The sequence below is a fragment of the Salvia hispanica genome, chromosome 3 (genome assembly GCF_023119035.1).
Source record: "Salvia hispanica cultivar TCC Black 2014 chromosome 3, UniMelb_Shisp_WGS_1.0, whole genome shotgun sequence".
In the NCBI taxonomy this organism is placed as follows: Eukaryota; Viridiplantae; Streptophyta; class Magnoliopsida; order Lamiales; family Lamiaceae; genus Salvia; species Salvia hispanica.
This window is the reverse complement of record NC_062967.1, coordinates 50,975,494-51,106,999: the sequence shown is the minus strand read 5'-3', so window position 1 is coordinate 51,106,999 and position 131,506 is coordinate 50,975,494. Positions and strand designations below refer to the sequence as shown.

Genomic DNA, 131,506 nt, shown 5'->3' with positions numbered 1-131,506 from the left:
AATACAAGAATTAGTAATTCAAAGAAACCACCTCAAAATGTGAGCAATTTCTGATCCTTTAGTAGTTTCAATTTAATTAGATTTCTGAATACAATGTTGTGACTTTTGCAGGGGAGCAAGTCGGACAAATTAGGCAGAAAGTTGGCCTTATTACAAGATGTAAGTGAGTTATTACAATGTTTGTGGAAGTGAATTATGGTTGTATTTCTTTCTTTCTTTCTTCCTTGGCAGGTTGAGAATCTGAAGAAGAAGCTGAGGCATGAAGAGAATGTGCACAGAGCTTTGCAGAGAGCCTTTCATAGGCCTTTGGGAGCTCTTCCTCGCCTCCCCCCTTATCTCCCTCAATATGTAACTACTACCATTCTTGTCTTGTGTTTTTATAAATTGAATTTCATTTTCTTTTTGAGATAAAAATCCAATCTTTATTTCATTTTTTTAGATAAAAATCCAATCTTTATTGCAGACTCTGGAGCTTGTAGCAGAAGTTGCAGTGTTGGAAGAGGAGGTTGTTAGGCTTGAAGAGAAGGTTGTCAACTTCAGACAAGAAGCTGCTCACATATCCTCCTCAACAACACCTTCACCTTGTCATGACACAACACCTGAATTGCCAATCACAACCTCTAAACACAAGCATTCAAGGGCTTCCTCCCAAAGTGAAATCGACACGGGATCATCCCTTTCTAGGATCGCTTCGTCTAGAAAGTTCGCGTCTCTCGAGAGGCCATCGGATGGATCAAGAAAACCGCATCAAAACGATCGAATCCTTGCATTCGACACTCAATCCGAAAGGGATACTAATAGTAGCAAATCACTTCCTGTGAAGAAGCATGTATATACATACATACATTCCCTCTTTTAGTGATGGAAATGCAAAAGTAGTTAGTTTGGCTAATTGTTGTGATGATTTTGTGCAGTGTAGGATTGTGGAGCAAGCACATGATGAGGGAGGCGGGGACGTGGAGAGTGAGGCGAATAAGACATCGCAGGATGTATTGAACTGTCTGATCAGCATCTTTGTGAGAATGAGCTCCTCGAGAAGGAAGACGATGGATCTCTCTTCGTTGGCGTACAGCGAGGAATCCAGCTTCCGGGATCCTTACTTCAACTCTTCCGAGTTGAAGAAGCGAGACGTTGGCGCCTACAAACATCTTTACGTGATAGAAGCCCACCAAGTGGATATGAAACGCAGAGCAAACGCTGCGTTTCTGATCCGTAGGCTTAGGTGATTCCCTCAACACTATCTTTGAAATCTCTTGTGATTTCCTCTTTATGATTGTGATTGTGATTGAATACAGGATTCTCTTAGACAAGCTAGCATCTTTGAAGTTGGATGGTTTAAGTCATCATCAGAAACTTGCATTCTGGATTAACATCTATAATTCTTGTGTTATGAATGTAAGCTCACCATATTTATTGTGAATTTTAACCGAGGATGCTCGTCGTTATAACCATATCCGGCTTTCAGGGATTCTTGCAGGATGGAATACTGGAGAGTCCTGAAACGACCGTGGTACAAATGCAAAAGGCAAGACCAAATTCACCTTCCAACTTTTCTAAATGTACATCACTAAAAGTAATGAACCACATTTACTATGAGTTTGCTTAATTTGATCTATTGATCAAGCTCAAATCATCAGACTAGCTCACGCCATCGATGATTTCTGCAGGCAACGATAAAGGTTGGGGGGTACGTGCTAAACGCACTCACAATAGAGCACCTTATCTTGAGACTTCCATATCACTTAAAATATGTGAGTGAGTAGAACTTGCTTTTATGTGATGGTACTAAGTTTGTTAAGCTTTGAGAATTCTAACACCTAATTCTGCTTTTAGACGTGCACAAAGTCGACCAGGAATGACGAGAAGGATATCAGCAAGATGCTCGGTTTGGAGTGGTCGGAACCATTAGTCACATTTGCCCTCTCCTCCGGAAGTTGGTCCTGCCCTGCGGTAAGTCCAATTGCACATTTTATAACTCATGTTCCGTTTCTCCAATTTTATTTACGTCTCGTTTGACATAATTCAGCGACAAAACAGAGTCATCTCGTTAAATTTTTAGATGAATCATAGTCATTTTATTGCAAGAGATCATCAACATTGATCCCAAATGCTAATCTAACAATGGTGCCACATGTTCCATATCATTGCCACTAGCTACCAAAAAATGCATATAAATGACATCTAAGATTCTTGATTCTTATGTTAAATTCAGTTGAGGGTATACACCGCATCCCAAATCGAGAGCGAGTTGGAGGCAGCGAAGAAGGCTTACCTACAAGCAGCAGTAGGCATATCAGCAGTATCGAACAAGCTGGTAGTTCCGAAGCTGCTGGATTGGTATCTTCTCGACTTTGCAAAGGAGATGGACGCGTTGCTCGACTGGATCTGCTTGCAGCTTCCGGATGAGCTCAGGAACGAAGCAGTGCAATGCCTCGGGAGCAAGCCTTGTACATCGGAGTTGGTTGAGGTGACACCATACAATTTTAGTTTCAGATACCTTGTACATCGATGACATTGTTAGGAAAGAATACAGGACAATATACTCAAAGAGAATAATTATTCTACATTACATCAATAAACCAGAACCTATTTTATTGTTGACTTATATTATTTCATGCAAATTTTATTTGTATCATTTCTATTAGTCTGTGTTTGATTCATGGAATTGGAGGTGTGGACTATTTGGATTTGGAATTGAAATTTCAATTCCACGATTTGAATTCTATATTAAAAGTAGAAAAGTGAAATTCCAAATATAAAGTCATATAGTTTCATTATATATCCACAACACACTTCACAACACACTGCACACACGGCATCATTTCACATATATTACACGCGTTTCACACACTACACACGCATTTCACACACAATAATGCACTACATACACCACACACACGTATCAATTACTTCATTTTACCAAGCATTTTATTTGGAATTTCTTTTAATTCAATATCATAGAATTTCAATTATGTGTACCAAATAGAGCATTAGAGTTTGAAAAATCACATTTAACTTCAAAACGTCGAACTTCTAATCCGTGACTTGTGCCAAAACTAAACTATAACTAACTTGTGACATTATTATAAATTTAATTATAACATGAATTTTGTGAAACATAACAGGCATGCAATACATAATAGTAGTATTATTTTTATTGCCCATATTAAATTTTCAAGGGAAACAATGAAATGTTTATAAAAATGTAGAGTTCTTATAATTGGTATAAATATTCATGATTATGAAACACCACGTCCAATTTCCTGGGATTTAACTCTATGCGATTATGGTAATTATATTTACTATTAATTTAATTTTTACCACTATATAAGAGTGAGATGGGTAGTGATAAAATGCATATTCTATATATTGTACAGTTCTAAACTATTCAACATAGTGTCAACACATTGTGAAATTTCAAAATTTTGATCTCAACGCTGCGTTAACCGTTGGCACTGTGTTGATATTTTCTGTTGATGTTATTTTATCATCTGTTGATATTTTCTAACGGTCCACATCATAATTTGAAGTTTTAACAATATTTAGAATTTGTATTTGATTACATCTCAGAATAAGATAGTATTGATGATGTAATGCAACATTGCAACTTGACGGGTGAAACGGTTCGTCCAAAAAATAGATGAGTATTTCGAAGGTTGGATAATATTTCTACTACAAAAATTATTCTTATTCAAGTATGAGCATATAGTAGAAGGATTGTACTAAAATGACAACCTACCATCAATGAGGACCCTTAGTTTTAGGAGTAGATTCAACCTTAGCTTGCCACATGGCAGGCTTGCTTGTTATCTCTGATTTCATATTGCAGATTGCTTGGAACCATATGTCGAGTTGTTTGCCTATATGTCGCAGATTGCTTGTCTATGGATCGCAGATTGCTTGTCGTAGATTGTCATTTTAACTATTGTATCACCATAGTACTCTGATTTTGTATCTCAGATTACTTGAAACCATATGCCGAATTGATTACTCATGTATTAAAAATTACTCCCTCCGTCCCTAAAAGTTTGTCACCTATTTCCTTTTTCGTCCCTAAAAATTTGCCACCTTTCACTTTTTCCATTTTTGGTAGTGGATCTCACATTCCACTAACTCATTCTCACTCACATGTTATTATAAAACTAATACTCCCTCCGTCCCACAAAAGATGTCACACTTTCCTTTTTAGTTTGTTGCACAAAAGATGTCACATTTTCATATTTGGAAAAAGTTCTCTCTCACATGAATATAAAAATTATATTTTCTCTCTTCATTTAACACACAAAACAAAACCTCCTAAAATCTCGTGCCGTCCCACAAGTGTGACACCTTTTGTGGGACGGAAGGAGTATATAAAAGTATGACCCACATGCTACTAACTTTTTCAACCCACTTTCTATTATATTTCTTAAAACCCGTGCCGAGTCAAATCGTGTTAAATTTTTAAGGGACGAAGGAAGTACTGTATTTACCTAAGTTGTCACTCTAAGAGTGTGCACCTAATGCACCCCTATAGTAGAATTACCAAAAACAAAACGGTTACAAGTTACAACACACACTTTATACTTATGAGATTTGGACCCAAATTATTGAATATAAAATAAGGCACATATTCGATGTGCAATTACCAACATATCCCATTTTAGCTAGTGCACTATATTTGTTATATTTGTAGGAATGAGCAAAATAGCCGAAAATTGAATATCCGATCTAAATCAAATTAAAATTTAAAATTTGGTTTGATTTTTTTAGTTTTTCGGTTAGGTTCGGTTCGGTATAAACTTTTGGTTAATATTGATTTTTCGGTTCGATTTAGATCAAAATTTTTTTTAAAAATCGAATTACTTTTATATTATACCTAAAAATAAATTCTATTTGTGGTGATTTATATTAATAAATGTAATATTATTTGGATTTATAAAGATTGTAATTCTTGTGTTAATTATATAAAATTAACTTTTGAATTTTGGATTTTTTTGGATATATTGTGCAGGTTTTTCGAGTTGAACTTTGTAGTTAGGATTTCAATTTTTAGACATTTTTAGATATATTTATGAAATTTTAGCTTTTCTGTCTGGATAAGTTTTTATAGTTCGAAATTCATATTTTTGAATTTGTTTTCTTCAGAGTTCAGATAGTTTGGTTCAGTTTTCATTCACAAAAAGATATAGACAAAGTAATGAGATGTCTTAGGCAGCAATTTAAATAATTGGGCTGAAAGGTTATTTGAGAGGGTTCAGCCGAAGTAAAGAATAGTTGGGCTGCCTAATTAAATGGAGTATATGAAAGTTGGGGTGGGAATTAATTTCAAGTTGGGCCGGCTGAATTAATTTAGCTTCTGGGCTAAATGGAATTTTAGAAAAAAGGAAGAGAAAGGTTGGGATGGATTTATTTAATTTGAGATTCTTTTCTGAGAAGGAAAATGGACGAGTAGGATTCTGGGGACGCGGGTGGCCGGCTGGCACGAACGACGCCTTGGGCGGTCGTGAAAAATCGAAAGAAAGGCTATCTTCGCAAATTAAGGATTTTAAAAGAATGAGGTGGGCTTTTTGAAGTAAAGTATATTCATGGGCTTTCGATTTAAATATCAATTTATTTTTCTAGCAAGTTTTATGAGAAATTAAATGTGATGTATTATGTGGGCTTTATTATCTTATATCTTTACGGGGGCTTTCGGTTTAAAATATAATTATTAATGTGAATTTTCTGCGGAAGTGATATTTTATGCTACAAGTATGTGTCTAAAGTGAAAGTGATATGCGTATATTATGTGATACTACGTGTTGCTTTGTGAGGTGTTTACGAATATCTCGGCTTTGCCTGTCACACACCCCAACCCCTCTGACGTACACATTTATAATAAACAAATATTCTTTTTGTTCACAAATAAAAAAAATCATAAAATAGGAACAACTCCATTTCTACTTTTTCTCGCTCTTACTTTACTCTCTCCATAGTAATTCACAAAACAGTGTATATAATCATACACAATACAAAATATATATCATAAATAATTTCATATTCATATGCATATGCATATGCTTCTGTGTTCCTTTTTATTATTATGTGACGGATCATGTCTGGTATCTGCCCAGAATTTCCATTGTATACGACCCATAGGTCCCTTTTATTTATTTGACTTTTTCATGAAGGTCCCTCTTAGCATTTTGTATTGACCTTTCCACGAAGATCTCTCTTTGCTCTTTTGTTTGACCCGTAGGTCTATTGTCATGGTATATCAGATACAGGACAAGACCGTCACATATCCTCTTTAATCTTATGATTCAAATAATGTTAATATCATATTAAAACATATCTATTGCACCACTCACATATCCAAGTCATATTCCACCAAATAATTCCAATACAACATATAAAACATATTCATTGCATTCATAGCATATACCTATCATATTCTGCCACCAATATCATATAGCATATAGCCCTGTAAGGTTAAAATCATATAATCCAAATATTCATTTCAATACAATACATAGCAATCAACTATTATAATACATGTAAATTAAATATATAATACATGTAAATTAAATGTGTGATTTATAGCACATCTTATTTTCAATAAGTAAACTAGCATGAACCCTTATTCCCGATCAACTATCATCAATCCTCACAAATTTTCTTTTTATTCTTTTCTTTTCCCTCCTCTCCAAAAACTCGACCCTCTCGTTTTTATTTTCAAGAGTCCTCCCCCCTGCTCTGATTCATTCCCCTATAAAAACCCTCTACTCCCTCAGGTTATTATTTTCATATTTGATAAGATCATTAAACCGACTCTTATTTATAGTAAATAATAGTATAGTTTTTGACGTGGACTTCATATGTTGATTCCACCATTTAACTAATCTATTTGGATTGTTAAGTATTTACACATGTGGCTCCAAAATAAATCATTATTCCTAATTTTATAGTCATGTATAAATATATACTCCCTCTGTCCCATGTTACATGAGTCATTTCTTTTTTGCACTCGTTTTGAAAAAATAATAATAAATAGTTAAAGTGGAGAGAAAGAAAAGTAAGAGAGAGAATAATGTAGAGAAGAGTCTTAACTATAGTATTCTCTTTTTTACTTTATTTAATCTCCACTTTAACTATTTAATATTATTTTTTCAAAACGAATGCGAAAAAGAAGTGACTCAAGTAACGTGGGACGGAGGGAGTATATAATATTGTATATATATATTTACGTGTACATTATATCACATGCATACACTTAACTATTTATTTACTAAAAATATTCAAGAATATAGATCTTAAATAATTTATTATGTATTGATTTTAGTTTAATCTCTATGGTATTCAGTTAATATGTCTAGTATGCAAATAATGATATAATATATAAAATAATGCATATATTGGTCAAGGATGTTACATTGCCGATACGATATTTTACGATGCTCGGCTTTGACCGATAAATACAAATTACATCTCAAGAATGTTGCATGAGAAAAAATGAAAATGGTAGTTGAGCTACGAAAGATATTCATTCATCAATCAGAATTTCGAGATCAAATTCTACACTTCCTCCCAGTGGCGGAACCAGAAAATTGTACAAGCCGGGGCTGAAATTTAAAAAAAATATATAAATATATATATATTAAAATATTTAATTTTACATGTAATGTCTGTTCAACTTTTACGACACACTAGATGATAACTGTTTTCGACGAGTCGCCATGTCTTGAAATCGCCGAAGAATAGTCTCATTTCCAATTTTTTTGAAAATTCCCCTCTCAATGTATACCACCATGATATCATTCATCCATTCGTCTCCCATTCTATTGCGCAAATCTGTCTTAATAAGTTTCATGGAAGAAAATACTCTCTCGACAGAAGCTGTTGCAACCGGGAGGATCAGTGTCAACTCAATCAAACGGTACACCAACGGGAAAGCTTTATCTCTTGAGGTAGAAACCAACATCTTTGCTAAATTTCCCAAATCTTCAATGTTGGAGAACTCAACTTTATCAACTATATCATTGATATAAGTTTTAAGTTGATATGGAAGAGACATACGTTCAATAGATGAGAAATCAGCCGGATAAAGTTCTGCAAGACGAACCAACTTGTCCACATTGAAGCTAGCAAATGAGTTTTTTGGACTAAGGCAATTCATGCAAGTAAGCAATTCCGAATTTATTTCTGGGAAACGATTCTCCATCTCTTGAGTAAGTAAATCAAGAACCTAACAATACAAAAAATTTGACTAAATTATTTAATTGATAAATGATAATCAATTGCAATCATAATTGAGAAAAAAAATGTGAAGCTTACTTGACAGTAAATCTCCACTTTGTAATGATGATAATTAGTAACGCGCCCATCCCGCTTCATACGCACACGATGATTGATGACATCATTCATACTAATGACGTCAATAAAATTAGCTACACAAAACTCTTCGACATGTCCCAAGAATTTATTCCATCCATTCTCTCTCAAATCTCGCAAAGTCCTTTTGGTTGTATCAATCAAAGGTGTAGCTTGAACGATATTTTGATCCCCAAGTTGTAGAATTGTTGACAAATCATTCGTTGTCCCAAGCAACTCTATCATCAAGTGAAGAATAAAAACAAAGTCATAACTCACCATCCTCATGCCCAATGTTTTTGATATACCTCTATTATCAGGATTAGCACCATCTTCAAACACATTTTCAAGCACTTCAATTATTGACGACCACTTGCTTTTCAAACGAAGCAAAGTAGTGAAGTGTGACCCCCATCGAGTGTCGCCTGGTCGCTTTAAACTCGTCTCTTGATTTAAACCCCTTCCACTTTTAATTTCTCCACTTTCTATACCTTCGACAAGTTTTTCATGCTCGAGCTGTCGTAGCTTGTCCTTTCTTTTACAAGATGATCCACATGTGTTGACAATCATAGTGACAATAGTAAAAAAATCGCTTACAGCACCATGTGTTTTTGTAACATTTACCACCACTAATTGAAGCTGATGGGCAAAACAATGAACGTACTTGGCAGATGGATTTTCATTCAATATAAGTGATTTCAAACCATTGTACTCACCCCGCATATTTGATGCACCATCATAACCTTGACCTCTTAATCGTGACAAAGATAAACCATGCTTAGCAAATACTAAGTCAATCCCTTCCTTCAAAGATTTTGCTGTGGTATCGGTGACATGAACCAAGGCCAAGAATCTTTCTACAATCTCTCCATCATTGTTAACATACCTCAGAACCAAAGCCATTTGTTCTTTTATCGATGCATCGCGCGCTTCATCAACCAAAAGAGAGAAATTACGATTTTTAATATCTTCCAAAATAACTTTTGTAGTTTCAACAGCACAACAATTTGTCAATTCCTTTTGAATTAAAGGACTAACCATCTGATTATTGCGAGGAGCATTCTCTAATGTCACCGCTGCTACCTCAAGTTTTTGGTCACGTAACCAATCAAGTATCTCTAGAAAGTTTCCCCTATTTTCAGACTCCAATGATTCATCATGTCCTCGAAAAGCCAACCCTTGTTTCAACAATATTCGAGTCACATCTAAAGAAGCAGTCAAACGAATCCGATAATTAACTTCGTCTTCCTTATCAAATTTCATCAAATTATATCCAACACTTTGTCTTTGATTTTTAAATCCTTCAAAAAGTATTCTGGCCTGATCATGTGTGCTATTAACTGAGCCCTCATGTTCTCTAAAAATAGCAAGAGCCTTTTTCCAATTTTTACACCCCGTGCTCACAAATACATCATCGCCAAACCGATTGTCGTTAATTGGCCTAAAAAGATAACATACTCCAACCAAGCATGTCTTTCAAACCAGTTACATTGGAAACTCCTTTTCTCCTTACCAAATGAGCTTTTCTTAAAGACATGGCCTTTTGGTTGGAAAGGTCCCTTCGAGATGTATTCTCTTCGGATGCGATCCCTATCTTGAACTTCATACTCAGCTATAGGTCTCCGCTTTCCCGGGTCACGATCTATGTTATCCACACTAGATTCAACACTTGAAACATTAATTCTTTCTTGGTTCATGATCGGATTTGGAATTGAAATACTACTATCATTTGGAGCACTTGTAGTAGTTGAATTGTTCCTTGGAATTGAAATACTACTATCATTTGGAGCACTTGTAGTAGTTGAATCGTTCCTTGGTTTTTTGGAAAAATACAGATACATAACTACAATCAATAACAATAAGATTTCTTAGTGTTAGATAATATATATTCATACAATAATAAAGTAGGCACTACTGCAATCTGTATACAAATTAAATTTAAAGACATTGAGGGAAAAAAATTTACATGGAATAGAAACATGAGACTTACTACTGTACTACAAATTTTAATTACATTTTATGCAAATAAAACATAAAAAATGAGAAACTGAAAATTGAATCATAAAATCTGAGAAACGAGCCAAGCTGCTGCACTAAGCCCTAAATTGCATATCGAGTTTGATATACATCACCCATGGACCGTCAATTGATTCAATTCTTACCTGAATCGTGAAAGGTGCGGCTGGAAATCTCTAGCAGATTAGAAGCAGCGAGAGCGTTGTCTCACAAGTCGCGAATCTCCAGCTCCAGGCGTGAGAAAATTTGGGAGAAAATTTAGGCCAATTGTGTATGGACTTAGAGCTAGGGCTGGCACTATTAGTTAGTTAGTTTATTAAATTAGAAGGCCCAAATGAAAAGCCCAAGTTGTAAAATAAAAAGCCTAAACAAATAAGCCCACTTTCTTCTTCTTCCCCAATTTTCAATCGCGTAACAGCTTCTTCCCCAATTTTCAATTGCAGAATTTACAGGTAACAGGTGACGGAGTCAGGGCTCGCTCCGGGGCGGAAATCGGTCGGAGCACGATGGTATAAGGTCTGGTGCCGGGCAAGCCCCCGCTGGCGCGGGGGCTTGGCACTGTGTAGTTCCGCCGCTGCTTTCTCCGTCTCCTATAAATAGAAACTTTTAAAATGACATGAGTTTTAATGCAACATTGGTAAAGTAAGAGATAGAAAGAAAAGTGTGACAGTAGAAAACGAGTCACATCTCATTCAGAGAAACAAATTTCTTAAAATACAAAGTTTCTATTTTTAGAGTATGGATAAAAAATGAAAGAGTTTCTATTTTCAGGGGAAAGATGGGATATATTATTTAACAATTAAGTCATTGGTCAATGTGGGGATATATTCAATTAGGGCTCGTGCGTTGGCCATTAAATGGCCATAAATAAGGTCAAATATGTGTATTAATTGTGGTTCGGTTTTCAACAGATGAAACAGGCCGGCCCTCGAGAAACCCCTCGGCCCGCACTGTTGATCTAGCTTTTCGTTAAAAATAATTCATAGTGGGAAGACAATATTTGATTTCTGGTCCGCCACAGTTACCAATAAATGGCGACGAAATTACCACCGTAACCTTGAAATTTTGAATTCCCCCCTTCGTCGACTTCAGTATCATTTTGAGTTTTTTTTCAATTGTGTTTTCTCTCTCTCTCTCTACTTCTCATTCCACAGACCGCGTAGGGGAGACGGTCGGTAAACTATCACTTACCTGACGAAGCCAACATTCACCACATCAGACTTAATTGGTCGGTATCATTTCTTGTCATCGTCTCGACCTGTCGACGCTATATTTATGGATCTAACTTATGGGTGTTTTTATTGCAATTTCATACTCCCTCCGTCCCCCATTAGGAGTCACTTTTTTCCGTTTCGGTCCATCCCCGATTAAGAGTCACACTTCCTACTTACTATATTTGGACATCAACAATACCCTTATTGTGGGCAGAATTTACAAAAATTGCCATTATTTCCAATTAAAAAAAAACAAATTGATGCTAGAATTGCATCGGTCAACTCTCATTTCTCTCTCTCAAACACTCTCATCAACTCTCATCCACACTCACTCTCGATTCCTCCGCCTCATCCCTCCGCCTCCCCCCTCCGCCTCCCTCTGAATCGATGGACATTGTCGTCCCTGATACACCAGATTGGGTAGACGACGACGAAATACCTCGTCCGTCCGTGGTTCACGGTGTTCCACCGTTCATAGGCGACGACGGGGCTGAAGGTCCGACACCCCCCGACTGGTTCTTTTACGGATCTGAACCTGAAGCTCCGTCCAAGGGTTTCAACGGATCTGAAACTGATTTTCCGTCCAAGGCCCTCGACCGATCTAAAAATGTTTCTCCGTCTAAGGGTTTCGACAGATCTGAGCCTGAAGATCCATCGGATGGCTTCTATGTTTCTGACACTGAAGATCCGTCTGAGGGCTTCTATGGTTCTGAAACTCTACCTCCGTCCCCCTTAATTGACGGTTCTGAAACTCTACCGCCGACCCCGTTACTCGATGGATCTGAAATTCAAGCTCCGGCTGTGGTGTTTGACGATTCTGAAACTCAGCCTCCGTCGCCGCCGTTTGAGTGGTCGGAGACCAAGCCGCCTTCACATGCTGTTAATTGGTGGGAAAGTGAACCACCTTCCATTGGTTTGGATGAGCTCGATGAAGGCGTCGGCCCTGCTGTGCCACCGGCGGTGGAGGTGGAGCCAAAAAGGGAGTATAGCGCCAATGAAAAAGCAATGTTACTCATCATGTTTCCTTGCCTCAAGGATCTCATTTAACTTGTGAGTCTACTTCTTATTCAAAGCCACCCCCTTTTTAGGGATTGGAGGCTTCTGATTTTTGAAAAATGCAGCCTATTTGTGATGTTTATGTGATATTGAGGCAGTGACAATTGATGCTGAATGTTTATGTGAGTCTACTTCTTATTCAAAGCCACCCCTTTTTAGGGATTGGAGGCTTCTGATATTTGGAAAATGCAGCCTATTTGTGATGTTTATGTGATATTGAGGCAATGACAATTGATGATGAATGTGATGAGAATGTTTATGTGAGTTTGAAGGCTTCTGATTTTTGAAAATTGTTGTGTTGCCCCTATGCCTTGTGTTGTTGCCCTGTGATGAAGCTTTTCTGAGGGAAAGCTTAGCCACCCCTGTTTATGGTTTGGAGGCTGTGTATTCTGTGGTCCCTATGCCTTGTGTTGTTGTCCATATGCCATGTGATGAAGTTATTTTGTGGGAAATGCAAAAAAAAGTCACCCCCTTGAAGGGTTTGGAAGCTGATTTCATGTGATAATACAAAAACTATTCACTGATTACAAAGTAGGATGTACAGTGATAATGTTTACACAAAATGCAGCCTAGTTAGCTTACTAAGCCACCCCCTATGAAGGGTTTGGAGGCTGATGCCATGTGATGAAGCTTTTCTGATGGCAATAACAAAAAATGCATCCTATGCACAAAAAAAGAGTTTACATCTTAAACACAAACATATGTTGGTGCTTATACTGTAAACTCTATCCCCTAATATGATGTCTAGTACCCTAAAGCATTGTTAAGAGGCCCTATGTCATATGTGTCTCCAGTATTGTTCTCAGGCAGCTGTAGGTACTCCAAACTCTCTCTGACCAAACCCTCTTCAACATGAAGTTGAAGAGGCAGCCCCACTGTTCTGTGCAACCTGTCCTTGTTTAAGTGAAGGATCTTGTAGCTATTGTTCCCCTGCACTTGTAATATTGCTGTGAAGCAGCTCTGCAATGTGATGAACACTCTATTAAGAGTTTGTGGTGAGAGTTCTTCAAATGAGGTAAACACATTTCTCATCAAGTCATCTACATTGGTGGCTATTTTGTCATCTTGAAGTGATTGTATTGCCCTAAAATACCCAAGGTCTAATATATTTGTGTCTGGGAGTTGGCTGGTTGACTAATTAGATGGAATTCAAACCCATCAGTACTAGTAATCTCCTCAAACTGTTGGTCAGCAGCTCTTAGGTGAGGTTTGGCACTATCTTGTTGGATGTAAATCTTCTTGCTTGCATTGGCTGGCCATTTGGCCTTGATTGTTGGTACAATCTGTGAATGATGTGTGTGTATGACTAAGTGATGACATAAAAAATGTCTGATAGCTTTAATGACAGAAAAAAATGGCATACCTGGTTTATGAGACATGCTGTCATGACTTCCTTATTCACTGATTGAATTGGCTTTGTCTCTAGTGTCCCTTTTGGCCTGTTCTTTGAACTTCTTTGAGCTGGTACTTGCTCTGTGAATGGGAATAATCCTATTTTACCATCAAATATGATTTCCCCATCACTGCCAATAAGTGGCCTACACACAGCAGCCATGAACATCACTTTAGTGATGAATCTCTTGGACTTACAGGACCTATAAGGCTCATCCTCATCCGGCAAAAGGTAGTATCTATCTGATGTCTTGGTCATGTAGAACCATTTCTCATCAATATGAACAATATTGTGCAATGAATGGTAAAGAAGTTTACCTTCAGCCAATGTTGGCTGAACATGAGCAAGACACCATTTCATCCTTGCAATTTTGTTGGCTTCAGTCAATGTAGGCTTGATAGCATTTGTATGAGGTCTCAGCTCATTATTCTTAATAAATCTACCAATTGCTGTCTTGCTTACCTCCATCTTAGAAGCAACCTTTCTTATTGTTGATCTCTCAAGCATGGACAGTTTTCTATACTTTTTTGTATCCAGCATGAGTATCTTTGTGTTGATAACCTGTTGCTTTGCCTTTCATCATAACAGGTTCCCCTCTGTCCATTTGTTGCTTGCTGATATCCCAAATTCTCATTGTTGTCCTTGTATGGATGTTGAATCTTTTGGCTGCCTCTGTAAATGAACCTCTTGGCAGCACTCCAGCTTGACTTTGCTGTAGAAGAAACTGTGCAATGAGATTTTTTTCTTGGGTGTTCAATGCTAATGACATCCGCTGCCTTCCACCTTGCCCCTGCACCTGCTGCTCCTGCTCATGGTCCAACTCTTGGACCACCTCCTGCTCCATATGCCCAGTGATGAAGATTTTCTGAGGGTATTTCACTTAAATAGGTTTCCTTTTTTTTTTTTTTTGGTTGGTGGAAGTGAATGGAGTAGAAATGAATGTACTTATAGGAGTAGTTGGAGTTTGAAATTCATTGTAAATTTTCCCTCCTTGTATGAACAAATTCCCTCCATGGAATTGGAGGCTTTCCCTCCTTATATTTTGAAATTTGAATGGCAGCTTTGTTCTCTCAATTGTGCTGGCAGTGTAGTTCTGATTTTTTTAAGAGTAGATTTTACTAACAATTTTAATTACTCAAATATATTCAAATTTATTTAATCACAACACCACAATTTATTTGCACATTGAATGGTTGTTTTTTTGGAGTATTTATTACACACATAAAGTCAAAGAGGTCCCACATTCCACTACCTACCTCCATTTATTACACATTCAAACACTTCCTTAAAACCCGTGCCCGGTCAAACCATGACTGCTAATGGGGGACGGAGGGAGTATCTGTTTGGTTCTTGCAGCCGGCAGACCGCGACGACATTACAAGCACAGTCGAAGTAGCTCCGGTGAAAAAGTATGCGGGTTTTGCGTATGTTGTTTGTTACTGTTTTGGGTGTTTAATTTTCTGGATTAAATTATATGTGACCGCCATTTGTTGGTGAATCGTTAGTAATATCTATGTTATGTTATTTGGTGAATTTGATGTTGGTATAGATGAGAAACTCCCGTACTAACTACTATGGGCTGCACATGATGTTATAGGACATACTACAACCTTTTCGTATAGAAACCACAACCTTAGTCCATAGATATTTGAACTGTAATAGTCGCCGGAAGCAATAGCGGACCCAGGAACTCAATATCGTGGGGTCGAACTCGAACCAAACATCAAAAATAATAATAAAATAATTTTTTTAATAAGACAAAATTGATAAAGTAAAAAAGATTAACAGAAAGGTAGTAAAAGTAGTGTTAGTGGATAGTGAGATCCCATTATTATTAGTATTTTAATAGTGGTATAAGTTGTAAATAACTTGATGCATATAAGTAATAAATAGTGATAACTTCCTATAAATGGAAATGCCCATATTTTTATAGTAAAAAAGAAAAATGAAAAAGTGCACATATTTTTATGGGACGGAGGGAGTATAGTGTTTTTTTACCAAAATTTAGAAAGTATAAAAACAATGTTTAAAATGTTAAATTATATAACCAAATATTTAAAAAAATCAAAAAATGATACTTATATTATCATCATTAAATTCAAGTACTGTGCTGAGTTTAATAAGATAATTTATTAAAATATAATTTACAAATTATTCAAAATCTTATTTGGCTAAAATAGATATCAAAATAATTACTACTTGACTACGTATATTTAAAATAAATAAATAAAGACTAAATTGTGAGAAGAATTTAAAATTAGAATTAATTGTCTATAATAGAAAGTGATGAGAGCTAAGCTATTTAAACTTACCTGGTAAATAATAGAGTACATGGAAAAAAGAAAACTAAATGACTTCTAATTATTGCTTTTCACTTGTCAGTCTCTCTCCCACGGTCATGAGAGGTCGGGCTGCCAGCACAGCACTTATCAATTAATTCATAATCCTCATATCAAGGAAATTTACTAGACTGCAAGATCTAGGAACTCAATAACCAGAAGATCACGGTCGTTGGACTCACCTTCAGCCTACTGTCAAAGATAATAATACCTCAACCCACTACACTGTAACTAGCATAGAGAAGCAAGGGTCGAACCCTCAGAGACAGATAGGACGCAAATGAGAGTTAAGAGGGCTTTGGACTGGTTTGGTTGCTGCCACGCAAACTTGGGTTGAGAACTTAACTACTAGACTCAGGAAGCGCAAATTATCTATTCTAACAACTAGACCTAGGAAAAGGAAAATATAACGAAAACAGGTATGATGAAAACAGAGATTTAAACAGAGTAACACTTCAGCGACGAAATTCACCAGACCTAGTAAATAATTTTCCTAAAATGACTAGACAGACGAAGCACAAACTGTGGGGACCATTTCCAAAAACAACAAAGGTACGAATGAAAAGCTGCAAATAACTAACTATGAATTTAACTAACATCCATCTTCATATCTTCAACGGATTCAAACATAAACTCGAATAGAACTGTCACACCTCAACCCTTATGGCTTATACACTTACTATAACTAAATTCAAAATTTAAAATAAATAATCCACATGTCAATTACATAAAATCCACATATTATATCATATTATATCAGTTACATATTTAAAAACATTCTAAAAAACAGTGGGACCCTCTCACCCCTCTATATACTATACATTTATCTACATGCAAAAATGATGAGGAAGAGAAGTTGCCAAAATGCGTCAGCCGCCGACCCTTATAATAACTGTAACTCACATCAACCCACGCATCATTGATATCTTATTCCTGAAAAATATTAATGGTTTATATGAGCCACAACTCAGTGTATATAAATCTTACCTTTAATTCCACAGCCCAAACAATCAAACATATTCTTTAACCAATATATATAACAATAATCAACAAATATTAAAATTAATTCCATATACATATGCATATGCCACTCTGTTCAATTTATTATTCTGTGATAGTTCAAGCCTGGTATCTGCCCGTGATTTCCAATATGCCAATATGATTTTACCCGAAGGTCCCACTATGATTTGACCCGTAGGTCCCACTATGATTTGACCCGTAGGTCCCAATATGATTTGACCCGAAGGTCCCACTATGATTGACCCGAAGGTCCCAATATGTCCACTATGATTTCAGATCCAAGACATGACTATCACAGATCCTCTTTAATCAAATGATTCAGCTAATTCCAATCCCATATGCAAAACATATCTATTGCATCAATCACATATCCATATCATATTCCACTAAATAATTCCAATTTAATATACTATTAATATATTTATTGCACCAAACATATATCCCCATCATCACAATTAAACACATATCATATCAGCATCACACCATATAATCCAATTATTCACTTTACTTAACACATAGAAATCAACCATATAACACATGTAAAATTAAAAGTGTGATTTATACACACTTGGATACGATAGGTTATCTAATTGATCTTTGATTCCATCTACTAATCTACCCTCTGCATCTTCAATCTATTTCCATTTGTATAGCTCTCATTTTCCCCCTTTATTTTTTTTTTCTCTGAGAACTTTTGTTTCTACCGCCATCCTAATATATCATTTACATATATGTGCAATTTGCTCTTCTTGCTGACTTAAGTCTATGACTAAGCTGAAAAAGAAAACTTTGCTTATACTCATCACACGTGCCCTTCACAAGAATTTTACTAGTATTTCTTTACAAACTATTAGGATAATTATAAGTAAATAATTTCACAGTAATCCATGCACACACATAACAACAATTATATAGTTAAATATTTAATGTACATTTATCGGTTATTACACAAATATATGTTACACATACATTCTAACAAATAATTTATGATAATACTGACTTTGCATTTATAAACAAACAAATGTACATAGCATCACAATAATATCTAGTGATTAAAATATATGACATATAGGTTTGTATCTAATCAGTGCTAAATGACTACACATAATTTTCGTACATATGTATACTATACATACTTATTTTTAGTTATCATAAATAATTAAATATTATATTATATGATATTCACTCAATATACTATCATGCAAATGAAAATAAAAACATGTAAACATGTAAATATGTATATTTTGGGTCATGGATGTCACAAGAACATAGCAACAACTCAGATTGAAACAGAACATGACGATTCGGACGTTGGAAAAACACAGATCACCGGAAAATGTTCAGATCTACAATAGCTAGACGAAGTAAACTAGAAGCAGTAACTAAAAACCCATAACCATGCAGAATTCAACAGATCTAACACCGGATGCTTCATCCGCTCCGGATCCAAGGCATCCACAACAAACCACAGCAATTCTTATCTCCGATTACTCCGATCTAACCAGATTCACCCGATCAACTACAATTCCAACACAATCCAACTTCAACAAAACGAATCAAGTGCGAAAAGCATCCGAAGTAAAGCAACAATCATCACAAATATAGAACTAATACAGAACATAAACTTCCATAGCCAAATGATTCAAAATTCAACAAGGTTTCAGCAACAAAATAAACGTCGAGCTTCGAACAGCGAAGACTCAGGAAAATTCAAAGTAGAAATTAAAAATGAAAGCGGTAAATTATTTCTTCGCCCCACGTGGAGACGGTGGTACACAACAGCAAATCAAAAGATGAACCCCAACCCCATGAATTTCCGATATCCCCCAAGTGTATATAAAATTGTGTAAAAGTGAGCTAAGAGCAAAATGTGAGAGAGATGATGATCCATGTGTGTTGCGTGCTCTTTATTTATATTCGTGGAGGTGATCTTCTAGAATCTTCTTGAATTTCCTTCTTTGCCCTCCATCTAACAATCTCCTCCGTCTGGCAATTTTTTCCTTTTCTGCTCACTTTCTTGCCAAACTCCTTTACCAGGTGATTTTCTTCCTTCCTTCCTGGATCTGGCGATTTCTTCTCCACACCTGACTTAAAAGCTGTGTTAGACCCAGAAATTCGTTGATTTAACCCCATAACCAATGCATGAAATTAGCCTTATGAATAACCATTAACAGAAAAAAGCTTCTTCTTCTCCTCTCTTCATTCACGGTGACTACATCCACTGTGTCGCCTCCATATTCCAGACGTAGTCATCGCCTCACCGCTCATAACTTGCTCAGTGATGGGGTCGGCCGACCCCACCTAGATCCGCCGCTGGCCGGAAGCGACGCGTTATTCTCGAGAACGCACGGTGTTGTGGTGTACAAAATAAGATGCCTATGCAAGTCAAACAACTGGATCGGTTGCTAAATGTCACTGACTACAATATGGACCGGAACACCTTTGGCCGACTATGCCGTGTTCTATCACGCCGGTGCGGTTTGGGTACTAGAAAGTGTGTTGGTGTGGTATAACAAGTAGCGATGTTCGTTACTGTGTTGGCACATCATACGAAAAATCGTGTGGTGAAGTTCCAGTTCTCGCGGTTGGGATCCACGGTTTCCCATTACGTGAACAAAGTTTTGGCAGTTGTACTCAGCCTTCATGGGATATTGTTGTCCACACTTGAGGCGGTAACGGCTGATTGTTTAGATTACCGCTAGAAATGGTTCAAGGTGTGTTGTGTGCATGAGTCCATGTCGATCGATGGGTACATATTATTGTCAGCGTACATTGTAATGAAATTTGTTTACCTTGATATGCCAGGGCTGTCTCGGGGCGCTTGACGGTACGCACATCAACGTATTGGTGAGTAATACGGACAAGACACGTTATTGTACGCGCAAAGGTCAAATTGCAATGGATACTTTGGTGGTTTGCGATCGGGACATGCAGTTTGTGTTTGTCCTCCCTGGGTGGGAGGGTTCGGCTGGGGATTCTCGGGTGTTGCGTGATGCTGTTACACAAGGAGAAGGGTTAAGGGTCCCGCAAGGTCGGTATTTATGCCATTCAAGATTATACATAGTCAGTCAAGGCGTCCCCTTTATCTGTTAACTATAGCGTGTGCTCCTCACAGGATGTTAATACCTATGTGACAATGGCTAGACAAATAAAAACGAATTATTGACGCCTTACAAAGGAGTACGTTACCAGCTGAAGGAGTGGGGTCCTGGTAATGCGGAACTGCAGAATCCAAAAGAGCTTCTTAACATTCGCCATACTAAAGCGAAAAATGTAATCGAGTGCGCGTTTGTTGTGTTGAAGATGCATTGAGGCATCCTACGTTATGCATCTTACTAACATATCAAAACTCAGATACGGTTAATAATGACATGTTTCCAATTGCATAATTTCATATGACGATAGATGCCTAATGACCCCATCGAATCTCAGATTCCTTCGAATATTGACTAAAACTCCAACCTTCCCGACATAGACGGAGCCGAGTCTGTTGATCATGTGGAACCATCGACTGAATAGACGCAATTTCGAGATGATTTGACCAACGCAATGTAGCTCCACAGACAACGTGTTTGATGCGACTGTTTTTAAATGAATTAGGCACTCTTCTTGACATTGTTAAACTTAAATTGCGTTTTTCATATAACGTCTTAACACCCTTTTGTGCGGTCTCTGTTATAACAATTTTTTATGAATGGTTGTTTGCAGCTAATACGATAACACATAATGCAACACAGAGTGTATACACTGCTATGCGCTTGTGGTAACGGCAGGATGGTATTGCGGTGTGCCGGCAAAACAGCCAAGCATGCGGGTAAGTACTACTACAAGTGCCTAGTTAATGGGGATCACCATGGATCGTTCAAGTAGTGCGATGAAAAAACTAGACTCCAAGAGATGCCTACGGCAGGACTTTCCTCTAATAAGAGTAGCCCTGTTCGTTATCAGGAACCAAGTTCTGATGCTTCTACCTACCACGATGTTCGGTGTCAGCTTTGGTGTGGCCGTAATGATGTGGATTTTGTGGTACCTTCGACTGTACTACTTGGTGTAGTTGTCCTACTTGGATTTTTAATCGGCAAACTAGTATGATATTTGCGCACAAGTACTATGTGATTTAGTTAGAGGACAATGCTATGCGATTTGTTAGAAGACAATGCTATGTAAAAAAGACAATGGTTGAACACAAAATTTCCAACACAATCGCGTTATGATATCATCAGAGCTTAAAGAGGATTCGAATTACTCAATATTGATACATCACACGACGCATTAAACGGACAAACAAGTAACATGCAAAATTCCTTAACAAAAGCGGTTACCGCGACGATTACACAACAACACATAACAAACACATAACCTTGGCAGCACACTACTGCTACGACACACGAAACCATACGAACACCTTATGCATTCTCAACCAACACATAAAAAGTGACCTCATCGGGATTCACCAATGTGAAATGACAACGAACCCCCGACTACAAGCCCATTCCACGCCTGAATCATTTCCACTCATGTTTCATCCAAATTTTGAGGTGCTATGCATGAGTGTAAGTATCCACCTGTTCTATTCGGTGAGGAAATACACCGGTGCTTAGGGTGCACCCATGCGGATATGACGAAGCTAAAATCCGACTGGCATCTCTAAAGTGCGGGCAAAGTGGGATGCCGTAATCGTAACAGTAAAAGTTGGTCTACTGTCCAAGTCAAGCGCGTCATCCTCATAACCTGAATCGTTAGATGATTCCATGTCTATATCTGATGGCTGGTAATTGTCGTTGGTTTCGTCAACAGTTAATTGAGTGTCGTCATTGGGTCGTAGGCATAATCTATTCAATTTGGGAACATCGCATATCATAATCAAGTAATAAACGTATCTACATTAACAACATTAAAAGATTAACCTTCACCTTCACCTTCAGTCAAAGGAGGAACGCCTATGCGAACGGCGTATCTCTTGATGTGGAATGTGCCAACATCAACTAGGGTGAATGTTAGAAAGTCACCGGGTTTGAATAGATTGTCACCAACAAACTCTCTCCAACCGGTCTGAAAGCGAGAACCGTTCTCCAAACGAAGGATTCGGACTGTCCACCCAACACCGTTAGGCATGACTAGCGTATGAATTTCGCTTTAGGGTCAATTTTAAAAACCAAAACAAAGCAACCATAAGCAAATAAACAATACAAATATAGTATACATGTGGTAATCGACATAGAATCACCTTAACAACATGCTCCCACTGTTCATCGTCGATGTCAATTTTGTAATCTCCTTTCGAACTAAACCTTACGCCAGTTCTCTCCAAAATATTTCACAAACTTGTATAGCTTGTTTTTCATGAAAGCTTGTGTTCGTGTCATTATTTTGGCATTGTTCATAATTAATTCTTTATGAAATTAAAATCATATGTTACAAGAATCATTATTAAAATGATAAATTCGCAGTACATTAAGATTTTGATGGGTTAGTTCTTAATTTTGTCTTGACTGACTTTGGTGGTGGTGAAGACAGTAGTGGCAGATGATAGGACTATGGAATAATGAGTCGGGGTAAAACTTGAAAGTTGATAGTGTGAAATCGAGTAGAAAAGTATAGAATGAATATTGAAGAAAACTAATGATTGCGATACATGAAATTTAAAAATATAAAAAAATCCCTAAAAATAATAGTTTTTAATTAAAAGCTGCAACCCGTCGGGCCAACCCATTAACCCACCAACCCATTTGGGCTAACCCATTTAGCCCATTCAGTATTCAAGTTATAAAATTATAGCCCTAACTTTATCGGTCTATTCGGGCCGACCCACGGGTTTGGGGGTGGATTGACATCCCTACTTGTTACATTACTTTATTACGCCAGAAAGGAAACAATATTAAGAAAAATGAATTGCCGTTAGTGTCGGTGGCAAATACCCGTACAATAGAAAATCACGGAAGTGATTACTAATTCTTGGGATTAAACCGATTTCACGTTTCACCCTAATCATAATAGTTTTCAACCATCTTTTTTTCAATTTATACGGTTAAATAAGAGCTAGATGAATGGGTCATTTTGTTATTCTGTGTTGTCCCTTTCATTTACCATCCATATTTATTTTCATTTTCTTGTTATGGTATTTGTTTCCTCCTTAATTGCCACTCATCAACATTCAATCACTCCTTTTTTTCTTGTTATTCTTGTTTTGCTCCCCATTTCTTAGTTTTAGTTTTGTTTGAAGTCACACATATATACATAAGAGGTGGATTTTTGATGTGAAATTGAAGAAGAAGAAGAAGAAGAAGAAGAAGAAGAAGAAGAAGAAGAAGAAGAAGAAGAAGAAGAAGAAGAAGAAGAAGAAGAAGAAGAAGAAGAAGAAGAAGTTGAAGAAGAAGAAGAAGAAGAAGAAGAAGAAGAAGATATGAATAGGCTAGTAAGTATGTTTAATCTCTTTTTTATAATTTTATTGATGTGATAAGTAGCTTAGCATTCTCCGTTCGAACTAAACCTTACACCGGTTCTCTCCAAAATATTTCGCAAACTTGTATAGCTTGTTTTCTTTGAAGTGATTTTGGATACGATATGCAGCGTACCTTTGATTTCGGACGTCGGAAATTCTTGGCGGATGTTGTCCTCAGACTTTTCAAGGTAGTTGGTCCGAAAACTGTTTTCTGACTTCCAACCCAGAGCAACCAGTTCTAGCAACGTCGCTGCCAAGATTTCTCCCTCCCAGTGGGACCAGATCCGTGAGTACGGTCCCCCTTCTTAAACTTCCAACGGGGTTTTTCAGGACATCTGCGAATAATCGTAAGACGTGTTAACGTATCGAAACCACAAGTTGAGGATGGAAAAAATATAGTTATGGAATACAAATGTACATACCAGATGGACCCTCCCCTCCAACATTTAATTCCAGGCGATTTTATTACGCGCAAAAACAAATGCGGTTAACCGAACGAGCGCTTAAAGTAATTGAATATGATTGAATGAGTCATTTAATAAAGATGAGATCAAGTGATTGAGTTATTTGGATGCCGCATAGCAAATCTTAGGCTCAATAAGGGTGGTTCGTGAATAAAAGAATATTACTATTAAATTTGTATAAAGGTTAGTTTTCCGAATTCACGTAAGCGTCCTTCATATATCTAGCTACACTGCCAACACACTCTAAGAGTTTTGTGCAGACTTATATTAGATCGTCGTCGATAATGGGGCCTAAAGGGTCACAAATTATGTGTATTATTGATCCGCTCAAGGGTACAAAGTTGGAGCTGCATATTATATCTAATGCTAATCCAAGTAGAAGAATGAAAGGAAATGAGTTAGAATTAGATTAATAGTATGAGTTATGCAATTATAGTTGGCTATTGTGAGCTCATTGGCCTAGAGCCCATGTGACTATTCATCTACTCATTCTTCAGTTTATATTCTCCACTGTGGAGAACGTGAAAAAGAGAGAAAAAAATGTGAACAAAAAAGTCACAAATGACATATGTAAAGTTTATGCAGAGATTTCCTAGCTTTCTCTATAAAACGATTGTATCAGAATAGTTCCTACAACGAATTGGAATACACATGGACATTGATAGTAGTGTATTCAATTTGCAGGATTCAACCAATTGAGGGAATCAAACAACACAAGTAAGATTTAATCTTGTTTTCAACTTATATATAATCATGAATCTAAATTTTTATCTTGTACGCTAATCATTAGATAAATATAAAAATTACTAACACAATTTTTTTAAATTCAGTACTCAAACGTCTCATTTATAGTGGAACATATGCAACATTAAATATCAAAACATAATGCTTTAAAATATAGATCACCCGATGCCCTAATCACAGTGGGCATTGGTGCCTACCGAACCACCACCAATACATGCCCCATCACTATCCATAACAATCGGCCGACTATTTTCCAACTCATTCATATTGATCAACTAGCTATACAGTATAGCTTACTTTAGTTTGTTTCCATAAACAATTTATAAATACTCGATATTGTTTACCCATTGACCATTGTGTACAATACTCCTTAGGTAACCATTGCAACCAACTTTATATCAAATCAAACATCAAATTAATCAAACGTGAAACGAATGGAGAGCACAAAACTTTCAATAAGTGGGCCGGAGTTGAGAATAAAGTAAAAGCAATTTTTTCGAAAATGTTTATTGTGTGAGGGATTCCTCTACTCAACTAGCTTCTCCCTTTATGCAGTTGATACGTTATGTCGGGCCGGGCGTAGCGGTATTTGTATAATAAATTCCACACATAATTAACTCAATTAGGTAATAAAATTAAAAATTACTACGAATAGTTATTTAAACTATACTAAAATTTAGTCAAATTACGGTCAATCCCAGAATCTTTAAAATTGTACTCTATGTTAAATCACATGGTTTCATTTATATTCAATAATCAATTGGTTCTTCCATGTACAAATTGTCGTGCGTTTTATTAAAATAAGTTTTTTTATATTTCTTTATTTTCTTACTACTATTTTTATTATTTTATTTTAAAATTTTGAAACTTCTCGATTTAATATTAAAATTTTAAAATTCATTGATGGTCTAAAATTTAATCAAACTTCATAATTTAAATAACTATTATCACAAAAATTTAAATGTCATCCCATTTCGTATGTTAAGTTGATTGAAAAACAAATTGCTAGTTGTGGGTTTTACTTTTGAGTGAATTACATAAACGCTACCCGATCTTTCACTTTCGCACATAAATGGTACTTGATCTTTATTTTATATCGTTTTTGGTACCTATTAATCACATTTTTGGTATCTGATGTAATTTTCATCCCAAAATACCCCCTAAACAAATTCATTTTTCCATTTATGTCATAAAGGGTATTTTGGGCATTGACAAAACTAGTACCAAAAGTGATATTATGATACATTCTCTCATTCTCCTCACTATTTATAGTACTATTATTATTAATCAATATTAATATTATTATTTTGATATTATAAATTAACAATTAATTTATTTTTTAATATATATTTAATCATAATTATAGTTATAATTATATTTAATTATTATAATAATATTACTATTATAATAGTAAAAACTAGTAATATTTAATAAATAATAATAATTATTTTATATTAAATTAATAGCTAATCAATATAGTCTTAGTCAAAATTTAAAATTGTGAATTGTATTCATAATGATAAAGAGTTGAATATTTTTAGTTAGGTGTTTCAACCCTAAAATGAGTATAAATAATTTAATTAAATATTCAATTAATTTAATTATTTTAAATAATTAATTTAATTAGGTGTTTTGTTATCGATTTATATTATGAATGCAATTAGATATATGTATAAAACACTAAAAAGAAAGAAGAAAAAGAGAAAACATAAACTAAGGGAAAAAGAAAGAAGAAAGGAAGATAAAATACTACAAAAAAGGAAGAAAATGAAGAAAAAAAGAAAGAAGAATAAACTAAAGAAAAAAAAATTACATATTTGGTTCTATTTGATTGAAATTTTCAAAAATATTCTCCATAATAAAAAAATCACATATTTAGTACCTAGGGTTATTTTTGTCATGGGGTACCAAAAACGATATAAAATAAAGATCAGATACCATTTATGTGCGAAAGTGAAAGATCAGGTACCGTTTATGTAGTTCACTCTTTACTTTTATTGGAAGATAGATTGTAATGTAAACATCAACACATTAGTTGTTGGGAGATTGAAATTAGCAAAGTTGCAAAACAAACTGGTGTCGCTATTGATGGTGACGTGGAGGGAAGCTTCGAGAGAGAGAGCATTGAGTGAGCAGAGAGACAAAAGTCTATTGTGCAATCATAATCGACAGTATAGAATTAATACCACTGAATCTCCAGTGAGATGCAATCATTCGCTCCAAAAAGAGGAGAAAAAGAAAAGACACAAACTCAATAAACATCCGACCGCCTTTGCATTTGATTTTTTAATTAAATAGTAGATTCCATTTTTAGATAAATCACACCCCTCTCCCTTTCTCCTTACAAAACAAACATTAAATTAAGATAAAAGAGAGACAGAGGAGAAGATGCGGAACATGGGCAGCTCCCCCTCCCCGCGAGGCATCGCTGCGATAGTCGGCGTGGGCGGAAAGCTCGGGCGCTCTGTCGCCCGCAAATTCGCCCACGAAGGCTATACCGTCGCTATTCTCGCCCGCGATCTCGGTCCGTCGCTAATTCGACGAATGCGTTCTTTTTATTTTATTTTTATTGTAATGTAATGAGTGAATAAGTATATCTGGTGCGCGCGCAGGAAGGCTGTCGAGATTCGCGGACGAGATAGCGCGGGAGGAGAAGGCGCAAGTGTTCGCAATCCGCATCGACTGCTCGGAGACGCGGAGCGTGAAGGAGGCGTTCGAGGGCGTCCTCTCGCTCGGATTCGTCGAGGTTCTGGTCTACAACGCCTACAACCCGGCCTCGTCGTGGGCCCCCACCGCCTTCGCCGACATCCGACTCGACAGTTTCGAGAAGTCGCTTGCTGTCTCCTCTGTTGGCGCATTCCACTGCGCCCAGCAGGTGAATTAAATTAAAAAATAACGATGAGATTGTCTCTGTCTCATCGTTATTTTTTTATTATTATTAAATTATGTGTGAGGCAATCTTAGTTGAAATATGATTGAGCAATGATTAGCGATTTCTGCGGACACGTGTTGGAATCAGGTGATCCCGGGGATGGTGGAGAGGGGGAGAGGGACGATTCTATTCACCGGCTGCGCGGCGTCGCTCAACGGCATTGCCGGTTATCCTGATTTGTGTATGGAATTAATTTCACTATTTTTTCCTGTTATATTGAAATAGTAATAGTAATGGTTTTTAACAAATTAATTACATTTTATAATAGGTTGTGGGAAATTTGCTATGAGGGGCTTATCGCAATGCTTGGCGCGAGAGTTCCAGCCATTGGGAATTCATGTAGCTCATGTCATCATCGACGGCGTGATTGGCCCACCCACGTCGGCTGCACCTAGGTTCGAATCTCATATTCTGATTAAAAATGTTACTTGAGATCGTGCCGAATTATATATGGAGTTATTTTTAAATTTAATTGTTCTGTCACATTCAAAGTGTCTATAAATCAGTATGGAATTAGGAAGGGTGACAGATTCCTCTTCTTTTAAAAAAAGAGTAAGATTCATATGGTAATAAATTTTAGGTTAAACCAAAATGGATCCTTGAATGCTTTTTTTTAGTTTGATAATTAAGTAGAGTAAATGTGAATGATAACGATAGAGAATGTATATCAAATACTCCCTCCGTCCCAGATGATTCGTCCCAGTTTTACATTTTGGTTCGTCCCACATAATTTGTCCCACTTCACTTTTACCATTTTTGGTAGTGGACCTCATATTCCACTAACTCATTCCTACTCACATTTTATTATAAAACTAATATATAAAGGTAGGACTCACATTCCACTAACTTTTTCAACCCAATTTTCATTACAATTCTTAAAACCCGTGCCCGGTCAAAGTGACCCGAATTATCCGGGACGGAGGGAGTAACTGCCTGCCAATGACCAGCTAGCACCATGAAAGATTCTTGTTGTAGGAATCCGCCGGAATCTTTTTCACTTACCAACTTGCAATAGTACAACATTCTATTTTTATTTTGGATAAGATGCAACTTTGTGGATAACACTTTGTACATATGAGGTATATGGATGGAATTCATGATTAACTTCGTTAGCTAGGCTTCTTAAATTTTTATATACTCCATTTACTTATACAAAGATTGTTTGGATTATTTACTAAATGGTAGGAATGCATTGTCATCAACGTCTGGAGGAGGTATGATGGATCCAGACGTGGTGGCTCAAACCTATTGGCAATTACACGTTCAAGATAGATCGACATGGACACAAGAGATAGACCTCCGCCCGGGCGGCCCAAGGCTATTCTAAACCAAAATCAAATTATATGGAGGAGTATATGCTCTTGTTACTTCTATTTGCATTACCATTAATTCATCCAATTCCAAATGTCTATTCCAATGTAATTCATCTATGGGTGTCGTGTTGCCTGGCCTTGATTTGTGAAATTAAGTATTTTTCTACTTTAGTAATTTGTTTCTAAGTTTGGGTTTATATAGAGGGAAGTGGGTGGCCTAAAGAGGCAGTCGTGTTCAAATACAGTACACGCAATTTCTGATTCCACTTTTTGACCACTTTTCTTTACAATTTGCCTTTTTGTGGGTTGCAATTATTGGATGGATCCCCACATTGGTCCCTCTTTGTTTCAGTTATATCTAATCAAATTACATATGTTTATGCACTATATATATTGCTAAAGGGAAAGAATATAAGGATGAAATACTAGTTCATGCTTTCTATAGCCCTATTGCGTCATTGTTGAATTAATCGCATATTTAATCATATGAAGCATTTAGACGTGGAATAAGTAGACAGTAACAAAAATCAATATCGTTTACAAATATTTTAAGTTTACATACAATCAAATTTTATTTGGGATGAACAGCAATGTAGAGTGCACTTGGTGCGACCAAAATGACATTTGGGCCAGTTTAAGTTTGGCGTGTCCCACTTGGACAATTTGATGTGCCACAATGGTTTTAATTTTTCGAAATAGAGACTATTTTATTTATTTTTTTGTCTCATAAAAATAATTTTTTTCTATTTTTATAACTTCTTTACTTTAATATGGTGGATTCTATTTTCTAGTAATATATTTTAATAATTTTCTTTTTATTTCTTTCTTATGTTATCAATTATAATTAAAATCTGTATCATTCTAAATATCTTTATTTTTATTTTTACGAGATAGATGAAAGGGACTGATAATCATGCATCATAGTAATATAAATCAATTATCTAAACTAATTCCTTAAAATGTTCACATTTGGTGTTTCCTTTCACTGATGTTGCCCAAAAATGCTACTCCTATTGATGTTGGTGGAATTTAGTGTGCGGGGAAAGAATAGAATAATTGGGATGCAATAAAAGAGCAAGAGCCGTCATTTTGAATGCGGTGGGCCCCTATTATGTCGATGCTTCACATATTCACATGGGCGTGTATTATCTCTCTACCACATTCCATTCATTCATTTTAAGATGTTTCACTTGTTTTAATATATGAGTTTAATATTTCATTAAATTATTTTATTTTTATTATATTATAAATCTAATAACTATTATTAACTTATTTTATTTAGAGTCTCATTTATAATGGCACGAATTTTAAGAAATATTAAGAAAAGTTGATGGAGTAAAGTTAGTGGAATGGAGTGGAATGAGTTAGTGGAAGGTGAGACCTTATTACCATTTATCGTAAAAGTGAACCGGATCTCCTATTCACATACGAACTAAAATGGAAAAATAGGACTTTTATTCGCCAACTACAATTAATACTATAAAAAAATGTAATTCATACTCCATTGACATTTTATAACTATCTTCATTCACATTATTTAAACCTAAACCAAGTCAAATCAAAATAAAGAGATGTGAGGAGTAGTACAATTATCTTTTTTGCGATTTTGTCCGAACAAATTTTTTATTTAAAATGATTGATTCGTTAATGGTGTAATCTACTCCAATCTTTATTTATTAGATCACTTATATATCAATTATAAGATCTATGAATGTTATAATCTAATCTATTCGACTCTTTACTATCCATTATATATTAAGCTTTTCGACTTGTATCAATTCTATTTACAGAATTTCATTTTAATAATTGAGTCATTACATGATGTGTCAAGGAAATGGCCTACTCTAGCACGTTTGTCCCGTTAAAGATGTAGTAACATTTTAATGTTTTGTGTTTTTAAGTAGAGGGAGAAAGATAATTGGAATATTCATGAAGAAAAAAAATTGTATACGGATGTATTTTATGATAATTTTTTAATAGGGAAATTGTAACATCTTTGAAATAAATTAAAAACAAAGTGATGAGTGACTGATAAAATTAATGTAAATTTGAAAATGGGGATTGAATTGATAAATTATAGGATTAATATTTCATTTATTTTATTTAAAATGTTTACCTTTTCTTTTTAATTTATCGTACTCAAGAATATGGAATTTTTAATTTATCTTACTCAAAAATATGGAAGACAAAAGAGGGAGAGATCATTGATAAAACTTACAGCTTGAAATAAATTTGATAAAATCAATGAAGATGGTTGCATGGGAAGTTGTATTAATTGAAATGAAAAGTAAAAGAAAAGAAGAATTATTGGGTTATTATGGAGTACACGTAGGCCGGATGTGTCGATTGGTCACACTTTTGCATCAATCAAAAGTTCATTTCCTCTCATTGTGCACATGCATTTAAAGTTTGCACATAGCATACCTTTCAACATAGATTATCAGAAATAATTCAGTGAAATTCTTGGGTCCCTTGAAACAGTCGTGATACTGTGTTCATTTTATAGGCCAATTATCTTATATCAAATGCCACTAACATATTAATAGTATCTAATTTTGGCATGCTTATAGCTTCAAGTATATATTTTTCTAATACTACCTCCATACCTACATCCTTAATAAAAAAATTTAAAATGACATAAGTTTTAATACGTAATTAATAAAATAAGAGAGAAGAATTGGTAAAATAAGAGAGAAAGAGAAAAATGAGAGGAAGAGAAAAAGTAGTGAAAATAGTATTAATGAATTGTAGGGTTCGCCGTCCTAAAATATATCGATTCAAAAGTTTATAATTTTAAAAAATGGCAAAAAGTGGAAATAATTTATATTTTTATTGGACAGGTATTGTATAATTTGTAGACTAGAATACATGCAGATGGAACACCAGATCAGCACACCACAACTATTTGCTAAAACTAGCCTTAATGGTAGGGGGCTTAAACTTCTACCATAATTACATTTCAAATCTTTTTTTTGATAGTGAAATTAAATTTTTCACATTTTATGCAAACTCTTATTTCATCTTTTAATCACCTAAAAATAAAACTTGCAACAATCTTTTGTAAAAAATAGCCCCTAATTAATTTTTTTTCTACATCCACCCCTATCATCAACACAGTATTGCATAGAAGCATCAATTTACCAATGCATACTTATAATAGCATCAACTTTTCATAAAGAGATAACGTAAATGCTATGTGGTCATGACATGCATGAATTGGCATAAATTAAATAACATCAACTTTTTTTAAACACACATACTGCACTAATAGAAATCTTGGTGGAAACCTTCCATATTCGGGCATATTATAAAACTTGCTGCTTCATGTACATTCTTGCTTCAGTAGGGAAGGGGCCAGGAGTAGGGGAATCCAGTTATAGACGAAAAACCTCCACGAGAGTAGAAGTTATGCGGTTCTGTTGGGAAAAATGTTTGCGCTGGTTCCTGATAATATGGAGATGGAGATTGTCTACTATGGTTGGGAGAGTAGTGATGTCTTCTGTGAGGTGCAGACCCTCTTGAACCTGCATTTTGTTTTGTACTAACACGAGCGAAATGGTGCCTTTCTTTGCTTTTCACCGAATCCCTGTGTGCATTTCGAGAGTTCTTCCCGCGACTTGTCTCCCTTGTTTTGGATGGACCTAAACGAACGAAACAGCTGCAATGACAAATTGTGAAAAATAAAAAGCAAATTTTTTCTTCTTCCTAGCAATGCTAACCTTTTAATGCTAATGACTCGTTCCTCCTCGTAGCTCTAACAGCTCTTGCTGCGTCTCCTCGTCTGTGCTTTTCAGAAAGAACTTCACTCTTTCTTTTTCATTCTTCCAAGGCTGATGCATCAATAGCATAAAGATGAGATATAGAAGATTAAAGATAGATTTCCATCTAGAGGATGTAATGTTGCTATGTTAATGTGAGTCACCTGTCTGAATGTTTTCATTCTGTAGAGGTTGCGGCCTTTAACGAGTAAAGGGAACAGAGGATCTAGTTTCTTATCCCCTCGGCTCCAGAGCACTTCGACCTGGCTTCATTTGAAAAAGGAAGGGACAGAAGTGTATTAGCGGAAAGGAAAATGAAGATCACAAAAAGATAAAGGTAATTTCACCGCGATTGACCTCCTTCATTTACCATCCCTCACAACTCAACCAATCAAAAGTAGTTTTACCGTGAAAGTGTGTTGTTGTCTAGTAGCGCCATAACTTTCCTTGATAACCCTCCCAGCAACAGTCCTCCTTCCTGTAGTTCTGTTTCTTGCGCCTTTGCCGGACCTGTTCCAAGAAATGCATGCATCAACACAGATCAAATTGAACAAACCATTAAGAACAGCATTTAAATTACGATTGAATACATTCGATGTACTTTCTGATGGAATAAAACAGTATCTCCCTGGCATACATCACCTGCAAAGAAGAAATTCAGCAAAGTGTGAATTAAATGTGAATTAAATCAGATAGAACAAGTTTCCAGATAAGTCAGAAAAATGTACGGGTTGAGAAGAAGTACCGGTGCAGTTAATGATAAATGATCTTCGGGGATAGAATACTTCACCACTTCCATCTTTCAACCTGTGAAGAAAATTCATGCTGGATTATTCTTCAAAACCAAACAGAAACTAAATCATGGATAATATAGAGATGCAAGCATTAATAATACTTGAAGTATTTCAATAAGCTCAAACTCCAAGGTGCCAACCACGAATCGAAAATGACAATATGCATTTAACAAATGTGTTTTTTAACTCTGGGTATGTCCAAAAGTGTGCACATGTAGGCACAATTGTACTGTAGTTTGTTTTTCTGAGGAAACATGAATGTTAGTAGTGCTTGGTTTTGTTTTCCTGTTGGTAGTTATTGGACAAAAGGTACATAATCATCAGTATTTGTGTCATAAGATACCACAGAACCTTCACATATTCATACTGTAGAAAAGCTCTAATTCAAAACTTTAAAAAGAAGAATGAGATGGTTCAAATAGGCCTTGGGAAGAAAATTTCAAAATGCCCCATTTAAATTTGTTCATTTTCTGCATTTCAAAAATAAGGCAGAGATAAAACAGCCTACACATGAGTTAGACTTGACAATCTGTGTACAGTTTAGCTAAAAGAAAACCCCTAGCTTAATTTTGAGAATATTTCTAAGAATAGCTTACTCCATGTCTTATCATTCTATTGAAGGATAACTCACCCTCTGAACAAGAGTGGATGATATAAATATGGCAGATATAAGGAAGAGCAACAACCACATATAGGATCAATCCTCTTCAACCAATGTCAAAAGCCTCGTTATACACAAAAGGCCTTGGGAAAGCTCTTCACAGAAGACCAAGAGAATCAAATCTAGTTTTATGTGTTCCTTCTGCTGCAACATTCATTTCATATGATTCAAATTCAAGTGAGATACTTATCTATCTCCAACTGAACGATTTTTATGCATCTAACCTAATAGAAGATGTCTTATACGAAAGAGTTTAACTCATTTAAGCATTTTAATCTAATCCTTCTCATGCCTAGTTTCTCATTCTTTCTTATAGGGTAAATTAGGAAAACAGACTGCAGAAAAAGCCTAAATTTTCCTTGAAATGGTCTTTATCTTCATAACATGGCCCTATACTATCAAAGAAACGAAAGGCGAGAGGTTCCAAGGATGGGATATGCCAAAGATGCAATCGGGCATAACCTACCTGCTCATTCAAATGTTAAAAGCACAGCAAATTTTTTTAAAAAAAAATCACTAACACGAAAAAAGACTCAACAAACAATCGAGAATGCTTTGAGATATAAAACTAACTTCGAGTGCTCCTCGATCCTTGCTATGCACTCTTCTTTATTCCCCGATAGCCTCAAATTATGCCTTCGAAGGTAGGCTTTACATTCGTCCAATCTTAGTTCTTGCATATCACTTCTCCCTACAGAAAACACAACCAATAAACCACATTTTCTCATCACATACTACCTCCGTCCACCAGAAATAGACTAATTTTACCATTTTTTTTCCGTCCACTAAAATCAGACCAATTCTAAATATGAAAAGCTTTAAACAAAAACCAACCTACCCTACACATCAATCTAAATCTGGACCCCACAATCTACTAACACTATTTCCACCATCTTTTCCCTCCCTCTCTTACTTTACCTATTGCGCATTAAAACTCGTATCATTTACAATTTTTGTCTATTTATAATTTCAACTATCCTCGATTTATAACTTCACAAGTGACATTACAATTTCTAAATCATAAAAAGGAAACAAAACATCACAAACCTCGAATAAAATGAATGACCTTGTTGTACATGGACTCCGCATTAGGTTTATCGTCATATCCCCGGAGTTTAGCCTTGTCTTCATCTTGTGAATAATTCCCCTCTCTCCAATCAAAATCATCATCAATAACATCATCGCTGAGGCAAGAGTAGGAAGAAAATCACAAAAGGAAATACGACAATCGCAAAACCTATCCAAAAAGGTAATGTATGCAATATAGCATCTGCACTGACCATCAAAAGGAAAAATAGCGAAAAATACCAGGAAGTAGACGAACTAATCACTTCAGTGGCGTCGAAATCAGAATCGGAAGGAGGCGAATTTGATTCGTCGGAAGAAGAGATATCGACGATGATCGGTTTATTGGATTTGTCGACAGCCATTCAAACTCCCAAAGAATTCCACTTGCGGGAAACACTTACCGATATGAAATATAAATTCAAAATATTCATAAATAAATGTATATAAATTTATAACGCAAAATTTTGAACAATTATCATAAGTGGAGTACAATATTTATATCAAATTGGTTATTAAATTTTAATTTATTTCAAAATAAATATTAAACATTAAAGTACTTTATATTTTAAGTCTTTTGATAAAAAAATCAAATTAAGTAAAATTTATACTTTAAATTATTTGAAGTTCAATTTAGTTTCCTTTATATTTTTAATTCCAATATGTAAATGAGAATGCTACGTCAAATTATATAGATTTAAAAAAGTACGATGTAAAAACCTAAAGAAAAGTAGAAAACATCCGAAAACATAGCGTTTCTAACATGAGAACGCATTACTCGGTTCTTTCTCATTCCCCTTTAATTAACGGATTAATATAAAAAAATTATTTATGAAATGCTAATATAAGTTCAAAATGATTTAGTTACGAGGATTAGTTATGGAGTAAAATTTTGACATCACGTTAACGTAGCATATAAAAAAAAATTAATTTGCACATTTTATTTTGCACCCCTCATTTGCGATTATCTTACTCAACTTCTACGAACTGAAAATTTCAGTACTTAATGTTGGAATATGTTTGCACAATTTCTTCGGTATGGATATTGATTTGTCATAGACTCATAATCAATCGCCACCATTCAATCAATAAGCAACATCGATGAAATCATACCTTAAAACTTCAAACTAGCAATAAATTATGTATCATGTACTCCCTCCGTCCCCGATTAATTATCACTCTTTGATCGGACACGAGTTTTAAGAAATGTAAAGAAATGTTGGTTATAAAAATTAGTGGAATGTGTGGCCCACTTTTTATTAATTTTATAATAAAATGTGAGTTAAGTGGGTGACAATTATTGATGAACAGACCGAAATGGAAAAGAGTGACAATTAATCAGGGACGGGGGAGTAATATATTTTAGTAAGTGCATCGTATTAGAAATTGGTCACTTATCCCTTAAAAGGTCTTATAAGGGGAGGGTTATCCATCCTTATATAGATGAGATAGGATCATCACCAAGTCGATGTGGGACAAGATTTAATAGTTCTAACACGCTCCCTCATGTGTGAGCCGAAATGACACATCGGACTTCCATCACGCCCCCTTAAAAGGCCTTTTATCTCTTTATCTCTTCTCTTGCCTACCCACATGATGGAAGTAGACGTCACCACGGTTCATGAACCGCCGGTTCCCGGTTCGGAACCGCCGGTTCCGGTTCAAAAAAATATGGAACCTGAACCGGCCCGCCTAGGGTCAGGCGGTTCCGGTTCCGGTTCCGGTTCAGTCACGGTTCCAAGCCGGTTCAAAACCGGCGGTTTCCAGACGGTTCCGGGCCGGTTCCGGGGCGGTTCCGGTTCGGACCGCCGGTTCAATGCCGATTTTTTTTTTTTTTTTTTAATTCCGGTATAGTACTAATTGTATAGTTGTAGGTGTAGTTGTAGTCTTGTACTATCGAATAAATAAATACAACGAGAATGACAATTGACAAATGGAGTAGAAGTCGACATTGGAGTTGGAACAATTGGAATTTTATTGAAACAATCATACAATCATACAAATTTGAACGATATGTGAATGTCGATATTACAAATACAAATGTTGAAAATTGAAATTACAAAAGAATCAAAAGACTTAAATAAAAAAAGTTGAAGTAAAAACCAATAAATTATAAATGTAAATAGATAGTATATATATATACTCTTAGTCGGCATGCCTACGCCCGCATGCCTATACCCTAAACCCTGAAAAGCTACCGGAACCGCCGAACCGGCGGTTCGGAACCGCCGGTTTCCGGCGAACCACCGGTTCCGGTTCTTGATTTTCCGTGAACCTGAACCGGCCCGCCTAAACCGCCGACTCCTATCCGGTTCCGAACCGCCACCGCGGTTCCGGTTCACGGTTCCGAACCGCCGGTGACGGTTCCGGGCCGGTTCGGTTTGGTGACGTCATGGAAGTCTGATGTGATCATTCTGGTTCACATGTCAGGGGGCGTGTTAAAACTCTTAAATCTTGTCTCACATCGACTTGGTGATGATCCTAACTTGTCTATATAAGTATGGATAACTCTCTCCCTTATAAGTCCTTTTAAGAGTGAGCGACCCATTTATAATACATCGCACATTCCACTAACATTTTATTTATAAAACTAATACTCCATCCGTCAAGGTATAGTTGAGTCTTATTCGATATTTTAAGGTAGTTGAGTCATTTCCTTATATAGCAAAAACTTTTCTTTCTCTAATATTCTACTCTCTTTCTCTCTCATAGTTTATTCACTCTGTTTTAACCTTTAGTATATCAATTTCTTAACTCTCGTGCCTAAAATAAATGTTTTTACTACCTTGGTACCTTGGGACAGAGGGAGTGCATAACAGTATGACTCACACTTACTCTCCATCTTTCTTCATAAATTAAAACAATTTTTTAAAACTCGTACCAGTCACATGGTACATTTAATCCTGGACGGAGGGAAGTTTCATGTTTGCGGTGGCAATGTGTAGTAGGATTAATATGGTAACAACAAATTAAATGGATTCATGCATGCTCATTGATACAACTACCAATTCGTTGCATCAAAGTAGATATATTGATGAGGAAAAATAGAAGGTTGGGAATGACAAATTATAATAAGATTGTTTAAGTAAACTTATTATTGCTCATGAGTGAATAAGTTGAAGTAGTGAACTTTTGGTGCTTGAAGCTTGGCTAAACACCTAAATTTTTGAGGTGAGTAACATCGCCCCAGGAGTTGATGGCCCAATCATGATAGGAGACATGGAGAACATTGATGGATGCATTTGGAACCTTCCCCTTAAAATCTTCAGATGGAAGTGCCTTCTTAGAGATTGCCTCTATGGCAGCCCCATGAGATACTACCACCACTCTCTCCCCTACATCCATCAATATAGCTAGCTATTCACAACTTCTTTATGTAAGAAACACAAGACAAATTAACCCAATCCATACAATACATTACATTACCTATGTGTTGATTTGCAATCCTCTGCACAGCCCGCGTGCACCGGTTGTACGCCTCGTTATAACTCTCTCCACCACCCTGCCCACGTTATCAATTCATTATCTAAATTCCAGAATTGAACTTGAACACTTAAAATTTTAACAAAGAGAGAGTACTGGAACTCCTGCGTCACGATTGTGTCTAGAAGCAGTGAATTTAGGATCCTGAATTTGATCTGCTTCAACAAAAAGAAGGCCTTGAAGCTCCCCGAGATGTCTCTCTCGCAGTTCTGGATCAGTAATCACCTAAAAACACAACAGTCAATGCATATGTGATCATCAATCCTTTACAAACACATTAATTAAACAAGGCACAATACACATTACCTTAAGCACGCCACAGCTTTGTGCTATCATCTGAGCAGTGTCAAATGCTCGTTTCAAGTCGGAAGAATAGACTGCATTCAGCTTAGGTTCCTTTCCGAGCCGCTCGGCCACCTTCACCAACCAAACTCACTCATAATCAAATACTATCAAAACCAAATTCACTACAAGAATCATGACTTACAGCAAATGCCTGCTGCCTGCCACGATCATTTAAATCAACATCCAGCTGCCCCTAATTATAACAATAAAAATACACTAAAATTTGACATTCTTCCATTAATTAGTAGAGTACTTGATTCGTTTATTCATGAGTACCTGAATTCTGCGCTCAACATTCCAATCGGTTTCGCCGTGACGAATCAAAACAATCTCCGCATATTTCCTGCGCAAATCAATTGAAAATCAAAACACAGAAATCAACTTATTCTCGATCCAACCAAAGAGTTAACCTCGAGTGTAGCTGATCGGCCATTGAATATAGTATGCGCTGGTAATGGTAGCTTGTGTTGTGCAATGGGTCTACAAATGCTAACAAGACAACAACTCCTTTGCTTTTGAATTCAAAAAGTAGTTATAAAAAATGAGAGGATGTCTTTTTATATTAGTATAATTTCTTGTGTATCAAGGGGCGTCGAATAAAATATTGAAATCGCTGGTAGGCATAACAACTTCTTTTCTTAACAACTCTATGTTTGACGCTCATTTGGAATCTTTTCCTCTTAAATTCACATATTTAGTCTTTTTTAAAATGACTTGAGAATTGTTATAGTAGTAGTAGTATGAATGGAAGTCTTTTTATATAATTTTGTACTTTGTCAAGGGGCCCCGAATTAAATAATTACATCGGCTTGCAACAACTCCATGCTTGACGATTATTTTGGAAGCTTTTCTCTTTTATATCGAAATATTTAGTATTTTAAAATAAATGGTAATTAATTACACTCCTAATTATTTCTATTTTATCAATAATATCATAAATTATAAAAATAATAGTGTTAGTGGATTGTTGGGTCCACATTATAATGATCCAAAATGATAAAACTTGCCAATTTTTTGTGTTCGGGGAAGTATATGTAACTCTAAATTATTAATTTTATGGCAATTGTACCCCCACATCTATTTTTCGAAACCAGACGTGGCTCACCAGATTGCCAAATGCATGTCTCTTGAGCTTTATAAAAATGATAAATCATAAATATCATTTCAAATTGGATATGCTAGCATCACGTTTCTACCCGAAATTAGCGGTTTAAAACCGAAGACTAAAACCGTGTACTTCTACTTCAAATCCCAAACTGTTTTTGCCCCATCAATTAGTAGTAAAAACGATAAATATCATGTGAGTAATCTAAAATATCGAAAATATAGTTTTCAAATTTGTCTAACATGTTATGACACATCAACATGTCACGCCAATTTTCATGCGAAACCGAATAATAAACATAGGAATATCAATTATCTCTGGAATAAAATATTTGCTATAATTAATTGGTAATATATTGAACTCTTATCAATGATCCGTAACATAAGATAGGATTAACATTTTCTCAGATCGAGAAAAATAAGAGGTGCATGTTTTTTTTATTGCATATTGTCAAAAAAAAAAAAGAATAAAGGCCAAAAGTGGTCCCTAACATATGGTTGTTTTATCAATTTGGTCCTTAACATTATCTTTTTGATTATTTGGTCCCTCACAAATGAATTCTGACCCGAATCGGTCCCTTATTAACAGATCCGTTAAAAAATAGACGGTGATTGCAAACTTGACTAAATTAAATTACTAATTGTAGTTAATTTGGTCGGTGAGCGCCCACCGCCGTGGGCGGTGCTTCCCCTTTCCCCAAATTCCCCCAAATGAAACATCTCGATCGGATCAGCTTGATGCAGGCGAACGTCGCCGATTTGGTCAGGGATGCTGCGTGTTTAATTTTGTTAAGATTAAGAATTTTAATTAAGTGTAATTAATTACAATTAGTAATTTAATTTAGTCAAATTTGCAATCACCGTCTATTTTTTAACGAATCTGTTAATTGGGGGACCGATTCGGGTCAAAATTCATTTGTGAGGGACCAAATAATCAAAAAGATAATGTTAAGGACCAAATTGATAAAACGGCCATATGTTAGGGACCACTTTTGGCCTTTACTCAAAAAAAAATACAGAACGTCATAATGTTTTGACAAAAAATATTAGTATGACTCAGTCTCTCCCTCACTATGAGAAATCTAGTACCTTAGCCAGAGTTCCGATCTCCGCCAAAGCCCGAATCCAGAAAGCTGGTTTGGTTGAGGTGACTCACATCGCCCCATGACTTAATGCACCATTTCCCATCCTCAGAGAGGTGAAATATGTTGACGGAAGTGTTGAGAACCTTCCCACACCGCTGATGTGGAGAAGCCCGTTTGTGAAGTGCTCTGATGGTACCGCCGTGTGACACTACAACCACTCTCTCACCTGCATAAACCCAACATTATAATGAATTGCTCGAATCTCTTCTCTGGACACGACAAGTTGAGGAACAAGCAAGTACCTTGGTGTTTCTTCGCTATCCTTTGCAAAGCCAAAGTGCTACGTTTGTATAGTTGATTGAAACTCTCTCCACCACCCTGCATACGTGGCGGATTAGCTATAACCAGAGCAATCCGTAGAGAAGTTCACATAGGTCAGAAATAATCTGCATTTATATGTCCATTCATGAGCATGGGACTAGATTTAGCGGCCAATATGTCTGGTATAAATGTTTTACATGCCACCTTTATGTAAGGGGCAGCAATGACAACTGGACAAACTAAATGAACACTTAGGAATAAATTTCCACAAGCAACCATCCAAGTATCCAACCATTCTAAATCACATGAAAAGAATGTCATTATTACTCCAAGAAAATAAACTCTTAAAGAATGCATACCTAACTCCCGCAAAACATAGAGCACCAAGATAACTATAAGTTAGTGTGTGCGCGTGAATGTGGAGAGAGTGAGAGAGAGAATATACTGGAATTTCTTGATCTTCATGGGAAGAAACAAATGCTTTATGAGCTTCTGGTTTGACTCTCTGAGCTTCATGAAAGACAACCCCTTGAAGGTCTCCAAGATGTCTCTCCCTCAAGTCTGCTTCTTTAGCAACCTGATGGACGCAAAACACATTATTCGGGATATGTGTTAACTGAAAGGTAGTGCCCAAAGCTAACAAGCTCTGACAAAAACAGGTATGAAACTCTTTAACTACAAACATTAAAAAAAAGTATCATCTGAGTCAGATTGAACTCTAAAGTTACACATTTCATGTTGTACAGTAATCAATCAGAACCAAAGAGCAGCGGGTAACTGAACAATACATAAGGGGCTACACTTTGCATGCTTTTGGTGATTGGTTTCATCATGAACTATATAGGATATACGAATCACCAATTCCAGTGAAACAATTTGGTTAGACATGTATGGCTCGTGAGAGCATATTGTTCAATCATCCAAATGGTATGCCATTTTACTATATAAGTGTTGCATGCCATCACTTTACTGTTTTATGGAAAATAGATTAAATTGCTATATTGTTAAACACACCTCCTACCTCCAATTTAATACTCAACACCAAAAAGTACTCTACTACAAAACCATACAAACCAATAAAAGTTTGTTAAACTAAATACAACAATGAATGAAGACACTGAACTTGGACAAGAAATATACTTCATTAAAATATTAGACTCTCGTTTTCTTTTTCTAGATTCGCTTCTTTTCTTGACTAAATAAATAAATAAATATATATCCTGATTTCGCCAACCATTCTCCAAGTTGTGCTGCAAGTTTCTAAATTTCCTTGCAGTGCAAAAACTAACAGCCAGCTCATAAATACAAAGTTATTACCGCAACAAATAAGTGAGACTGCTTAAAAGTAGATTCATGGAAAGTACTTTACATCAACACATCACTGCAAGAAGATAAGAATCATGAAAACCAAAGCTATAATATGATCATCCAGTCATACCTCAGTTACCCCACAGCCTTTTGCTATTATCTCGGCAGTGCAAAATGCTCGTTTTAAGTCTGATGAATATACTGCAGAGATTTTGGGCTCCTTTGAAATCCGGTCAGCCACCTTGTGCAAGAAATAACAAATTCCAATTCACATTATTGCCTACACTAGCAAATACACCAGAAATTGCAGAAACACAACATACTGCAAAGGCCTGCTGTCGCCCAACATCATTTAAGTCCACATCCAGGTGCCCCTGTCCATCACAAATATGATAACTGTAACATAAATGTTGATGAATCTATTCTTTACCACTACATCAGAAAGGGGAACATGTAATTGTAAGTTATAAGTGGTAGCTAGCACAAAAACTGCTGTCCATTAATCTTCAAAGGAATACTCATTTCTAAACTTCAATATCCAAATGATGTAATGCAAGACCATAAATTTTACTGGAATAGGATATAAGTAAAACAAAGCAACTTAAACGCAACTACAATTCTTAAATAAATGAATAAAAAACCCCTTTCCTAACTTTGGTTCAACAGATTTATGACTAATTTAAAGCACCACGGCCATGAATTCTGATGCAGAACTCCAGCTTTTAACATAATGGTTCATCAATTACGTGAATACCGCACTTGATTTACTCAGAAAGAGAAAGACAAGGACCTGGATTCTGCGATCAGTATTCCACTCCGTTTCGCCGTGACGAATTACAATTATTTCTGCATATTTAGGGCTAACACACTCGATCGTTCCACCATTCTCAGTACAATCAAAAGTACCTAAAACAGAGGCACTGGAAAAAAAAAAAACACTGTCAATAAATTCACAATTTCAGCTGAATGTCAATAATTGTTGTACCAAACAGTAATACTTTCCCATTTCTGAGCTAAACGAGATGTAAAATGAAGCAACTATTGATCAATCGGTATTCATGAAAATTACCAAAAAAAAAAAAAAAAAAAAAAAAAAAAAAAAAAAAAAAAGAGTAGCACCGGACCTTGATCCCGAGCTGGCCATGCGATCGCCGGCGAAAACGGTAGTGGAAAACGGTGGAAAACGTTTGAGGCTTGTGTTTGTGTAGAGCAGGCGGTTAGGTCGAGAGTTGGGAATGGAGTGTGGCGGAGATTTGCGGAATTGGCTCACACACTTTGCACTATACACGTTTACTGCAATCATAATATTCGAATTTGGAACATTAATATTCCAAGATTATCAAATATTAATACTTCACTTAATTGTCATTTGGTTTTTCCGTTCATAATATTTGAATTCTGATAAATTTAATTTTCTTTTATGCTCTCAAACTAATATTCGGAGTAATATTTTAATAATTATAAAATGTTTTATTGGGCATAAATCATATGGCCACGTGGACAAAAATCTGGCCACAGATATAAAAGCAAATCGGAGAAAATGGAATCTGAGCCTAAACCTCTCTTCTTCATTGCTTCTAAAACCCTAACTTCCAGAGCTCAATTCCAGCCGCGATTTCTAGGGCTAAGAAATTAGGGAAAATCATGGGGCGGGCATACAAAATGAAAGGGCAGAAGAGGAAGAACAAAGATGAGAAATACGATAGAGAGCAATCAGTCGAAATGGCGGAGCCGTCGAAGAGAGTGAAGACAGACGCCTCGGACTCTGAAAAGGAGGAAAATTTGGTTGCTGATATGCCCGGGATTCCGATTGCTCCACTGGATACGGGAAGTAACAAGCAGCGAGTCATCTTTGTTCTCGAGAAGGCCTCTTTGGAGATTGCCAAAGTTGGAAAGGTTCGAACTTTGTAACATTGTGTGTGTTTTGGTGAGGATTGTGTATTGATCTGTTTTTTTTGGTGACAGACTTATCAGCTATTGAGTTCCGACGAGCATGCCACCTTTTTGGCGAAGAATAAGCGGAACCCCGCCGATTATCGCCCCGATATTGCTTTTCAGGTATTGATTATGCTTTGTTCAGTCAATTTGATTGCATTTCCTTTACAACCAAATAGTTGTACCTAATTTTGCTTTTGACGATTAGAGAATCTCGATAAATTTTGTTTTGCTTTAGAGGTGATGATATTTTGGAATAGATGCTAACTTTTTTGTTGAATATCAACACTTGTAACTCTGTTTTCTCTAAACAATATGTTGGCAATTTTAGGCAATCCAAACAATTTTAGATAGTCGCGTGAACAAAAGTGGGAGACTGAAGGCTCTGTATGTAAGGACACAACAAGGTCTTCTATTGGAGATCAAGCCCCACGCGCGTCTGCCAAGAACATATAAGAGGTTCTCCGGTCTCATGGGTCAGTACTAAATTTAAAGAAGTAGCACAGTTTGCGTATATCCATCTGAAATGTATTGGTCATAGATTTTACATTTGTGATCTTTCTTATTAACTGTTACAGTACAATTGTTGCAAAAGCTGCACATTACTGCAACTGGCAATGGTGAAAAGCTTTTACGCCTTGTGAAGAACCCTGTGACCCAGTATCTACCCACCAACAGCCGTAAAATAGGTGAAGTGGATTTTCTTTGCTGATTTTTGTCTTTGGGGTTTGTGTTTGCTGCCAAATTAAATCTCAACTGGTTTTACTGGACTACAGGCTTCTCTCATAGTTCGGAAAAGTTGATTGACATGCACAACTATGTTGGTAAAATCAACGAAGAATTGGATTTAGTATTTGTGGTACATTGCCAGTCTTTCTCGTTACTTTTTCTTCCCTTGTTTTATTTAATGCTCTTTATCAATGCTATTCATTTAGCTTAAATTTGTTAACATTCTTCTCTGGTGCATCGACAGTTAGGAGCAATGTCCCATGGAAAAATTGATGAAGATTATGTTGAAGATTATATTTCAAGTAAGTCCTCTAGAATTCATGATATGTGTAAATTTAACTCAACATCTCTTTACAGGGTTTTGCTTATATTTTCTGCTCCTTATTTTATAAAACTGTGAGGAAATAGGTATATAATAGAGCCCTCTTCTCATACCTGAGGAACATGTAAGCCTTGAAATTGGTTTAGCACTTTAGCTTCATTCAGAATGATGAACAGCAAGCCCCTAAATTTTCTAAAAAACAAACAATCAAACAATCTAAATTGGGTATTTATTTCAGTCTGGGCCCACAAAATCACCATTGTCAAATGCCTTTGCTTTATTTTTTACAGTTTGATAGATGGATTTAATTTATCTCTCCCCAAAAAATAATAAGCATAGGAACGATATGGACAAATCATGATTAATACCAATCTCTCTACGTGGAAGGCATATTACCAAATTAGTCACTAAAAAGCAGCATATTCATGGCCTTTGGCGATCAACTTATTTGAAGTGAACAAAAAGTAAATATTAGACACATCGGAATGATTTCAAGTGATTCACCCTTGTTTGTGCAGTCACTTCACTTGTTCAAATCACTTCTTTGAATAATAACTTTGGTACAGTGAGTTGACATTTGCTGTTGATTAATATATATCCGAAGACGGATCACCATCTAGTTTACGAAGTAATTCAAGCATTTCACCTAGTTGGTCAGAGCAAGATTTCCACATGTTGCTTCTAGTTTTTGTTTGTATTGTGTGTGTATTCTGATGATCTTGATGTTTCCTTGCAGTCTCCGAATATCCATTGAGTGCTGCATATGCCATTTCGATTATTACAAATGCTGTAGAGCGAAAATTCAATATCTTGTAAGTCGTAGCCAAAGCCCCCAGTAAGTTTGGTTTCGTATACAAGTGCAAGCAGTGACGACTTAAGCAGATTTTCCGTTTTTCCTGTGCCAGATTGTAGTTTTTTTTTGCTCAGACTGCAGTTATTGATTCATAGTATGATCATTGAATGTGATATAGGTTAGCTTCTACTACTATATTTTTGTATTTGTACGCTCTTATGTTGTGAATTTTGAGATATAGTACTTCCATTTTATGTTGTGAATTTTGAGATATAGTACTTCCATAGTAGAGGCGTTTTGTTTAGAGCAATTGTTTAGAAAGAATGATGATAAATAGTTAAAGAAGAGAGAAAGTAAAGTAAGAGAGATATTAGTGTAGATAAAAGAGTCTTCTCTACACTTATTTTAGGCCAAGTGCACGGTCCGTACCATTTGCTCCAAGGCGTCTCTCTCTTGACTATTCATGCACGGGTCGTGCATTTGGTAGCCCTTTCGCATGGCACACCTTTTTCCACTCTGAATTTGTGGTCTTATCGCTCTGCCTCAATCCACAACCCATGAGATTAAATTACTACTAAAGCAAGTTTAAAACATACTGAAAAAGTGCATAAAACCAATAATAAAAATAGCTGCTACTACAATTTAATTTACACCATATACCAATTTATATTTTGGATAATTCAAAAGCAAATTCGGCTGCTTAAGGCCCACATAATCTCTAATAATTGCAATTTTCATTTGTTGGATTTAGGGGTCTAAAATGTTGAAGCGACTATTGTTTATTTTATAAGTAATTAAATGCAATTCAGTCCTCACTTGCATTCTGTGTTCTCATTCATTTCTCTTGCAGAGTGAATTTATTTTTGTCACAACGAGTTTAAATGGTAGACTAAATACGGTAAAGAAAACTATTATACGGAGTACCTCATTGAATCATACTCCCCTCCGTCCACAAAAAATAAAGCAATTAGTATATGGCACGGGTTTTAATGTAGAATTGGTAAAGTAAGAGAGAAGGAGAAAAAGTAAGTGAGAAGTAGTGTTAGTGGAATGATGTGTATGATTATTATTGTTGAAAACTTTCCATAAATAAATTTGTTCTACTTTTTGTGGACGACAAAAATGATAAATGTGCACTATTTTTTTGGACGGGGGAGTATATAGATTATTAAGTTTGCGTAGTGATTGAATCGATGAGTAAATGAGCAAGTTCGAATTTAATCTTGTTTATAGCGATAGATTTTAGTAGTAGTATATTGTAATATACTAATGGAGTTTGTTTGTATTGGCAAATTTTTCTTTCCTATATCAACAAAAAATAGATATTCATGTTTCTTGTTCCCTCACAAATTCATACTATATGAATCATCAATCTTTAAACAGAATATGATCATGATATGATATAAAAAACTACTACTCCATATATATAAAGCAAAAGATAAGGGATTTGGTGAAACAAACAAATTGGCCTCATGGGGTTGTATAGGGACACAACAAATTTGCCCCAACATCCCTCCTTAAGGGCAGCATACAATAATGTGGCCAACAATAAAGATATACTATTCATATTCTCCTTTACTACATTAAATAATAAAAATGTTTAATGTGATACCGAAACACATTTAAGAGTAACAGACTTGCTATTTCTATATTGCAAACCAGTTTAGAGATCTGCAAATATTCTATTGAGTGGATAAAGTCAAATACACTATGCTTTGTCCAATTAATGCAAAGCTAAACTATATGTAAGTAAACACAAAATTTGTCATACTAATAAATCATTGTTGGAAACTTGGAATAATATGATGACATACATGCCCTCTACTTAAGTTATCATAGATATCTAGAATGAGCTAGTTGTAGGAATTTCAAAACAAAACAAAACAAAGACAAGAACAAGGAAACATTGGAGGAATAAATAAGCTGGCAAAAAGATTTTGTGTGTGGCCCTAAGATTGCCATTTTTGTTAATGATTTGGAAGAAATAAGAATATACTACTGTACTCCATTTTACTAGCCAAAAGAAATGCTATAAATTACTATCATCTCTTGCAATTAAAAAGCCTGAAAATCAACGCAGCCAAAACACCAGTTCAGTTTAAATAACTCAAATTCATGTCCTTACTATAAATAGCTCTCATTGTAACGGTAAACACCCAAGTATTAAAAATTCTCTAGTGAAAAAATTGATATATGTACTTATTACACGTACTAGTACATATTAGATGGATATATGCATTAGTCACAAATGAATCAGGTCAACCTGGTAATTGCTCAATTTAATAAAGTTTAATTCGAACTTAATTTTTTTAGAAAACTTTTAATCCAATACAAACCTAGCCTACTACTTTCAAACACGAACACGAACCACATACAACATGATATAATATGGGTTGATATAATGCAATAAAAACAATATAACGACCCAAACACGATTAGTACTATAATTTATACAATTAAAACGTGAAACTAAACTATTAAACTTGAGTTTTAAATATAATTTATATTTAAGCCTGATTTACACAAACTAAGAGAATAAAACTAATGTCAGGCCGGAGTGTGGGGGCCGCCAAGGCAACGGAATCACCTTTAGCTGCAAAGAGAATAAAACTAATGTATAATTCGCCATAAAAATAATTTAAATATTACTAGTACTTAGTTTTTAATAGATTATTATCCGAACTCAACTAAAATTATTTGAATTTTATAATTGATCAACCAGATAAGGACACGACCACAATAACACCTAACTCAAATCCATTCATTTTGTTATCTTTGTATGTAGTAAAATCTTGAGGAAATGCCGACCTGACCCACAATATCAGGCAAGAATCATGATTATGAAAACTCCTAACCAAACAAACGAATCCTTCGTTTTTGAGACCAAATCCTTCCTTGGAATTGGAGTTTCTTCAATTTGGACCAACCCCAATTACTCTCTTTTTTTATGCTTTTAATTCCATCGTCTACTCATTTACTTTTTTTATGTATTTGAACAATTGCGATAAAAAAAAGTTTTGGCCAGTATTTTATTTTAGTTGAATTTTAATATACGTTGCTATATGTGCAAATTAAAATATTCGAATTCGTAACCGTGTAGTATTATACATCTTTCATGTCTATATACGTGAACTCATATCAGCTTATTAATTATTGGAGTCATCATATGTTGGGAGAGTAATTTTATTGCAAAAATTGTTCGAAGATTGATTCGTACATGCACGTTGTTAAGGTAAAAAGATTCATAAGACATTAAAATTCTTTAATTATACAGTAAAAGCTATAATCAAAATAAAATTTAATACTAGTAATATTAACATTTAGAAATTAAAACCATCCATATTGATATGTTGATAGTACAAGCTCTTGCATAGTTTATTATTTGTTCAGCTGTCAATGTGCATTGAACATTTTTTTTGACGTTTCACTATTACTACTATACTATATAAATGATAAATTAGTTAAAACATAAAAGATCGATTATATTACCTAATTATTCGTAATACATACATATACAATTAATATTTTCTTGACTAGGTACATAGTTAAAATTATAAAAATTAACGAAAAACCAAAATATTTCAGAAAAAATATATGAGTACGTGTATATGTGCTACAATGTATAAAAATTAATGGAAAGAATCAAATGCATTTTTTTAAGGAAATATATGATGCATTGCCAAAAAAACGCTTATTAATTTAACAATTTCAAGTTTGGTTGGAACTTGGAAGGCAGTATAAACCTATAGTTTATAACTAGAATAAATAAAACCATATTGTTAAGTCAATCGTATACATATAATTAAAGTATTAAGATTTCATGCACAAAGCATATCTAATAAAGAAAACAGCAATGGAGGAAGGTTCAAAGCATCTCATTTGTTGAACTTTGTTTATCATTTAAGAAATCAGTTAAACAGCTCATCTTAACATTTTATTGTTTTGTTTTGGAACAATACGAAAATCCCAACTATACCATAAATTCTTTAATTAATTATGTGTTTGATACACGAAACATGTCTACTACGGTTATTGCGTGCGTGTGTTTGAGAGAGTTTTGTAAACTTTATTAATAATTAATTAGCTTGCTTGTGTTTGTTTAGCACCTCTTATTATGATTTCAAACTTCTTATATTTACTTGATTCGAATCTGAAGGTAAGGTAATTATTTTAGATCATGAGAGCTCGAAAATGAATGAATAGTACTTATTGATTAAATCTTGTGTTTTTTAGGCATTTTTATCTTTTCTTTATCATTCTTAGGGCTAATAGGTTAGTTCTCGGGTTTTGAGTATATCTAATTTCGACCCGATATCCACCATTTTTAAAATACGAGCTTGGATAATTGGTGTAGAGATTTTTCGAATTTTAGGTAACCGGTTATGGATTTGTTCATATGTGTTTATAGTTATAAAGGTGTGTGATCAAATACTAACTAAGTTACAGTAATAACTAATAAACTAATATCAATTTTGTATGTTAAAAAGATCAACAGAAAGACATAAATTTATCAATATTCTTATGCTGATAAACTTATGTCTTTGTGTTGATATTTAAATTTACATGTTGTATTGATATAGTTATGTCTTTGTGTTGATAATTTTAATACACTAAATTGGAAGTTATTAGTTATTACTGTAAATTAGTTATAAATATTTTTATTTAGGTTAGAGTCATAGGCTCACTGGTAAATTTATTTAATCACTTCATTTTATCCACATGTTTAATAAAAAATCTTAAAAAGTTTATCCTAATATCTTTAGAGGATCAACTTATGTTAGAAGTTTCATTATTTTGAAATTTATTAGTAGTAGTATCTAATATCCATTATACATATGTATAATCATAGCTAGTATCATAAATTCATAATAATAAGAAATCTAACACACCAAAACTGAAGCTTGAACTTTTACAATAGTCAATTAGAATTTTGTTGGTTTTAATAACTCATATACTTTATCACAATATAATTTATATAAATAGAATAAATTTGAATATAAATAGAAGTGTGCTATTTTTATGGGATCGACGAAAATAAAAAAAAATTCTATTTTTATGAGACGGATGAAATACATTCATCGTACAAGGTGTTTGTAATTCTTTCTTGCTCTAAATTTCAACATTTCTCTATTTTTTTTTTACCTCAGAGTCATGACCTACAAAAGGAAAACTTACACAAAAGTTAACTCGGAGCAATCTTGCTTTTTTTCTTAGTCAACCTATTTAGTTTATGACATCAATGATAGACCACTCATAGTCTCACATTTTCTATAATCAGTCATTTTTTGTGTTTTTCATAAACTGACTAAAGTTGTTTGTGCTCTTAAGTGACGTTCGAGGAATTCTTGAAAACTTACGTTTATCGTGATATTCAATTTAATTCCCCACTATATTTTTATTTAATTTATGTTACTAATTTCACTAACTACGAAAATAATTGATATAAAATTAAGCATGGGCTTGCCACATATTTTCCATTTCCCAAATATGGATCCAATAATATAGAGGATCATAATTTGTTATGGTGTACAAAATTTGAAGACATTAAAGGATCATAATTTGTTATACAAATTACAAAATTTGAAGACATTAAAAATGTTCAAGTTTGACTGGTGGATATATTTTGATTGATTTTGATTCGAGACTGGTTTCAACTTCATATTCTCTTTCTTTTGAATTTAAACTTTTAATATAAAACAAAAGGGATAGCAGCCATTAAAATCCTGGAATCTAGTCAAATTTAGATCTATTTCATAAGGTTTGAAAATGAAAAAATATATTATCACGAAAGTTTCCATTTCTTCTCAATTATCTCATTTGCATATGTCTTTACTCATACCCAAAATCACGTTGTTTAGTCATAATAAGAAAGGAAAAATTATTTAAATGCAAAGAAAAAATACTTATTAGTATAATGAAAATGTCCTTTTGCACATCGCAAAATAGGTCATTTTGTACACAATTGAAACAATTGACAAAATTTAATTCTTTGTGACTACAACTTTGACTAAAATTTGCCAATTAAATAACAATTAATATCTCAAGAAAAAAAAAAAGAAAGAAAAATTTTGGAAAAGTAAAGAAAATCATTTTTGGATTTGTTAGACAAATTTTATCATGGGCCCTTCATTATGACAAATAAGTAAACTCGAGTCAATGAAATTTGTCTCATTAATTGTTAGTATAAATTTCAACAATTGAGGCACTAGACATAGTGCGGATGTGAATGACAGTTTGAAACAAAGAATTCAATTAAACTTATCAATCTGCCAATTCAAAAAGCTATCGGATTTCTAGATGGTCAAAGCTAAAATTTGAATCATAACTTTTCGACATATAGATTAAGAAATTGTGTTAAAAAATAGGAGAAAAGAATAAAGTAGAAAATATAAAAAAGGAATAAAATAGGTGATGGAATAGAGTAAAAATAATTGAATGTTTTTCTTTTTTATAAAAAAAAGGAAATGACTTAATTTAGTTGTGACATCCCAAAAGGAATACGAACTCAATTTAGCTGAGACAAAGGAAGTGACTTAATACTACCTCCATTCCACAGTAGTGGAACCATTTCTCCATCTCGGAACGTTCCATCATAGTAGAGCCATTTCCCATTTAGCAAAGAGTAACATTTACTCCCCAAGTTACTTTATAGCGTCTCTTAATTTATTATCTCTACTTTTCTCTCTTTCTTTATTATCTTTTCACTTAATATATTTAATATCTCTTTCTTAATTTTCATGCTGAAAAGAAGCGATTCTACTACTCTGGAATGGAAGGAGTACATTTTAAGAAGGTATATTCACCTTTTTAGAAGGTAAATAAGAAATATATCTTCTCAGTTTATTTCTTCTCTATAAAAATATTTTTATTAATATTAGAAGGTTTATATTTTTAAAGAACATACTAAAAAAATATTAATTTATATTTTTCATTGACTGAGTGAGTAGCAGTAGTTATAATTAATTAATTTTGATTGTTTCATTTAGCAATTGTACTTTCACGTGAATAAAAGTAATATTCATTCTAAGTGTAATATTTTCTTTTCGGTACGAAATTTTATTTAATACTATTTTGTGAGTTAAGTGGAGAAAAAAAAATAAGAGTGATAAAAAAATAGAGAAACTAGTATTTCTATTTTAACAAATATGTCTTTTAGAGTGGGTTGGTCGGACCGTCGGATATCCCATAAAAGAAAATGTATCACTCAAGGTAGACGGATGGAGTATTGAAAATCTCTTAAATTATTGTGCCATGAATGTCAATTGACTGAAGTGTGACAAAACGACCCAAATACTACATTTTTCTGCGTGAGAATAAAACAGCAATAACGACTAAAATGGTAGTAGAATGGTATAAATTTCAAAAGCAATTTCACAAAAGATTTTGTTGGAAACAAAATGACAAAAGCAACATCAAGAGTCAAGACGGCTGAGAATTTTTTGTTAATACAATATCTCACGTATTTTGAGGTAATCCTATATTAATCAACAAAGCATTTCTTCATTGTCTATTTAAGGTGTCGAATTTTTATGATTAGCAACACCAACATCAATTAACTGAGAAAAATATGAAGGTGTGGTGTGATAAATTATACTCCTACTTTCATGATATAATTTTGCAACGGAACTATTACTCGTCATCTCTATCACTTCGAACAAACTCGATTCAACAACTAAATTAACTTTTAGCTTCACTTTTTTAGTCTTTAAATTTAAAAACTTAAATAGCCTCATATTTACCTAATCAAAAAATACACATAATAGAAGAAGCAAAGGCCACAGTGGTTAGTTATTTATTCTTAATTTTATTGGGCAAATGCACTTTCTTATTTAAATAACGTACGTAGTGATATTTTAAGTACGTATAACAAAACTAAGAGATATTATAAAAAACAGATATTTATCTGCACTAGACCAAAAAATTGATTTTATATTAAACCAGATAAAAACTAACTTTACTTTTTCTTCTTTTTCATGCAGTAAACAATCACTGGAGTAGTATAAAAATTAAATAATTTTAAAAAAAACGGTGATTAGTTAATTTAGTTTAGAGAAAATTGTTAAAGCCCACGTTCAAAGATTTAATTTTTCCACTATTCTTTTTTCTTTCCAATCTGTATTGCTTGCCTTGCAGTTCAATTCCAAGCTGGAAGTATAATGCAACAAAATCTTTGGTAGAAATCTGGTCAGATCTTGCCTTGATATTGCTTCATTACAAAGCTCCTCTTTCCTTCCCATTTTCTATCCTTCCTCACCTCAAACTACACAACCAAAGCAAACAAAAACATTACTATTGCAAAACAAAGAAAAAGAACTAAACTTTCTATTTTCTTGAAGAAGAAAAAATTCCTCCTTCCTCTCCTCAACCTGCTGCAATTTCTTGTGAATTTTGGGAGTGGAAGGAAATGGGCATGGCAGCAGCAGATGACCAGTTTCATGTTCTTGCTGTTGATGACAGCTTGATTGACAGGAAGCTGATTGAGAGGCTGCTCAAGACATCTTCTTTCCAAGGTGTTTGTGTGTGTTTTTTAGGTTTCTTGGTTTTTTATTAAGAATTTGATGGTGGGGTGTAGTTTTTATGGATTTTTTTTTGTGAAAGTAAAAGAGATTTGATTTTGATTGTGGGAATTTGGTTGTGGCAGTTACCACAGTTGATTCTGGTAGCAAAGCTTTGGAATTTCTTGGTTGGCATGGAAGTGAGAGAAACATGTTCAATGAAACCTCTATTTCTCCCAAGAATCATCAGGTAGATGTTGCTATACCCTCCCCCACCACCACCACCCCCTAAATTATTACCTAAAAATCTCTTTTTTTTTTCTTTTTCAGGAAGTGGAAGTGAATCTTGTAATTACAGACTATTGTATGCCTGGGATGACAGGCTATGATTTGCTGAAGAAAATAAAGGTATTTTCTTTATTTCCTTTTCTTCTTTTGGTTACTAGATTGGAGCAATTTATCAATCAACAAATTCTCCATTTATAGGCCTCACAGAATAAAATAGTTTCTGACAAAAGATTTGAAGTTTCTTGAAAAGTTGTCTCCTTTTTCTTTTTATTGCCACTTTGATTCAACTGAATATGAATTTTTCCCAGAATCTTGCAAAGCCCTGTTAAATTTATGCAATGATTCTTGTTTTTCGCTCGTTTTCATACTATAAAAATTTGGACTCTGTCAATGCATGACACACACTATCTGAGATTTAAATTGTTATGAATTTATCAGCATTATTTAAAGGAAATTGTGTGTTGCCTACAAATTGACAGGAATCTGCATTTTTGAGAGATATACCAGTAGTCATCATGTCCTCTGAAAATGTCCCTTCAAGAATAACCAGGTAAATTACTACTAGTATATTATTATTATTATTATTATTATTATTATTATTATTATTATTAAGAACAAATTGTATAGCATATGATCTTAAATTAATAACAATTGGATTTAATTGTTGCAGATGTTTAGAAGAAGGAGCAGAGGAATTTTTCCTAAAACCAATGAAATTAGCAGATGTGAATAAATTGAGGCCTCATATGATGAGAACCAAATTCAAGAATGAAAATGGAAAGCCAGAAAAGGAGGAAAAGGAAGAAAATGAGGAGATTATTACAATAGGAGAAGCAGATTCAGACATGGAGCAGCTTCAGACAGCACAATCTTTGCAACAAAAGAACATCGACAATGACGACGACAACAGCAACAAGAGAAAATCTATGGATGAAGGGCTTTCACCAGACAGAACTAGGCCCAGATACAGTGATCTAACTGTGATGTCCAATTAATCTTTCCTTTAATTTTTTTTATTATTTTGATAGTCGTTGGAAGGAATTATATCTCCGATCATGACGGTTAATTCCACCGATTAGACAATCTTAGGTTGTCGAATTAACCTTTGACATATATTTTTTTAGTAGTATGATGAAGAGATATAAATGTACATGGTTAAACACAAATTATGCAAGAATCTTACTTTGGAAAAAATTTGGATCCAATTTTTTTAATTGATAAATGAATATAAATTTAAAATTTCGTCATAGTAAATTTAAATCTGAAACATTGGACCTTAAGCATCAGCCACACTACTACTATGTCAATACACGCACACTAATACCCAAATCTTTATTTACTAATATATATTAGGGGAAATGACAGACCAAATAAGTACTAAGGAATTATGTATCACTATGTTTTTATTTGTTTTATGATACTATTTGGGGCTTTATGTTCATTTTTAGATGATTAAATTCAAGAAAATTATGTCAAGAAATTTGGCATCAAACCACTAACTATGGATAACATGTTTTCTTTTTTAAGTTGGCATAAGATATGATATTTTTATTTTCATCGTATGGCTAATACCTTAAATTAAATTTATACAATAGTCAAATTATATTAATCCGAAGAAGGTGAATTTTTTGTGGCATTATAGCTATTTTTCCTATGCGGTTGGTTGTTTGTTAAGTTAATGTATGACTTAGATAATTTACACCATATAATATATACTACGGTGTTCGGTTTCCAAGATAAAATAATACCAAAATACAATCTAGGATTGAATTGTGAGATTATTTTAGTCATAGGAGGTTAGCTAAGACTAATTATCCCATTATTATCCATCTAGGATTGAGTTGTAGGATTGAATCTCATGAACCAAACACACTACTAATTTGATCTCAGATACAATCTTTCAAACCGAACACCTCCTACATGTTGGGATTAGTTTAGCTTTATCGGATCTTTTCTTGAAAGGGATATGTGATTAAATTTATTAAGTGCTTATTAAACAGTACGTTTAATATGCATCAATGTAAATTATTGTGAACCCTCAAATATCACTCATGAGTTTTAAGTCCTAGTATTATTTAGATCATTATATACGAGTACCTCAAAATTCTCTTTAACAAGAGATTTTGAGTTCAGTTCTATTTTTATTCATAGTGTATTGGTCCTATTATAACGCTAAGTGTTACTAGAATATAGTAATCTCTTCTTCCCATCATAAGTGATTCATATTTCTTTTTGAGATGTCACATATCTAAGTTGAGTCATTTTTTTTAGTAATAGTAAAATAATAACACAATTGCGATCTTTTACCTTATTCTCTCCATTTCTCTACTTTATTTTCTCTACTATTTTATTCTTTTCACTTAGCCGTTAACACTCTTGGGATTATTTTTTCTTAAACCTCATGCCCAAAAGAACTGCATCGTTTATGAGGAGATGGAGGGAGTATATATTAATATTATCCTCTCTGAAAAACGAAGTACCTAATGATGAAATATGGAAGAATAATTATTGATGTTATATGGTACTTATAAGTGATGTTCTCAAAAAACAAGTCCAATGAAATACTATGGTTGAGGTGTATTGATATTTGATAATATTTGAGACTTGAGACTTGAGACTTGAGACAGGCAAGTATGCACAATGGACCTATGCTGGATCACTACGAAAGCCCACACATTTTGATCCAATATTCAAAGATCTCTATGCGTTGCTGACATTATTATTATTATTTCTGAAATAGATATCAAAATAATTTTGGATGCATGTCTATTTTCTGAACTGAGGCTGAGGGATTTGGGATTTGGGATTTGGTAAATTTCTCCCTTTCTCAATTTAGCATCAAATACTATTTTTTATACAAAAATTACCTTTCACTGAAATTGTTGCAAAAGCTATATATATAGAATGTTATTCCAATGGAGTGAATATCTCTTCAAAAAAAAGTACACTAAATATATGGAATATATCATTAATGTTGTTTCACTGAAAATCAATATACGGAATATATCATTAATGTTGTTTCATTGAAATCAATATACGGAATACACGGAACAAAAAAATACACATATTTTTAGTCATCCATTTTCATAATTTGTTTTGTCACTCGAACCCCCTAAATCTATAAATGATCTACTACTTCCTTCGTGCCCTATGTAGCAAGGACACTTTTTCTGGTCACAAGATTTAAGAAAGATCGTATTTAGTGAGTTAAGTAAATAGATAATAAAGTAATAGAAAGATGAAGAGAAAATAAAATAAGAATGAGTATAGTAAGAAAAAAAAAAAGTTGTTGTTTTTTGCTTAAAAAAGAAATGATTCAACTTCAATGAAAACTGAAAAGGGAATACGACTCATCTATAGAGGGACGGAAGAAGTATTTCGTATTCCCTAAATTAAGCTATAGAGGGACGGAGGAGTATTTCGTATTCCCTAAATCACTCTATTTAGAACATCTTCAACCATTTACACTAACCTCAAACTCATTTTAGTGTTAATGTCTCATCAAATATGATTTTACTCCCACCATTTACACTAAACTCAAACATAAAATAATATTCTCTATATTATATTTTTTTTACTCATAATATTTGAAAACTTTTAGGTTTTGGTTTAGTGTAAATCTAAAGATAATTTTTTTTAAAAAAAACCAAAAATAGTATTGATTTTTGAGTACTATTACCTATCTCATTTTAGGTTTTAGTATACCTTTGGAGATGGTGTTAGCGAAAAACATCGATATTGTATATTCATTTACTTCCATCTAATCAACAATTTGCAAATTGCAGATAAAATAAGAAATAATGAAATATAAAGCAGATTATCAATTAAATCTTTAACAAATACCAACTTGCATAAAAAAGTTGTACATTATCAAGTAATAGTGGTACGTTAATTGGAAAGCATAGAATATGAATGAATTCTTGTCTAGCGATTGTCACTTTCCTTTATAGACGAATTTGTCTTATGCCAGAACAGTTGACCACGCATTGGGTTGTACCCTCCCCATCCGAAGTTGTACCTAATCCTGTCATCCCGAATTTCGCCCTGGAATTATTGGTTTTTTGGGGAAATGAATAAAAATAAATGGGACCGCGACCGATTGTGGATTTGTAGGATAGCCCTCCATCACTTTCTCTCTCTATCATTTCCCCTCTCTCGTTGTCGCTGCCGAAACAAACCTGTGAGCTGTGACAAAACCCCAACAAATTACAGGTGAAATCAACATTTTTGCTTTGTAAACTTATGATTATTTTCCCTATGTGTGAACTGATTTGTGTTTGTGCATTAGCTTTTGTGTTTAATCACGCAAGAATTTGTTTATATCAGTGTGATCTTGTGTTTTTCCGTGATCCCTTTTCTTCTCTGCCCTAAAACGGTGCCTATTTTTGGTGTGAGTGTGTATTTGTTTGAAGGGCTATTTTGATCTTGGTTAAAGATTGGATTTTTACGGGGAATTTTATGTGGGAGTGTTGTTTGGGAAAGAGGGCATGATTATATTGTGGATTTGGAGTGATTTATGTCTATGAAATGTTTGTGCTTGGTTTGAAGGAGCTGTTTTGAAACTTTCATTGTAGTTTAATTTTTTGTGTGATGGGAATTAGGCTTTTTGTGTTTACTTATGGCTGAGACAATGAGCTGATTGATATACTTATGATTTGTTATACCTGATTAATGGGAAGAGAAAAGGAGACGAAAACCAGAAGGAATGCATGTCGAAGCATTCGAATTAAAGTCTTGTATAAAACCTCATTTTTGAGATGGTAACGGAGCCTATTACGTTGCTCGGAAAGTTAATTCAGTAAGTTAAGAGTAAAAACTGATTGGATTATGCCGAAATTGAAATACTTGTGATGAACGTAGAGCCTTTGCTTCCGGTGCAAAATTTTGGGCTTTCTCTTTGCATGAATTAGAGTTGGTTAGTGCTTCCGATTAAAACTAGAACAGGGAAAGAAACGCCCGAATGTTATAAGTGCTTGATTAAGTTGTCTTGATTTAGTTAATTCTGTTTGAGAAAAGTTTACTGTTAGTCTGAGTTACTGAGCTGATTCATTTTTGGTAAGGGTTTGTCTTCCACAAACCACATAATGTAACGACTTTTCTTGTTGAATAAGAAATTCATGTATTGTCAGTGATATATATATAGGCTTGTACGCGACGGATCTTCTCAGAACTCTGCGGCGTTGCTTATCCTGAATTGATAGGCCAAAGTTGGAACTTGCAAAATGTCAAATGGCGAAGTTAGAAAAGTCTCTCTACAGGACATACAATTGGTATGTTTTATGGTTATTTTTGTTTTGTATAAACTCATTATTTGTGTGTCACTTTTTTGGTAACTATAACTGTCTGGATTAGAAAATTCAGCTATTAGGTTAAAGATAAACATGATCCGAACTGTATGATGGGTGGTCCTGTGGAATCATTCCGCATTTATAGCGATGACCGAAAAGGAATAATGAATGTGGAATCATCCACATCATCTAACGAGAAGGAATAATGATATGATAACCATCAAAGACATATACTTTACAAGCTACAGCATTTAATGTATTTGTCGGCATTTTAAAGCACTGATTTGTCAAGAAAAAACAGAATACTTCCTCATATTTGTAGATCTCGTGCGCCCCTTTATTGGGTTTCTGGCATTATGTATATTCATTTTCTGCCATATGTACTAAGCTCATATTCTGCACTCGTATCAGGTTCAGAACCTTATCGAAAGATGCCTTCAGCTTTACATGAGCGAGAGGGAAGTCGTGAATACATTGTTACACCAGGCAAAGATTGAGCCCGGCTTCACTGAACTTGGTGAGTTTAATGTCCTTATATATTTGTGTATCCTATCTTAATATGCCTATTTTTCAAGCCTTACATTTTGCTATCAACTAGTTCCGTTCAGCTGTTAATTTGTTTTCTCGGGAAAATTGTCTGTACCTTATTGACTAAAAATTGTCTCCTTCCAGTGTGGCAAAAACTCGAAGCAGAAAACCAGGAATTCTTCCGGGCGTATCATCTGATGCTGATTGTGAAGGACCAGATATTAAGATTCAATCAGTTGCTCGAGAAACAGGTTGAACTAATGCGTCAAGTATGCCAGACCGGAGTCGCTTCCATGTCTTTGTCGAATGGATCTCAGATGCATTCAAGTAATCTCTAGCCGTTAAAATGAATTTTAGCCATTACAATGAATTTTAGCCGTTACTATTCTCTTCTTGAACTTATGATAACGTTTCAATCATTTGAACCATAGTTTTGTTTCTTTGGATTTTATCCATAGTTTTGTTTTTTTGGATTAAAACGATACTTTATTGGTTTGGTTGATATATGAATTTTGTTCGCACATTTCGGCAGTGCACAACAACTCGACTTATCAGGTTCAACAGCCAACCGGGCCACCTATAAAGCCAGAAAACATTCACCAAACCATTACATTACCTAATGTCTACATTAACGGCAAGTCTGCCCTGCAACCTAGTATGCAAGTTCCAGTTAACATGTCAGAACACACTGGCCGGATGGACGTGCCGGAAAACATGCTATTAGCTCAGAATTCCAGTTCCGGAATCGTGCAAGGAATGAACGGTGTGATGATCAAATCAGAGGGCGGCTTTGCAGGTGACTCTCACTTTATGTTTGGCGCGGACAACAATCTCATTGAACCTCGCAACGCCATTGGAGAAGCTTCCGCTTCACATTTCACTAGTGGTGAGCCGAACGAGTCCATGATGGACCAGGAGACGAGCTCATTTGGATTCTTGGGGCAGATACCGCGGAACTTCAGCCTTTCAGACTTGACAGCCGATTTTTCCAATAGCACGGGTATGCTCTCTGTCGCCCTGTCTCTTTAAAACACAATATCATGGAGCATGTTCAACGCCTCATCTACTATCTTGACCCATCCAGATATACTTGAGAGCTACTCACGATCACCCTTTCTGGGCACAGAAGCGAGCTTCTTGGACCCTCAAATCAGAGGCGAACTACAAGGTGCTATTTTCTGCATCTGAATCTGTATTTGTCACTCGGAAAAATGGTTGATGTTTTAAAAAGCTATTCGTTCGTGCAGATGTTAGGAGACTGGACACCATATCAGAGGGGTTGAGTTATGACGACTTTGCCAGTGACTGAACCTCTCGAATTAACTAGCAAATTGGTACGAGCATGAACGAGTCTCATCTGTGCAAAATCGCAATAAAGTCGCTCCAGGGCGAGGTGCTTATTCGGATACAAGTTTTTGTAAATACATTATAAAATTAGAGAAGCTTGATAATTGCTGACTAATTAGAGGTATTGTTAGGTATAATTGTAGTCTTTCATGCTGTTCTAGCCCTAGCCCCAAGGTTTGGGACATGCTGTGTGTGTGTTTCTAGATATCAAAATCATGTAAAAAACTTATGTCAACTGTAATTATTTGCATATCTGCAATTAGATGAACTTGGAGTGGATAAAGCAACAGTTTCACCTTGAGTAAATTGACAAAACTATATAAATAGCCTGAGACAGGCGAGCTATGCAGGCCCAGTTCGTAGGGCTTGTTCAAGATCAGCAATCAAGTCATTGACGTCCTCAATTCCGACAGATATGCGTATCAGATCCTCAGTCAGGCCTCGTTCCTCACGCACTGCTGCAGGTATGCTTGCGTGAGACATGAAGCAAGGCAAGCTGATGAGGGACTTGACACTTCCTGCAAGTTTAAAATGAACAATATCGTGCTAAGACAAATTTACTACTCCTTCGGAATGCGACCAGCAAGTTGGATAATGAACTCAGAGCAAACTTACCAAAGCTCACAGTTATGCTGAAATATTTCGTTGTCTCAACGACGTGCTTGGAGAGCGCCAATGATCCCGTTAGGAAACTCAGCACGGATCCAGCGCCCTTCGCCTGCATGATGTGGGCATATCAGTTATGAATTTGAAAAAATTATTACTTTATATACTAAAAACAGATTATTTGTTGTAAATGCATAAGAATACAAACTTTTGTTGTAAATTCATAAAAATAGTCATTTATACCAAAAACAGATTATTTTATTGTAAACTACAAGAATGCACACTATTTACAATAGTATAGATATATACAGCTCATATTAGTACCTGAGAGTAATGCAAAGCTCGTCCTGGGTGATCGGGAAGACCAGCGTAAAAGACCTTTTTCACACGAGGATGAGACCTGAGGAACTCAGCGATCTTTTGTGCGTTTTCCTGCATATTCGATGCTACTGAGTTGAAGCCACAGAATAAACACAATTTTCGGGTCAGAACTCAAGTTCATCTTACAACCTGTTGCTTTTCGACGCGTAGAGCCATAGTTTTGATGCCTCTCAAACATAGCCAACAGTCAAACGGAGCTAACCCTGATCCCTCTGCGTTCTGAATGAAATATAGTTCTTTCGCCAAGCTAACAAGCATCAAAATAATCAATTAGCAACTGAAACTTCTTCATAGGATGATTCAAATGAATATATTTCGATTTTTCAGAAAATTCTTAAGATGGTAACTATATGCGATTCATAGACGAACCTTTCTCCTTTAATAGCAAGCACACCAGCCATAAGGTCACTGTGACCAGCGATGAACTTTGTAGCTGAGTGCATCACGATATCTGAAAATTGATCGGACACGCTAAGGTTGACACGTCTGTACGTTATCTGAAAAGGTTATTAAAGACCATTTGTGTCATCATTACCTGCCCCAAGCTCTAAGGGTTGAGACAGTACGGGAGACATGATACTGTTGTCCACCAATACGAGAGCACCATGGGCATGTGCGAGCTCAGCGATTTTCTAAAACACAATTAGGAGGAGAAACAAATTAGTGATGTTAATGAAAAACACAGTAAAAATGGATTTCAAAATTGAAGCTGCTTACACGAAGATCTGAGATCTGCTGGCGGGGGTTTGTTGGACTCTCCAACCACACGAGCTTTGTGCGAGGCATAATTGCAGAAGCAACCTCTTCCAAATTTGTTGTATCTATACGCCTGCACCATATATATCTTTAGAGTTTATTTCCTTCAAATGAACTATTTTTTCAGCCATTCGGTTGCAACTCTTACTTAACCACAACTCCAGATTTTGGAACTACTCGTGACAATAAGCGATCCGAACCACCATACATATCATCACCAGAAACAATCTCATCACCTGACATGACATAAATAAAAATGAAAAAATTTCATATCCTAAGCATAATTTCAGCCGCTTCAAGTGCATCTCAAAAGCTCAAAACAGTTCAGCAAAATAAAATATGATAGAATGAATCTTGAATTACATCGACCAAGGAAATCATGATTGTTAAAACATATGCCCCATGATGTACCTGTTCCAAGAAGACGAGTAACAGCTGCTAAAGCTGCCATTCCACTGGTGAAGCATAGTGCTCGATCAGCTTTGTCTAGCTTCGCGAGAAGGCTGTTAACAGACAATGATGTTTAGACAATGGTAAAGACATAGAGTATTGATCATTGCTAAAAACGAGATTCTCGTTAAAGTTGAAACCTTTCTAGGGCATCTCGAGTAGGATTTCCACTTCTTGTATAATCATAAGCTCCACCTTCCGTAGCCGAAGGCTGTGGAAAACCAGAGTCCGTTGCAAAACAAAAACCAAAGATTTTGAGTGACTAAATTTACTCATAATGTGAACCCGAGAAATCTTATCAATTTCCCCTATCACTTTACAGGTGATCAACTAGATCTAAAAACGTTGTAGCGAGAATTCACCTGCTTGAAAGTTGCTGTTTGGTAGAGAGGCGTGCTTAGAGCCTCATAAGGATCGAAGTCATTGGAAAAATTCATCAACATCGTGGAAACACTCGGCTCCACTTGATGACTTGTCTGTAAGATTTCTTCATCTGTCACAAATGCACAATCTATATTGTAAAGATATAAATGTATGTTTTCCTAAAGCAGCTAGAATATGAAATATGCAGCTACCATTTGTGCACTCAGCAGCAACTCCATCAACCAAAGCAGACGTGCAGACATCCATCTCTTTGTCTCTAGAGCACTTTAATTTAAGGATCTGCCCACCAACGGGAAAATTTACCTTCCTGAGCACTGCTGTTTTGTGCTCATAAAACAATGGGAGATGACCGTTGAAGAAACCCTAAAGACCAATCAAGGGCTACATCAGAATTAAATGCTAGTTTTGGAGCCAAGTAAAACCTCAGAAGGAGTAAGACACGAACCAAACAATCTAATACAAGCGCATTCTGTCACATTTCATTTCACCAGTTTAGGCTACATCAAATAGTTGTATGTGTAACAAATTTATCACTATCAGGGTAAAATTACAACAGTTCAATTGCACATGGATAAGATTTCAATCTGTGTTACGACTTCCCATCCCGGAATTATTCATCTCTCAATTTTATTAAATTTCACCACCAAATATACAGGTTAAGAAACAGGCATTGCCATTACAAATTTTAGGACGTAGCTCTACAATTCTAACTCCCCAGAAATTCAGTTCTCCAATACCAATCCCAATTTGCATTGAACATGTAAAAGCTTGGCGCTACCGTACAACTCAACCTAACGAATTTGGAAAATTTCACCAATATTTCTCAGAAGCCTCAAATCAGAAACCAATCTAATTCAACTCATATTCCTTTTCCAGAGCATCACAACCTTCAACTGAGAGCTCCAAAATTTCATAAATTGGTTGAATTGTTTTCATACAATCAAACAAAGATCCTTCCTTTTGTAGCGCCCAATACAAAAAGTGAAAAAAGAGAGAGAAGGGAAGAGCACTTATTGCAGTGACGATTAGCACATGCACGCACGCACAAAGGAACTCATTCAAGATGATCACACATTAACAAAAGCTGGGTAACAAAAAAAAAATACTTACATTTTGATCTGTTTGGTTGTTTTGAAGAGTGGCGAAGAATGATCTGAGAGATGGAGTAGCAGCCGCCATAGTCGTCTCTTCAAAGAGAAACTGTGGACAAGTATGAAAAACATCTCATATACTATATGTATGAAAACTATTTAGAGATTGACTGGAAACAATTGAAGAAAAATCCAAATGAATTAAAGAGAAAATAGTAAATAGAATGTAGTGTGAGCTACTATAATCAAATGACAAATTTCAATAATAAAGATGAAGTAAAGTTAGACCTTGAAACCTTAATCTACCACTAGAAGCATGGAGTTGTTAATTTGGAGGAGAAGAAGAGGAATAATTATATCAATAATCAAATTTGAGCAACAAGATTCCCCTCACTGTTTTCCAGCAAATGACAAAATGAGAATCCAGGTCTCAAACAAATGGCATTAAATCTATAATTATTGAATTGGATCTCAGTACTAGTACGCATGGGTAACAAGTTACGAAAATTCTACAACAAATTCAATCTATTTCTCAATAATAAAATTACATGGAAAGCCATTGCATACCTCGGGTAATTGAGGAAGAAGGCGTGGCCAGGGGCAAGCAGCAGAGCGAGAGAAAAAATGAGATGGTCAGCGACGGTGTTGAGAATGAGGCGGTAGGATTCTGTGATTTTGGCAATGGTGGAGTAGTGATGATGAACAATGAATCAGCCACTATCCAGTTTGGACTCCAGTAAACCTAATTTCGTGTACCCAACGGGTTGACCCGCTAGCCCGACGAGGACTCATAAACTAAATGGAGTATATTTTTCATTTAGAGACTTATTTTATTCTAAATAAAATTTAAATAGTACTCTCTCCGTCCCACAAAATATGTCACACTTAAAGGTGACACATAAAAAATAATTTAATTTATAATTTTTAATACTAATAAAATAATCAAATCACAAATCAAAAGTAAATTTAGCTACAGGTTATTTTGATAATTAAAATTTTAATTTTAATTTTATGAATAATATATACTCCCTCTGTCCCATAATAATATACACTTTTGGTTGGGCACGGGTTTTAATACACAATTGGTAAAGTAAGAGAGAGGTAGAAAGAAAAAGTAAATTAAGTATTGTTAGTTATTTAATTCTCCTTTCGTCTGCCATTAGTAGTCTCATTTCTTGGCGGCATGAATTTTAAGAAATGTTAAGAAAAGAGGGTGGAAAAAAGTTAATAGAATATGGATTCCACTTGCATATATTAGTTTTAAATGAAATGTGAGTGGAATAAGATAGAATAATGTGGGACCCTAGTAATAAGGAATCGGGACTCCTATTCGCGGACGAACTAAAATGTTAAAACGAAACTCTTATTCACGGACGGAAGGAGTATTTAATTAAAATAAAGAGTGAACTTAAAAATTGGTCCTTGGAAAATAAGGTTTGCATGTTTTGGGTTCATGAACTTGAAAAAATATCACCAAATATCTTTGAAAAATCATATTATTAAAATAGCAAGTCCTTCTCAACTTTCTTTTTGTCATTTCGCCCGTAACTCCTTGAAAGTTTGTTTAATCTAAAGAGAACAGTTTTTGTTCCTCAAACTTTATCAAAATATTAAATGTTATGGACCAAAATTGATATATGATTCAAAATTGAGTCTTCTAGTTATATAAAAGTTATGTATTGTACTCCCTCCGTCCCAGAGAAGTTGGCATACTTTGAAAATGGCACGGGATTTTAGGAGGTTTTGTTTTGTGTGTTAAATGGAGAGAGAAAATATAATTTTTATATTCATGTGAGAGAGAACTTTTTTTCAAAAAGGGAAATGTGACATCTTTTGTGGGACAAACTAAAAAAGAAAGTGTGTCATCTTGTGGGACGGAGGGAGTACATAATACTATACTCCATCTGTCCATAAAAAATAGTCTCATTTGTGGGTAATACGAGTTTCTATGAGAAATTGGTAAGTAAGAGACGATAAGAAAAAATAGATAAAGTAAACGAGATATGGACAAAAAATAGGTAAAGTAAGGAAGAGAAGAAAAAAAATGGACAACACATGAAAGAAAAACTTTTTTTTAGAGATGAGACTATTTTTTTAGACATTTCAAAATTGCAATATAAAACAGAGACAGTAAAATAAGCAATACGGATTGTAATTATATGTAGCAGCATACATTAAAAAATGTAAGGCATATTTTTCACTTATATCTATTTATATGCACATTGTATTTCCATATAGTGTTAGTGAATATATGATTCCACGTCATTAGTAACGTACAATAATGGTATAAGTTGTAAATAAAATGATGTGTATTAGTAATGTGTTATTTAACTATTCTAAAATTAAAAAGTTCATATTTTTCAGAGACCGATTAATAAGGAAATAATTCATACTTCCTCTATCCCAAGGTAGTTGGGGCATTTTATTGGGCATGAGATTTAAGAAATTGATTTGTTAAAGGTTAGAGTGGAGAGATGAAAGTAAGAGAAATGATAAACTAAGAGCGACGAATAGAGAGTAAAGTAAGAGATAGAATAAAGATTTTACCATAAAAAAAAATGACTCCACTATCATGGGTCAAACAAAACAGGAATACGATTCAACTACTTTAGTACTGAGGGAGTACTACTTTTTAGAGACGGATGAAGTATATTTGAAGTTAGATTTGAATTCCAAAAATATCAAAAAATTTAAATAAAGTACTGTCCTGAAAGAGTTCAAGGATAAAATAGGAGAATGACATTTGAATAATGATTTTTCAGAGACATGTAGTGATAATTTTTCAAGTTCATGGACTTAAAGCGTATGAATCTCATTTAAAAAAAACCAATTTTGAAATTCACTCTAAAATAAAATAACTAGTATACTAACTTTAGTACTTCCTCCGTTCTATAGTAATAGAGTCATTTTGTCATTTTGGTACGTTCCATAGTAATAAAGTCATTTCCCTTTTGAGTAAAAGTCAACACATTTTTCTACACATACTTTACTCTCTCTTACTTTTTTCTCTATTCATCTCACTACCTTTTTCATTTTCCACTTTATTCTCCCTTTACTTAACTCACCTAACACAATTTTTTTTAATCTCCGTGCCGAAAAGTTTCGCCTCCATTACTATAGAACGGAGGGAGTACTTATTTTGAAACAAATTATCATCTGGAGTAGCTGGCGTCACCGATTCGGTACTCATCAACTCGTACACCCAACCCGACTCTGGATAGCATTTTCGAGCTATTTGGGGGATCAACTTGAGTGTGACCACCAAACAATACTCCAAACTACAAGCCAATGATATGTCGCTGATGACTAAGGAGGAGCTCCGAGTACATAACCTCATGACGTGCATACTCATGAAGAATATCTAAAAACATAACTTGTAGATTTTATTTTATTTTATTTTCTACGAAGTCGTAATTTTATTTTATTATCTATGAAGTCGTTTCGTGTTATGTATCGTATACTCATTCCAATTTTATGATTGAAATAATGAATAGTACTACAAATTAATGTAAGAGATGTAAAAAGAGTGTTTATTGTGGGAGTTGTGATTTGGTACAGAAAAAATAGAGAATGATAACATAGATAAAAATTGTGGCACAACGCGAAGCTCTTATTTAGAGCATCCACTGCTCTAGTGGAAGCGCTAGTGAGAGCCCTAGTGGTTGCTACGTCAGCATGTCTTATCTTTCTGCAATGGTGGAGCCCTAGTGCATGCCCTATCTCTTATCTACTTTTCATTTCAATTTTAAATCATTGTTTTTTAATTTTATTTTTAATTACTATAAAATACCAAAATATATTATTTTAAACACCACAAATGCAAAAAAAAAAAAAAAACTACATTACTTAATTTAAAAGTGGAACTACGTCATACTTAGCTAAAAAAAACTACATTAAAACTAAAATACTAAAAAAAAGAAAAAACCAAACTAGTCATCTAAATTCAACCTCTGGGCCAAATTCTTGATCATATTCTTAGTCCTCTGTCGGGCTTCCGGATCGGTTTCTTGACGAAGGCTGTTTTGGGCGTCAAGTATAAACCTATACTCAACCACCTCGCGGTAACCTCCGAACTCCTCGATTGCCCTGTCCATGAGCTGAACAGATGGAGGAGGCGCAGCCTGCGGGGGGGGCTGATCCAGACGCGCCCGCCTTCGCCTTCCCTTTGGCCTGGGCTTTGGCAGCCTTGGTACCAATGGGACGTCTAAAAGTAGACGTAGGCGTGCCGGAACTCCCTTCCGGCTCAGCGTTCAGATCCACAGGAGATGGGCCGTTGCTCGTGTAATCGTTAGCGGCGGTGTTCTTCGTCCGCTTCGGAGCCGAGGATCCAACCGGTATCCCTCCGTTGAACTTCCCCTTGTCCTTCAAGATCAGCCAAACATTGTACAACTTGAACTGCCCGAACCGCTGTTGGTACTCGAACAACGACTTGTTGAGGACATCCTCCATGCTCTCACCGCTAGCTCTTTCGTCCCTGTTCCTGTTGTAGATATAGCAGAAGTTGTTGATGTGGACCTTGATCCGATCCCAACACTTGCGTAGCTGAACCTTGGTCCGCTTGAACGCCCACTTCGGTTTCACCTCGTTGTAGCGTTCCTCAATGCGATCCCACATCCTGGCCGAAGTCTGGTTGTTGGAGGCTATCGAATCCTCCGATACATCGACCCAACACTGAGCCACCTTCAGGTACTCATCCAACTCGTAGTCAGTACGCCCTGTTGCGTACTCCTCGTTCGGCTCGTCGTGTGGGAGTGGGACTGGGACTAGGACCGATGGCGCCTTTTCTTTCCGCGCCATCTTCTTCCTCCCTTTCTTCGGCGGCGGCCGCACAGGGGCAGGAGGTTGCCCACAACTAGGCTCTATATCCTCAACCCGATACTCCTCGGTGCCGAAGAACGGATCGAACTCAGAGTCGGAAACGAAAGTGGATCCTACAGATCCAGGCGTCTCAACCCGTTAGTCTTCGTGGCGGGGCCACCGGGCGCCGCCGCCGCCTCCTCCTCCTCCAAACATCGGCATATCGTCGTTGATATTATTCGGGCTCGGGTATTGACTCGGATCCATTGTTGAAAGTGTGGATATTGAGAGAGTATAGAAGAGAAAGTGAAAGGTTTGGTGTGTGAAAAGTGAAGAAAATGGAGTATTTATAGTGGTTTAAATTAGAGTTAAATAATTTATAAAATAAAAAAATAGGGCTCGGGCTCGGGCTCGGGCGCGCCTCTGCAATGGGCGCCCGAGCTCACGCCCGATCGATCGGGCTCGGGATCGGTCGCGACTGAACTATCGGTCGCGCTCGAACGTGACCGAGGGCTGCAATGGATGCTCGACCACGCCCGAGCCCGATCTCGGCCGATCGGGCATCCATTGTGGATGCTCTTAAAAAAATTTGTTGTGGCATTTTCATGACCTTGCTAATGTTATGTAACTTATGTTATTTGGTCATCATCCTCGCTCTCTTGCAAGTTGCAAATACTAATAATTATAGCATGTGCCAATTTTACTTGAAGGCTGACAGAAACAACAAAAACAAAGATAACTATTTTTAAATACAGAATGATGCTCTTTTTAGACGCACGTTTTACATATGATATGTAGACATATATGCGTGTGTAGATTGAAAAAGCAGAAAACGTAGGTGTACTCTATTAGCAAACGAATGATTTATGTATTGGTCGTTTACAACATGTGTAATAATAACCCACATAAAAAAAATACATACTCCCTCTGTCCCATCTAAGATGACACATTATTTTTTCGCATTTGTTTTAAAAAAATGATGATAAATAGTTAAAATAGAGAAAAAATAAAGTAAGTTAGAGAATATTGTAAAAGACACTATCTTCTTATTATCTTTTTTACTTTATTTTCTCTCAAATTTAACTATTTATTATCATTTTTTCAAAACACGTGAAAAAAATGACCGTGTCATCTTAACTGGGACGAATGGATATATTATTTGGCAAAGGATGTGGTAATAATCTCAGTAAATGTCTAAGTCAACTCCACCAAATTTGTTATGTGGTGTCTATCAATTTTATTGCGTCACTTTACTTTGACGGAAACAATAACACAATAGTCTAATTGAAAATGAAATTCTATTATGTGAAAATTGAAAGGGAGCGTATGTGATACTTGGCCAATGAAAAAATACTTCATATTCAATGCAACAATTTTATCTAACAATAGTACTTCCTCCATCCCACAAAATATGTCACACTTTCCTTTTTAGTTTATCCCAAAAGATGTCACACTTTTGAATTTTTTTTTTCTCTCACATGAATATAAAAATTATATTTTTTCTCTTCGTTTAATGAGTATTTAGTACTAATTATTAATGATTTAAATATTTTCAAGATTATAAAAATGAAAAATGGGAACATAATGAAGGGATCTCTGTTGATTTGCAATCAATAATTAATAGGTGCACTCAAGGCGACATAATCAATCTTTAATGATATTTTTGATATAACCGTCCACACAAAGCATGTGCCAAACGCGGATTTGGAGGTTTTATCCCGGTCCCACCATCACTCATCTCTGCCGTTGGATTCTCCCGCAACACGACAATATTATGTGACGTGGGACCAGCTCCTGCTCCTATGCCTATAATTCCAATCGTCTATCCACTTTTCGTCACCGCCACTAAATGCAGCAGTAGTAAAAAATAGAGAGAGAAATATTTTTATTTAAATTTTATTTTTATTTTTAATAGAATAAATTAAAAAGAAAAATATTTTATTTTTAACGGCATTGAAAGATTACTTCTTTTTGGAGATCTAGCTTATTAATCCTAACGAGTTTTAAAAATTATATTAAATTATAGGAAATAAGGATAAAGTACTTTTTCCATTCTCTTAATTAAGGCAAAACTTTTCAACCTGTAGTTTAGAAAATGATAAAAAAGGAAAGAGAATAAAATAGAAAAGTGAATAATGTAGAAAGAATAAATAAGAAAGAGCAAAGTAAGATGAGAAAAGTATTACATAAGTAACGACTCAACTATGAGGGAGCTTTCCAAAATGAAGAAATGACTCAATTATAAGGGAACGAATGAAATAAGAAAATTAAAGAGAGAGTAAAGTATATGAGGAAATAAGGTACTCCCTCCGTCCCAAGATAAGTGACCTACTTCTTTTGGGCACGGGATTTAAGGAATGGTATTTAAATAAGTTAAAGTGGAGAGAGTAAAGTATGAGAGAGAGAAAAGTAGAGGAGAGAAGAGAGAATAAAGTCGGTGTAGAATAAAATAAGAGAGATGATTTTTTTGCTAAAAATGAAAATAAGTCACTTATAGTGGGACACCCTAAAAAGGAATACAAGTCACTTATCTTGAGACGGAGGGAGTATAAGTGATTGAATGTATTATTTTTTTTAAAAAAAGTATACAAAATACGACTTAATTTAGTTGGAACGAAAATTATATTTGCTACCTTTTTATTTTCATTTAATTTATACATATAATCACTTTTTTTATACTTCAATTAAAATAACATACGCAACCCCATCATTAAGGTCCACTCCCTTAATATAGTGTACATTTATCTATATTGTTCATTCTCTAGGCCAAGTAGTCGGAGAAAATGAAATCACTCTCTCGATTCCTTATTAATTGTCCATTTTTGCTATATTTTTGTCCGTTTCTCATTAATTATCCATTTTCATTTTTATCATAATGATAAGTAATATCACATTCTACTAACTTATTCCACTGATATTTTATTATAAAACTAATAAATAAAAGTGAGACTCATATTCCACTAACTCTTTAATCCACTTTCATTTACTTTTCTTAAAATCCGTGCCGGAATCAAAGTGGACAATTAATGGCGGATGGAAGGATTATTACTAGTGTTTCGAGTAGTAGAACTTAATAAAATTAGTTTTTTTGGCATATTTGGCCGAATTTATTTTACTCTATTTCGAAAAAGATTCGGCATATATTTTTAATTAATTAATTTATTTAAATACACTTTTAATTAATTAATTTATTTAAATACACTTTTAATTAATTTATTTATTTAAATACACTTTAAATTTGAATTAAAAGCGAATGCCGTGGTGCGTATGTCGATTGAAGGGTCAATCAGTGGTCAGGTTTGGCCTAACCCAAACCTAAGGCTTGTCATCCAAGCCGCTAGGCTCGGCATGTGTCTTCTTCCTCTCTTCGCCAATATTTATATCTCCAGTCTTCTCTTCTATCGTAGCAACTAGCAAGCCATAGCTCATCACGTGTAAGCCGAAAATTCGACGATTGTTTAGGATTTTTTCTCTGAAGGTACTGTTTATGGACTCAATTTTATTCAATTTTTTCGGTTTTTACTTTTTATCAGCTTTTACTACTTGGATTTAAGGTTCGCGTTTTTAAGCCCTTGACTGAGTAGATCTGGTTATCAGATGCTCGATCAATGATTTTTTTAAAAAAAAATTGTGAGCTATTTTCTCGGCTGGTATCGATTTGATGTAAATGCTCGTAGAATCATTGTTTTCCTATTGAAATTAAATTTTTAGCGGCACGGTTTCAGATCATTGATTTCGATGTGGATAAAGTTTGAAAGGAAATTTATGTCAGTGAAATATCATTAGAAGAAATGCAGATGATGTTGCTTTGATTTAATCTCAAATTAGTTTCCAAAATTTTGCTGTTTCTGATATTTCTTATATTATCTGCTGGAGATTGGTGCGATTGTTTATGGATATGAGTTTGATTTTGCGATATTGAAATATTGAAACATATGATCTTCACAAAATACAAATTTAATTTCACATTTAAAGCAATTCACAATCTGTTCTTAAAGTGAGTGTTTGCTTTCTTCCTACGATTTCATTGTCTTCATTAAATCATGATAACAATATTCTTAAGTTTTCATATCTATTTGAATCTCAGGCGATTTTGATCTAGGAACTATATATGGCTCTTGTATCCGGAAGGAGGTCTTCGCTGAACCCGAACGCCCCGCTGTTCATCCCGGCTGCAGTGCAGCAAGTGGAGGACTTCTCGCCCGAGTGGTGGAACCTCGTCACCACCGCCACCTGGTTCAAGGATTACTGGCTGAGCCAGCACCAGGGGGAGGACATCTTCGTCGAGGAGACCGATGGGAACGATGTTGTTGGATTGTTGCCCGATAACTTTGACCTTGGTATCGACGAGGATATCCTAAACATGGAAGCACAGTTTGAGGAATTTCTCCACTCTGCCGAGGGCCAAGACTTCCATGGCAGCAAGGCTGCCATAGGAATCACTGATAATGGTATATATAATTCTTGATTGACACTCGGTTTACTATTATTCTTGATTGTGGATGTCTTATCTTGATTTGCACAAATCTTTTTCGTACTTGTTGGCATGTCACTATCACATTAGCTTTTGATCACGATTTTAAAAGGAGAAAAGCATCCATCACATTATATTTAGATGCATGCCCATCACCTAATCTTGACATAATGTTTTATGCCACTCCCATTTGAGGACTTTGTAAGCTTCACTTTACTTGATGGGCTTTGCTGAGGTGTTTGCTCCTGCATTCTTTTGATGTCAGAATGAGTAATTGTTGGTGATGTTTGTGATCAGGTTTTAGCAAGAATGCGACTCTGGTGAAGACTCTAAGCATGCCGAAGGAGAGGGGCTACATATTACCGCGGGAGGCGATGAAGTGGGAGAAGCCTGCGAAGATTGTGAGCCCAAAGTGCAGCCCTCGATTCATCCAGCAGCCTCGTTGAGATCCAAGGTTGGATTAGGTTGTTAGCTCTCAACAAAGCACCAGTGTATGTCTTTTGTGTAGCTTTTTTTAATTTCTGTATAGAGCAAGGTTTGGCTCTCCTTGTACTTATAGCCTTGTTCATATCCCTTGTTTTAGCTTTTGACTGTAATGAAAATTTAAACACAAAAAGAAGAAACTGATATTGTAAAAGCTCTACTTGTATTGAAGAAAAAAAAATTCCAAAAATTGTCATCTTCCAATATGTTCGGAGTTTTGGTCAATCGCTACTAATCTCGATATATACTCCCCTTCATTAAATAAGGTTCCATTTTGCTATTTTGGTGCTAGTATATATAAAGCGAGGTCCATATTCTATTAAATGGAATCCGTCCGCGAATAGAAGTACTGATTTATAATTACTATAAATGGTAACAAAGTCTCACATTCCTCTAACCATTCCTCTAACTTATTGCGGACGGAGGGAGTACTATATACTCCTATACTACATAAATGAAAAGTACATAAGAATTTAGTAATGAATTGGGAACGAATTCCATTCCTTTATATTACTTGAATGTTACATTACAATTGAAGATGAATCGAATAAAGCAAAGAATCACTAACAAAATCTGTGGAGGGTTGAATTATCCCTTGTATTTATCATATGCCATGGTTTTACTTTACTAATTCATAACCTCCGGCGAGAGATGCGGCGGCGTGAGATTGTCTAGCCAATCGCCATAAATGCGATTAATCTTCTTCGTTAGCTTCCACTTCGATATCCTCTTCTCTTCCACCGGAGCAACAGCCACCGCTGCACAGGGTGCTGGAAGTGGAGCCACGGAAGCTACTTTTCTCGCTGCATTTGTTGTAGCTTCTCCCTCATCAATCAAACCAGAACACCTCAAATCTATTTAAACATAAGATATACTAACATAGTTAAGAGTAAACCAACAAACAAAATCAAAACTTGAATCCCAAAATCAAAAAGATTAGAAGAAAACATTCCAAAACAGTTTATACCTGAGCTACCATGAGCAAAATGGCATCTTTCACCATAGTTACACTGCCCCATCTCCCATCTACTACAAATCCTCATCTTCCACCCGGCCGCCTGGTCAGCCTCACCCGCGCTCCCCATCACACCAATGCTGATAGCCAAGCTCTCCCTCTGCCCCGGCATCTCAACCTTGAGCTTCTTAGGCGGCCGTTCGTGCAAGAAATTGCATTTATCCCCATAAGGACACTCCTCCCCATTGTAGTACTTCTTGCATATCTTCATCCTATGTATCAACCTCTGATCATCGCCGCCCCTCTCCTTCTCCCTGATGATCTCCTGCCAATTCGGGGGCGGCTCGCGCAGATCCTCAGGGCCGTGCGCAAACGTGCATTGATCCCCGTTCCTGCAAGTCCCCTCCGTGAATTTCGCACAAATTCGAGTCTTGTAGAAAATGTGGCTCGTCCCCTTGTTGATGGGAGCGTTTGTTTGGTTCATTCTTTGATTCATTGGCTGGAAAGGGGGGAAATTTGGGGGATTTTCCGAAGCTCTTGGCCTTTTAGACTGATTGAATTGGGGAATTTGTTGTTGCTCGGAGCCGGTCCAGAACGGCGGCCAGTATGCGGCGGCGTTGCCGGAATATGGCGGTGATGCGAATGGATTCAGGGGTTGTGTGGGATCTGGAAAACTCATCCTGCTTATTTCCGGTGATCAAGATTGAATTTTTATTCAATCTCAAACAAATCAAATCCAAATTCTAATTGGAAACAAAACGAATGGAAAGTTAAAACTAACAACAGAAGAAAATGGAGAGATTATTGACATGCAGATTATGATAATTCAATTGGAAATAATCGATTGAATCGGAAAAAGAAATCCGATCACAGAAACTATACATAGGTAATCAAAAATCGAAACTTTTAGTTTGATTTTCAAATTGAATATGAAGCGGAAGAATAAATAACGAACCTTGATCCAATGAATGCCCCAAATTCGAACAAACTTTGATTTGAGAAAATAATATTTACAAAGCAAAATGAGTGATTATATATACAAATAAGAAAATAGAAGGGCGCCGCCACAAAACCTAAATCAATGAGGAAAATTAGATGAATATTAGTAGGAGAAGGAATCCCAAAACCCTAAGACAGCTAAAACCCCAAAACAGTTTCCTAGCAATAACCTTAATTACAAGGGGATTATTAAATTAAAACTGGGATAATAGTGGGCCCTTGAGACAAAATCCTAACTGCCAATTTTGATAAGAAAATTTATGATGTTTCTACGTGCCTTTATTTGATAGATTTGATTTTGATAGATTTGATTATCCAAATACAATTTCATACTAGTATTAAATTGTAGATATAATATTGGCCATTTTGTCAATAAAATCAAAGCATTATTACAAATCACGTCGATTTAGGGCACTAATGCGAAACCAAAAACTAAATTGCATATCATGGTCGCGCCACGAAGTTTTGGCGGTTTATTCATCGTCAATTATCCATTCCAGATTGATGCTTAAGCATGCATCGATGCCTGCTCGCTAACCTCTACACTCGCCATTTCTGGATCTGCAATGATTCACGCCCTAATACGAGTTTTATGTTGACTTTGATTTGATCATCGTCGATAGTAGGGTTAGAAGGGTATTGTTGATCCTCTCATATGAACAAAATTAGAGTTTCGTATTGTATCTACTCCTAATCCCTATTGTAAAGAAATTAGACTAAATTAGGATATTAGACTTTAATTAATTAATGTAGATAAAAAGATACAAACCCATGAGCCCAAAGCCAATGGTGTAGTTAATACATATTTCTATTGTAAAGAAATATGGATGAAGTTCAAACAAAGATTTCATTAAGTTGAAACAAAGATTTCCTAACTTTATTTGACTGAATTGCGTACCAAGGAATTGTTCGTGCATGGGATTAACGTTGCATGTGAATACCGAAAGCAGTGAATACCATGCAGGATTTGACTAATTGTGGAAAACAAGCTATGCAACAAAATAATCCCCTAACCGTTGTGCTTAAATGCTCAACATGCAATATATGTTATGAATCTAGATCTGTTTCATGTATGTTTTCTGTTGCATATGATTAAATGACTACATGAATATCTAGCAAAAGTGTGAGTCCAAGTCTCATGCCATGGCGCTTCCCCAGGGACGGATATAATACGGGCCAATCGGCCAAGTCACTGCTCTAGTAGGGGCTTGGTTGTTGCCGGATCCAATACCCACCCCTGCCTTGGCCGCCCCCTGCATTGCATCTGCATTGTGAGAAAGAAAGCGATGGAAATATACTAAAATAAAAAAGATCGACATTTTTATTTGAATTGAGTAGTAATTACCCATTCCATCTAATTAGGAGTCTCATTTTTTTGCATGTTCGTTAATAAAAGTTTCAATTTACTTTGACGACAAATAAATGGTAAGTATATCTCACATTTCACTAACCCTTTCCACCCTTTTCACTTACATTAAGTTATAGAACTAATACTCATCTCGTCCCATAAAAGTAAAGACATTTGTGATGACACGAGTTTTAATGCATAATTAGTAATGTAAGATAAAAATAGAAATAAAAAGTAATTAAAATATTGTCAATAGAAAATTAGCTTCACCTTATTAGAACGAATGTTACCAAAAATAGAAAAGGGTTATTTTATAGAACAGACCAAAATAAAAAAAAAGCTCCACACTTTTATAAGACAAAGGAATAGTACTATATTTTATACAGTATATTTGTAGAATTCACGCCAAATTCAAATGACATTTATATTCGTGGATCATCCACGGTGGATGGTGGAGGGAAGGAGCATATGTTATTTAATTATTGGGCTTCGCCACTAATTAAAACTCAAATGCCCAGTCATGAAATAAATGTCAGCTCATTATTAGTTTTAGACCACCGTCTTTTATTGGAATGGAAAATATCTCATTCCCAGTTTTGTAATGAATTGGAATCATGCATTATATCATGGAAAATAACATACCAAAAAATTAAGAAATGTTGTTTAATTGTCAACATCAAAATGCTTCAAAAGTCCAAACAATAATAGCATTAATATGAGAATATTATTCGACCATTTCAAGATGGTGGTCGGTTAAAAATAGTTACTCATTTAACATTCCGTAAAAAGTTGTGAAGACATTATATATAAAATTAAATATTTTAATATTAATATTACTATTTTAAATTTCGGAGTCAACAAATTTAAAATCCTGGTTCCACCATGCGCTTCTCATAACTCATAAGTTCTTACATCCGTTCTTTAGTAGTTTTGTCAGAAGTCGAACGAGGTCTACATTCCAGTAACTCATTTCCCATTTTTCTTATTAAAGTCAAAGAATTTATTAAAATCTGTATTTAATCAAAATAAGACTATAAATGGCGGAAGGAAAGATTAGTAGTTAATACCTAGATATAGATATGTATCTATACATTTCTAGGTATTTGGTATCATAGTTACACTACCCTACAAGCCCTTTCTCTAAAGCCCATCTCGGTCTGACAGATTCAACGTCAAAATGAGTTGATATGTATCTCTTCAAATTCTTCGCATAGCAATATGCCTCTATTCATGAATCCAAAATATAAAATTTATCTCCTTCATACCTCTTCTTCCAATGCTCTTTCAATTCTTTCTCTCTTTCAATCAGAATATACTTTTCTTCCAGCGCTCTTCAAGCAAATCACAAACATCTGCAAATATTTCATCCGGTGAATATTTATTAATGGTCAGATCTGCCTAGCGTAACATGTGTTAATTGGTTTGAGGATTAGCACAATAATTTCAGAAATATTTCTAGCGTGACATGAATTATCAGATCCCATATTTTCATGAATTTTTAGCAAGAATTTCTATTTTTTTTATTAACACATATCTCCAATAATAGCTCCATATGCACTCATTTTAGGCTTCGAACCTTTTGACACCATCTCAATTTTCAACTCTGGTGCTTCCTCGACAAATTTTTCTCTAGAAAGAGAACAAATTAACTCATTGTATACTTATGCATTCGGCACATAACCATTTTGAGACATCTGGTCCAACAGAGACTTTGCTGCAAATGGTCTGATGTCATTACATAAAGCAAGTATCAAATAACAATATATGTATATATTGGTCTCATTAATTCCTTATGCGTTGTAATTGTTCATTGTATGTTTCTTTATTCCAACAATCGAGCTTTATTTATTCCCCAATTATGTAGTATTTATTTTGTTTATCATGGTAATTTTATTGTGAGTAACAAGAGTACTATAGAGGGAAGAAGGAGAATTTTTTTTACCTTTCAAAGAACAGTGCACAAGAACGAGCCTCCGTGAATATTACCGAGGGAAAAATAAGACAAAATTGGATGTTCTCCTTTTTTTCCCTCACGTAGAGTATATATAGGAAATAAACAGATTGATTTAGGTTTGGAGCGATAGACGTGAGAATAAGGAGGGAAAAAAGAGAGCGAAATCTTTTTGTTTCCTGCGTCATATATGAATTTAGAAGATTTGATTAGGTCAATGCCAAAGGACAATATAGGAAATAAATGAATTTATTTAGGTCAAATTTGTCATTGAATATTTATTTCTGATTTCAAAACTTCCCTATCAAACAAAATGAGTTTATTAGAAAAAAATTAACTAGGGTATCGAACATGTGTTATTAAAATCATCTTTCCTAACTTGTTCTAAATCTTGGTCACTAACTAACCTAGGTATGTCCCACATCACTTATCATTCGAGTTAAGAGTGAACCACAAAACTAGTACCCAGAAATGGGGTTTGCACATCTTTAGTACCCAATATTTACAAAATCACATTTTCAGTCAAAAAGTTACATAAATCCCAAATTCAGTCCCGATATTTACTATTCTACCCTTTAGCCCTTGAGGGGTATATTTGTCCATTTACTTCGATTTGAAAACCAAACTTGTGATTTTTGAATGTTTATGTACTTTTTTAGTAATTTGTTAAGGACCAAAACCTTTGTGGTATTATTAAATTTTTATATATTATCCCAGAACAAATTATTTAAATCTTTTTAGTGATATTTAAAATTAAATTATTTAATCTTTGTAGTATTATTTAAATTATTGCATTACACTCGAAAAATTATTATGCATTTGTAGTATTATTTAGAAAATATTAAATGGTTATCTTTAAGCATTCATTTTTAGTGCTTGCTGGCAACAATAATTTACCATTTGTTAGATACCGTTCTTTCTACGTGAATCAAGTTGTAATTTGTTTTGACTTAAATTAATTGAATTATAGTTTATTTTATTTAAATGACTTTATTTAAATTATTGTTGAAATCAAGCATTAAACAAAAAATGAATGCTTTAAAAATAAACCATTCATATATTTTAAATAATACTACAAATACATATTAATATCCCGATTGTAATGCAATAATTTAAATAATACTACAAAGATTTAAATAATTTATTTTTAGATAACAATACAAAGATTTAAATAATTTATTTTCAGATAATATACAAAAATTTAATAACACCATAAAATTTTTTGGTCCTTAACAAATTACAAAGGAAATATATAAACATTCAAAAATCACAAGTTTGAGATTGAAACTAGATTTGAGATTTATGAAACTTTTTGACTGAAAATGTAATTTTGTAAATATTGGGTACTAAAAATGTGCAAACCCTATAAAATAGATACTAGTTTTATAGTTCACTCTATAATTAATAATCTCACATTAGAGTAAGGTTTTTTGCATTGCTTTAATAAACTTTATTATAGATAGGTTTCAATCTCCAACTTCCATTGTGATTTCAATATAGGACAAATAATTCTTTTATAGACAAGTTTTCAACTCCAATCCTCCTTGTCATTTTAATGCGAGACAATTGGTTTATACTTAAAAAGGAAGTTTTTACTGCTTTATGTATATAAATTTGTTTGATTTCAACACAAAATCAAAACTTAATTTAGTGGTAAATGTGTCTTTAAAAGTCTTAGAGTGTCCACTATAGGGGAGCCGCGGCCGAGCCACGGGGAGAGCCGCGAGCCGCGGCTCCCTATAGTGACTGGGGTGGGCAGCCGCGGCGGGGGGGGGGTGGACGTGGGCGCGCCACGATCGTGGCCCGGCCGCGGCTCTTGGGCGGGAGCCGTGGCCCTCCTATTGTATTGGCCACGAGCCGCGCAGCTCTCCATATTTTTTGATTTTTTTTTTTTAAATTCTATAAGTATACACATTTTTTTACCTCATTCCTACACAAATTCTATAAATATACCCATTTTTAATTAAAATATACACAAAATGAAAAAAATAAATTATTTGGTGGCTTGGGCATGTCCACTATAGTGTAAAACATGGGCGTTGGTGGCCCGACCACGATTTTATAGCTTGGCCACGTTTTGTGGCTTGGCTCGGCCATCTATAGTGGACACCCTTAAGGTCGTGGTTGGGCCTATGGATTACGTATATAAGAAGAGAAAGGGGCACACTGACTAAGGAGAAAACCGTTAACGAAGCTGTTAGTACAATATCTCTGGCAAAAGCTGTTAGTACTTATACCTGTGTTAAGTACAAAACTTAGAAGCTAGATAAGCCTGCTCTGCAACTCTGTTTCCAGGGGATAAGCCTAAAAACAAGCCTTGACGTATGGGGATTGCCGAGGACGAAAAATCAGGGCGACGTGGTGGAGCATATCACTTGTACCAGCCGGTGAGGAGCCACCGAAGAAAGAAGCAAAATCCACAGCATATAGCCTGCATCAAGAATATCATCAACCGAGTTACCTGGAAAACCACTAGGAAACATATAGGATAACTAAGCGGTTGAATACCTGGAAAATTAAGAGCAGAATACAGAGGGACTTCTCTGATCTCCGCCCAAACTGCCGCAGAAATAAGTTGACAAGAGTTCCATCGTTGGTCCCTGTTAGTAGCCCAGTTTGGGGGTCGAACCTGGGAATGATGAAATAAATCAGAAATATACATGGAAGCTACTCAGAACTTTAAGCAACGAGACAAGCAACAGGAAACCTACTTCGGAAGTCGATGTCGTGGGCAAGGTATGATGCCAGCTAGCTGAGAGGGAGAGGAAAAAAATGCATAGATCAATACATGTTCTTGTGTTTCATGTGAGAAGAGTAGAGAGAGAGAGAGAGAGAGAGCACCTGAGGAAGCGAAAGCAGAAAGTTCAAGACTTGTGGAGCGAAGAATATCAGCAGTGTTTCGCTGAAATTATCCAAATCAAAAGGAAATCTTAGTTCATTCACATCCTTATTGAATACACACAAACACATACTATCTGATGAACAGCTAAATGAACTGCAGTTGATTAAATTTCAAAATGAACAAACTTGTCGTACACACAACTTATAAAATCAAGCAATGATGTAAGGGTATAAGAGTCAGTGACACACCTAAAATGGCCTAAAATGCCGACAACAGCCATAGTCATTCCAGCAAAGTAAGTGTAAGTGTCCCCTACGAAAACTGAAGAGGGATACCTATGAAAAAGATGGAGACAGGGTTAGCACCTGAAGATGTCCAATTCTATGTTCAAAGACTACAAGCACCAGTACCAGTTAAAAGAAAGTAATGCTAAAGAAGTTGCAAGCAAGGGTTGCACAAGGTAAATGGAGAAAACATGTGCTTGCTTGTGTTCCAGATCAGTAGCTACCCCAATTTGCATGATGTTATGTATCAAGATCTGCAAAAGAAATATGTTAGATTCAATATGAGCACTTAAATTGGAATAATGAAGACAATTTTTTTGTCTTACAGCACAAGCAATAACGACTGTCTGTCCAACTTCGAGGCCATTAATACCCGCATGAATGTTAATTGAATTCGTGCAGAACACAGCCAACAACCCCATGTAGAGCTTATAAATCCACCCTAATAGCAATAAAGAAATGTTAGAGAGAAGGGAGCATGTGATACAGAATAGGCACGGCATCAATCAAGTCATGGAGTTGTTTATATAATCAAATGGTGAAAATCATGTAATATATCACCTAAATCTAAAATGTCCATTCCGACATATGGAACAAGTGGCTTTGGTATGATAATAGTTGTATGCCCAGCATAAGCCATCAACAATGGTAGAGCAGCGATAGATGGTAACACCAGTTTCCTGTCTTCAAAAGTACACGATAGGGGATAAGAATCTGCAGTATGGATCATTTTATAAATATAGCAGGAGAGACTTATAGAAAACTCACACTCTCCAAGGTACATCCAGGACGTCATCCACAAAACCAAGCAGAGTGATGAAGCAGATTGATGCTAGTGCAGCATTGTATTCGACTAGCCACTTAAAGAAAAAAGGAAACTGTCACTCTCACCAAAATTGGTGTATAAAACTCAGATAAAACAATGTGGAGAATGAAATGGGAAAGGGAATATTCAATTTATAGGAAAATGTAGACTGAAGAATAAAAAAATGTAAGATGCCATGAACTTTCATATTTTCACCACACATTACGTTGTGAAATGTCAAAGTTGAGTTGTAATTTATTGCTTGCTGGAGGATCTGCTTAAGTTATTTGTTTAGTTCAGACTTCATACTGCTTTTCTTATATAAATCCGACTCAACTCCAGATAGACTATTTTCGAACCAAAAAATGCATCTACCAAACAGGATCTGGCACTCATTCTGCATGTGTCTGTCAAGCATAAGCATCAAAATCTATGTGGTACTTTTCACTAACCATGTACAAGCATTCCTATGCCATAAGGACTATAATGTTTTATAAACCTCCATATTATAAATTTATCCCTGTTATTCAAACTAGATGATGTGTGGTTAAATCTAGATACAACTGCCTATAGTAGCTTCGACTACTTGATTAATATAATTTCACCCTGTACTCATTCTAATCATGTCTATTGACTATATTCTCCCTTGTCCCAGGTCATGCATTACTGCTATGGTGCTACCAGCATCAGGGTCACAATAATAGGGATTTCTGGAAGTTCTACTATCTCATCTCTGCAAAGGATTATTGTCACTTCGCACAGAATTTTCTTCACTTCCATTCTAAGTTCTGATAGCATATTAAATGTATACTGAACATTCAAAGGACTAAATCAGACTACAGAGACGACAGAACTTGTATATGGCGCCTAATTAACATTACTGGGAAATTAGATTGTTTATATGCTTTACATTAAGGTATTGGTATAAGAGTAGAAATGCAATAAAAACTTACATTAGAATCTGCGGTGAGGTTGAAATATTGAAACAAGATAGCGACGGCTAGGAAAACTATAGCAACAACTATGCCCAACGATTCAGGCCTGCATCACATTAAAAACAAGTAATTTGATCACCAAAATCTATAACAAGTAAAACAAGAGAATCCAACATACAGTAGTACATAAGGCAATTCCAAACCTTTTCAAAATCTGCGGAGTAATATCTCAGTACATAGCAATTAGTCACTCGTCCAAATCAAATTCATGAAACAATTGGGAATAATCCATATTTCTATAGCACGAATGTAATAGATATGCAGAGAATCTAATCTGAATTGGGAAATTAGCGCATAATTTAGGGAAAATAAACAACAAAAGCTGCTCTAAACATCACATTTCAGCTCGAACATTGACTAAACCCTGAAATCGCAATCCATAAGTGAAATTCACAGCATTTTAGGGAGAATTATGATTTAAAGCAAATAAAACTTACACTTTAATGGATCCATCAGGGGTGCCCTTCTTGTTAATATCATACCCAAACAAATTCCTCCTCAGCACATACTTGGAGGCCACGGGGATCATTTTAACCGTGATTAGGAAGCCTATGCCGCTGACGAAAGCACTGATCAGGATCGATCGTTTAATCTCATAATCGATCCTGTAGTGTGTGAAAATCAAGTAAAAATAGGGAATCGAGAATATGAGAAAGAATTTGAGGATTGTGGCCAATTTTGCCGGTCGAATTGGGGGTTCCGCCGCCGGTGTCTCGGACTTAGGCTTCTCCGGGGCGGGCTCCGTAGTTTTTACTGTTGTTGATGTAGCTCGCTTCCTAGCTGCCATTGCTACGCCGGCTCTCACACTCTCTCTCTCTCTTCCCCTCTCTCTCTAGATATTTATATATGTGTATATCGACACGTATATCTCAGCGAGTAACGTTTATACACGTAGGATTTGTTTGTCATAAATGGCCCCACTGGAGATGAGGTGGCATCTCACGCAATAAGGTGTTGTACCATAGCTCAAATTTTGAACTTAACATGGAGGGAGAAAAACAGACTAGTAGTAATCAGACTCAATTAAAACATCAAATCAAGTGTTATTAAACTAAATGAACTTTCAACATTTTTGGATTCCCTGAATTTTTATTTTTAGATGTAAATTTTGTTAAAGGTTAGTGAGCGTCATTCGCATTAGTTAACTTGTCAATTCTTAGAAAGAAAACTTTTTCGCAACTTATATATGCTTTAAGAGCACTCCCAATGCACTCGGCGTTAAATCCGGCGTTTTATCGCCGAAAATTCGCCGGCAATGGGGAGGAATCGGCGATAATCCGACGTTAATTCGGTAGAATTAACGCCGAATCCCGAAAATTCGCCGGATTATCGCCGACCACTGTGGGCGATAATCCGGCGATAAAAGTAGTTTTTTTTTTTTTTTTTAAATTTCCCCCCTATAAATTTAAAATTTAATAATTAATTTAAAATAATTTCCCCCCTATTTTTTTTTTAATTTTCGTCGTTGTAATTTTTTACTCGTGTTTAATACAACGAACTTTATTACTATTATTTGTCTTGTCTTATAAATTAGCTAGCTTTATTATATAAAAAATAAAACAATTAAATTAGTAATGATGTAAAAATGAAATGTTGAGTTAGGGAGAAATAAGGGAGAAACCATTGGAGCAATTGGCTAAAAGTTGGCTAAAAACTGGGGATAAATTTTGGTGCTGATGTGGCAGGAGTTAGGGAGAAATAAGTGAGTTTTTAGGGAGAGCATTGGAAGTGCTCTAACCACTTATTCTGAAGGTTATGATTAACCTTGGGAAACGAACGACATTTGAGTGGTATAACATTGAAAGAATCTAAATATGAAATAAGTCTTTTGTGCTATTTGCTGAGAGACGAGATCTCAGTGATTTATCGTTTCTTAACCATTGTTACTATACGTTGAGCATAAGATAATAATTGAGAACCACTTGGACTAATTTTAGTAGTAAAAGAGTTGATAAAATTAAGAGAATTCTCCTACTAGCTTTTTTAGTAGTAAAAGAGTTGATAAAATTAAGAGAATTCTCCTACTAACTGTATAATGTATACATACATCAAATAACCTCACATCTCTATCATCTCAAGCGGTTGGCTACACAAAACATCTCGACCTAAATAGAATGAATTCTCAACATCAAAATACTACACAAAATTCACATTTAACACAAGCATTGCTCTAGGGGTGTGCACGGACTGAATCAGACTGAGACACAAATCCGGTCGTCGGGTTGTCGTTCCAGCGCCCATCTCCCCACGCGTCTCTTGTGTCGGTTCCCACGTAGTTACTATAACAATGATTAGCATAGTTCCAACTCCAATCACCTCCCCATTGCCTGCTCCCGTTGTTGTATTGCCACGTGTCGTTGGAGTAGCCTTGCCATCCGTTGTTATGATACCCCGACCACCCAGATGGGCCCCGCTCGTTCCATGGATCGAGATAATTAGTGGATGAACAAGCAGCCGGAGCAACGAAGTTCTCTTCCCAATCACCCCAGCCTACGGTAGCAAAAACATTGTCCGGAATGGCAGAATCGCCAAAGATCACGACAGGGTCGTGATACTGATCTTCCTCTGTCTGGGGACTCGCGGCCAGGCTCACGACATCTGGCAACAGCAGCTCGGGATCATTGTCTGAATCCCAATTGATCTTGTCAATGTAAAGATCGGGATCAGGCAGTGACACGTGACAGGATAAGCCGTTTTTGTTGGCCCAGTACCGTTTCTTGGCGTTGCTGAATGCTTCCTCGCCTGCAGAGTCGTTCCACTCCATCACCTTGTCGTATAAGTGCATAAATCTCTTCATCTGCAGTAATGTCTCCCAGTCCATCGATCCAACCACTTTGCAGAACTCTTTCTCCCACGCGGGGATCTTAGGCTGCCAATACCCTGCAGAGAGCAGTGGCGCGGAAAAGCAAATCAAACACAAGAGAGGACTCGAAGCAACAGCACATAGAAATTGCAAAGAAGCTCAATAAACAAGAACTATTTCACGGAAACATCCATTGATAAATACTTAAGTGGGAGAAATAAAACGTAAGTAACAAACGTGTATGGAATCGATTAAGCAGCACAAAGACAATCAGTTAGAAGCTATGCTGATACAGACATCTATGCTATTAGCATCCAGTCGACAATACACCAAAAGATAGATGACAAATAATCTTATAGAAACAAAAGGAACGGGATATGAGTAACAAACGTGTATGGAATCGATTAAGCCGCACAGAGACAACCAGTTAGAAGCTAATGCTGATATAGACATCGATCCTATTGCCATCTCGTCAACAATACACCAAAAAAAATGACAAATAATCTTATAGAAGCAAGCAAAGTCACACGAGTCGATCAAGAAGCATTGTACTAATTCACACTGGACAAGTAACTAAACTACCAACTCATTTCCACTCCTGCAAACTCGAACGATTAAGCTTGCAACTTTCCCACTTTCCCATCACGAAACGTATTATCGCTCGTGCTAAAAACCATACAAATAACTACTCATTACATCATCTAATGCTGCATTAGCCATTAGGCCTAATCTCTATCATGACCTAAGATGAACAAGAAGAACAGAACAACACCACATTTAGAAAATAAACAACCAAACCACAGCCAAAACAAAAAGGCCTAAAACAATGAGACAAAAAAAAAAGTAAAATAAAATGAAAATTGAGCAAGACTCCAAACACCGTCAAAGCATCAAATTATGCAATCGACAAAAAAACCCATTTTTTAAACAATTGTAGAAAAATTCAAGGTAGAAAAATTCAGGCCATTGCAAAAACAAACAGTGAAAATAGCTATTAATTCAATAAAAAATAGTAACAATTAATAAAGAATTTCAGATATACCACGCGGCGGCTTCTTGCTTTGTGATCTTCTCTGGCTAGCCCTCCTTCTACCCTCCATGATCACAATCTCTGGGGAAAAAAGCAACCAAGAAATCAAGTTAGTAAATTTAGCATAAAAATAGGGAAAAAGGAGAAAAATCAGAAGCAAAAACAAGAAAAGGAAAGCGTTGATTTGGGAGGGGAGATTGTGGTAAAGCATACAATTTGGGAACTGGGTTTAGTCGACGAGCTTTTGTGACAGTCACTATTTGAAGAAAACAAAGGGGAGAATAAAAGAAGAATATTTTTTTTGTCTTGGAAGGGTAAGAAATCAGAGAGGAACAGAGATTTAATTGTAATGGAGTTTTTGAAGGTAGGTTTGGTTTGGGCAGTGAGCATAAATAGAAATACTTTAACAAAATGTTCTAACTTTGATGATAGGCATAAAAAGGAAAATGTAAATTATGTCATCCAATTAAGGATGCTTCTCTGTCTCTTTCTCTCTCTCACACACACACACACATTTGCCGTTGTGACAATTGGTGGTTTTGATTCTAAAAAATTCAACTTTGCTTCAATTACTATTTTATTTAATGCTCATGTGTTTTCGACTCACATCGTAGTACGTACGACGTAAATTTGTTGGATTAAATTTGACTCATAAAAATAGTCTCATTTAGAGGCCTATCTTTATTTCCTATTTTCATGTTATTATTTTATTCATATAGTAGTTTATTTAGCCTATCCAACCTCTCATCTTATTTTCACATCAATATTATTTTTATATTTCATTTTTAATTTTTTATTCAAATAAAATAATAAACAAAATAAATTATAAAATAACATAGTACTTAATTTTAAAACAAAAGAAACATCTTACATTTAAAAAAAAACAGAATAAATAAAAAACATACTTAATTGTTGGGTTCTGTTGGTGTATGTGTTTCCAATACTTTCCATCGCTGGAATTCTGCGAAAGAATTATCAGAATTCATAGTCTAAAGAGAGGAAAAGAGATATAGAGTGAGAATAAAGGAGTGAATGTATATAATAGGGCGTGGGCGTGGAGGTATACGTAGAGGGTCAAAAATATTTTTTTTTTGAAATATCGATCATCGGCCCTATCATCACAATGAGGGCCGTTAATCGACCCTATGAGATCAGCTAGGGCCGACTAATTGGGCATTTGGGGGGCAGGTGGCCCGTTGATCGGCTGCTCTTCAACAATGAGGAAACCGTCGATTTTAGAACCGTGATTCGGTTCAGGTTCAAAAATTTCTGAACCGAAACCATGCCAGAACCGTCGGTTCCTGACCGGAACAGCGAAAAACCGCCAAAAAACTGTGAGACCTAGCCGGAACCGCAAAAAAGGGCCAAAAACCAGCGGTTCAAAACCGTGAAAAATCGTTAAAAACCGTCGAAAAACCACCGATTCAAAACTATTTTATGACCAAAGTAATTGAGATTCACTCGAGTTAATGATTTTTTCAAGCCGAGCTCCTCATAATATAAAGAATATTCTTAGAATTTTGAGTTTAATATAAATGATTTAAGTAAAATAAATGTTTGATGTGATATTTATATTAATATAAATTTGATTTTAACGTAAACGATGGAAGATGCTTTGGTACATCCCAAAAGCTACATATGCTAATCATGAGATGGATAGGGAGAGAAATTAATAAGCAAACTTGCGTAATGTGTTATAGAAACTTGAAGAAATCAAACACAATACACTTTTCATTACACATTTTATGCAATAAAAGATACTTGATATTTAGGGACATTATTAGGAAGAAAGATTCCCCAATGCTTCTCAAGTTCAGGAGTTTTCTGATTCTCATCAATGAGATCAAAAATGTAAGTGTCCAAAGGCTTCCTTGGCCTTCTAGGAGTTCCCCTTCTGACACTCTTGTACAAATTTGAGTTATAAGCGAATGCATTGGATACGGTAGTCGCTGTCCCTCCGGCCGAGGGCCACCCCGTCTCCGTCACCACAACCTTGAGGCTCTGCCCACCGGCCTTCTCGAGTGCCGCGTGGACCGAGTCGACCATGGCATGGAATAAGTTTTGGTATTTGTATGGTCCATCCCTAACCACAACCGATTTAGAAGTAAACAATGCATAGTCTAAAGGAATATTGGTGGGGTCACTAGCATATGCAAAATATGGATACACATCAATTAGAAAAGAGCTATGTGTTTTGAGAAGAAATTTGATAATTGGATCGATGAAGGATTCGCGGAATTCGGGTTGGAATGCCCCGGCCGATGGAGGGTAGGATACCCCGATAACCGACATGCTTAGGACAGCGGAGACCTTGATTCTCCGAAGCCTGGCCGTGGCCAGGGCATCGGAGATGCGTTGCATGGCTGTCGGAATGTAGGGTGCGATGTTGGGGTTGTCCGATGGGTTCATCTCGTTTCCCACGGAAATGTAGCGGAAGTTGACGTATTGGTACTTGCGGATGTTGTTTTGGATCCAAGATGTGGCGACAGATGGATCTGTCGCGATGCCTTGGATCTCGTCATTGGGCACCCCAACGATGACGGAGATGTTGGTGCCTTGAAGTGCTTCGAGAATTGCTGGATTAGGGTTGTATAGTCGAATGTTACCAATGTTGTTACCCTTGATTAGATTGACGATTTCTCTTGGTGGTCGTAGATTGTCGCCAAGGGTGCCATAGCACACTCCTGTTCTAGCATCTAAATTCATTTACCAAAAAAAAATTAATTAGTAGTTTATTTGATTTTTCTATAGAAGTTGAGAAAGGGATAATCATAAACCTGCCGTGTGGATGCAAAGCAAGGCTATTGCCATTAGCATAAGGTGTTGTTTTGATGATCTCTTCATTGTGACTAGAATTAACTAAAATTATTTGTGACCACTTATTTATAGTGTTTGAGAAAGGGTGGAGCCTCATTTTAAAGACCATTAAAGTTTATTTATTATACTTTGCCATTTCTTAATCGTGGATATTTACATTGGATACGTAGCCACATTGTCAAATGAGTTTTTTAGAAAAGAAGTTGACCAATTAAGTAAATATTAATTCACAATGAATGTATCGATATCCTTATACCGTTATTTTAACTTCATCAATTAATAGTTCTCCAATTCTGTCTTAAATTTATTCATATTCTTATACCGTTATTTCCTAAATTTTTTTCTTTCATTTTGATTTTCCTTTTTTGCTTTGTTACTTGTTTTATTTTTTATGTTTTTATTATCTGAATTAATTTTAATGTTAAGTACTAAATATCCTCTTAATTACTAAACTATACGGCAGCATCCCTATTCTTTACGCATCAACTCATAAGTTCAATATTCTTTATTTCATTATAAATGAACTATATTTTTTTTAAGCATCAATTCTCAATTAGGTAATTGAAATCAACAAAATTAATTTGTAATTATATTAACTTGGAAATAAGTCCATTTTAAGCGTATGGTGATTATATAATATAGTAGTAGTAGTAGTAGTATATAATGTTGCATCTTGATAGTCCAAGTGTGTTTTTAGGTACAATGAATCTTGATTAAATTAGAAATAGATATAATAGTTAGAAAATTGGAGTATTATTTATTTAAATAAAATAACACTTTTTGCATTTATTTTTCTATCAGTTATATGATTAATGTAACAACAAAATAACTGTGAAGCATTTATAAGGGTAAAACAAATATCGATTTATTTGAAATTTCAATCTCCTAGAGTGAGTAATTGAATCTAAAATCAAGTGATACCACCAACGCCTCTTGTTTTTTCACTTAATATAACATGAACGAGTCAATTAATTCATTTAATACAAAAACCTATTCTATAAAGATGAAAAAATCGAGACGCAATTAGTTACGTTGAATTTAAAAAAAAATAATAACAATAATTTAAGAGGCAGCGTTCCTAAATTAAAGTAACTTAGGAACGCTTCCATTTGCATGATCTAGTTAAGACACCAACACCAAAAACGATTTCTGAAGTATTTGTGGTATATTTAGAAACACAAATTAATGTCCTTATTTTGCATTAAAAAAGTTCCTTAGCAGTGTATTTGTTAATGATTATTTGTATTAAATAAGTATACTTATTGAAATGTTAATATATGGTTTGCCTGACGGCTCCATAGCTTTAATGATTTCCAGTTGATATATGGTAGTATTTCATTCGTCCGCCAATAGGATTCCTATTTTTTTCATTTTAGACTGTCCGCGAATAGGAGTTTGGATTGATTAATATTTCCACTCATTTTCCTAATAAAATTAAATAATATTTTAAAATTCATATTGAGTCAAAAAAATTCTTTTATTCATGAATGAAAGGAATAGAATTCTACTTAGTGGTTTATATATAGGCATTTTGTTGATTAGTTATAGTGTTCTTGATATTTTGTACTACTAATATTTAGAATATTAAAATAAGCTGTAGTTATGATTGTAGGATGTCTTGCAATGGGAGAATGCCTGCAATTTTTTTATAATTTGAGAATTACAATATTGAAACTACAGTAGTGTTTGAGAATTATCGGGTCCCATGTCTGCAATCCTTTCAACTCCATCCACAAACCCTCCCACCATATCCACCTTCAAGAATCTCGACTTCTGCTCAACCATGGCGGAGCTCAAGCAGCACCACGCCCAAATCGTCAAGCTCGGCCTCTCCTCCGACAACGACGCCATGGGACGCGTCATCAAGTTCTCCGCCCTCTCACAATCCGGTGACTTGCATTATGCACTCAAGGTTTTCGCTTCTTTGCCCCAACCAGATGCTTTTATCTACAACACCATCTTCAGAGGCTATTTACACGCACAATTGCACACACACTGCATCTCCCTCTACTCCCACATGCTCCAAAACTCCGTCACTCCGAATAACTACTCCTTCCCTCCCGTTATCCGAGCCTGCGCTGCTGCTGCCGGAGGCAGAAGGCAGGTGCACGCGCACGTGATCAAATTCGGATTCTCTCGAGACTCGTATTGCCAGAACAATTTGATTCGGATGTATGTCGGTTTCGATGAATTGGACGAGGCGAGGAGGGTTTTTGATGGCATGGAGAGAAAGGACGACGTTTCTTGGACGACGATGATCAGTGGCTACTCGCAATGGGGATGTTTGGACGAAGCGCTGCGTGTTTTTGAGAGGATGGCTACCAAGAACTCAACTGCGTGGAATGCTGTGATCGCAGCTCATGTGCAGAACAACAGATTTCATGATGCATTCGAGCTCTTTGATAGAATGATGGAGGAAAATGTGGAGATGGATAGCTTTGTTGCTGCTAGTATGCTCGCAGCTTGCACGGGGCTTGGTGCGTTGGAGCGAGGCGAGTGGATACATGAGCGGATGGAGAGTAGGGGGATCAGGATAGATGCAAAGCTGGCAACGACGCTCATGGATATGTATTGCAAATGTGGGCGTTTGGACAAGGCTGTTGAGGTATTTGATGGGTTGCGTATCAAGGGGGTTTCGTCGTGGAACTGTATGATCGGAGGGTTTGCAATGCATGGACGAGGCAGGGATGCAATTGAGCTTCTGAGGAGGATGGAGGCGGGGGCGGAGAGGCCGGATCATGTGACGTTTGTGAATGTTCTTGCAGCTTGTGCGCACTCGGGTATGGTGGAGGAGGGGAGACGTTACTTCTCTTACATGACCGAGGCCTATGGCATCACTCCGAGGATGGAGCATTACGGCTGCTTGGTGGATCTGCTGGGGCGGGCGGGGTTGCTGGATGAGGCTAGGAGGGTTATAGATGAGATGCCAATGAGCCCAGATGTTGGAGTGTTGGGAGCCCTTCTCGGGGCTTGTAGGATCCACGGGAATCTTGAAATGGCGGAGGAGGTAGGGCATCGGGTGATTGAGCTAGAGCCAGGGAACAGTGGGCGATACGTGCTGCTGGCAAATCTATACGCGAAGGAAGGGAGACTGGAGGATGTGGCGAGGGTTAGGAAGTTGATGAACGATCGAGGGGTGAAGAAGGTGGCCGGATCTTCCACGATCGAACTAGCTGGTAGAGTGTGTGAGTTTGTGGCCGGCGGTAGGGCTCACCCCGAGGCTCGAGAGATATATGCCAAAGTCGGGGAGATTGTGCGTAGGATTAGGGATTTTGGGTATGTGACAGATAGTGAGGGAATGTTGTATGAAGTAGGCGAGGAGGAGAGTGAGAATCCATTGCACTACCATAGCGAGAAGCTGGCTATTGCATATGGGTTGCTGAAGACCAAACCCGCTGACACGATTCGTGTCACGAAGAATTTGCGTGTGTGTAAAGATTGCCACGAGGCGAGTAAGCTCATCTCGGAAGCGTATGATCGAGAGATAATCGTGAGGGATCGGAATCGATTCCACCACTTCAAAGGGGGAGTTTGTTCGTGCAACGACTACTGGTGACCACTGTAGATGGGACGAGAAACAAGATCCTATGTTCGAGAAATAGTGCATATTAGTCTAATTCAAATGAATAGCTCAAATATTGCTATTGTTCTTCCTACTCAAACTGCTAAAGAAGATAAAATTTTATACCAATACAGCTAACACAGCTAACATCCTAACAAAAAAATAGGAGAATGAATAATAGAGAACATATGCTTGTAATGTGGGGTAAAGGCTTTGCAAAAGTTACCAGGAACCTAATTCTTAGAAAGCTCCTGGCTGCGCTTTGCAGCAGCGACGACCGCATTCATCAGAATGCCTCGAAAGCCTGCTTTTTCCAGCTCGTGAATCCCGGCTATGGTCGTGCCACCAGGAGACGCCACGTCATCTTTGAGCTGGCCGGGGTGTTTGCCCGTGCTTGTTGCCATTGATGCTGCTCCCAGTACCTGAACGATATTCAGATTGAGGCCGGGAGACTCGGGTCAGCCACTTTTGGCAAAGCAAAAAAAAATTGAATCCCCATATTACTTTACCATTTGAGAAGCCAGACCAAGTGAGAGCTCACGAGGTAGACCGGCAGCAACGCCTCCATCGGCTAAAGCTTCAATCGCCAAGAAGATGTATGCTGGTCCACTAGCACTGCAATCCAACAAAAGATCTCGACAATCTCAAGGCCACGATACACCAACACGTAACCAGTTCATACACGAGTACCTCAGGCCGGTAATAGCATCAAACAGCTTCTCCTGAGCTGTCCAAACTTTGCCAATTGCTCCAAATAAGTTACTGATTAATTCCCCATCTTCCTTGGTTGCTGCATCCCCTAGAGTAATAACTGTGTAGATAACTGTTATTTAGAATGGACGTATACACTTGCACGATACAGAGACAGAGAGAGACGAGGAGAAAGATATACCAGACGCAGCTACACCAACAGCAGCTGGGGTGTTGGGCATTACCCTAATGAATCGACTGTGACCTGCCCACTCCTGAAAACGTGTCAAACGATACGCAGGTAAAGCTCGTTATAGTTTATATACAAGTACAATAATCTAGCTCAGCAGTAAACTATACGAACCTGCAAATCTTTTAGCTTGACTCCAGCGACAACCGACACTAAAAGCTGCTTCTCTGAAAGAAGTGGCCTTAACTGCATCACCACGTCTTTCACTACATATTCGAACAACACAAGGAAACAGAGAGATTAGAGGAGCAGGTAATGGAGCGGATATCAATCAGCTAGCTACCAATTCAGAGAAATTACCAACTTGAGGTTTCACGGAGAATATAACTACATCGCTATCTTGGACTACCTGTTTTTCAGATATTGCCAAAAACAGAATAGAGTTACGACATTTCACTCTCCCGTTCAAGAAAATGAAGGGCAGCGTGGAAAAACACAAAAAATTCAAGCACAAGAGCGAGAACCTGACTATTCTGATCAAAGACTTTGACTCCAAATGATTCAAAGACTGAACGCCTCGCGCCAAGATGAGCAGTCCGGACTTGGGAAGCCGGCAAAACGCCTGAACTGACGACACCTCTGGCAATGCTCTCCGCCATTTTCCCAGCTCCAATGAAACCAACCTTGCACGATTCAGTCGGAATTGGCATAATGTTGGCCATTCTGGCTATGATCTAAGCAAAACCAACCTAAAACCTAAAATGTCACAAAAATAGGAAAAAAGTCATGAAAATCATAGCACTATTTAAAGGAATGTGAATCATGAAACATTACATTGGATTCAATATGCCATAAAGAAAACATCAAAACCTATGCCAGCCACCAAATCAAAGCATTCACAACTCACAACCATGACAATAAACACACTTGAGTTACTTACTATCTTGCTTATCATTAAATCACTAACTAAAGCTAGAGAATTGTAGAGACAGTTTAAGACCAACATAAACTCCTATGCTATTAATTGCTCATAAAAACCTAACTTTTTTTCTGCACTAAACATTTTAGAACAAATAAAACCTCAATCTTGAATACTCCACAATTGAGAAAAAAAGGAGATCTTGAATAGAATAATGACAAAAGGGATGGATAAAATGGACATCAGCGTAGAGCAAGGTCAAGGCAGTGATTCCTTTTGTAGCGTAAGAGATTATACAAATACTAAAACCAGCGTCAAGAAAAAAAATTCAACTGTCACAATGCGTAATTGCAATAATACTTACCTCAGAAAAAGGGAAATCAAGAATAGATAGATACCCTTTTAATTTTGTAGGGCTATGGACAGCCTTTGAGCGCCCACAACCAGCGTTTTAGCTCCGGCGGGAGAGGGTGACTTAGGTGAGTTATGGAGTGTGAAGTTGTCACTCTATATATGAACATTTCGGTTTATATTTAGGCAAAGCGTTTATCTCGCCAATGAACCCTGAACTTTAAAAATATCCCTAGACAATCTTGAACTAAGCGTTTATCTCGAAAATGGTCTTTTTTCACTGTTTCGTGACGAAAATACTCTTTTGGGGGTTTGGACAATTTGGTCTTTTTACATTCTAAATCTGATATTATTTCAGTTATGTACTAAAATCGATATTATTTCAAAATTTTATCATTCTTCTTCCCTTTTGGCATCCTTCACTTTGTTTCTTTATTTCAATATTAGATTTAATTTTATAAAATTAAATTTAAATTTCAATTTTTAAATATCAATAAATTTTTGTAATTATTAAAATTACTATTAAATAACAAATTAATAGTTTTAATCCATATTTGATAGTGTCTAATATTTAATAGGTACAGGTACGACGACGCTTTAGTTTTAATCAATATTTAATAGTTTTAATCATAAATAGATCATATAACACGATATAGTCAACTTCATAATATTTTTAGTCAAATTCTCCTATACATTAGATGCATATTTATTTCGGAATAAATCGTGTTATATGATCTATTTATGATTAAAACTATTAAATATTGATTAAATCTAAGGTTTCATCGTACCTTATTGATTAAATATTAGACACTATCAAATATTGATTAAAACTATTAATTTGTTATTTAATAGTAATTTTAATAATTAAAATTTTTTATTGATATTTAAAAATCAAAATTTAAAATTTAATTTTATAAAATTAAATCTAATATTGAAATAAAGAAACAAAGTGAAGGATGACAAAACGGAAGAAAAATGATAATTTTGAAATAATATCAAATTTAGTACATAACTGAAATAATATTAGATTTAAAATGTAAAAAGACCAAATTGCCCAAACCTCCCAAAACCCCCTAAAAGAGTACTTTCGTCACGAAACAGTGAAAAAGGATCATTTTCGAGATAAACCCTTAGTCCAGAATTGTTTGGGAATATTTTTAAAGTCCAGAGTTCATTGACGAGATAAACACATAGTTCAGAGACTATTTTTATAGTTTACTCTTAGGTAAATTTGGATCGAAAACTCAAGAACACCACCCATGCACCTAATAATTTTCGAAATGAATTTAGAAAACCAAAAATAAGGGATGATTAAAATATCACTATCATTAATTACAAGTTTGTACTATTATTTTGGTTTTCCATAAAAAAAATATATAAACTCATCCAAAAATTGAAAAAAAAATCATATTACTACTTTTATATTTCTACTTATTTACCATTTATAACTTATATTTAATTTTTTTATGTTACTTTATTCTCTTTTTTCTTTATATTCCCTCCATTTTTTAAAAATAACAACTTTTTCCATCGTAGTCTGTTCTTTAAAAATAGCAACTTTCAAATTTTCTATTTTAGGAAATCTTTACGCCCCTAAATATCAATTAATTTACCACTTATACAATTACAATTAATGACTTAAAGTGGATCTCATGATCCACTAACATTAATTCCATTAATTTTTTCTCTCCCTCTCTCAACTTTATCAATTTTTCTCTTCCTCTTTCTTACTTTACCATTTCCCCCTTCTCTTTCGTACTTTACCAAATTGTGCATTAAAATTCGTGCCGTTTCAAAGTTCCCTATTTTTAGAAAATAGAGGGAGTAAAACAGTTAAATATATATGGGACAATATTTTAACGCAAAACAGAATATGTGAACAGTCTCCACTCCTGGCTCTTAAAAATTGGCCTTTCACATAATCACAATACTTTAGCAAAGTAATCGAAAATTAAAAAAAAAAAATTGAAAACTTTATTCAAATTTTTTTGTGAAGTATAAATACTTTAATATACTGTATTGTAAGCACAAAATTCCACAAAAGAATTACCAAAAATAATAGCCTATGATATATAAACGCATAATATTGTTCAGTATATATCATTTTCCTTAATGTGTTTATACTTGATAGCTCCTAATTGGCTAACTAACATAAAAACAAAACTAGTTTTCTCTTGTTTGTTGGTGAAAGGGATTGATTCCAGTAATTCAATCATTTAGCATTGGGATCTACTCCCTCTCCCTCTGTCCCACCACGATATGAATTCTCTTTGATTTGAACACGGATTTTAAATATAAAGAAAACTAAATTGAATAAGTTAGTGGAACGTTGAATCTACGTATATATAGTTTTATAATAAAATGTGAGTGAAATAAGTTAATGAAAAGCGTGGTTTATTTACCATTTATAGTAGAAGTGTAATACAACTTTTATTAGGAGACATACTAAAACAACAAAATAAGACTTTTATTTTGGAATGGAGGGACTTCTAACAATAAGACTGTAACAATTTAATAAATTGAGAGTTCAAATTTTTGAGTAAAATATTTCCATGAAAAATAATTTATCTTATACTCCCTCCGTCCGTGAATAGGAGTCTCATTCTTATCAGACACGGGTTTTAAGAAATTTTAAGTAAAATGGTTGGAAGAAAGTTAGTGAAATATGAATCTCACTTGAATATATTAGTTTTAAATGATATGTGAGTGGAGTAAGTTAGTGGAATATATGGCTTCTTTGCCATTTATACTCCCTCCGTCCCCCATTAGGAGTAGTACTTTGACCGGGCACGGGTTTTAAGAAATGTAAAGAAAAGTTGGTTGAAAAAGTTAGTGGAATGTGGGACCCACTTTTTTATATTGGTTTTATAATAAAATGTGAGTGAAATGAGTTAGTGGAATGTGAGACCTACTTATCATTTATGGTAAAAGTAAAGTGCTACTCTTAATTGAGGACGGACCAAAATGGAAATTAGTAACTTTTATTCGGGGACGGAGGGAGTAGTAATTATGAACCAGGACTCTCATTGTGGAGGAACCAAAATGGAAAAATGAGACTCCTATTGCAGAAAAAGGGAGTAGTATTTAGCGCAATATTCTGTCCATCTCAAGCTATTTAAATTGTTTCTTTTGATCATGAAACTTAAAAATACACTAAAATCAAATTAACTAAGTATTATAAAATGAAATAAACAATACTATTAAAAGTGCATCAAATGAAAATAATATTCACGGATTATATTTGCATAATAATGCACTATGTAGCATAGCATTTGTATTTTTCCAAAGTCGACATATTTTAGTTGAAACTGTGTAAAAAGATAAAGGAGATGGAACATTTGTGGATTGGTAGTAGCTAGCTAGCATAAAGAGGAACATCAATTAGGATTAGTACTTATCGAATAAAGAAAAGATAGCATGCTTCTCTAGCAAAATAAAATTTGAACACAAATATCCACCTTATGTCATGAGAAAGAAACAAGCACGAATCTTCCTCTTCAAAAGAATCAGTCAAATAGTAATTGTCTATAAATATATGCTCAAATCTAATCTACACATATACAAATTAGAAATAGAGAGAAAATGGCAGAATTGTTCGTGAAGCAGGCAAAGGAGTATTCAGAGAGCCGACCAACTTACCCTCAACAATTATTCGATTTCATCGCTTCTAAAACCCCTTCCCACAATCTCGCGTGGGATGTCGGAACCGGCACTGGCCAAGCCGCCCTGTCCGTAAGTACTCGTTCTACAGTAGCAGAGTCATTTAAATTTCTTTTTGATAAAAAGTACTCCCTCCGTCCACGATTAATAGTCCCATTTCTAAATGGCGCGGGTTTTAAGAAATGTTAAGAAAAGTGGGTGGAAGAAAGTTAGTGGAATAGGGGTCCCACTATATTAGTTTTAAATGATATGTGAGAAGAATGAGTTAGTGGAATGTGGGTCTCTTTACCATTTATGGTAATTATAAACCGGGACTCTTATTCGTGGACGGACTAAAATGGAAAAACGGGACTCTTATTCGTGGACGGAGGGAGTAACACATTTTCTCACTTTTAATTTACCCATAATTGATCAGCTGGCTGCGATCTACGACAAAGTCATCGCCACTGACACGAGCGCAGCGCAGCTCGAATTGGCGGCGCCGCACCCGAACATAACCTACCGCTGCACCACCGCGGCCGTCACCACGGACGAGCTCCAGACGAAGGTGGGCTCGCAGTCCACCTTCGATCTCGTGGCGGTCGCGCAAGCCATGCACTGGTTCGACCGCCCGGCCTTCTACGACCGGGCCAAATGGCTCCTCAAGAAGCCAGGCGGCGTCCTTGCCGCTTGGTGCTACACCACCCCTGAGGTGGACGCCGCCGTCGACGCTGTCTTCCATCAATTCTACACCGTGGATTCCCGACCGTACTGGGACTCCGCCCGAGGGCTGGTGGACCGGAAGTATGAGACGGTCGAGTTCCCATTTGAACCGGTGGATGGGCTCGACCACACTGGGCCGGTCCGGTTCAACGCGGAGAAAGAGATGGATTTGGAGGGCTTTTTCACGTATTTGAGGTCTTGGTCAGCGTATCAGACAGCGAAGGAGAAGGGGGTGGAGCTGCTCACCGGCGATGTGGTAGACCGGTTCACTACGGCCTGGTCCGGAGATGGAGTGACCCGGAAAACCGTAGTTTTCCCGGTCTACCTCAGGATAGGGAAGGTCGGTTCATCATGATTCAACAAAGCCCAAATTTGGTTTATTTCAGTATTTGGTTTTTGATGAATAAAAATGTTGTGCGATATATTAACATAAAATTAAATTAATGAAATTGGTGTCTTGTTTCTGGAAATTGTGGTTGGTTTTGTAAGTAAAAGCGGAACTAAACAAATTAATAGGATCAATTTTCATTAAAGCTTTGTTATTAGTAAGACTTTCTCTCAACTCATTACATGATAAATAAAGAATAAAAATATCCAATTAAAGCCTTTGCCTGTTTTAGCTTTGTCACACTGCCAATTATTACGAAGACGCAAAGTGAACTGCTATTTTAGCTATATTTTTCAAAAATATATAACCAGCAAATCATTACTCTCAGTTATAACCGGATCAGCCGGTTCGACCGGTCCAACCGCGAACCGACAGAGAGTTCAGTCCAGTTAAGCCCTAAAACCCGTCATCACACCAGCCGGCCGAACCGGTCGGACCGGTGACTGGGAACCAGTTTTTTCATTTTTAAAATATTTTGTCAAAATTTGTTATATTGCAAGTACTTGAACACATGATCGCTCCTATAAATTGCCAGGACCTCTTTCACTCCACCACAAGTCCTTGATGGAGAATAATGAACATTGATTATTTTTAGATACATGAAATTTTATACACCCAATTACCCAAACTAATAAAATAATTAAATTATAATTATTATATCTTAAATTTTAATCATACTTACTAATAACTAAATTTTATTGTTACTTTTATAAGATATAGTATCATTCATATTTTTTTTTACATATTATTAGTTATAGTTTATTATTTATTAAATTAAATATTATTTTTAGAGTATTTTTTTATTTAAACTACCTAATAATTTTTTTAAATTTTTTTATGATATTACTTTTGCCACATACACTTTTTTGAAATAACATGAACTTTATCTAAAACTATTTATAACAAGAACTTTTATAATAAAAAATTATTCAATTTTAATATCTGAATACTAGTTTTTTATTCATATTATATCTAAAACTAATGATTTACAAGGTTTAATGTTTTTTTTACATGTTATAAATTATATTTTATCATTTATTATAACTTTGTGCATTATATATTTAATTTAATATATTTATAATAGTAGAACGATAAAACCATTAGTTAAACCGGTCCGATCGATTGAACTATGAACTCATGAACCAGTAGCTTCACCGGTTCGCTCACCGGTCCGATTTTTAAAACATTGGTTATACCAAACAAACGCAGTTATTTAATTACTCCCAAATACTACCAAACAATACAAGTAGTATTATAATAAAGAGTTGGTCAAAGATTGTAGTGGACTTATTGGTGTGTGGCTATAAAGAAAGCAGAAGACAAATCTTGTTTCTCTACTTTGACCAACTACACTAGATGAACCTTCCCCAGCAATGAACAATGACATTGCACCCACTACTACTACTATATTATCTAACACACATGCTTGACATTAATCTCACTCTTCCAATTATCACAAACACACACAGAGAGTATGGCAGATTTGTTGATCAAGCAGAACTCTGGGTATAATCCTAGTTATCAGTCAAAACAGTATTCTGGGGGAAGGCCTAATTACCCAGAAGAACTCTTTCATTTCATTGCTTCCAATACCCCCTCTCATGAACTAGCATGGGATGCCGGCACCGGCACTGGCCAAGCAGCCTGCTCAGTTAGTCCTCTCTCTCTCTCTGTCTCCTTTTCCTGTGTGTGTGTTGGGTTAGAGTTCTAAATGCATGCTTCATTGATGTGAACAGTTGGCCAAGTTTTACAAGAATGTGATAGCAACAGACATAAGCCCAAAGCAACTAGAATTTGCAGCAAAGCTACCAAACATAACATACCAATGCACTTCCCCAGGCATGTCCATGGATGAGCTCCAAGAGAAGATTGGATCAGAATCCACTTTCGATTTGGTCACCGTAGCTCAAGCAATGCACTGGTTCCACCTCCCTACGTTCTACCAACAGGTGAAGTGGCTTCTGAAGAAGCCCAACGGGGTGATCGCTGCATGGTGTTACACCACACCGGAAGTTAACCCTACAGTTGACTCATTGTTCCAAAGGTTTTACAACATTGATGCTGGACCTTACTGGAAATCTGGTCCATCCGTGGAATCACCTCGTGAAGTGGTGGACCAGAAGTACACAACCATTGATTTCCCATTTGAACCAGTAGACGGACTGGACCACAGTGGACCGTTTCGGTTTGACACAGAGAAAGTTATGGATATGGAGGGCTATTTCACATACTTGAGGTCCTGGTCTTCGTATGTAACTGCTAAAGAAAAAGGTGTGGAGTTGCTCTCAGACAGTGTGGTGGAAGAGTTCAGGAGGGCCTGGAATGAAGATGGCAAAATGCAAAAGACTGTCATTTTTCCTATTTACTTAAGGATGGGGAAAGTATGTTAAGCAACATATGTATTTCATATGCATTTATACATGTATACGACGAGCAATTGAACATGTTACCTGAATAATTTCAACGTGGACATGTAGCTGGTCGATGTGGTGCTTGTGCATGATGTTCATTCCTGTAATAAAGCTGTTATGTTTTGATTGCAAATTTCTGGAATAAGAAATTTATCCAGCTGCTCCTCATTCTTGTCATCCATGTTTTCAACATTGCCATCATAAACAAAAAACAAGTTTCAGAAGTCATTCTATGCCTTTTAATCAGATAATCACTAAAATCAAAAGAACAGTAAAGAGTGTGTTATGGAGAAATGAAAATGCCAAAGATGTCAAATAAGAGAATGCTCGATTATGTTACTGAGAAATAAAACATGGCCATGACGATACCGGATGAGTTTTCATCCTTGTTGGTCCTGATAAGTTGAATAGCAAGTCAAACTTTGCTTATAATGTGAAATGTATTTTTTCATAGATTTTCTCTATATAATTTATGGGCTATCTAGATACCTATATGTGAAATACTGAACTGTTCGTATAATTTGCACAATATACCTCAAACCATCAAGAAATCACAAAAAGATCTACAAAGAACCCCATAAGAAAGAAGTCGAGCTCAAAACAAACTCAGCCTTAAATCTTAATCACATCATCCCTCAGAAGAAGCAAGAGCAGACTGCAAGAAACTTCTTCCGCCGCAGCATGCTGCCTCTTCTTATCCTCAATAGACAATGCAGCCAAAGTCTTGTCCTGGATGAAATAGAAACCCATGATCAATCTATAATAGCTAGAATTATGCAGGGAGAAAAAAATGATAAGAGGGAAAAGGAAACTACAGGAGGCAAGTCTTGGTAGCTTCTCAATGTCTCGAGGATTAGTTTTGTTTTCTTCTCCAAGTCCTTCCTGTGCGCAGTCCTTTCCACTAACACACTATGACACTACTATCCGAGCTATAGCCCACGCGATTGAGCATTGTCTGGGAAAAATATATTGGAACTGAAGTTCATGATTCTCGTTCTGTTTTACTAGCTAATGGGCATTCCACAAATTAATAAATTGCAGAAAATAGTAGTATTAAAGTGCACCTACATATTTACATACTCCTTCTGTCTATTAAAAATGAAACGTTTTCCTTTTTAGGTTGTCCCATTAAAAATGAAACATTTCCTAAAATAGAAATAACTTTATCTCTACTTTTCCCTCTCTCTTCTTTAACTCACAAAACAACACTGCATAAAATCCCGTCCCGAAAAGCAAACGTTTCATATTTATTGGAAAGGAGGGGAGTACTATATATCTTGAGAAGTGAGAACACAAGACACTACATTAACCCATTTGAAAGAGGCCCGGTATCACCTACCATACCTTGTAATTAAAATACCGTTGTAGATATTGTCTCTCTTTTGATTCCATTATCGCCAAGTTCGTCTTCCAGTGTTCCACTTGAGCTTCACAAGGAGGTACGTCATCTTCCATTTGTGCAAGTGTTATGAAAAGAAAACGATATGAAGCACAATAAGCTTGACTTGCTGATCAGATAAAAAAAACTTGCTGATCATATAAAAAAAAACTTGCAGATCCACCTTATCAAGTATGTCAATCGTGCAATTGCCTTCCGAGTATAGTCAAGAAGTTCTTTGGACTCCTGTTAGACTTTGGCCCTCTTCTCTTCTACTGCTGTTTTTCTCAGAGATTGATCCGCCATTTCTACAGGAAAACTAAAGCATTTCTCGTAAGTTGGTAGCTCCTTATAAGATTATGGGTAAACACAAGTGTAAAAACCCACCTACTGAGTTCAGTATGCCAAATATTCAATAGATTAGCGACACAGGCAAGTACTTGGGCAGATGATACCACATTTGCCGGTAAACTCTCGTGAACCAATCCAACATGCTCTAGTATCTATCTTACCCTAACAGCTGCAATCAGCCAATCATATAAGGTGAACAAGACACAGCACAAAAACAATGAGGTCCACACAAACATAATGAAGTTAACAGTTATTTATGAAAAACGAGTTGCAGATGTGGCAATCCAGATGCATTAGTAGTACTCCCTCTGTTCCACGGAATTGAGCCATTTCATGTTCTGCGGTCGTTTTAGAAAAATGATAGTTAAAAGTAGAGCAAGAGTAAAGTAGAGAAGAGTATTCTCTACATTGTTCTCTCTTTAAATTTACTTTCTGTGTCTAAATTTGAACTTCAGGCCAAACCTTCATCAAAAAAAACAAAACAGTTAAAGAACAGATAAAGAAAATCCAGGAATTCAATAATCACACACTAGAACCATGAAAATGGGTTCCGAAACAGGACATTAAAATTGTAATTATGGTACAAAAACACACCAATTTTTAAATTTCTATGCTAACCTATTAGATTTTCCTAATTCCGTTTCCCCAAATACACATTGGGGAAATACATTGAAAACTAAACCTTCATCAAGTCAGTCCTCAAATTGAACTGGAAAATCAAGCAACTAAAACACAAAGAAAGCAATCTGAAAGGCAACGTAAAAGCTGAACCTTAATTGAATAACAATACAATAAGAATTCAAAATTACACAATGGTGCACTATATACATAAAAAATACCTGAAAATGAAGGAGATCGCCGGCCGGCTAATGATCTGGACTAGAGAATGTGAAGCTATCTTTCATTAAATTGCAATTTTCGCCTTCACGTCTTTGTATTTTGGCCATTCACACTTGAACTATTGATTAGCTAACGCTTATTAATACCACAGTCCATTTCCGTTTTTCTTCACATCACATTTTATCGTTCAGCCCATCTTCGACAGATCTTTCTCATTCCCACACACTATTTTCTAGGAGTATATTATTGATGTTTATTAAATAAAATAAATAACAAAATAAAATTATTAGTAAAAGTTATTCTCTCCTTCACATGACTAGGGGTCACATTTGGTGTGTGCGTGAATTTTAAGAGTTCTAAAAAATAGTGGGTTGCAACGGCGGATCAGAAAGGTCAAAGGTTGATAATAATGTTTTCCGGTAGTGCTCGGTGGACCGTCGGTGGCTGGTCGGAGATGTTATATGTGATGTCCTATTAGCATGATTGGCATTGAGAGAGGTAAGATTGTGACAAAACTTGGGACAGACCAATAAGTAAAATATTTCATTTTTGGACAGAGGGAGTACTATAGTACTTTTTCATCAAGCCTCTTAAGCAAATTAATGAAATTAATAATCAAATGTAATTAGTATGTTTATTTAATTTAGGGGAAATAATATTATGAATAAGAGAAAAAAATAGTGAATATACTAATTATTACTCTCCATCCCTAAAAAAGTATGAATTCTTTCTTTTTAGTCCACCCCTGAAAAGTATGAACTTTCTAACTTTAGAAACTCCTTTTCTCTCTAAGAGCATCCACAATGGTAATAGGTCAGCCATAGGCCAACCTCTCTCTCCCTGCCACGTTAGCAACACTAAAAATCCACCTGCCACATCAGCATAGGCCAACCATAGGCCAGCCGCAATAAAAATAATTCAAAAACAACTACATTTTACGGAATAAAATTTACGATTAAATTACAATGAGATGACCCATTTTTCATTTACAATATTTTAAAATCCTTTTCCGTCTATCACACTCTTATTTTATCAATTATATATTAAAATTTATGTCAAATCAAATGTTAATATGTTTTAGGGACAAAGGGAGAGTAATTAGAAGTACTACAAAGTTGAAAAAAGAAAATAGTAGTAGGAGTAGTAATTTTCTTATAGAAAAAGTAAAATATGATCAATATTAATACTAAAATTATGCTACAGTTTGTCGCTCAATTTCAATTGTTGTAATTTCTAAAGGCTTGATTTAATATAGGAAATATTATTATTAAAAATACTATAAGATGAAAGTAAAGTGGGGTTTAAATTAATTTGTAAGGTATGGAAACAGAAAAGTAAACCCTTCTTTCTTGTCCGCACGCCGCCGAGAGCTTCATATTGAGAATGGGGCAGAAGTGAAGAGACTGTGGGGTGGCGGCCGATTGAGGGCGTTTTCCGGCGGCTCTTTGGGGTCGGTCGACTCCACGCGACACCACCTAGCTCCGCCGCTGACAAACTCTCCTTCCGTCCAACAAATGCTCGCTAAGCTCCTCCGGCAACCCAGAGTCGCCGCCGTCAAGCGTTCCCTCTTCTCCACCCTTCAACTTCCACCACCACCTCTTCAAAACTCCGCCCTCAAATCCCTAGTCCTCTCCCATTATCGCCACGGCAAATTCCACAGCCTCCTCCAAAACGTCGTCGCTTCTCCCTCCCTCCTCCTCACCGCCTGCCACAATCTCCGCAACCACCATGCCTCCGACTCGCCGCTCACTCTCGATTCCCTCTCGACTCACTACTTCTCCCTGCAAGACCTCTCCTCTCAGCTCTCCAACAACTCGCTCGACGTCCAATCGTGCTGCGTTTCCGTCTCCCCCCAATCGCGGGAAGGTGAAGCCCTAATTTTGCCCAATCTAAAGCTCAAAGTTGTACTCGAAGCTGTTAGGATTGTACTTGAAGTCATTTACGATGACAGGTTCGTCACATTTTGCTACGGCGGCCGCGCGAATATGGGCCGCCACACCGCAATTAGGTATTTGAAGAGTTCGGTGGAGAATCCTAGCTGGTGGTTTACTGTTAAATTCGATGATCAGTTGTTTCAATCTAGACATGTTGATAACCTGTGCTTGATACTAGGGCAGAAAATCGATGATTGTGATTTGCTTGATTTGATAAGAAGGTTATTCGATTGCAGAATAGTTTCTGTAAATTTGGGGGGAATATGTTCAGGCAGAGGGCTGCCGCAAGAATGTGCATTGAGTTCGATCTTGATTAATGTCTACCTCAATGGATTTGATAAGGAAATTCAAGAAATACGCCTCAAAACGAATGAGGAGAATCCGAGGTTCAATGAAAACGAGCTTGCTGGCTCTGACTCGATTTTTCATAAGCCGTTGAAGGTTTTTGCTGTCCGGTATTTAGATGAGATATTGATAATAACAAATGGTAGTAAGATGATGACGATGGATTTGAAGAAGAGGGTTGTAAGGTTTCTAGATGAGGAGTTGGATTTGAAGGTGGATAGACAGGTAACCGTTATTCACAGTGCGGTTTCTGAAAAGATTGAGTTCATGGGGATGGAGCTTCAGGCCGTTGCGCCTTCAGTCATCCGACCAAGAAAGTCACAGAAGGCGATTAGGGCGCATAAGAAGCATCTAAGGCAGAAGCAAGTCAGGCTAATGGAGTTGAAAAATGCAAGAGAGAGGACTAGGAAGAAGCTGGGGATGAAGTTATTGAGCCATGTGTTTAAGAAGTTGAAGCAAAGCAATGGATTCAAATTTGATTTCCAGATAGAGGATGAAGTGAGGCAGATTTTCAGCACTTGGGCTGATGAAGTGGTGCAGGAGTATTCGACATCTGTGGATGAGAGATGGGAATGGCATCGGATGCTATCAGCCGGGGACTTCCTCTCCTTGAGGAGGATTAGGGATCAGCTGCCACATGAGCTTGTTGATGCGTATGATAACTTCCAACTGCAAGTGGACAAGCATTTGAAGCCGGTGAAAGCCAAGAGGGAATTGGAGGAAGAAGTGAGAAGGCGAGAGGAAGAAGAGGAAGAGAGTTATGCTCGAAGAACAGTTGAGGATTTGACGAGGCGGTGCATCAAAGTTGAGGCACCCATTGAACTTCTAAAGAAGGCAGTCAAGATGGTAGGGTTTACAAACCAAATGGGTCGGCCAAGGCCTCTCAGTTTGCTCACGGTTCTTGAAGATATCGACATTATCAAGTGGTACGCTGGGGTGGGCAGAAGATGGCTGGATTTCTACTGCTGCTGTCACAACTTCAAGAAAGTTAAGATTATCATAAGCTATCATCTTAGATTCTCTTGCATCCTAACTTTAGCAGAGAAGCACGAAGCCACCAAGCGCGCAGCTATGGGCCATTTCACCAAGGATTTGAAGGTATCCTATGCTGATGGAACTGAACAAGTGTACTTTCCTTCAGAAAGGGAGATCATAATGATGGGAGATAGAAATCTCTCTGATCCTAAGCCTGTAGACGACGCTCTGACAATGGCGTTGATCAGGTTGGCCTCGTATGAGCCTCATCACCGATGCACTGCTCACTTCTGCAGCAGATCAGACACGGCGTTTTACAGGATTCATCTACTGCAGAACCATCTCGATGTGGATCCATTAGATGAGAAATCTTGGGTTCGTGGAATGGGCGCGATCCATGACTGTCTAGAGAGGAAATGTGCTCCTCTGTGTGATCACCACATTAGTGAATTATACATGGGAAGATTGACTCTGCAAGATCTTGATTGCACTGCTTTTGTAGATGTAGACTGATTGTACAGTTCAGACTTAAAACGAGCATTTTGCACTGCCGAGATAATAGCAAAAGGCTGTGGGGTAATTGAGGTATGACTGGATGATCATATTGTAGCTTTGGTTTTCATGATTCTTATCTTCTTGCAGTGAAGTGTTGATGCAAAGTACTTTTCATTAATCTACTTTTATGCAGTTTCACTTATTTGTTGCGGTAATAACTTTGTATTTTATGAGCTGGCTGTTAGTTTTTGCACTACAAGGAAATTTAGAAACTTGCAGCACAACTAGGAGAATGGTTGGTGAAACCAGGATCTGTATTTATTTATTTATTTAGTTAAGAAAAGAAGGGAATCTAGAAAATTCTAGTTATTTTAGTATCTTTCTTGTCCAAGTTCAGTGTCTTCATTCATTGTTGTTTTGTATGGTTTTGTAGTAGATTGCTTTCTGGTGTTGAGTATTAGATTAGAGGTAGGAGGTGTGTTTACCATGATAGCAATTTAATTTATTTTCCATAAAAATTAAAGTGAAGGCATGCAACGCTTATATAGTAAAATGGCATACCATTTGGATGATTGACCGATATGCTCTCATGCGCCATACATGTCTAGCCAAATTGTTTCACTGGAATTGGTGATTCCTATATCCTGTATAGTTCATGATGAAACCAATCACCAAAAGTATGCAAAGTGTAGCCCCTTATGTATTGTTCAGTTAACCGTCTGTCTTTTGTTCTGATTGGTTACCGTACAACATGGAATGTGTGACTTTAGAGTTCAATCTGACCCAGATGATACCTTTTTTAATGTTGTAATTAAAGAGTTTCATACCTGTTTTTTTATCAGAGCTTGTTAGCTTTGGGCACTACCTTTCAGTTAACACATATCCTAAATAACGTGTTTTGCTTCCATCAGGTTGCTAAAGAAGCGGACTTAAGGGAGATACATCCTGGAGACGTTCAAGGTGTTGTCTTTCATGAAGCTCAGAGAGTCAAACCTGAAGCACATATAGCATTTGTTTCTTCCCATGAAGATCAAGAAATTCTAGAGGTATGAGCCTATAGAACAGATCCTGTTCAAGTAAGGTCTTGACAGCTATTCTCTACTACCTATTTTAAATATATGTGGTTTACTATCTATAAATTCGACGTGGGATAATGATTTTTTGTGCTAAATAGTTTCACTCTGTCAAATATTGTTGTGATTCTTTTCCTTTTATGGCCTTGTAGTTTATTGTTGTTTCCATATTGTGGGGGCTGAGGAAGAATCCGATGAGGGTGAATACACGAACTGGCACTCGAGTTTCTTTATCCGGTGGTTCTTGAACGCTGCATTCTGCATCCGAGGCTTCGCAGGATGCTCAGCAAAAATTAAGTAAATAAGATTTAAAAAAAGAAGAGAAGTCTGTCAGACAGCTAACCAGCCATCCCAGATGGAAATGGAGTCCATCCAAGAACGTTCATCTACTGCACAGTGTCCAGCTGTTAATCACGCTCAGGCTGGGCAGCCATGGCTCATGGTCCAAGCATGGTTTCCTGTCTCCTTAGAAATCAAGGATACAGAAGTACGAGCCTATAGAACAGATCATGTTCAAGTAAGGTCGTGATAGCTATGCTTTACTACCTCTTTAAAATATGTGGTCTAGTTTATAAAAATCCGATGTGGGATGAATATTTGTTCTAAATAGTTTCATTGTGTTAAAGATTGTTGTGATTCTTTTCGTTTTATGGTCTTTTAGTTTATCGTTGTTTCCATTTTGTGGGGGCTGATGAAGACTCTGATGAGGGCAAACGCACAAACTTACATTGTTGTGTTTTAGAACCCTAAAAAGCTTAACCTTGGACTTGCTTGATTTCGATGAAGTTATGTAACTGCTCTGGTTTGTAATGCTTCGTCCCTTGTCTTTGTGTTATGGAATGAAGTAATCTGTGTATGATCTTATGCTTGCAGTTGTATTTAGGAATAGAGTTAATCCTACTTATCGAACAACACCATTAAGGATATACCAGAGACACGGATGAATTTATGCCTGTTGAGATATAATGAATACATTCCTTCCATTACTTGACATTTCTTATATCAAGGAACTGCTTCCCGAGAATTCTATGGGTTTAGCTAGCCATAGACAAATAACTTAAAACAAATGAAGGAAAAGGCATGGTAAAGATGAAACAAAATGGAGAAATTTATCGTCTTCTTCTTCCTTGAATTCTTGATCCTTCTTGCTTGATTTGATTCTCGAACTCTTGCATGAGTAGTGGGTGAATTATGTGAGTAGTATAAGCTTATGAAGTGTTTCAAGATTGTCCAAAAGATGAGACTAAGGTCCTCAAAATCGAGCTTTAGGTTGAGAAGAGATCGAACTCTAAAATGTAAGAAATCAGGTCAAATCTTGCCCACTACAACATTTTAGCGGGTCACCGTGGATCTTTTGTTCCCTCGGTGCAATCCAACGAGTTGTTGGGTTGGATTTGTGCGAAGTCAGCGGGATCTTCTGGTTCCTCGGTGGCATTCAATCGGGTCATTAGGTTCCCACCCTTTCGAAGTCAGTGATTCACTGGCTTTTCTTGGTTCTTCGTGGGGCTGGCAGGTCGTGCAGATTGGGTCGTTATCAGGTCAATCCAATATTGACTCAACACAATAAGGCTAAACCTAAACTCAACCCCGAACCCAACCCAAAATCTTTAGATTCTTATTGGGTCGACCCAATAAAGATCCAAACCCATTAATTTCGTCGGATTCATGTTGGATCAAAAATTGCCAGCCCTAGTCCTTTCACCAAGCTTCGAGATGTTTGCTAAGTTAATCTCTTGCGAATTAAGCTTGGCATTGGGTAGCATTCTTTCATCTTTTTAATTATGTGAGTACCGCGTTCGTTCATCCCATATTTAGCATTGTTTGTTTCAATTTATATATTTAATTTAATTCTAAATTATAAAAAAGTGATACTGAAAATTTTAATATAGTGTAACATCCGTACGGATCATTTTGTATTTTTTAATATTATTACTTCCTTTGTGTCAGAAATCCAGTTGCCAGTGTTATTTGTCACTGTAATATTTTGAATAGTAGGGGCATTATTTCTTTTTTATTATGATATTGTTTGGTAAAGTAATAAATATATCCTGATCTCCGTAGAGCTAGGTAATAATATCTTATTGTACACGCCAACATATGGCATAATAAGAAAACCACTTTTTATCTGGTCCCAATTTTGGCTGAAAATAATTTGGCCATTCATTTTCCACAGTGGAAGTTAGCAGAGTGGGCCTATGATAAATAATTTAGTGACTCGCTATATTTCAAAATTTCGTATACTAGCTAAATATATAGTAACTTCTTACTCAAACAATCCTACTTAGAACGGAAGGAATACTGAGTGAAAAGTGAAAACTGTTCTATTCCACTTTTTGGGTGCATAAATAAGAAATTTACTTTAGAACGCTTCCTAAAATTAATGGTTCTAGTAACACTTGACATTTTGTGTACGTAAATTGGCCTAGGGAATAGTAATCCTAAATAGGGGTGGGAATATGGATATCGGGTATTGGATTTACCCGTACCCGACCCGATATCTGCCGGGTATTGGATACCCAATATCCAATTTTATTGGATTGGGTATGGGATTGGGTATTGAAATTTAAGATAAATCGGGTATTGGGTAACCCGAATGGATATTGGATATTACCCGAATATCCAATTTATTATATAAAGCAATTTTTAAATTATGTTTAGTTATCCAAACTCTCAAGTTTTACATATTGCATAACCAACTCATGCGGTTTTTATATTTTAGTTAATTATTTTGACTTTTGACTTTTATTATTGGTTGCTTCAACTATTTAATTAAATGCATAACTTTTATTATTTTACCTACGTATTACATAACCAATCCCCATAAATATAATCACATACTTTAAAATAAAAATGACCCATTTTTTATAGTTTTATACTACAAAATAAATGCAACTTAAAGATATTAGTCAATTTAAATATTTCTATATTTATATTAATATATAAAATTTAATTTTTTTTATTAGTTAGTGGAGTATTACTTATTAACACATGTAAAAATTCGGGTATTTGGGTATCTGATACATCAAGTATGGATATCTGGGGCGGGTATTGGAGTACCCGAAAATATATCGGGTCGGGTTTTGGATAGACATTTAGATGATTTTCAGATTTGAGTACCCAGTTTTTTCGGGTCGGATATCCACATATACCCGTATTCCCATCCCTAATCCTAAAGCCAAAAGATCTCGATTTTAAGTCCATCATTACACAATCTTTAAAAAAAATTTCATTTGTTTACCAAAAGTAATATGCACAAATCATATATGCACGGACTCCAATATTAATTAATTTATGTTGACAAAGTTATTTATTTTAAGGTGCATTTCTATCATCATCACGTAAATAAACAATATTTATTTTCAGGGGATTTGATACGGAGTACTCCCTAATAAAATGACCAATATTTACTTATTAGTTTTAAATGAAATGTGAATGAAATGAGTTAGTGGAAGTTGAGATCCTATTATCATTTATTTATGGTGAAAAATGGAACTTCTATTAGTTATTAGTTTTAAATGAAACGTGAATGAAATGTTAAAAATGGAATGAGTACTCTATATCATGTACTCTATTAAAATTGAGAGCCATCAGCCATGTATATTGCATTAGTGCATTATGATGGTTGTTATAAATCGTTAATTTCTCCAATTTTCTGGTATGAATTTAATAGGAAGTAAACATTATAACTGAATACACAGTAATTATATGTGTACCTTAATGTACAACTTGAATTTTGGATTATATTTATTGAACGACAATGTCATTTAGAAGTTAGAGATGCATGTAATTTCGTATGTAACACAAAAATTAACTATCCCTACATAACTACGTACATTGGATAGGAATGAGAAGCCTCAAAATGTTTAGTTTCTCCCCATACTATTTCTTCTTTATTTTGTAGAAATTAATTGGTCAAGCCCTTCAATCCCTTTTTTTGCAAAGTTTTTAGAAAATATATAAAATAACAAAAAAATTGCTACAGTGATTCTCACCATTTCTACCCTGGAGTACTTCATTAATTAAAGTTTGTCCTTGACCATTGACCTAAATTATCGCTAAATCATACTCCTACATGTGACCTAATTAAACCCAAAAAAGAAAATACAGAAAAAAATAGCAACTTCATTCATATACATGTACTCACATTGCAAAGCAATTAGGTATTAGACCAAGGACTAACCACATAATTATTTTCCCCATTTTCATTTCTCTTTTAATACTACTACTCATTCGTTTCACAATTCCCGTACTACACTGTCCATAAAAAGCAGACACGTCAATTTTATTGCATAATTCGTAAATTTATAAGAAAAATATGGTGAAAATAATGGTACTATTTATAAATGGTAGGATCCACATTTAGAATGATATATATGGTTAATATTTGTTTAAAATTTTCCATATTTAGAATTCATATAATTTTGAAAGACACAAACATAGTAAAATTAGTCTATTTTATTTTGTGGACGAAGGTAATAATATTAGTACCTTCGTCCCCTAAATATTGTCGACCCGGCACGAGTTTTACGAAATGTAATGAAAAGTAAGTTGAAAAAGATAGTAGCTTGTGTGTCCTATTATTATATACTTCCTCCGTCCCAGATAATTCGTCCCAGTTTTCCATTTCGGTCCGTTCCACATAATTTGTCTCACTTCACTTTTACCATTTTTGGTAGTGGACCTCATATTCCACTAACTCATTTCTATCCACATTTTATTATAAAACTAATACTCCCTCCGTCCCAAGGAAGATGACCCCTTCCTTGGGCGGCACGGATTTTATGCAGTTATATTTTGTGTGTAAGAGGAGAGAGTAAAGTAAGAGAGAGGGAATAGAGTATAGATAAAGGTGTTTCCATTTTAAGTAATGAGTCATCTTGATTGGGACAAACCAAAAAGGAAAGTGAGTCATCTTCAATGGAACGGAGGGAGTATATAAAGGTAGGACCCACGTTCTACTAACTTTTTCAACCCACTTTTCATTACAATTCTTAAAACTCGTGCCTGGTCAAAGTGACTTGAATTATCCGGGACGGAGGGAGTACTAATTTTATAATCCACTTCTAAAAATGTTAAAAAGTAAAATATGACAAACTTTGAGAAACGGACGGAAAAAAAAAAAAAAATGAGACAAAGTTTAGTGAATGTAAAATCATTTCTCTCCACGTGTGTGTTGAAATATCTTGTCACACAGCAGCACCCTTGACATAATTCCTTCCTAGAAATAGCAACAGTAGAATCATCATTCAGAAACATGCATGATCTGATGAGAATGAATAAAATAGCATGATCTGAAACCAGTCAAATCTCTCCTATTCAACAAATTTCCCCATCTGTCATCTACAGCAGAAAAACAGTAACCAAACATGAACCCTCACGAATCCACAACATCTCTCTCTCTAGACTACCTCAACCTCCTCCTCAACGGCCAACCCTTCAGCGACGTCACCTTCTGCGTCGACGGCCGCCTCTTCCACGCGCACCGCTGCATTTTAGCCGCCCGCAGCCCCTTCTTCCGCAAATTCTTCTGCGGCCCGGACTCGGCCCGCCAGCTCATACCCGTCAACTCTGTCGGCCACGAGGTTTTCCTTCTCCTGCTTCACTACTTGTACACTGGGCAACTCTCGGTTGTACCTCCCAAACACTGCTCCTCCGCCCTCGATCTCGCCCTCGACACCCTCGCCGCCGCCCGATCCTTCGGCGTCGATCAGCTCGCTTTCCTCACTCAGGTTGATTCCAATCGTTCAAATTCGATTTTCCCCCAAAATTGGAAAACCACAAAACCTAATTTCAATTTTGCAGAAGCAATTAACGAGCATGGTGGAGAAAGCTTCAATCGAAGATGTGATGAAAGTCCTAATCGCTTCCAGAAATCACGACATGCAGCAACTCTGGAGCACCTGCTCTCACCTCATCGCGAGATCGGGGCTGCCGCCGGAGATCCTGGCCAAGCACCTCCCGATCGACGCCGTCGCCGAGATCGAAGACCTCCGCCTCAGATCCTCCTTCAATCGCCGCCCGATCCTCCTCCTCGAGGAGGAGAAGATCCGGCGGATGCGGCGCGCGCTAGATGCCTCCGACGTGGAGCTCGTGAAGCTGATGGTGATGGGAGAAGGCCTCAATCTCGACGAGGCTCTCGCGCTACACTACGCGGTGGAGAATTGCAGCCGAGAAGTGGTGAAAGCGCTGCTCGAGCTCGGCGCCGCCGATGTGGATCTGCGCGCAGGGCCCGCGGGGAAGACGCCGCTCCAAATCGCGGCCGAGATGGTGTCGCCGGACATGGTGGCGGTGCTGCTCGACCACCACGCAGATCCGACGTGCCGCACCGCCGACGGCGTGACGCCGCTGGATGTGCTCCGAACCCTAACTTCTGATTTCCTGTTCAAAGGCGCGGCCCCTGGATCGAATCACGTCGAGCCGAATAAATTGAGGCTTTGCCTCGAGCTCGTGCAGTCGGCGGTTATGGTGGTTGCTAGAGAGGACGGGACCGCGGCGGAGGCGCCGTGCTCCGCCGCGATTTTCCCCCAAATTAGTTATCATCACTATTGACTATTGACTCTCCCTATCTGTGATAGAATATGGTGATGAACAAAAACCATGCATGGGGGAAAATTAATTGATTAACTTTAATAGTTTAATTTTAGTGTTTTAAGAAATATAATGGGAAATAAGTTGGAAAAATTAGTGGATTGTGAGTTCTACTTTTATATATTAATTTTATAATAAAATGTGAGTATGAATGAATTAGTGGAATATGAGGTCCACTACCAAAAATAGTAAAAGTGAAATAGAATAAATTTTGGAGGAAGGACAAAAATGAAAAAATGAGACAAATTTTTAGAGACGGAGGTAGTATATGGAGGTAGTATATAGCAGTAGCACTGTATTTCCCTTTTTGAATTTTTTAATTATACTACTACTGATCTTTGGGTTCACTGAAAAACCTAATACCTTTTCATGTTAATTGAGATACTTTTTTTCGGCATATAGTTTAAAAGTAACGTGTTAAGTGAATGATATATAAAGTAAAAGAGACAAAAAAGAGAATAAAATAGGAGTAAGGATTACTTTTTGCCAAAAACAGAAATGACTCAAATATGTTGGAACTTCCAAAAATAGAAAAATGACTCTATTAACATGGAATGAAGGGAGTATTTTTAGGGACACAAAAATTGAGATGCCAATTACTGACATATGAATTTTTTTAAAAATAACCATAATTTTGGATGCTAAAGAAAATGTTCTTAAGCTGTCGGCAAATTATCTTAATCTTTTGCATTGTTTTAGGACGTTTCTATTTGTGTCTCCTAATTTTAGTTTGAACAATAACAATAAGGATATTTTATAAAACGTCATTCATATAATTAGACACACAAATTAACTTTTTTAACGGCATTAAAAAGTATGGTAACATTTTTTTTTAAATAGTGCTGCATGAATTTAAAATGGTCAATTTTATTTCAACGTCAAAGTGATTAGTATTCTCTATAATTAAAAAGGCTAACTCTGGATTGATGAAACAATACGTAATGATGGACTGAACATTCTTGATTGAGATTTCTATGTAAGTATTGTCACTTTTGGATGAGAGTTCCAGAAATCGAAATTTGAGATGTCGCAAACACTTGAGCCTTGTCAATTCATTCTCTTTTTCTTGGTAGATAAAAATATAATTACTCAAAGAGTACATTCAATAATTTTTTATCTATGTATTTATGAATAAGTACTTTACTTATCTACACATATTTATTTCAATTCAGTCATTGCACCTAATATTAATTTATATTAGCAGAAATAATTGTGTAGAACAATTAGATTTTGTTTCTCTCTCATATTTATGTGAAAATATATGGTAATTAATTGTTTCATGGTCTCGTAGGTATCCTAAACATTTTATAATGGCACATTAATATGGTATATCTGATAAACTATTTCGTTTTTTTCCATTTATCCGACTTTGTATATGACATGTTAATATTTGATAAACGATAGTTTGGGTTGATTCATTTTATATCTTCCACGAGTGCAGGAATAATAATAACTTGGGTGAATTTGTTCACTTCGAAAGCATTATTTTGTTGCATGAATTAATAATGCAGGCAGTGTTCATATGGAGTAGTATTTTATTATGTCGGCATATTTAATTAATCTTTCTATCCCTGTCAGTTCGGATTTATAACATCAATATGTTTATCTAGTTTTTATATACACATTAATTTAGTTCTCATTCAGAATGAAACCATAGAATTCTGTGCAAACTATTACATTTGGGCAAAATCACTCACTTCAACAGTTTATAAATTATGGTGTAAGAATAAAGAAAATGAGTGGCTACAAAATGAAACCATGTTACATTCGAGCTGGCAAAAATTATATACGTAAAAGTTAGATTTTCTAAATTTTGTTGAGGTAGTTTGGTAATGAAAGTTTTGCACAACAATTTGCATCACCTCTACCAATATACTTTTAACAATTTTAGACACATAAATAATGGACATTTAACACACTTATATAGTTATATTTGGAGTGGAAACATAAAATATTACTCAATGAAATATAATTTGACAGATGGAGTTCTAATTTTAATGTCACTTTCCCTACACAATTCAATTGTAATTGCAATCCAAAAGGAAAAAAAGAAGGAATGACAAGATTAGGTATAAATGATTTTGGCCTAATTTGTTGTCAGCCAAAAATAAAATGGTTATGACAACTAGCTAGGTTTATAACCCTATAGATTAGACTTTTAGGGTTCCTTCTTAAAATCAAGACTTTGATAACTCTATATATGTAGGAAATTGATTGGAGTAAATAATGTACCGTCCCTTTCAAAATTCAAACCTATAGTCTTCTCTTTTAATTTGTTGATTGATTTATCATTAAATTATGTTTTAATAAGCCGCTAGACTTAGTGATCTTGGAAATTAATGATTATTTCAATCTATTAATGATACTATACTAGGTCGTCCTTGTGCACATTTAATTCACCTTTCTAAATTAATTAAGCAACTTTATAGTTTAGGTTGGATCTATGGTAATTTTTCTAATGAATATAAATTTAAAGGTCGTATTACGGTAGAGTTTTGGACTCTGAATCCTCAAACTGGGACCTTGCTATGTTGATTTTGTCATTTCAACAAAACACGTGTAGAACTTCAACAGATTAAAACTTGAAATGAATGAATAATAGAGTTGTTGTTTGGCTAGCTATAATTTTTGTCATTTCAACAAAACACGTGTAGAACTTCAACAGATTAAAACTTGAAATGAATGAATAATAGAGTTGTTGTTTGGCTAGCTATAATTACTACTCCATTATATATATATATATATAGTTGTTAGGCAGAAATCTTTTACAGTTGTTTCTGTTGGAGATTTAATGGAAATTACAAGAGATAACCGGGCGTAATACAATCCAAGAAGGAATAAAGAAAAAGAACTGAAACAAAAATTATAAATGGAAATCGAAACTGTAAACTGTAGAACAGGAAGTAGCCGAGTCGAGGAGGCCTCTTTCCGCAAGACGAGATACGCCCCGGTAGTGCTCTTCGGATTGGCGTTTCGTCCCCAAAGATAAAACGGCTACGTCTCTGGTGAAGCAGCACCACTATCAACAGAGCTCCGGCGAATTGGATGGAGGAGAGGGCAGAGCTTTCGACAGAAAAACAATGCAGAGAGGGATAGAGCTTATGATGCAGAATGCTTTCTAGTGTATGATGTGTGTAGAATGCATGGAATGGCTAGCCTATTTATAGGCTCAGTCCACTGCAGGGGTCAACACAGCCTTGATGGCTGTCATCAATGCTAGACCGTAAGGGCATGTTTGATAAGTTAGTAATACCAAGATAGAGAATTATATATGGACATTTCTAATTGTTTGATATCATAGTTAAGCTTAACTCAAAGCCCAATATAAGACCAGGGCCCTATCTAATCTTACCAAAATTATAACATTAACCTTGTTTATGTATCTCACCAATTTGTCAAGTTATGCTATGTTATTTAATATACAATACAAATTTAGATAATTTCTTTTTTATCAAACAACAACGGAATAAAATCATATCTTTGCATATCTTGACATGAAGCCCGTATTTCTTATCTTGTTTTACATATCTTCTCATATCCCATCTTTTTTATCAAACGAGTCCTAACGGTCGTCGGTTACTAGGCGTTACAGAGCTGAGAGTCTGAATCTAGAAGCTTCTAGATTCGTTCATGATGTGGACTGTCACGTGTCAGCCACGTTTGGCGGTCTAAAAAGAAATAGACCCACTAACCGTGGGCCAATCCCACAACTAGACCTAAGCACCAATTGCCAAGATCCAAGGACACGTGCACGTGCGCGGGCTCGCGGCACGCGGCTCGTGCGTGCGCGCGTGTGGGCTCTTACAGCCCATCTTAGTCCACTATAATTATTACATGTAATAATCCTTCTTATTAAATACTAGTTTAATAAGGTTGTAACTTTCAATGTGGGATAATTAACTCTCTTAATTATTCCCTAAGCTTCTCTCATAGCTCATTAAGTTTGCAATTTTGCACAACTTTAATCAATTATTTCTCACTCACCGGGAATCGGATTTGAGAAAATAAATATACCACGGTCATCTACTCCGAACGTAGATCGACGCTATATCATTTAATTTTACAAAATTAAATGTCTCGTTGAAATTATAATTGGTCAAAGTTCATTGACCGGACATAGATTCCAACAGTTTCCAGACAAAATCCAAGAAACACTGTGACCAGTATTCTTTTAATTAAAGGCTACCTAAAACACAACAAAAAATTTCTGTTTGTTTAATTATTTTGTCTGCTTAATGGGATATCTTTATTCTTTCTCTTCACATTCCTTTTTATATTCTTACCCATTTCCATGTTTTAAAGGTTCCTCTTCTTGTAAAAAATCGTTATATGGTTTCATTCAACTATTGTTGTAAGTAAAAAATACTACTACAATTAAACAGTTGGGCCTTGAAAAAGAATGACGCAATATTTCTTATATATGGTCGGAAATTTTAGGTTATATAGTACGTACTGTGTCTACCATACTTTAAAATCATAATATTAGATCATTTTTGCAACATTTACATAATATTGTGAAATTAAAATTAGATGAGGCTGGTGAATTCTAGGCGAATTCTTTTTTACAACCAACCCATTTATAAAGGTGTAAAGCCCATAGACTAGGCCTAGTCCATTCCAACCTAAATAAAATCAAGAAAAAACTATGCGATGATTTTACATATATAGGACTATATTATACTACCTCCGTCCCTAAAAATTTATCTCATTTTTCCATTTCCGTCCGTCCGTCAAAATATGTCCCATTGCACTTTTATCATTTTTGGTAGTAAACCTCATATTCCACTAACTCATTTCTATTCATATTTTATTATAAAACTAATATATAAAAGTAGGACCCACAGTCCACTAACTTTTTCAACTCAATTTCCATTACGTTTCTTAAAATCCGTGTCGGGTCAAAGTGGGACAAATTTTGGGGAACGGAGGCAGTATTTGAACAAGAATAATAATTTTATGATATATGCATATTTGTGAGCTCATACATTTTTTAATAGGCCTACTTATTCAGTCGGTTCCGGTTCTAACCGGACCGGTTGACCGGTTAACCGATTTTAAATTTTCATAAATTCTAGAACCAGAACTGGAACCGGCTGGTTAAGAACCGATCGATTCTGGTTCCGAACCGGAACCGATGAGTAAATTTAATCCGAATTTATATATAATTTTAAATGGTTCAATACTAAAAAAATAATAATCCAATGTCTAAAAATATAACAAATAATGCTTCAAATAAATACACAGAAAATACAAACCAACAATACAATAATATTCATATATGGATAAGAGTGATGCCAAGTGTAGTAGGTCGGACTAGTTTGTGTTAGCAATTTTTTAATAAAAAAATAGGAGTTCTAAACTTTAACAATTTTTTTTTAAATAAGTTTTAAAATTGAATTACATTTTCCCTTTTTTTGCTAAAAAATATTCAAAGGAATTTATAATACTAATTGATCTTGTTGTGACTTTTTGGTTTATAACGTAACAATTAATAAATTATTCACAAACAGGTTAAAATCATATGTTAAATGAATTGTTACATAAATTTGTTATAAAGTTAAATCTCTATCATATAAAATGATATTGTATTTGTATAAGTTCATTTGGAAATTAAAACAAACTTATGATGTCTTACTCATTGTAGTTAGTTCATAAAAAATGGATTGGGGAAATAATTGTAGATTCAAAGTATTACAGTTTAAATACTTTAGAAATAGAGCTCGCAAATCTAACACTGTTAAAATCTATAAATCACTCAATGTTTCAAACTATTTTACTTTAATTCAAAATTAATTTAATTAAATTAGATTTATTAGCATATTAAAATATAAAAAAAATAAAATTGAATTATAATCCGGTTCCCGGTTAGGAACCGGTTGGTTTTTTCGGTTTCGAACCGGAACCGATTTTATTTAAAAAGTTGGAACCGGTACCGGAATCAGAACATGAAAATTCGGTTCCGGTTCCTCAATTAACCGACCGGTTCTGGTTCCAATTCCGGTTAACTGCGAACCGAAGAACCGTTTAAGCACCCCTAGTTTTTAATTATGATTTTAATTTTTTTCTATAACTATATTTATAATGTACCCTCATGCAATATTTATTTATATCACTCTCCCTATTTATTTCCTCTCTCTTACTTTATTCTTTCTATTTTATCCATAAAATAACACTACATACAATCTCATGCTGAATTAGAAATGCTCGATTAATTAAAATGAGACGGAATGAGTAATATATAAATGTGATTTTCATAATTAAGATTTGATTTTTCAAATTCTAAAATCAATTTTTTTTTAATGATATTTATCGAAAATAGCTATATTCATGCTAAAAAAGTCCACCGCATAGAATATCATAAATTTTAAAATTAATGAAAAGTATATCAATCCTTATATCATAACCCATATATCTTCGGAATGGGATCCCCGGCTATGGTGGGGTGCACAGCAGGGGTTGTTGTTCCTCACATTCCATTATTTTATTGTGTGAGGGACAACAAGCTCTGATGTGCACCCCATCATAGCAGGGATCCCAACCCTATATCTTCACTTCCAAGAAACTGTCGCGCTGGGGCGGCCGCATTCACCGATCGGCGTTTTCCTCGCAATAGGTGTTGATTAGCGCTTTATCGTGAAAGCTCTAATTTCTTTCTTTCAAGAATTCATAGAGGAATTTTAAAATAAAAATAAAAATCTTCTCGTTTTCTACAAATTTTAACTAAGACTTCTTGCTTTCGATATTTTTATTTCAACTGCGAGATTATATATATTTTTGAAAACCCTATCGAGGTATCATGTACACACAAACTTTTATAAATAGACGCAGGAATATGGTTGAAAAGAAATGCTGAACTAACTCCGCGTGAACACCCACTGCTAAACAAATAAATATTCAAGAATGTTGATGATATCATATACCAGAATTTAGTTAGATTTATATAGTTCAAGAGAAATCTAGACAACGTAAATCCTAACCAAAAGCGGAAATGATCAATCACCCCACCAATCAAAGAAGCCCAAATGTACCATAATTCCTCAAAATGATACTATTATAAGTCAAATTATTTTAACAAAACCATAACACACCTCATATTTTCTTGACCAAAAATAATAAAGTGATCAGGTTTCTAGACAAGTATAGAAAGGAGTACTTTATTCCCGAATACTTGATCATATTCACTGCATTCATATATACTAATACTGGTTTGTGATAAATGCACATAAATCATCACTTTTATTGGCAACATAGATAGGTCTTCTTTGTTTCTCAACATCGCACACCTTCCTCATATCTTAGCTTCAAGTTTGAACTTCAAGAATGCAAAACCAATCCAATGAACCTCCTCTAGGTCTCTTTCTATATCTCTCTGTGTGTGTCTCTCTCCATACACACACGCGCACGTGTGGGCGTATTAATAGTGAGTTGTAACATATTGATGAAAATTTGTTAGTAATAGAGAAACTTGGTTTGCAGGTTACCCTACTGAGAACAATCCTCCAAAAAAAAAGGAGAAGATGAAGTGCTGGCCAAGAACAAAACCAAAAGGAGATAGGGGATTTCTTGAAGGATGGTATGGAGTTTCTTTTCCCTCATATTCTAACAATATAGAGAGGGATAGTATTACCAAATCTGCTCTAATTAGTACTCCATATTGATTCCATAATTCTTTTGTTTTCTGCAGCCTCTTTGCTCTGTGTTGCTGCTGGCTTTGTGAGATGTGCTTTGATTGAACACTTTGTAGAATCTAAATTTTATGCCTATACTCCCCTTTTTATTGTGAATGTCATTTACCTCACTTTCTAATGGTTTGCTATTGGTTTTGAGAATATTAATTTATTTGGTTGTATGTTTTGCCCATCTTTCATACTTGGGTAAGTAAATTGTCTGGAAATGTCGTTTACTATTCGTGTGAAATATGAATAATCAATTTATTGTGCTTTATATTGGCACAGAGTCCCCAGTCTTGTTCACAAAAAATAACATTCAAGCATATTTTGTCAAGCATATATCCAAAAGAAAAGAACATGAAATATCCATAACAAAAACAAGATTTACTGCTAAATGGTCATCATATATTCATATACATAGGGAGCCACCATATTAACAAAATCCACACCCATAGAGCAGTATAATAAGCCGAACAGACGCACCAGAGCGTGCATTACACAAACACAAAACGATAACAACGAGAGATCATACCACTAAGAACTACCTTCTCTGGATGACCACCCCATGTCGTACCTCCCATATGAATAAGCCGTGGATGGGACCTCCATTAAATGCATGGGATCTGGTTCGATGCCATAATCTGTCAGCGGTCTGTGTTCCAGGATATCGTCATGTTGTTGAACAAACTCGGGGATCTCGACCTGTCCCTTCTTTATGTCGTGCCAGAGATACTGAAGGCGGCTTACATATTTGATTTTCCAGTATAGTCTATAATTAGACACAAAGACCACAGTGAGTATATATCTGCTAGTAGTTTCATGGAAAATCTAAGTTGAAGAATTCGAATACAATCAAAAGGGAGAATGTTGTTCCAATGAATGAGTACTGACAGCATTTTATGTTTACTATTAATGATATCATCTATTATGCTGTATGCAAGAATCCAAGAACACCAACATCTCTCTACATTCCCATCATGCATTGAAAATAGAATCAGAGAAATTTGAGAGGAGACTTGGGTTGTAAATTATAGCCGAGCCAACACAGATTTTTGGCAACAATAACAAAAATAGCTACTATTAGCTAAGAGTTACAATCAGATGGGATTTCAACCATATTCCTCCATGCCATCCATGATTTTACAAATACACCGTAATGAATTGAGTAAAGAAGTACGAAAGAAGTGAACTAACCCTCCACTTAAAAGAAGTCTCCCAAGAGTGGCAAAGACAAGTCGCGATCGAAGTCCTGGATGAATGAAGTAGACAACCTGAAGCCTGTCTTTGTATTCATCAGGTAGTTCCTCATATATCCACCGAAGCATTGTAAGACCAGGTGAGTTGTCCTCCTTCTGAACGGTACTATGCATGTATACAATGCAGAAAGGGCCTTCATCCATTTCTGTCAAAATCTTATGGAAGACATACTTCTTAAGCCTTTCTCCCGGGATGACAAGAGCTGCATTTACAGAGAACAACGGCAACACGTATCAGCAAGGATGTGAATAAACTAAATGAAACAATTCACTGCGACGCCTTGAAAATAAGTACTCTTATATTGTTTCTTTGTAAATCTGCAATCCAATCACCAGTCTTCTGATTGTGTTAAGGCTAATCACAACATAATGTACTTATCTGTATGACTAATTAGCTCTACAATAATCAGTCAATGTAATTCCAAGTATTCTATATTGATCATTTGGCCAGAGAAGCCATGATCGTCTCTCCAGCAATATACGAGAATCAATTCAACCGAATGTCCAATGAAATTAACTCAATCATCTCCGTGGAAGTAATCATATCATCAGTATTCAATTTTTCCCAAACTAGATAATCATCTAACGCAGCTAAAAAATTTGTATACTGGTAAAAACCGTAATGGAATGAATTGAGATATTTTCCCCCTTTCTCCATCAATCAATAAGTACAATAAACAAATTCCATAGCTGACGATACATTTAACCTAAAAATAGCAAGACGAATTGTAAAGAAAAATAGCGGAGAAAAACCCTAAAACTAAGAAATTGAATTTCATGGATAATAGTGAGAATTACCAGGAAAATACTTTCCAACGATGCGGAAGATACGGTTGCCGGACTTATCAGAGCCATTTTCGCGGCGGAAGAAGCTGAGGGAATCGAGGTCGGAAAAATCTAGGCTTTGATCGTCGGCGGAGGGAAAATTGGAAGGGCAGTCGTGCCAATTCTCGTCTTCCGGCGGCGGGTTGGATAGAAAGGGTCGGGCGTCGATGCCTAGATCCGACGCCAGAACCATCACTGAGAAATCATCCGACGACGGATTTCCCATTGCCTCACACACTCACACACACACACTCTCCGTTGCTTTTAATTAGTCAAACTATACGAGATTTCATTTTCAAGATATTATTATGAGAAACTTACCTGAAAATAATGACTACAAAAGGAGTACTATTATTTTGTATTTCAGTTATTAATTTTTGTATTTATATTATTTTAAAATATAATTATTAATTTGTGTAATTTTTATTGTGTTTTTAATTTAAATTATTAATTGTGATATAATAATTAATTATGTATATTTATATGGGCGTGGGAAGAGAGCATCCATCGTGGGAATTGTGGTCTCAGACACTTCAATCCTTATTAGTTACGACTTATACACTTACTATAAATAAAATCAAAATTTAAAATAATAAATAATTCACACGTCAAGTACATAAAAACACACATATTATATAATTTCAAAAAAAACATTTATCAACATCTATCAAAAATAATTCCATATACATACATCGGACGTATCAATTACGCACTATTATTTGTAGCTATATTAATTTTCCGTAACAAAATAAAAAAAAATGCTACCTTAGATGATATCCATTTAACGTCTCTATAATTCAAAGGATAATAAAATGTTTAAAACATAATAAAAGGCACAAATGTGCAAATATGATGCATGTTTGGGTTATGGATGTCACAATCTTCCGCCCTTTAAAAATTTTGCCCGCAAAATTCATTCCTCTCTATGTTAACGTACTCAAAGAAATTGATAATCCGTAAATAGATGTGGATAGTTCTTTCTTATCTTTTCCTCTGTTTTCCAAGTCGACTTTTCGACTCTGTGATTTTGCCAAATAACTTTTACTATTGTTGATACTCTTAGACTCTTAGCTTTGTGGTGTTGAGATATGATATATAGAAAAAGAGATCATATTGAATTGACGACACGGGGAACTGGTAGAGGACATCCATAATGAAAAGGAATGTTAGTTCAATTCGAATAGGATAGACTGACTAGATTAATCTGCTAAAACTAGAGGGTTATAGTCAAAAAATTACAACATGATTAAAAACCGGGCTAGCCCCGTTTAGGCTGAAGGATTAAACGGGTTAGGCTGCACAAAAATAAAAATTTTCACTTATTTTTTTTATCATGTGTCATATACCCTTTCATTCGAATCATTTCTCCACATTTTCTTGTTCGTTTCTCTCTGAAAAATATACTTTTGTGAAAGATGGCGAAAGTTTATAACCGTAACAAATTAAAAAGGAAACAGATAAATAAAAATTTTCTATATCAGTAAATGCTTAAGAAATAATTATATAATTCCTTATTTTCTTACATATCTAATACTTTTTCTCATATCCATCTTAGTATATTTTTATTTTTATTTTATTTTTAGTTATAGTAAGTATAGTTTTACTTACACAGTTGATTTTATTGATTATGTGAATATGTATATATTATTTATAAGAAATATAGAATCTTTTTACAGTTAATAAATAAAAATGATAATTAATTAATAGTCAGCCTGCTGGGCTAATCTAAAATCCAAACA

General features: G+C 35.7%; 22 protein-coding genes, 2 long non-coding RNA genes and 2 pseudogenes across 31 annotated transcripts; 12 read left to right on the top strand and 14 right to left on the bottom strand.

Moving 5' to 3' along the window:
* Positions 1-3: 3 nt before the first annotated feature.
* On the top strand, positions 4-2,605 carry LOC125210445 (the record flags this gene model as incomplete). Its single annotated transcript, XM_048110002.1, has 10 exons — positions 4-39; positions 112-159; positions 232-348; positions 464-829; positions 915-1,222; positions 1,296-1,395; positions 1,466-1,525; positions 1,668-1,751; positions 1,834-1,950; positions 2,213-2,605. Coding segments are annotated over 10 exons (1,536 nt in total), but the record flags the coding sequence as incomplete, so codon positions are not given.
* Positions 2,606-7,657: 5,052 nt separating this feature from the next.
* Positions 7,658-10,028, bottom strand: LOC125210444 (zinc finger MYM-type protein 1-like). The gene is made up of 3 exons (XM_048110001.1): positions 9,814-10,028; positions 8,611-9,772; positions 7,658-8,206 (listed from the first exon to the last, which is right to left on the bottom strand). Exons 1-3 carry the CDS (start codon positions 10,026-10,028, stop codon positions 7,658-7,660), a joined length of 1,926 nt encoding a protein of 641 aa, XP_047965958.1.
* Positions 10,029-14,064: 4,036 nt separating this feature from the next.
* Positions 14,065-15,084, top strand: LOC125210122. The gene is made up of 2 exons (XR_007174357.1): positions 14,065-14,241; positions 14,599-15,084. It is a non-coding gene; the product is annotated as an uncharacterized LOC125210122 (long non-coding RNA).
* Positions 15,085-27,237: 12,153 nt separating this feature from the next.
* On the top strand, positions 27,238-29,435 carry LOC125212161 (ribitol 2-dehydrogenase). The gene is made up of 5 exons (XM_048112249.1): positions 27,238-27,543; positions 27,632-27,894; positions 28,039-28,132; positions 28,220-28,346; positions 29,137-29,435. Exons 1-5 carry the CDS (start codon positions 27,408-27,410, stop codon positions 29,276-29,278), a joined length of 762 nt encoding a protein of 253 aa, XP_047968206.1. The 5' UTR covers positions 27,238-27,407; the 3' UTR covers positions 29,279-29,435.
* A 2,985-nt stretch (positions 29,436-32,420) lies between these two features.
* On the bottom strand, positions 32,421-35,930 carry LOC125216498 (zinc finger CCCH domain-containing protein 62-like). Of its 2 annotated transcripts, XM_048118232.1 has the most exons (9): positions 35,786-35,930; positions 35,525-35,661; positions 35,051-35,168; positions 33,768-33,829; positions 33,613-33,664; positions 33,430-33,532; positions 33,187-33,285; positions 32,984-33,094; positions 32,421-32,905 (listed from the first exon to the last, which is right to left on the bottom strand). In XM_048118232.1, exons 1-8 carry the CDS (start codon positions 35,905-35,907, stop codon positions 32,993-32,995), a joined length of 795 nt encoding a protein of 264 aa, XP_047974189.1. In that variant the 5' UTR covers positions 35,908-35,930; the 3' UTR covers positions 32,421-32,905; positions 32,984-32,992. The 2 variants fall into 2 exon arrangements, 1 of the variants encoding a protein (XP_047974189.1); XR_007175422.1 differs by lacking the exon at positions 32,421-32,905 and having other exon boundaries at positions 33,187-33,289.
* A 2,562-nt stretch (positions 35,931-38,492) lies between these two features.
* LOC125216782 (phosphoglycerate mutase-like protein 4) lies at positions 38,493-39,898 on the bottom strand. Its single transcript, XM_048118550.1, has 7 exons — positions 39,781-39,898; positions 39,647-39,713; positions 39,513-39,563; positions 39,332-39,442; positions 39,122-39,250; positions 38,969-39,044; positions 38,493-38,877 (listed from the first exon to the last, which is right to left on the bottom strand). Exons 1-7 carry the CDS (start codon positions 39,801-39,803, stop codon positions 38,693-38,695), a joined length of 642 nt encoding a protein of 213 aa, XP_047974507.1. The 5' UTR covers positions 39,804-39,898; the 3' UTR covers positions 38,493-38,692.
* Positions 39,899-40,810: 912 nt separating this feature from the next.
* On the bottom strand, positions 40,811-44,533 carry LOC125211952 (phosphoglycerate mutase-like protein 4). The gene is made up of 7 exons (XM_048111924.1): positions 44,313-44,533; positions 43,979-44,108; positions 43,512-43,562; positions 43,319-43,429; positions 42,326-42,457; positions 41,862-41,937; positions 40,811-41,785 (listed from the first exon to the last, which is right to left on the bottom strand). The coding sequence occupies exons 1-7, from the start codon at positions 44,489-44,491 to the stop codon at positions 41,565-41,567; spliced, it is 900 nt and encodes a 299-aa protein (XP_047967881.1). The 5' UTR covers positions 44,492-44,533; the 3' UTR covers positions 40,811-41,564.
* A 208-nt stretch (positions 44,534-44,741) lies between these two features.
* On the top strand, positions 44,742-47,230 carry LOC125215112 (ribosomal RNA small subunit methyltransferase NEP1-like). Its single transcript, XM_048116433.1, has 7 exons — positions 44,742-45,084; positions 45,154-45,246; positions 45,455-45,599; positions 45,702-45,812; positions 45,900-45,982; positions 46,097-46,154; positions 46,911-47,230. The coding sequence occupies exons 1-7, from the start codon at positions 44,833-44,835 to the stop codon at positions 46,988-46,990; spliced, it is 822 nt and encodes a 273-aa protein (XP_047972390.1). The 5' UTR covers positions 44,742-44,832; the 3' UTR covers positions 46,991-47,230.
* A 7,852-nt stretch (positions 47,231-55,082) lies between these two features.
* Positions 55,083-56,861, top strand: LOC125215113 (two-component response regulator ARR8-like). Its single transcript, XM_048116434.1, has 5 exons — positions 55,083-55,477; positions 55,609-55,712; positions 55,793-55,870; positions 56,230-56,300; positions 56,421-56,861. Exons 1-5 carry the CDS (start codon positions 55,372-55,374, stop codon positions 56,743-56,745), a joined length of 684 nt encoding a protein of 227 aa, XP_047972391.1. The 5' UTR covers positions 55,083-55,371; the 3' UTR covers positions 56,746-56,861.
* Positions 56,862-59,845: 2,984 nt separating this feature from the next.
* Positions 59,846-63,196, top strand: LOC125213450. Of its 2 annotated transcripts, none has more exons than XM_048114008.1 (7): positions 59,846-59,962; positions 60,894-61,020; positions 61,450-61,555; positions 61,711-61,893; positions 62,099-62,566; positions 62,651-62,734; positions 62,814-63,196. In XM_048114008.1, the coding sequence occupies exons 2-7, from the start codon at positions 60,973-60,975 to the stop codon at positions 62,873-62,875; spliced, it is 951 nt and encodes a 316-aa protein (XP_047969965.1). In that variant the 5' UTR covers positions 59,846-59,962; positions 60,894-60,972; the 3' UTR covers positions 62,876-63,196. The 2 variants fall into 2 exon arrangements, with proteins under 2 accessions (XP_047969965.1, XP_047969966.1); XM_048114009.1 differs by having other exon boundaries at positions 59,862-59,962; positions 60,880-61,020.
* On the bottom strand, positions 63,132-67,326 carry LOC125213449 (cystathionine beta-lyase, chloroplastic-like). 2 transcript variants are annotated; one of them, XM_048114006.1, is made up of 14 exons: positions 67,149-67,326; positions 66,601-66,690; positions 65,682-65,853; positions 65,469-65,599; positions 65,247-65,317; positions 65,068-65,159; positions 64,805-64,892; positions 64,618-64,729; positions 64,436-64,532; positions 64,270-64,351; positions 64,030-64,147; positions 63,844-63,951; positions 63,529-63,631; positions 63,132-63,431 (listed from the first exon to the last, which is right to left on the bottom strand). In XM_048114006.1, the coding sequence occupies exons 2-14, from the start codon at positions 66,667-66,669 to the stop codon at positions 63,256-63,258; spliced, it is 1,419 nt and encodes a 472-aa protein (XP_047969963.1). In that variant the 5' UTR covers positions 66,670-66,690; positions 67,149-67,326; the 3' UTR covers positions 63,132-63,255. The 2 variants fall into 2 exon arrangements, with proteins under 2 accessions (XP_047969963.1, XP_047969964.1); XM_048114007.1 differs by lacking the exon at positions 67,149-67,326 and having other exon boundaries at positions 65,682-65,871.
* A 7,377-nt stretch (positions 67,327-74,703) lies between these two features.
* Positions 74,704-76,541, top strand: LOC125213891 (protein EARLY RESPONSIVE TO DEHYDRATION 15-like). The gene is made up of 3 exons (XM_048114677.1): positions 74,704-74,856; positions 75,466-75,829; positions 76,150-76,541. The coding sequence occupies exons 2-3, from the start codon at positions 75,490-75,492 to the stop codon at positions 76,296-76,298; spliced, it is 489 nt and encodes a 162-aa protein (XP_047970634.1). The 5' UTR covers positions 74,704-74,856; positions 75,466-75,489; the 3' UTR covers positions 76,299-76,541.
* Positions 76,542-76,807: 266 nt separating this feature from the next.
* On the bottom strand, positions 76,808-78,385 carry LOC125213890 (zinc finger CCCH domain-containing protein 39-like). Of its 2 annotated transcripts, none has more exons than XM_048114676.1 (3): positions 78,246-78,385; positions 77,303-77,970; positions 76,808-77,189 (listed from the first exon to the last, which is right to left on the bottom strand). In XM_048114676.1, exons 2-3 carry the CDS (start codon positions 77,967-77,969, stop codon positions 76,963-76,965), a joined length of 894 nt encoding a protein of 297 aa, XP_047970633.1. In that variant the 5' UTR covers position 77,970; positions 78,246-78,385; the 3' UTR covers positions 76,808-76,962. The 2 variants fall into 2 exon arrangements, with proteins under 2 accessions (XP_047970633.1, XP_047970632.1); XM_048114675.1 differs by having other exon boundaries at positions 77,303-78,033; positions 78,246-78,384.
* A 5,349-nt stretch (positions 78,386-83,734) lies between these two features.
* On the bottom strand, positions 83,735-87,333 carry LOC125211811 (UDP-N-acetylglucosamine--dolichyl-phosphate N-acetylglucosaminephosphotransferase-like). The gene is made up of 11 exons (XM_048111747.1): positions 86,952-87,333; positions 86,473-86,560; positions 85,483-85,574; positions 85,276-85,394; positions 85,041-85,156; positions 84,841-84,968; positions 84,679-84,765; positions 84,430-84,490; positions 84,300-84,340; positions 84,097-84,217; positions 83,735-84,019 (listed from the first exon to the last, which is right to left on the bottom strand). The coding sequence occupies exons 1-11, from the start codon at positions 87,299-87,301 to the stop codon at positions 83,960-83,962; spliced, it is 1,263 nt and encodes a 420-aa protein (XP_047967704.1). The 5' UTR covers positions 87,302-87,333; the 3' UTR covers positions 83,735-83,959.
* Positions 87,334-88,512: 1,179 nt separating this feature from the next.
* On the bottom strand, positions 88,513-90,752 carry LOC125211554. The gene is made up of 3 exons (XM_048111407.1): positions 90,561-90,752; positions 90,360-90,428; positions 88,513-89,394 (listed from the first exon to the last, which is right to left on the bottom strand). The coding sequence occupies exons 2-3, from the start codon at positions 90,415-90,417 to the stop codon at positions 88,685-88,687; spliced, it is 768 nt and encodes a 255-aa protein (XP_047967364.1). The 5' UTR covers positions 90,418-90,428; positions 90,561-90,752; the 3' UTR covers positions 88,513-88,684.
* Positions 90,753-92,090: 1,338 nt separating this feature from the next.
* Positions 92,091-93,174, bottom strand: LOC125210443 (glucan endo-1,3-beta-glucosidase, basic isoform-like). The gene is made up of 2 exons (XM_048110000.1): positions 93,125-93,174; positions 92,091-93,043 (listed from the first exon to the last, which is right to left on the bottom strand). The coding sequence occupies exons 1-2, from the start codon at positions 93,162-93,164 to the stop codon at positions 92,091-92,093; spliced, it is 993 nt and encodes a 330-aa protein (XP_047965957.1). The 5' UTR covers positions 93,165-93,174.
* A 1,633-nt stretch (positions 93,175-94,807) lies between these two features.
* On the top strand, positions 94,808-96,781 carry LOC125216689 (pentatricopeptide repeat-containing protein At5g66520-like). The gene has a single exon (XM_048118448.1). It carries the CDS (start codon positions 94,870-94,872, stop codon positions 96,718-96,720), a length of 1,851 nt encoding a protein of 616 aa, XP_047974405.1. The 5' UTR covers positions 94,808-94,869; the 3' UTR covers positions 96,721-96,781.
* LOC125216690 (pyrroline-5-carboxylate reductase-like) lies at positions 96,755-99,019 on the bottom strand. 2 transcript variants are annotated; one of them, XM_048118450.1, is made up of 8 exons: positions 98,890-99,019; positions 98,131-98,362; positions 97,967-98,015; positions 97,781-97,872; positions 97,619-97,691; positions 97,417-97,537; positions 97,236-97,341; positions 96,755-97,148 (listed from the first exon to the last, which is right to left on the bottom strand). In XM_048118450.1, the coding sequence occupies exons 2-8, from the start codon at positions 98,326-98,328 to the stop codon at positions 96,960-96,962; spliced, it is 828 nt and encodes a 275-aa protein (XP_047974407.1). In that variant the 5' UTR covers positions 98,329-98,362; positions 98,890-99,019; the 3' UTR covers positions 96,755-96,959. The 2 variants fall into 2 exon arrangements, with proteins under 2 accessions (XP_047974407.1, XP_047974406.1); XM_048118449.1 differs by having other exon boundaries at positions 98,924-99,009.
* Positions 99,020-102,349: 3,330 nt separating this feature from the next.
* Positions 102,350-103,708, top strand: LOC125212307 (putative methyltransferase DDB_G0268948). The gene is made up of 2 exons (XM_048112433.1): positions 102,350-102,608; positions 102,952-103,708. The coding sequence occupies exons 1-2, from the start codon at positions 102,459-102,461 to the stop codon at positions 103,591-103,593; spliced, it is 792 nt and encodes a 263-aa protein (XP_047968390.1). The 5' UTR covers positions 102,350-102,458; the 3' UTR covers positions 103,594-103,708.
* A 1,183-nt stretch (positions 103,709-104,891) lies between these two features.
* LOC125215923 lies at positions 104,892-105,591 on the bottom strand. Its single transcript, XR_007175322.1, has 2 exons — positions 105,450-105,591; positions 104,892-105,309 (listed from the first exon to the last, which is right to left on the bottom strand). It is a non-coding gene; the product is annotated as an uncharacterized LOC125215923 (long non-coding RNA).
* On the top strand, positions 105,101-106,205 carry LOC125215922 (putative methyltransferase DDB_G0268948). Its single transcript, XM_048117505.1, has 2 exons — positions 105,101-105,277; positions 105,363-106,205. The coding sequence occupies exons 1-2, from the start codon at positions 105,101-105,103 to the stop codon at positions 106,014-106,016; spliced, it is 831 nt and encodes a 276-aa protein (XP_047973462.1). The 3' UTR covers positions 106,017-106,205.
* A 368-nt stretch (positions 106,206-106,573) lies between these two features.
* Positions 106,574-107,492, bottom strand: LOC125210442 (annotated as a pseudogene).
* Positions 107,493-109,953: 2,461 nt separating this feature from the next.
* LOC125215921 (nuclear intron maturase 3, mitochondrial) lies at positions 109,954-114,053 on the top strand. Of its 3 annotated transcripts, none has more exons than XM_048117501.1 (3): positions 109,954-112,445; positions 113,267-113,401; positions 113,581-114,053. In XM_048117501.1, the coding sequence occupies exon 1, from the start codon at positions 110,121-110,123 to the stop codon at positions 112,371-112,373; it is 2,253 nt and encodes a 750-aa protein (XP_047973458.1). In that variant the 5' UTR covers positions 109,954-110,120; the 3' UTR covers positions 112,374-112,445; positions 113,267-113,401; positions 113,581-114,053. The 3 variants fall into 3 exon arrangements, with proteins under 3 accessions (XP_047973458.1, XP_047973461.1, XP_047973460.1); XM_048117504.1 differs by having other exon boundaries at positions 113,267-113,431; XM_048117503.1 differs by having other exon boundaries at positions 113,267-113,436.
* On the bottom strand, positions 113,753-113,955 carry LOC125217269 (annotated as a pseudogene).
* Positions 114,054-118,631: 4,578 nt separating the features above from the next.
* LOC125216072 (BTB/POZ domain and ankyrin repeat-containing protein NOOT2-like) lies at positions 118,632-120,069 on the top strand. The gene is made up of 2 exons (XM_048117689.1): positions 118,632-119,157; positions 119,231-120,069. Exons 1-2 carry the CDS (start codon positions 118,795-118,797, stop codon positions 119,975-119,977), a joined length of 1,110 nt encoding a protein of 369 aa, XP_047973646.1. The 5' UTR covers positions 118,632-118,794; the 3' UTR covers positions 119,978-120,069.
* A 7,980-nt stretch (positions 120,070-128,049) lies between these two features.
* LOC125211674 (ganglioside-induced differentiation-associated protein 2) lies at positions 128,050-130,045 on the bottom strand. The gene is made up of 3 exons (XM_048111567.1): positions 129,741-130,045; positions 128,881-129,145; positions 128,050-128,455 (listed from the first exon to the last, which is right to left on the bottom strand). The coding sequence occupies exons 1-3, from the start codon at positions 129,991-129,993 to the stop codon at positions 128,221-128,223; spliced, it is 753 nt and encodes a 250-aa protein (XP_047967524.1). The 5' UTR covers positions 129,994-130,045; the 3' UTR covers positions 128,050-128,220.
* Positions 130,046-131,506: the final 1,461 nt, after the last annotated feature.

Coding starts and splice junctions, on each gene's coding strand:
- LOC125210444 (XM_048110001.1), bottom strand. CDS start 10,028: ATGAACCAAGAAAGAATTAATGTTTCAAGTGTTGAATCTAGTGTGGAT. Junction 9,773..9,813: donor AGGAGTTTCCAATGTAACTG/GTTTGAAAGACA, acceptor TTATCTTTTTAG/GCCAATTAACGACAATCGGT. Junction 8,207..8,610: donor AAACATTGGGCATGAGGATG/GTGAGTTATGAC, acceptor TTGTATTGTTAG/GTTCTTGATTTACTTACTCA.
- LOC125212161 (XM_048112249.1), top strand. CDS start 27,408: ATGCGGAACATGGGCAGCTCCCCCTCCCCGCGAGGCATCGCTGCGATA. Junction 27,895..28,038: donor CATTCCACTGCGCCCAGCAG/GTGAATTAAATT, acceptor TGTTGGAATCAG/GTGATCCCGGGGATGGTGGA. Junction 28,347..29,136: donor CCCACGTCGGCTGCACCTAG/GTTCGAATCTCA, acceptor ACTAAATGGTAG/GAATGCATTGTCATCAACGT.
- LOC125216498 (XM_048118232.1), bottom strand. CDS start 35,907: ATGGCTGTCGACAAATCCAATAAACCGATCATCGTCGATATCTCTTCT. Junction 33,830..35,050: donor AGGATCGAGGAGCACTCGAA/GTTAGTTTTATA, acceptor TTTTCTTCACAG/GTTGAAAGATGGAAGTGGTG. Junction 33,665..33,767: donor ATTTATCATTAACTGCACCG/GTACTTCTTCTC, acceptor TCTTCTTTGCAG/GTGATGTATGCCAGGGAGAT.
- LOC125216782 (XM_048118550.1), bottom strand. CDS start 39,803: ATGGCCGATCAGCTACACTCGAG. Junction 39,714..39,780: donor GCCGATCAGCTACACTCGAG/GTTAACTCTTTG, acceptor TGATTTGCGCAG/GAAATATGCGGAGATTGTTT. Junction 39,564..39,646: donor ATGTTGAGCGCAGAATTCAG/GTACTCATGAAT, acceptor TGTTATAATTAG/GGGCAGCTGGATGTTGATTT.
- LOC125211952 (XM_048111924.1), bottom strand. CDS start 44,491: ATGATTGCAGTAAACGTGTATAGTGCAAAGTGTGTGAGCCAATTCCGC. Junction 43,563..43,978: donor ATACTGATCGCAGAATCCAG/GTCCTTGTCTTT, acceptor TGTGATGGACAG/GGGCACCTGGATGTGGACTT. Junction 42,458..43,318: donor AAGGCTGTGGGGTAACTGAG/GTATGACTGGAT, acceptor TGCGTCCATCAG/GTTGCTAAAGAAGCAGACTT.
- LOC125215112 (XM_048116433.1), top strand. CDS start 44,833: ATGGGGCGGGCATACAAAATGAAAGGGCAGAAGAGGAAGAACAAAGAT. Junction 45,085..45,153: donor AGATTGCCAAAGTTGGAAAG/GTTCGAACTTTG, acceptor TTTTGGTGACAG/ACTTATCAGCTATTGAGTTC. Junction 45,813..45,899: donor CACCAACAGCCGTAAAATAG/GTGAAGTGGATT, acceptor ACTGGACTACAG/GCTTCTCTCATAGTTCGGAA.
- LOC125215113 (XM_048116434.1), top strand. CDS start 55,372: ATGGGCATGGCAGCAGCAGATGACCAGTTTCATGTTCTTGCTGTTGAT. Junction 55,713..55,792: donor TTTCTCCCAAGAATCATCAG/GTAGATGTTGCT, acceptor TTTCTTTTTCAG/GAAGTGGAAGTGAATCTTGT. Junction 55,871..56,229: donor ATTTGCTGAAGAAAATAAAG/GTATTTTCTTTA, acceptor ACAAATTGACAG/GAATCTGCATTTTTGAGAGA.
- LOC125213450 (XM_048114008.1), top strand. CDS start 60,973: ATGTCAAATGGCGAAGTTAGAAAAGTCTCTCTACAGGACATACAATTG. Junction 61,021..61,449: donor CTCTACAGGACATACAATTG/GTATGTTTTATG, acceptor CACTCGTATCAG/GTTCAGAACCTTATCGAAAG. Junction 62,735..62,813: donor AATCAGAGGCGAACTACAAG/GTGCTATTTTCT, acceptor TCGTTCGTGCAG/ATGTTAGGAGACTGGACACC.
- LOC125213449 (XM_048114006.1), bottom strand. CDS start 66,669: ATGGCGGCTGCTACTCCATCTCTCAGATCATTCTTCGCCACTCTTCAA. Junction 64,148..64,269: donor CTTGCTATTAAAGGAGAAAG/GTTCGTCTATGA, acceptor GATGCTTGTTAG/CTTGGCGAAAGAACTATATT. Junction 63,952..64,029: donor TACGCGTCGAAAAGCAACAG/GTTGTAAGATGA, acceptor TCGAATATGCAG/GAAAACGCACAAAAGATCGC.
- LOC125213891 (XM_048114677.1), top strand. CDS start 75,490: ATGGCTCTTGTATCCGGAAGGAGGTCTTCGCTGAACCCGAACGCCCCG. Junction 75,830..76,149: donor CATAGGAATCACTGATAATG/GTATATATAATT, acceptor GTTTGTGATCAG/GTTTTAGCAAGAATGCGACT.
- LOC125213890 (XM_048114676.1), bottom strand. CDS start 77,969: ATGAGTTTTCCAGATCCCACACAACCCCTGAATCCATTCGCATCACCG. Junction 77,190..77,302: donor TTTTGCTCATGGTAGCTCAG/GTATAAACTGTT, acceptor ATGTTTAAATAG/ATTTGAGGTGTTCTGGTTTG.
- LOC125211811 (XM_048111747.1), bottom strand. CDS start 87,301: ATGGCAGCTAGGAAGCGAGCTACATCAACAACAGTAAAAACTACGGAG. Junction 86,561..86,951: donor CCTGATGGATCCATTAAAGT/GTAAGTTTTATT, acceptor AATGTGATGCAG/GCCTGAATCGTTGGGCATAG. Junction 84,491..84,678: donor GGCATTTTAGGCCATTTTAG/GTGTGTCACTGA, acceptor GGATAATTTCAG/CGAAACACTGCTGATATTCT.
- LOC125211554 (XM_048111407.1), bottom strand. CDS start 90,417: ATGGAGGGTAGAAGGAGGGCTAGCCAGAGAAGATCACAAAGCAAGAAG. Junction 89,395..90,359: donor AAGCAAGAAGCCGCCGCGTG/GTATATCTGAAA, acceptor TGCTCTCTGCAG/GGTATTGGCAGCCTAAGATC.
- LOC125210443 (XM_048110000.1), bottom strand. CDS start 93,164: ATGCTAATGGCAATAGCCTTGCTTTGCATCCACACGGCAG. Junction 93,044..93,124: donor GCTTTGCATCCACACGGCAG/GTTTATGATTAT, acceptor AAATGAATTTAG/ATGCTAGAACAGGAGTGTGC.
- LOC125216689 (XM_048118448.1), top strand. CDS start 94,870: ATGTCTGCAATCCTTTCAACTCCATCCACAAACCCTCCCACCATATCC.
- LOC125216690 (XM_048118450.1), bottom strand. CDS start 98,328: ATGGCCAACATTATGCCAATTCCGACTGAATCGTGCAAGGTTGGTTTC. Junction 97,873..97,966: donor CTCCGTGAAACCTCAAGTTG/GTAATTTCTCTG, acceptor TCGAATATGTAG/TGAAAGACGTGGTGATGCAG. Junction 97,692..97,780: donor TCAAGCTAAAAGATTTGCAG/GTTCGTATAGTT, acceptor ACACGTTTTCAG/GAGTGGGCAGGTCACAGTCG.
- LOC125212307 (XM_048112433.1), top strand. CDS start 102,459: ATGGCAGAATTGTTCGTGAAGCAGGCAAAGGAGTATTCAGAGAGCCGA. Junction 102,609..102,951: donor CTGGCCAAGCCGCCCTGTCC/GTAAGTACTCGT, acceptor ATAATTGATCAG/CTGGCTGCGATCTACGACAA.
- LOC125215922 (XM_048117505.1), top strand. CDS start 105,101: ATGGCAGATTTGTTGATCAAGCAGAACTCTGGGTATAATCCTAGTTAT. Junction 105,278..105,362: donor CTGGCCAAGCAGCCTGCTCA/GTTAGTCCTCTC, acceptor TGATGTGAACAG/TTGGCCAAGTTTTACAAGAA.
- LOC125215921 (XM_048117501.1), top strand. CDS start 110,121: ATGCTCGCTAAGCTCCTCCGGCAACCCAGAGTCGCCGCCGTCAAGCGT.
- LOC125216072 (XM_048117689.1), top strand. CDS start 118,795: ATGAACCCTCACGAATCCACAACATCTCTCTCTCTAGACTACCTCAAC. Junction 119,158..119,230: donor AGCTCGCTTTCCTCACTCAG/GTTGATTCCAAT, acceptor TCAATTTTGCAG/AAGCAATTAACGAGCATGGT.
- LOC125211674 (XM_048111567.1), bottom strand. CDS start 129,993: ATGGGAAATCCGTCGTCGGATGATTTCTCAGTGATGGTTCTGGCGTCG. Junction 129,146..129,740: donor CGTTGGAAAGTATTTTCCTG/GTAATTCTCACT, acceptor CTGTAAATGCAG/CTCTTGTCATCCCGGGAGAA. Junction 128,456..128,880: donor AGACTTCTTTTAAGTGGAGG/GTTAGTTCACTT, acceptor GTCTAATTATAG/ACTATACTGGAAAATCAAAT.